Source organism: Lycium ferocissimum, chromosome 6 (assembly GCF_029784015.1).
Source record: "Lycium ferocissimum isolate CSIRO_LF1 chromosome 6, AGI_CSIRO_Lferr_CH_V1, whole genome shotgun sequence".
Lineage (NCBI taxonomy): Eukaryota > Viridiplantae > Streptophyta > Magnoliopsida > Solanales > Solanaceae > Lycium > Lycium ferocissimum.
In genome coordinates this window covers 6,689,864-6,815,260 of record NC_081347.1, presented here as the reverse complement: position 1 = coordinate 6,815,260, position 125,397 = coordinate 6,689,864, and the positions used below count along the sequence as shown (strand labels likewise).

Below are 125,397 nucleotides of genomic sequence, written 5' to 3'. Positions count from 1 at the left end.
TAAAATCGTTAAATTGAGTTGAATTAAGATTTGTACCTTTTATCTGATGTTGTAGCAAAGAAAAATCAATTGAGAAATCGCTAGGAACAACGATTTGAATAATGTGAAAAATTGGGAACGAAGTTGGCCTGGGTTAACGATATGAAAGAATCAAGGATTTGAGAATAACGATATTTGTTTTTATATGTAACGGTCAGAGGTAATAATGTCTTTTTACTATGTTGCTTTTGTTCGGAAGGACAATAATTAAAGACCACCATTTTGAGGGGCAAAATCTAAAGACCAGCCCAAAAGAGGGGCATTCGCGCCAATTGCCCAACCCATGACCCAAGTCTTAAACTGAAGGCCCAATTAGGTAAGATCCATTTCAAATCCCCTATATTTTAGAATTATCTAAAGCATCCTAAAGTACCAAATTACCCTCCTTTGCCCTTTTCGGAGAAACTCCACCATGGTAAGCTTTCTGCTTCATAGCTTGCTTCTCCATTTTAGTGAAAATCTTTTCCCTCTCTCTTTCTTATTGAATGCTTTATTTGACTGAGGGGTTATTTGGTGAAAAGGATGAAAATTCCTTTCTTTTTATTTTTCACCTTTCGCATAAGATGCCTCTGCTCAACGTTCAAATTTCAATAATGTCTTTGTTGACTTTGGCTCAACTCAAAATCCCGGCCAAAGCACCACTCTAAGAACCCTAGCTTGTCCTATAAACACTAGCATTTGGAGTCCGTTTGGAAAAACTTTTTAGCCGCCCCCTTTTATAAGTTTTTTTTAGCTGCCCTCTTTCATCTTTTAAGCCTCTCCTATACCTTGAAAACGACGGCTCTCTCATTTTCTTATGCTTGAAAGATATATATATCTTCGGCTTTTTACGATTTTCGTTTTCAATTTCTGTTTGTTCTTAGCCGCCAATAGTTTTTCTTTGTTTCTGATCGTGTCGCTTCGGTCTTGAGCCGGATATTTGAGTAGTCGAAGCCGACGCCCCAGCTTGCTGCACCGCAAAAAGGTCCGTAACTTTAAATTCCTTCTCCCCTGTTTATTGTGCTTTGGTTTTGACAAATGTTTGTTTATTTGGATATGTGACTTACAGTTTATTTAGTTTCCATGCAGAGAACATGATTTAAAGTTTGTTTGTGTACAGAAATCATGAAGGAATTGCGCATTCTGTTTGTGTGTGTTGATCGAACAATAAAAGAGGCTGACTAAACTACTCACATGAATAAATTCTCTGATTGTCATAACATTGGTTGTTGTTTCTTGTTGCTTTTGCTTTTAAATACCATGAGGAATGGATATCCAACATGCCTTTAGCTAGTCCTTGATGATGTTTAGTTTCAAGGTATTGTCCTGCATTTAGAGATCATGGTTTTAGGGATCATATGTTTATAAAATCAGTACTTTGTTCTTATCTTATGTTGTTTTAAAAGATCATGACTTGTGTCGTTTGCTTGTATTATAATCATGCCTATATGACCTTGTTCATGTGCCTGTTTTAGAATAAATACAATCACTGAATTCGAACTTCCTCTGGACAAATGTGATCTGTTATGTCCATTTTCTGTTTAGTCGAGGAAGGCATTTAAAGATATAAACATTTTTAAAAACGAGAATTACTTGTAAAAATATACTTGTTCATTTGAGATTTCTAAAAATATATTTTTGATGTTCTGGCCATATGAAATGTTTTAGTGTTCCTTGCTAAACCAGAAGATAACATTATCCTTGTTCCATATATTTCATTACCTTTTCTAATCCCATCTTCTTTTTTAATTTTTTGCATAATCGCCGGAGCCGAAGATTTTCTCTTGAGACCAGGGGCGGATCCACCCTATAGGTTGGGGGTGGCATGGCACCCCCTCGATAAATAAATTTTTTATATACTTATGTTGTAATTTGCTTAAATTAGGTTAAATATTTGATCCTGCCACCCCCAGTAATAAATTAGATAAAGGTGCCACGGCTGGTAGACAAGTTTGAATCTATCTTGAATATTTTTTCGACTCCCGTTTTTCTTTGCGCTTTTACTTCCTTTGTACCAGTAATTTCCTTTTCGGCCCTCCCAATTTTCTATATTATCTTTTTAATATTTATATTGCCTTTCCTCTTTTCTATTATTTTATATGTGATCTCTAGCGAGAACACACGAATAGAAACTTCAAAATCCCTTAAATTAAGTATTTCTCTTAATCTCAAATCTGTGAGTATTTAAATCGAAAACTTAGGTCTCAACATCAATGGGAATTTTGGATTGAGATCAAAATTTTTTTTTTTTTTTTTAATAATTTCTTTTGTTTATGACTCCCTTCCTCCATGTTTTCTAGTCTATATTTGACTTGGGACACTCTAAATAAGCAATAAATAAATGAGAAATGAATTGGAGTACTTAATAATAAGGGTAAAATAGGTATAAAATGGTAAATTATGTCTTGGTTTTTCAAACTATATAACTTACAAGTAAAAGTGGACATATATTTTTAGTATAATGGACAAATAAAAATGGACGGAGGGAGTGGACTATAAAAATTTATGCTATTCTATAATTATTAAATTCAATTTAAATCACTTTACTACTTAAATTGTGATGGAAATTTCGTAAGTACTGCTTAGAAAAAAACATTAAATTTATGATTTATTTTTGAGAACTTGTAGTTTATCTAATTCTACATTTACTTATGGGGAGTATTTACCTATTGAAGAGTTTTTTTATTATTTTTCTTATTTTGATTAGCGTAATTCCCTTATTGAAGATGTTGTTTTACTTGTGCAAATTCATTTTTTAATATACATAAGAGATGCAAGTCCCTTGGTGAAAATGTTGATTTTACTTCTGTTGTTAATGGGTGTTAATGAGTATGATTCCTTGTTTAAGATGCTAATTATGTTCGTTTTTTGATTTTTGAGGTGTAATTTTCATATTTGTAAATAAATAAAAAAAAACCTATTAAGTTGAGCCGAATAAACTAAAAAGAGATGGACTCGACCTAAATACACGTTGCTAACAAGATGTACATTGAAGAAAATTGTGGCACCCGCCACCTTCAAATCCTAGATCCACCTCTGCTTGAGACTCAACGATGCCCATGTTGCCGCCAGATCTCGAATGTGCATTTCCATTTCATTCACTTCTCTCGCTCCCTCGAGCACATCCAAACAGAAACAAAGAGGAAACCGGGAATTCATTTGTCTCCCTCTCCTGAAAGTGTCTAAACTAAAACAAGAAAAGAGAGGAGGAGACGAGAATGGCTGCTGCATTTAAAAAAAAAAACTATCTTATGCTTACTTCGTTGTTTTTGTATCTGATGTGTTTATTTGATATATTTTAATTTAGTTGCCTTAGAACACCGAATAGTAGAGGGAGCTAAATGGGGTATTATCTCGAAAAGTAACTACTATGTTTTTTTCTTCAAAACTCTAATCAAGTTCTCTGCACACAAAAAATGGTTCTGTATTTAAGCCAAGTTCACTTGGAAATCGTGAAACCAAAAATAATCTCTAAATGTGTATGCATTGATACTATTTTTTGGTTTAACTTCTCAATCAGGATAAAATTATTAACAGTGTACATAACTGTAATTAGGGATGAGAATGAAACCAATGCTTACTCTTATATCAGGGGCATGAAAATTAGAAGCTACTAATTTAACAATAAGACCAAGACCGAAAAGCCATAGTGTGAGTTAAATCTAGCAGGAGCAATCTAATGGTACTGTATATAAACAGAACAAAAGAAGTACTGTAGCTAAACCAAATTCAAATGAAATTTGCGTAAACAAAAATAAACTCCAAAACTCTAAGCGGAAGATGACAATGGTCATGTGGTGTACGCGTACGGGATGATACTGTCTATAGGAATAAAATCATAGTTTTATCGGCAATCGGATGGTAATGAATATAAGCAAAACTAAAATAGTACTGTATGTAAACCAAATTCAAATGGATTTTGTGTAAACAAAAATGAACGCTAAGTCTCGAAGGGGGAGATGACAATGGCTCTAATGTTTACCAAGCCAGTCACCCTAACAAAGAGCATAAGAATTGAGCTCATGTACTATAAATCAAAGCCTTATGCGAAAAAATTAATCAAGAAGTAGGAGTGAAAAAATTCAGAACTAACCAACATATGCCCCCTTTACTTGAATTTTCCCGTTTCTTCTCTCAGTTTGAATTTTGTTGGCCCTCACTGCATACTGAAAAGCTACCATACCATATGGCGCTCATATCAACTTAACAGATCTATTGCGTTTCTTCTTTTTTATCTTTTCAAATTTACTCAGAATAACTTTTCAATTTCCATATTAATTTGGTTCATCTTTCTTTAACAAAAAAACATTTCTTGAAGTAAGTCTATTAGTTTTCCATTTTAGTTCTTTTCCTGGTGTATTTGAATCTTGGATAAACTAATTCATGTATCATATAAAAATATTGAAACAATAGCATCCAAATAGTTTAGCATATTGTCCTATTTCCCACTGAAGTGGGAAGTAAAATCCATCACAGGCTGTAAATTCAATTAAACTTGTAGCTAAATTTAGATCTATGATTAAAGGCGCTCTATGTTAAGTTAGACTGTTTGATTAAAGGCGCTCTATGTTAAGTTAGACTGTTAGGAGGTCCATACACTTTAGTTCGGATGATCACTTTCTTCTAATGGTGTTCAATCAATGTAGCAGTTGTATATGATTTAACAGTTAGAACTGATCATACAATAAAATCCTATCAATTTTTTGAGAAATGACTACAATCGAAAATTCTAATTATAAGCTTGCCAAAAGATGACTTTGATCCATCATTGGGGCACTGTCTAAACTCATGTGCTAACTTGCCTCTTCAGGGTTCAGGAAAAGTGGATAACCTATGGCTCTTTGCAAGGAACTTTGGCGCTTAATATGATTTTTATTTGATATGGGGAAGATGACAATGGCTCTAATGTTTACCGAGCCAGCCACCCTAACTAAGAGCATAGGAATTGAGCCCATGTACTATAAATCGAAGCCTTACGCGAAAAATTAATCAAGAAGTAGGAGTGAAAGAATTCAGAACTAACCAACATATACCCCCCTTACCAAGCATTTTATATAACAGCTAACCCTTTATTTTCATCGGATGATTCTAATTATAAGCTTGCCAAAAGATTACTTTGATCCATCATTGAGGCTGTGTCTATTTCATGTGCTAACTTGCCTCTTCAGGGTTCATGAAAAGTGGATAACCTATGGCTCTTTGCAAGGAACTTTGGCGCTTAATATGATTTTTATTTGATATGGGGAAGATGACAATGGCTCTAATGTTTACCGAGCCGGCCACCCTAAATAAGAGCATAGGAATTGAGCCCGTGTACTATAAATTGAAGCCTTATGCGAAAAATTAATCAAGAAGTAGAAGTGAAAGAATTCAGAACTAACCAACATATACCCCCCTTACCAAGCATTTTATATAACAGCTAACCCTTTATTTTCATCGGATGACACTATTTGAGTCTTTCTATACAGTTCATACCCACCAAAAGCACACAAAAAGTGGGGAACCAGATAAGTGAAACAAAAATAGCCGGGAAAGTCCAAACTTCTAGTATCATATTCCCACTATAAGTGCTAAGAAAGCAAAACTAATTAGTTAACACACGAAAGAAGAACAACACATTGTTAAAATCACTGCAAACATGCATATAATCAAATCACATACATGAATTTCTTGCTTGTGGTGCGCGTTTACTCGCCTTCCAATACTTAGTCTTATATCAAGGACACGAAAATTAGAAGCTACTAATTTAACAGGAGCAATCAAATGGTACTGAATATACACAAAACAAAAGAAGTATTGTATCTAAACCAAATTCAAATGGAATATACGTAAACAAAAATAAACTCTAAATCTCTAAGCAGAAGATGACAATGGTCACGTGGTGAACGCGTACAGTATGGTACTGTATATAAGAATAAAATCATAGTTTTATCGGCAATCGGATGGTAATGAATGTAAGCAAAACTAAAATAGTATTGTATGTAAACCAAATTCAAATGGGTTTTTTGTAAACAAAAATAAACACTAATTCTCGAAGCGGAAGATGACAATGGTCATGTAGTGTACTCGTACGGGCTAGTACACATTGGATCTTTGAGAACAAAAATAAACTCTAAATGTCACGAATTCTTAGAGTGAGGAAATAGTGTTTAAAGGTGGAGCGAACCTGCGGTGAAGAACTGTATCTAATGAAACAGTGCTTGTAAAGCTGCACAATGTACCTAAAGTTGTAAGATAGTCTAAAGTGTAAGTGTAGCGAGGGCACACATATGATTACAGGCCGAGTTTTATCGGCCATCAGAGGGTACAGTATATATATCAAATGCACAGGGACTTGTGAAAACAAACTAGATGCACAGGGAAAGTGTGAATTCAAGAAGAAACGCTAAAAGAACAAATCAATTGTACTGTATCTAAACAAAAATTCAAATGGATTTTGTGTAAACAAAAATGAATGCTAAATCTCGAAGGGCATGACAATGGTCATGTAGTGTAATCGTACGGGATGACACTGTATATAAAGCCAGTACACATCGGATCTTTGAGAAAAAAAAAAAAAAAAAACTTTAAATGTCACGAATTCTGCGAGTAAGGAAATAGTGTTTAAAGGTGGAGCGAACCTGCGGTGAAGGAATTTATCTAATGAAATAGTGCCTGTAAAAAGAGAGGGGGGGGAATTTAATAACACGGAAGATAGAATGGAGAGATATGTACCAAAATCATATTGAAGTAGGACTTCATTACAAAAAAGTTCAAGGCAAGGAGGAGGCCACAAGTATGATAAAAGGCGGAGTTAATCTTGTGTCAGGGGTATGAATATTAGAAGCGACTAATTTAACAATAAGGCCAAGACCAAAAAGCCATAGTGCGAGTTAAATCTACCAAAAGCCATCAGATGGTACTGAATATAAACAAAACAAAAAAAAGTACTGTATCTAAACCAAATTGAAATGGAATGTGTGTAAAAAAGAAAAACTCTAAATCTATTTGAAGCAGACATAAAGTAATAATTAAGTCTCAAATGGCGTATGAAGGGGGGAAGTACAAGTAAGAACCGAGTCAGTTGGAAGACGACGAGCGACTTTATCTAATGAAACAACACTTGTAGATTATTTGAGCGTACCGGTAGTTTTAAAATAGTCTAAAGTGTAAGCCTGTCATAGAGTAGGTTACAAATATGAATACAATTAGAGTTTGATTGGCGATCGGGAAGGAAGGGTACTCCTACGGAATGGCATAGCATATAATCCGAATACACATGTAATATGTGTCAAATAAAGTAAACTCAAATTCGTTTAGAATGGGCAGGAATCATATTTTTGTTGTTTAAGGTTTTTTTAGGCAATTAATCTCCTTTCAAGATTAAGACCCGAAGCGTAACGCAACTAAGCCTAAACTTTGAAAAGTCATTCTGTTCAATTCCTTTTCTGTCGACGTACTTTTCTTCCCAGCATTGGAGTGTGCCTAAGGCAGCAAATATATTTCTCGAATATTGTCAACTCTGTGAAAAGGAAGGGTATTCCTACAGATTGGTACAGTATAGAGACTGAATACACAGGGAATCCATGTAAAAGTAAAAAAACTCTAAGTGGATTAGAATGGGGAAGAACCATACCTGGGAGGGTTGTGCTGCTTTGTGAGTAGCACGTGGGATGGCGGCGAAGAGGTTGTATGTTGTCTGGAGAATGATGTTGGGAAGAAGAGGTAGAGCAGGAAGAATAGGAGGGAGCGTGATGGGGAAAGTAGGGAGGGGCTGTCTCGTTTTTGTAAAAGCTGCCGTAGTTTGTGGGGGTTACAATTCGGTGGCGGAGCCAGGAATTTTGCGAAGGGTATGCAAATTTTCTTCTCACTTGTATTAAGAGTGTGTAGAATTAAGTATATACTCATAATAGCTAATATTTAATCTATGTACGCCACGTAACTTTCTGACAAAGGGTGTGCACCAAACCACCCTTCGCCTAAGGTGGCTCCGCCCATGGGTACAAAGGGCGAAGAGGCGTCTGTAATTTTGGGGGGTTATAATTAATTTTAAGGCTGTAAAATTGTTTTTTCCCCTCAAAAATCTGGGGAAAGAGATAAATAGTAATCCTGTGATGATGTGCTGCCACGTCAAGGCCTGCTTTTATATATATATATATATAGATACTTAAAGTTGTCAAAGAGGAAACATGAGTTCAACAAATAGACTGTGTTATCTCTTAACTTGCTGCCTGAATTTATCGTTTTAAAGGGGTAACCAAGTTATCTCTTGACTCGCTCAACAAATAGAGTATGTTATCTCTTAATAGACTGTTTCTTCAAATTTCAATACTTGGGATCAAAATAAGAACTTGACTAGCTGCTGAGACCTTTATTTGGTCCGACTCATAACTCATTTCCTTTTTATGATGAATTTCTAGTTTCTTAATCCTGGGTATAAGCTCTCTATGGTTCTCTTCGGTTGCTGTCATTTGCCAATAATTGTTATTGTGATTTACTACTTAAATTAACATATACTTACTGAAAGCTTTCTTGGGTTGGCAGGACCACCTAGCACTAATGATGGAGCTTCTAGGAACAATGCCCCCGAAAGTAAGAGAAAGTACCTTTAACCACTTCAAACTTCTTACACTTGTATGCGTCAGCCATCCAGAGATGCCATGCGACGCCTCACCAAATTATGGCGCCTGGATATTGATGGCTGCCTAGAGTTAGAAGAAAGTTGCAGCAATCGGAGTGGCCCAAACTTCCAGTGGCCCAACATTTCCCATATTCCAAAAATTGAAGTAGGTGGGAGGAGAATTCAGAACTTAGGTACTTAAGTCTCTGTATCTCTTTCACTTTCTGAGTCTGATTTTGTAATTGTTATTTTCCACGAGTTACTCCCATTCTCCATCTCCGGTTTATTGTTTTCCAAACTTTTCATTTCCCATGCAAGTACATATTACTACTCCCTCCGGTCCAAAATAATTGAGGTTTTAGACTTGGTCACATGGATTAAGTAATTCACTTACTCCTAAACAGTAAGAGGTGTATTGACTAAAATACTCTTAGTTAATAGTAGGTGCTTTGAAAATATAACGAGCATTGAATTTGTTCATTGAATTACTAATGTGTCAAGGGTAAATTTGGAAAATGAGTAAAACACCTTCTTGATAGACTAAAACCTTAATTATTTTGGACCAACTTTTAGAAGCTAAATTCTCAATTATTTTGGACCGGAGGGAGTAGAGTTTTAGGAGTTCCACAAAGAAGGCTTTATAGTAATTTAATCCATTTTCTTGCAATTATTTTGACATAAGAAAACGCAAAATTATCAGTTAATTGCATCGGTGCTACGTTTTCAGCATTTCGCTTGTCCACTTGAAATGAATTGTTGTTTTTCTAATTCTTCATCAAATGAGGAATATCTATATTCCTTTTAAGATATGGTTTAATCATGAGATTTCTGTCTTTTTCTCATTGGTTGCTAGATCCAGGGTCATGCTAGAACGTTGCTGTGGTATATCAAGTCAAAATCCACGGGCTGCACTTTAGGTAAATTTTCGTTAAGACTCGGTGGAGTAATGCTATAACAAGTTTGTCGATTTTTTTTTTTTGGCACTCCTTTCATGACACAATTTCTTGTTTAACAGGGTTGGTTATATTCCACAGAAGAACCACCACGTTTGTTTTGTTGAAGAACAGGCTCTTTCATGAGCATTTGGTAAAGACTACATAATATCTCAACATTTTACTCTTCATAATGGTTGGATACCAACAAATAACTAAGTAATGATTATCGAGTATACAAAGTTGCTCATTTGACAAAGTGAAACTATTTTTCTCTATTCTTTTCCGTTGTTTCTTTTGATAAAATATAAACTTTTTTCAGATTTGATGAAAATAGAAAACAATTAACTCATTTTAAGTATTTTGGCTGAATGATGAATGAGTAGTTCAACCAACAAGTACCATGTCCTTCTCTTATGATGCTTCAACTGCTTGGTGCAAATTTATGTACTGTTCTAGACTTTTCTTTTAGATTTTTCACCTTAAACGTATTTTTCTTCTTGGTTTTCTTCTTTCCTTTTTGATCGGTGCACTACAATGACTTGAACGCATTGCCGAAGGTCGCTTTAAAGTTTGGGTACTGAACAACCTTTTGTTGAAACAAATAGAAAGCTCTACATACAAGAAACATCAAAAAATAAAAGCATATAGGATATTTAACTTATTTTAATGTTAAGATGACTCTAGACTAGTAGCACTATATAAGTTATAATTGAGTTTCGGCGCTTGGACCAAAGAAATTATTTGTACGTCTATTCAAGTAACCACGTGAGGGACTTCCTACAATATGATCATCCATGTTTTCTAAGAATGTTTAAGTTTCCCCTATTCTGATCTTCTTATTACATCACTCAACTATTGCTGTTAAAATTTTAGTTTTGAAAGTAACCCGTTTAAATTAATTGCAAGGAGATTTAGAATGTGGTAAGCTGTTAGGAAGAGCTTACGTCGGTTTCTGTCAGTTGTGCTTCACTCCATATAATCCCTTTTCTTTTCTCCAGAGCTTCAGTCCATATAATTTACTGTTTTATCTTGATGACTGCAGTGTTTATTGCATTCTCATGATTCTGTTTAAATTCCACCTAGTTCCCCCATTTCCTTTGTTGTATTAGCATCGGACTCCTCCCCTCTGCCTACCTGTACAAAAAAAGAATAAACTCAGTATCTAAAATATCTGCTCAGGTACTTTGGTGAAGATAATAAAGGGTATCTGCAGATGTTGCCATTGAATTTTGTTGATGACCTATCATATATCATATCATATATATCTATACATTATACAAAGCCGGGACCTAGGCCCGGTGACGTGGCAGCCTAAAAAAGCAATATTGCTATTTATCTTTTTTGTCAAATTTTAGCCATTTAAAAGTATAAAAAAAAAAAAAAAACAAAAAAAAAGGTTTCCCATCTACAATACAATTCAACCCTCGGTTTAAAATTTTACAGAAGCGTCGCTTCTCTTCTTTCTCTGCCTTACGACCGGTTGCCTTTCCCCTGTTCAAACGCTACTCCATTCCTCCAATTAACACCTCCCTTTTTCCTACTCTCATTATGCATCAACAAAATCCGGAGAAGATGAAGCGGAAGGCTGTTAACAATTTTCTCAAAGATGGTGCTATTTTACTTTTTCCCCTTCTGTTTTCACGTCTTCTGTTTGTTTTGCTCTTCAATTTCCTATACATCAGTAACTTACTCAATTGAGACAGAAAACGATGGTGCTTTGGAAGATTCAACTTTAATTCTTGTGTGATCTCTATGGGATATGCACAGGTGAGTATAAAATCAAAATATATGTCCAGCATATACTTCATGAATTAGTTCATTTGAAGTGTTTCGAGTTTATTTTGGCTGTAATGGGGATGGAATCTGGGACAAAGTAGGAGAAAATCGAGAAAATTGTTCGCTGTGATTTGATGCGGTAAATTGCTTCAAGAATGAGTTTTGTTCCTTTCTTTTGTGTAATTTTTTCCCTGTCTTTAACTATAACTTCCATTTTTCCCCTTAAATTTGTATCTTTCTAAGTATGCTACATCATTATTATGCAGTCATTTGAAATTTTGATCGGCATTAGAGAACGAACTAATCCACAAACGACATAGATTGAAAAATTAACATAACAGGGTGAAGAAAGAAGAAAAATGTAGAAGAAAAATGTGGTTAATATAGACCAAACCTGTATGCATTTGCCAAAACTTGAAAAAAAAATTGCCACCTTACAGAGAGATGCAACTTTACTTCCAGATATCTCATTATTGTAGTAATTATTTGTAACTATTGTTGTTTTAAGAAAATATTTGAATTGTTTTCCTGCACACTTTCTTATGTGATGGTGAGTTGGTTTAACAATATACAAAAGCTCTCTTTCATACTTGGTTGATGTCTCATATATCCTTATATTGGATATAAATAGCTCCTGCTTCATTTTAGGTTGCGCAATTCCAGTTGTGTTTGTGTTCTTGAACAAAATTTCTGTGCACTTAAAGAAGGGTTGGAATACTTTCTGGTTTGCTTTCTTTCCGTTGCTATCTTAGAAGCTTAGTGTTGAGACTTCGCACTAATAATGCTTTTATGGGTTTTATATAGCAATTACATTTCTGGTGATAAATGTACTACCGTTAATTGCAAGAGGATACATATGGACCACTTGATCCTGAATATGGGATATGTACATGTATCTGTTATATTGCTCACGTATCTATTCTGTTTACTCCGGCATACCTTTATATAAAAATAAAAATTGAGTACGATCATAGAGTTCCTTGGGGAAATTTAGTTCTTTAAAAACTTGTATATGTACTCTATACAATATAGCAAGTCTTTGGTTGGTATTTCGTGTACACATCAGTAGGATTTTTTTCTATGTAGAAACAACTACTTAGAAAGTTCAAATAAAATGATCAGGTACATGCTATTTATCTGATAACTTTAGCTATCCACATTCCAGTATGAAGGCCCATAACTTCACAAGTTGTGGGGTTTTAGTTTCTTGATTGTGTTAAACAAACATTTCATTATAAGGAATATGAATAACTCAAAATATTTCATAGAAGCTCTTTTGGGGTTACATAAGTTGGTGAAATGAATCGGTGTTCTTATCATAATTGAAGCTTTCTGTGTTATTTAGTGTGACAACATCTTGCATAAACTCACATATATAGCTGAGAGTAGTTTTGTTGAACATTTTTAAGTTTGATATTTTTGTATTTTCTATTGATTCTTGAGAGTTGTAACTTTAGATATTTAATGTTTTCTTCTGCGGATATTTTTTTTTGGTGCTTGAATTGCCTGATTTGATTTTTTTTATAAGCCAATTTGATGATCCCATTGCAGGTTTCTTCATCATGATATTTGATACATTTTTTTTCCTTATCTAACATGGAGGACCCACTGACAATGTGCAAGTTTGAGCTCTTCTATTGCCCAACAATTTGTTGAATGTATATATAGGTGCTTTCTCTAAAGAAATATTTTATGCGTGTACGAATTATACAACCTAGAATATCTATTTTTTTGACTTTCTAATGCTTATGACACCTATGTATAATGTTTGATGTTAATTCGATTTTTTTTGCACAGGATCTTATATGAAGAGATATTCAGGGGTGGTCAGAAAATAGAGCTAATTATGATGGTCTACATGTAAGCTTTACAAGTGAGACATGGGTTATATAGATATGTTCCCGAGACTTGCTTATTCTTTTCAAGAGTATCCACTTGCTTTAAAATTCATGAAAGAAGAGACTCTAATCTCAATGATAATTTACCTGTCCATTCAAGATTAGAATTTGTAAGAAACAATCAAAGTTATGGAGGCTTCATACTAATTTTTGAAGGCTAATATTTTAATTTCTACGTTTTTCAATTGATTATAGAACTCCAAACTTAAGAAATGATTTATCTTTGTTTATTTCATGTATTAAGACATCTCTTTGCACCATTTTTGTAATCAAGGCCGTGCTAATTTGTTCTGCATCCGATTGATCTAGTTGCTGTTATATCTACTTTGTGGTGTATCTGGGATGACGATTAAAAAAAGATACGGAGTTAGTTTTTTTAGTTCGAATTGTTACTTTCCATGTCTGATCTATAGTGCCTTCTATATTTTTTTTGTCTGGAATATGATGTCCTTGCATGTTCTACTCAGTGCTGAATGCAGTACTTCCTGGTATTTTTACTATTTGTATCTATGTTTTTTGTTGAGATAACTTTGAAAAGAGATTGCTTCTGAAAATAGTTACTTACAATGATGAAAATATTGAAATAGCGACAAGCTAACTTTTGCGAGGGTTTTGACATAGAAAAAATTATTAGCAGCTGTGATTTGAAAAATAACTAATGCACCACGCGTAGTGCGGGTGTATTTACTAGTATTAGAATTAGAATAAATTTAAAAATTGATGCCTTTGACATTGTGGAAAAGCAACAAAGAAGACCTGGGAATAATACATGAAACTTAAGGGAGTGTTACGTAATGAATCTTGCTTCCGTTTTAAGGCATAATTAAACGTATGTGATTACGTCAATAATATCATCAGTAAACTTATAATCAATCTTCATTTTGTCTTTTTTGTATATGAAGTTAGTGTTTTGACTTGTCTCAAGTCCTTTTCTAGTCATGTCACACTATGTTTTTTTTTTTTTTTTTTTTCATATCAACTCCTTCAATTTCTTTCCTTTTCACTTATCTGGTTTAATTTTTTTTTAAATACATATTGTTCCAATTAATTGGGCTATCGTGATTTCTTACTTATGTTTTTTTCAAGTACGAGATATCATCCCCTCAATTCTTTAATTTTCACTTGGCCCTCGTTTCTACAATTTATACATTTTCCTAATAACTTGGGCAATTATTGTTTACTTCTTTGCCATTCTCTTTTTTGCCCTTTTCGATAAATAGAATGAGGTTCATTTAAAGAAGGAAAAAAGGGATAATACCTTCTCGGTTTAGTTGATCTCCTTTCCTTATTCTGAATTTGGATACACAACTTGAATAGAATTATTTCCTTTTATCGAATTTATATGACACTCTTTACGATGGAAACTACTTCAAGCGATTTGAAACACATTAAACTACAAGTCAAACTCATTAAACTATTGAATTTTATGATGAACAACATATTTTCAACAACATATTAAATTCTAGAATATGGATGTCATATTTTCGACCGTCAAAACTAACTTCTCTAACCATTATTTTAGTACATATTTCTATTACCCCTACTATAGAATATAAGTTAAAATTAATATGATAAAGTTCAGTATCCAGTAAATATTAATTGTATTATACAAAGTAGAACAGAGAGAATGCATAAAATACTTTAAAAAGTCATCTAATTCACGGAATCCACATACGTAGAAATTTTAATATTGAAATTGTTATGGAGTTAATAACCACTTTTGTTATGGAATTAGAAACCGGATGATGTCCTTGGTAGTGCATGACTGCATGCTCGTATCAGTAATATTGAATTTATAACAGAAACCAATAATGGGAACCATGGTTTATTCGTCAAGTATTTCTTTTCCCGTTATTTCTTTTTCCATACCGCTTTTGCACTGTTTTGTCGCTGTATATCTAACAGTAAGTTCATGCCTAGGTAGGGATGTACAAAGTAAATGCACAAACCGCACCAAACCCCACTCAAACCGAGAAAAAACCCTCTTTGATTTGGTGTTGAAAAAAACCCGACCATAATTTATTTGGTTTGGTTTTAGCTAAAAAAGTCAAACCGAACCAAACCAACCCGACATTACATGTATTCTAATTTTAAAATATTTTATGCATAAAAATATTTATTTGTAATGTAATTTATAAATATTTCTCAAATTTTTTTCATAGTTTTTTATCTATTATCATTTTATTATGTTGTTGAATGTAAGGCTCATATATCTAATAACATTGCAGCTGCATAATTGATTTAGAGAGTGAAAATACCTCTGGGCCTAAACTCCATTGTGTTCACTGTTCATCATTAGACTCACTATCTGTTAAGACTGAACGGACTTTGTAGATGTCCTCCTCCACAACAATCTCAAAAAGTAAACATACAAGGTAATAGCATCGTATTAAAGCCAGATATTTTAACCGAAGACGCTCAACTTTATTTAAACCAGTTTAACAGACAACATTCTGTAGGTGGCTAAAGGTACATAGGTCCACGTTTATAGCAAAACTACGTAAACAAAGTTCTTATTACATAGCCAGCCATTTTCCTCTTTACTGAAGACAGTGCAAGAATGGAGGACTCCGATACAAGGGGCCTCCGCCGACAACTACAAAACTAGAATTACATGGAGTTGTTGCTAAGCTTAACCCCCTCGGACATGCCTTCTCAAATCCTCGTTCTCCTTGTTCAAAAGGTCGATACGCGATTGAAGAATGTTGATCATAGCCTGAGCTCTCATCACTTCAATCTTCGCCGTCTCCCTCTCCATGGAGACATTTAGTATCTCATTCTCTAAATTGCTAATGAACTTCAAGTAACCTGGAGGAACAGATTTCTCAAGATTGGAGGAGTCAAACGTAAGGGTGTTAGAAGGTTGGCTTTCTTTTGGTTCAAGGGGCTCTAACAAGGGGAATGCTAAGAGGGTAGGGGAGTAATTTGTCGTCATCATCTTTGTTGGTGGATCCTGTTGGCTAGTGGTTGAATCCTCAGAACCATTTGCATGGCTAGAGCTAGGATCGTCATGCGTGGATCTTTTGCTGTGAGCTAAAGAGAGGCTAGAGCTAGGATCGTCATGCGTGGATCTTTTGCTTTGAGCTAAAGAGAGGCTAGAGCTAGGATCGTCATTCGTGGGTCTTTTGCTGTGAGCTAAAGAGAGGCTAGAGCTAGGATCGTCATGCATGGATCTTTTGCTTTGAGCTAAAGAGAGGCTAGAGCTAGGATCGTCATGCGTGGATCTTTTGCTGTGAGCTAAAGAGAGGCTAGAGCTAGGATCGTCATGCTTGGACCTTTTGCTTTGAGCTAAAGAGAGGGGTTCTGGTTCTTCTGACCTTTCCCTCTTGCAAACAAATGAAAGTGTTTGGGGTTCAAGCAAGTTCTCACTTTGGCGAGGAGCCTTCGCCAGCACATCCTGTTTTGAACAACCAAAAGTTAGCAGCAAGGAAAGAATTACCGAGAACATATTAAAGCATATCCAAGCATCCATCAGAAGAAAAAGCCCAATATTGTGCATGATATACAATGTTGATACAAATACCCAACGTGCTTGCAAACATGGTCATGCTTAGAAAAATTGGGAAGAGAGTGCCCAAATTGAAGGAAGAAAAAACCAATGAATACAAGTTAAATTTGGAAATTTTATTTGCAAAAAAACCTTAAAAGTCAAATTCCCAAGAACACATAGCAAATCAGTAATGAGCATCACTAAGAGGCTTTATAATCAAAGACACAATGAAAATTCCAAACAACAGTTCCAGTTCACAAGTTATCATTTGTCACAGTGAAAACTATTCCACTGCAAGTTAGCTATTAATTTATTTTCATATATCATAAGCACTAATCACCGACAAAAGATAGGAAAATTCTCTTGAACAGAAATTTAAGACAGAATACATGAACGGGAACTTCAAGCTCTTTTTTCTTTTGTATAATTTATAATTTATTTCTGGAACTTCAGGTATGTAATGTCAGTTAACACAAGCTGTAATGAATAAATCACAAATAACAAAGCATCATTCCGCCAACAATTACAATCATCACTAAACAAACTCGCATCCAGCCATGTTAGCAAACTAAAGCATCATCATTTTGCAAGTTGAAGTTCATCTCCTGGGGTTTGTCATGATTTTCAGGATAAAACAATGGAGGATGAAAATATAAATGACTTATGACAATTTTTTATCAATTAAAAAGATAATGGACCGTGGATGTAATTGTAATCTGTCCCACGATAGTGAAGGTTCAAAAAAAAAAAAAAAAAGGATTTGACTGAAGTCATTAACACTGATGCTGTCTTTCCAAAGTCTCACGTAGGAGACTCGTGAAAAGGGAATGGCTACCTACTCGAGCTTCGACCAAGCACGACCAGTCAATTCTGCTTGAGGCCACCCCTAACTCTACCATTATTATAAGGGTCTGGGGCTTGAAGTGCAAAGAGGGAGTAGCGATGGTGCCCCATGGCATTGCCTCTCGACTCACAAAATAATTCAAGCCCTTGAAGTATACACTCATCTTTCAATACTATAGTTCATACCTTCTTTTTCTCTTCCTATGCACATCAAAGCACACCACATTCTCATTCCGATGCAAAGTAGCAAATCGATCCCACTTCACCTAGAAAATAGAATGACACTACCCAACTCATAAACCCTGGTATCACCATAATTTGAAATGAGGAACAAATCAGAACTTCCAACAAATTGGTAACAAGGTATCTATCCACTAGGATTTTCTCCTAACAAGAGGGGGAGAAAGGGAAACAAAGAGCACAAAGTACGCACATTGTAGATCTCAATAAGTAATCTATTGTCTAGTAATTCCGAGTTTATTACACATGCACGACTCAATTGGTAGATCTAGTGTAGCCCTTGCCAAGAAGGCAGTAAAGCTTCTTTTTCCTTTCCTAGAGTAGACACACAAGACTAAAAAATGGCTAGCTCTACTCTGCAAGTAGCCATATTATTATTACCTATGTTATGACTGGACACTTGCACGTGACAAAACAAAGAGTCTGGAGAAATAAATTGTGATTGTCACATAATCTGAAAGAGATAAATCTGCAGTTTCAGCTTTCCTTTTAAGCAGTTTAACTATATGACATGAACAACAAAATGAGAAATTAATCCATCTAATTCTAAATTGATTATATTATTAGCCATTATAAGTTCATCCATATTTATCTTCTTTCCTTTACAGATGATTGGATCTAGGTTTCATGTCTAGCTTCATGCATGAAATGGGCAGGCGAAAGCCTGACTCTAAAGGACGCACTTGTACCTGGAGACAGAGAAGCAGAGAAACTGAATATTACTCCCTTCCTAATAAGGTCAGGACATATATGAGATGTCTTCAAATACGCAATCATGTGGAGCCAGTCCAAAAGGATATAGAGAACGGAAAACAACCACTCTACCAGCTTGTGAATCTCACTGGACAAAAGGGAGCTAAAATGAAACCTCAGCAATGCCAGCTTTCTTCACGTTCTACTTGGGGTAACAAAAAATTATGACAAAAACCTAACATCCGTGGCGGACAAGATGAGGGAAGCGAGGTTGAGATGGTTCGGGCATGTGAAGAGGAGGTACGATGGTAAGGAGGTGTGAAAGGTTGGCCGTAGCAGGGGTTAGGAGAGGTAGAGGACTGAAGAAGAACTTTGGGTATGGAGGGGTTTGATTAGACAGGACATGGCGTAGCTCACTGAGGACATGACCTTAGATAGGCAGGTATGGAAGTCGAGGATTAGGGTAGAAAGCTAGTAGGTAATTATGGAAGACGAGGATTAGGGTAGAAAGCTAGTAGGTAGTTGAGTGTTTATCCTTCTTAGTAGTATTCTTTAGTTATCGCATAGTTTCTTATTCTTTGATATGTACTACTATCTGTTGCTGTAGTTGCCTTGTATCTTGCTACTTTACTACCCTGTTTTTCTTACAACCTTGCTTCAGAAACATTTCTTTTGAGCTGAGAGTCTATCAGAAACAGCCTCTCTATCCCGCAAAGGATAGGCACAAGGTCTGCGTACATGCTACCCTCCCTAGACCCCACTTGGGGATTACACCGGATATGTTGTTGTTGTACAAACTTAACATCAGATGGATGAGAAGAATTAATGGAGAAACTACCACGGTACCAACAGAACCGGGTTTTTTTTTTTTTTTCAAGAACGGTAATACAAAGAGAATCAAGAGAAACTAAAAGAGCGGCAAATGGTTCTTGCAATTAAAAGCTAAAAGGGATTGGGTTTCCGAAGAACGGTCAGACGAGGAGAAAGACGACAAACTAAAAGAACGGCAAATTTTCGTGCCACTAAAAGCACCGCATCTACATGTAATGTAACGACAATAGCATTCATAATTTCCTGTAATAGTGAGTTGTATTTATCCACATTAATACCAGCGGCGGAAAGTGCGGAAGTTGTATATATCCGCATTCACAATTCCCTGGTATAGTAAAGTTGTATTCATTCGCATTAATAGCGCGGCAAAAAGACAGCGATAGGCCATATTGAAGAGATCACGAAAATGTGAACCTGGTCAAGGTCATTTCCCTCGACTCGTGCTTCATCACCATTGGCCACGTCATCCTCTGCCTCTCCTCCAGGAACCAAAAGTGCCGTATCGTCATCCCATTCCTCCTCAATAAATGGCGCATATCTGTCGCCATTAGGAGGTCCTAATCCACTTTTTTGAAAGATTCTACAGAGTACAAAGGCATCCTTTTTCCTCGCAAACAAACAAAAACATATTAAGATTCAAAACTTCAATGAAAAGTACAATCGAGGCGTTTCCCAAATTCAGATCCGCACCTGCACAACTCCAGCCCTTTCCAATTCTTCATCCGTGAGTCTGTACTCATGCATTACCCAATTAGTTCTCTTACCATCGGGAGCTCGACCACTATGGAAAACAAGTGTTTTCTTCATTCCATTGGTCTGAGACTTGTGGCGAACAGGACGATCCTTCCCAGTAGCTTTCCAATAGCCTTTGCCAGTGGCCCGGTTAAGCCGAGATCCATTCCCATACTTCCTATCCACAGGGCTGAAAAAGTACCACTCTAGATCTCTGGTCTTCAGAGATGAATATTCTGTACAGACAAAACCAAAAGGTAATTCATCAAAATTAATGACTACCAAATTCAAGAGTAGAAAATGTCTATGACATGAGAAACTGATAACACATCCAAACAAAAACATCACAGCTGTTACAACAACCGGCAAAGAAGAAATGCAATTCTTGTGCAGCAGCATTGAGACTTTTAGGGACACCAATCAAAAAGTCATTAATGCACAATTCTTCCTGAAGACTAAGAGAACTAGACTGCTTCTCTAATCAAAACATTTTTTGTTGGGTTTTGCATGAACAGTAGAATTCTCTCTGATGTCTTCAAATTGTATGACAGTCCATACATAAGCTTATGAGAGAGCAAAAAAGGCCAAGCAATTCCTTCTCCGACCATTCCTCTTTTAAAACAATGAAGAAAAAGATTTGTAACCATATACTAAAAATTCAATTTTTATGGTAAACAAACCTTGAAGATACATTTTTCTTACTTATCAAAAAAAAAAAAAAAAAACCTTTTTTAAGGCATGTATAACCTCTGAGTTTTGTTTTTTTGCAATCAAATGAAACTAACTCATCACTCAAAAACACACAGAGAGAAACACAAACAGACAGGTAATAGGATTTACTCACTTACAAAACTAAGCAACTTTTCAAAAATCCAAGAAAACTAAACAGATAAAACATAGAGAGAAAAAAAAATGAAACAAACAAAAAATCACATACAAAGCTGCAAATATACCACAAAAAAATAAAACCATAACATCTTGGACAAGAAATGAAAATTCATATCAGCTGTGTACAAAAAAAAATCTCAAAAAAGCATACCATAAACATGCTAAAAATTCACAAAAAAAAAAAAAAATAACCTGCAAGCTCCCAAGGCTCAGATTTGTAAACATCAATCTCAGAAACAGCCTGAAACCGAAATGGCTTCCCAAAAGCCTTCCTCCTGAGATAGTACCGGACCAACTCCTCATCTGTTGGATGAAACCTGAAACCTGGCGCTAACGATGTAGGCGGAGCCACTGCCCTCTTAGGTGTAGCTGCAGCAGTAACTGGCCCTGCCGGTACTAAAACAAGTGCTCCTTCTTGCTCCATTTCTGGCCTGAAAAACAAAAAACAAAAAACAAAAATCAAGAAACTGATAATCAGGGTTCTGTTCAAGAAATACACCTCAGAAACAACAGATACATACATAACAAAGAACCAAGAAACGAATAATTAGTGTTCTTTTTTTTTCAAGAAACCCACCTCAGAAACAACAGATACATATAGAAAAAAAGAACCAAAACTCACCCAAAAACCAAGAAACCAATAATCAGTGTGTTCTTTTTCAAGAAACCCACCTCACAAACTACACAACAGATACATATATATAGAAAAAAGAAACAAAACTTACCCAAAAACCAAGAAAATGAGAATCAGGGGTTCTGTTCAAGAAGCCCACCACAAAAACAACAGATACATACAAAAAATAGAGATGTATGTATAAATAAAAAGAGAGAAGAAGAAGAAGAAAAGGGTGTTAGGTTTGAGAAGATTAGAAGTGAAGCAAAGCTTAAAAAAGACAACAGGGAGGGGGTGTTGAGGGGGGTGGGGAGGGGGTGTGATGATAACTTGGATAATAGTGAAGAAATTTGGAGTAAGCTAAGAAGGGGTATTTCAATTGCCCAGGGGTTAAGCAAGCAAAGATTGGAATGGATGCTTGCTTGACACGGAAATCGAAAATCAAAGAAAAGCCATTCATGGGTTGGGCTAAGATTAGTGTAGGAGTAAGACTAATATATATTGTGTAAGCAGGTGCTTAGCTGTTCTCTTTTGTTTCCTTTCTTCTCCTCTTTTTTCTTTTTTACTTCTTTTATTTTTGGATCAGTCTATAAATGGCATAATTTTTAAACTTATTAAAACAATATTATAATTTTTTATTATTATAAAAGGTTTATAGATGGAAACCTCATAGAAATAAAATAGTATCTGGGGCTGGGCATAAATATCGAAAATCGAATCGAATCGAAACTTCAACAAACCGAAGGCCCAGTTTCGTTCGGTGTTTAATGTCTACGATCAAAAAACCGAAACCGAAATAAGCCAACCGAAGTTTGATAAAACCGAACCGAAAAATCGAACGTGCACCGAAATGTAATACATTACCCAAAAAAAAATTAAAATAGTCGAGTAGGCATTAAGTTTAAAGCAAAAAAAACTCAATTGTGATAAGTCCTCTTTTGCATTTGTATCCCTAATTTTCCACTTCAATTGAGAAAATCAAATATCCTTAACGAAGAAAGGTAACTACGATGTCTCTTTAGGATTATTGTATCCTTTATGTGTTTTTTCTTAATTATTAACTACGGTATGTATATACTTATTTTAGTAATACTATATCATGATTATAGTTTTCTATTCTTGTGATATCTTGTTTGTTTGATTTTGATTTCAATTTATCAGTTTATGTTTTATTGCTTTTGAGAATATGAATTAGTGTCAATGGAATCGCTTCTAATATTATATCAAAAAAACGAATTGAAAAAAAAATCGAAACCGAATCGAACTTTAAAAACCGAAATCGAAAGAACCGAACCGAACTAGTTTGGTTCGGTGTCCACCTTCAAAAACTAACCGAAATAGCCAAATCGAAGTTTGATAAAACCGAACCGAAAAACCGAACGCCCGCCCCTATTAGTATCACACAGGCAAAATGGATAAATCATAGTACAGTCAGACCTCTCTATAACAACATCATTGGGTTCAAAAAAAATTTGCTACTATAGTAAATGATTGTTATACACGTATAATAGCATAGATATTTAAATAATAGTTTACTTTTATAGGCAAAAAAATGTAAAAATCTATTTTTTTTTAATTTTAATTGTGAAATCCTAAGCTTAATCATACTTTGTATAATAAAGAAAAAATTCATGATGGAAATATATTTTCATATAATATTATTTGTCATAAATATTATTAAAGTATCAAAACATTTGGTCAAAATCTCTAAACCTATTATTGGTAATCTTAGAGAGTTTATTTCTATAAAGATTATTCATTATATTACCTTAAAAAAAAAAAAGTTATATAGGTAATTTACAAAGAGTGTACTGTTATAAAGATAGTTGTTGTTGTTATACGTAAAAAGTTGTTATTGAGAGGTAAAACATAATACAAAAAATCAGTTTCGAAAAAACTTAATTGTTATAAAGAGGTGATGTTATATGTAGATGTCATTATAGATAGGCCTGTATTTCTTTTATTGTTCTTACACACCATTTAAGAAACAGATTTAACAAATTTAAAGGATATTGTTAAGCTTATATCCGATTAAACACTAAAAACTGTTTATAAGTCAAAATTATCCAAAAGCCTTTTAGTTTATATGCATTTTATTTTGACCAGAAATTTTATTACTTTAATCCCTAATTATTATTATTTTAGTTCTTGAAATATTCTTTCTCAAATTAAAATCCCAAACGCGCACTCTACATTCTATTTTCGTTGTTTATCCTTCTCCTAGTAAAGATATAATCATTTGATTCGCAAACAAATTATAACAGAATTATAATATTTCACTTTACTAATTTGAGTGCTAAGGATGAAATTGAGAAAATAGTAAATATTTCTTATTTCCTAAAATGTTAGATAATTTAAAATAAATTCAATCTGTCAAAACAAAAAACAGAATAACAAAACCCTTGTGTTGAATTGAATACTTTTTTACAATTTTTTAATTGAAAAGTTTACATAAGTGATGTGAAATTAAATTATATAATTACGATGTAAATCTTATCATAGTTGAAGTTTTATTTTTGTCATCATATGACTAACAAGTAAATAGAAAATGCCGCAGCAAAAATGAAACTAATAAGAGAAGTGAAGTTCTTTACGACAACTTCAAATTATTTATTTTAAACTCTTGTTTTTTTTTTTTTTTTCTCTCTCTTCTTTTTGTTTTTGTTTCCCACTATGGTCTCTTTTTTTGTTTTGCTTGCTTTTGGAAGAAGCCTCTAGCTGGCTTCACAAAGTGACATTTCTCAAAAGCCTTTTAGTTGGGACAGGGACAGGTTAAAGTTTTTACTTACAATGTGCTAAAAGAGTTCGGCTGGGGCTTTTTAGGCTTTAAAGAGAAATTGTGTTCGGTTTGGGAAGTCGAAATCTATCCACATTTGCACAATAAATACAGAATATATATCTTTCTTATATACATGTATCATTTTATAATTATGGTTAAATGATATGCATTTTTATCATGCTAATATTTCATGATTGCGGGTTCGCTATCCACCAGTTGAGTGATTCGCTAGTCTACTACACTTGGAGGAAACAATACATGCCTCTGGATGCAACTTCTACTGTTTTCTACGTACACCAGTGGAGAGCCAGTAATTATATTAAGGGTGTTAAAATAAAAAAAAAATACAATATGCTAAAAGAGTTTGGCTGGGGCTTTTTAGGCTTTAAAGAGAAATTGTGTTCGGTTTGGGAAGTAAAAATCTATCCACAATTGCACAATAAATACATAATATATATCTTTGTTATATACATGTATCATTTTATAATTATGGTTAAATGATATGCATTTTTATCATGCTAATATTTCATGATTGAGGGTTCGCTATCCACCAGTTGAGTGATCCGCTACTCTACTACACTTGGAGGAAACAATACATGCCTCGCATGCAACTTCTCGTTTTCTACGTACACCGTTGAGGAAGCGTAATTATATTAAGGGTGTTAAAATAATATAAAAAAAGAGTTTCGCTGGGGCTTTTTAGGCTTTAAAGATAATTGTGTTCGGTTTTGGGAAGTAAAAATCTATCCATAATAAATGTATATACTTTGTATATATAACATTTTATATTTTGATATGCATTTTTATCATGCTAATATTTCAATTGACATCCACATATTTTACGAGGAATGTAGCCATAATGGCTCCTTTTTCTATTACACCAAAATGGAGAGCCAGTAATTATATTAAGGAGTGTTAAAATATAAAAAAAATAGTCGCACGTATAAAATAAGGGGAGTCAACACATAATATGTATATACATAAAACTAATATTTTGACCTAGCTAAACAACATATTTTCTGACGAATGTAGCATAAGGTGGCTCCTCCACTGACTACACCACTCACCAATAGTATGTACTCACGGCAGTTGTCCGAATTTCTAACCGATCCCTTTTTGTAACACTCCGAACCTTGATATTGAGAGCAGCCACAATTCCTTGTAATGTTTCTTAGTTAATGTACTTTTATCTTTTGACCAAAAAAAGCAATTTCACCGGTATAATTGTTAAAATTAAATTATTTTGTCTACTGCAAATATCGAGTGCATGTAAGTATTTATCATGTTAAAGCTGTCTAGTAATTTTGAGAATGACACCAATTGCCTATTATTTTCCCTTTCCATGGATTCGTTTCTAACAAAAAGTTATGTAAGGAATGAATTATTAGAGTTGGAAAATAAAAGTTATTTACCTTCATAAATATTCACTCACTTAATGAATGGCTATGCCAAAATTCTAAGGAGTTTCTTTTGTCGAAAATTTAAAGTAGAAAAAGGGAGTTGTTTAGGACTTTAGGCTAACGATGTTCACCGAAAAGGAAAGAAATAAAGGGGGAAAATTTTAAAATTATTCAGAATGAAAGAGAATATTTTCAAATAAAACTTTGTTTACAGGTGTGATTTGTGAAGCATCTTCTTGTGCAACACAGTACAATCATTACCCACCTAGATAAAGTTGATTGATTGTATATGATTTGCATGGCAAGTTATTAAAATGCGTATATAAGAAAACAATCATTTTAACTGGTTGTATTTCTTTTTCTTTTGTGGATGAGATTATCATTCATTAATAAACACTCCAACATACATGTACAGGCTTTCATTATGACGATTTTTTTCATTTGAAGGAGTGACATGTTTTGCCAATTTTGACAAGTTATGCTAAAGCTTCAAAAGTTAACCAAGTGCTATTCAACAAACAGAAAAGAAATAGAGAACCAAAAAATAAAAATTTAAAATAAAAAGAAATTTACCAGAACAAGACAATCCAACTAAAAACTAGAAAAATAAATGGTTTGGAGGGCCCAATGCAGTTGAAGATCATGTGAGAATACGGCCACCTTTGTTGTTTCACACTGTCAAAATAACAAACCATAATTAATGGTGCACATAGTCCATTTTCAGTCAGCTGGCACCATGATTCATTTCTACCTTTTTAAAAAAAATCTCCTTTAATTTCCATTTAACATCGAGGGAATCTTGGGAGGAGTAAAAAATATACATCATTTAGCAAATTTATAGTCTAAGTTCATGGTACATGATAGTTTTGGCCCGATAGATCTCACAAATTTGTCTACGGACTACGTAACGTCGAGTACTCAAAAATGTATGTACCACATGAACGTTTGTTCTGTTTTATAAAGTATTTTTTTCCTTTTTTGTTATGCGATTTGCTTAAAATATCATTCGCCTCACCTTTTGGGGAGCATGCTGACCTAGAAATATGTTGGTCATTCTCCTTTAACCATCCTTATTCGTCCGTCCTTCCTCACGGCCATCACAATACTCCCTTGAGGGTCTCGACGCCACCTCTAGGAATACCCCATTATTGTATCGCGTCGCCTAGGCCCATAAAATCTAAACAACAACAATAACAAAATATCCAGTGTATATCACAAATGGGATCTGGGAAAGGTAGAATGTACGCAGACCTTACCCCTACCTTTGGCCCATCATACCTTAAGGATACAAAAAAAAAATTACAGGACAACTTTTTTAAGAATCGGTGTTTAATTTTATGTTGTTAAGTAAAGTCGTGCAAAAATTAATAGATTTCTTACGAACTTTCCTCCTTTTTCTCCCCTCTCCCTTCTTTCGCTTCTCCTTCTTCTTCATCTTTTCAATATTTTTCTTCTCCTTCTCTGTTTCTTCTTTCAATAAATTACGAGCACACAATTAAAATTGAAAAATAATGAGATATGTATATCGTAAAATTAAAGACTCATTGCTTATTTGTGATTGAAATTTGAGTGGATAATACATATTTTCTTGAACTTATATTAGCTATCGTTAATGATGTGGATTGGTTTGGTTGGAAGAAATTGAAGAGAACCCCATTGTTGAGTTTTGTTGAGCCTGAAAAGAACTTGTTGACGAAGATAAAGCGGACCTATTAATGTTTTTGAGATTTAAGTTGAATTTAAACACTAAAATTTGTTGAAATTGGTATCAGAAGGTGGAGCATCAAATTTGGAGTTATTCTAGAGTTGGTTTGACTAATTTCAAAGCAAAAACACATGTTGAAATATTTACAATGCACGGTATGGCGATTCGTCAATTTTTTGTGATCAAATGGCAATTCATCAGGATTTCCAGTCAATATTTTGGCGCTCCGTTAGAATTTGGATAGAAATTCTGGTGATCCCTCAAAAAGTCGGGATTTGTGACAAGGCAAGTTTCTTCTATCAATTGAGACCCGACAAAATTTGTGGCCAAATACTGGTGATCCTTCAGGTTTGGTTAGAAATATTTGGCGATTTATGTGACAAAACAAGGTTTACCCATCAACTTGAGATCTTGATAATTTGTCAAGATTTCACTACCTAATGATGGATGTTAATCCTTTTTGCACAATAAATAAATTAACGAGGTTAAACTTAAATGATGCCATTGAAAGCTTCTATATTTGTGCAAATCTCCCTCAAGGATAAGTCGTGCCTAGGCTACGCTAAATCAATTACATAAGTGCACGTACCATATAAACTGTCACGCAGTACTTTCCTAAGATGTTTTGGAAGGGGAACATGGAGCAAAACAATCAACTTCCGTGTGATTAACTTTCCACCAACCGAAAGCCCCCTCTGTATGCAAGACTAAACTGTCAGGTTGTACAGGAAAATCAATGTCAAGATCACAGTGTGTAAAGAGAGAATTGAATGAAAACTTGCTTGTATTAAAGAGAGCAATGATTACAAGAAATCCAATTAGTGTTTGGGCCGGGGGGGGGGGGGGGTCAATATAGGGTTAAAGGCACTTGCCAGTCGTTAAAAGGTTGGGGATGACCAATACAGAAAATTATAAATAATATTTGTTCGGTTACGCAAACATTAGGGGTATATTTGAGCCTTTGAAATGCATATTATGACATAAATAGTTCTCGTGAAGTAAATGATTTAGTTTATTTACATGAAAAGGAACCTATACTTATACAAATGACAAGTTGGTTCAATGGGCAATTCACTAAATTTCGATTATGCGAGGGGCGGAATGTTATGTAAGAAACCGTATAAATGCTTAAAATGTGATACTCTTTCTATTATTATTATTATCAAAATTTTGACATTGTGGGGAGACATTTTTTCATGTGTCACATAAGTCTAATGTAAGTTATCTCCTTTTTTATGTTTATGTTTTATTGCGGTAATTGCATTATTGTGTAGATATTTAGCCCCACAAACATCATTGTAAAAAAAAATCTTTTGGGGGATATGCTTGTTTGGGCTTTAAAAGATGGTTGCAATTGCGAGCTCTTTTAGTTGATTTTGATGTAATGCAATGGTGGATGGATTGTAATTACAAATGTTTTTGACAGGTGTAATATTGGAATTTCATTGCGAAAACAAATATGTTGATTTTTAGACGCAGGCATGTATGGTGGGCGACATAAGCACATGTCAAATTACAAAGGTTTGTTATTATTATAACGCTAGAGCAATGAAACATGAAGTATGAGGTACCTCAAATGACAAGTTGATTTGGGTTAGGGGCACCCTTGTCTTCATGAGCACGACCAAGAGTCAAAGGCATATGCTTGAAAGCAGCCAACGAGAGAACTGTTTATGTTTCTTACCATGGCCTTTTACTTTTCCATTTGTTTTCAATGTGAGATTCCAATGACGTTCTTGCGTAGATTAGTTATAGTTATATAAGAAATATATAAAATTTGCTATAAATATCAAAGCGCGGAAATCCTAGTTAGAAACATGTCAGTCACCTAATTTTGGTTAATGATAACATTAAAAGCTTAAATTATTAGATTTCATCACTAGGGTTTGGGAGGCTTGTTAGGGTGTCATGAGCACGACCAAGAGTCATGAGGCATAGCTTGAAAGCAGCCAATGAGAGAACTTTTATTTTCTTATATGGCCTTTTACTTTTCCATTTGTTTTGAATGTGAGATTTATCTAAGGTGTTATATGCATTCCTCCTTTAGAAACATGTCAGTCTAACAAGCTTATTAGCTTTTCTCATTTCCTTTTCTCGTTAGTATGTCATCCATCATAGGCGTAACATAAAATTGGTTTAACTTTTCATTTTTTTACCCGGTGTCGGATCCTCGTTGTGGGACCCTGGTCAATCGGTTTTGTATTGGGTAAGATCCATTAAAAGAAAAGGCGATCCCTACTAGGATTTTTTCATACTCAAGTCTCGAACCTAAAACCTCCAATTAAAAACCACATCCATCCCACCACAATCCTTGATGGTATTAAATTGGTATATTACTATACTAGATTATCAACATCACTAGTTTTAGGCGTTAAATGATGAGTGAATAACAATTATTTAATGGCAAACTTGTGAGCATAATTTATAGAATAGTCAATTGTATTTTCAACAATTTCTACGTAAAAATAAAGATCTATGGTAAAAAAGATATAAAACTAAAAATAAATTTATAAACGACTAAAAAACTGATGGACACAAAAAAATATCCCCCTTTAAAATGATATAATTATTTAAATAAGTTAATGAGAAAGTACAAAAGAAAAAACTAATTTAAACTATATGCATTACCTATGAAATTGGAATCTAAAACCAGAAAAAAAAAATGTTGAGATAAACTAAACATATAAATTATTGATTATTGTACTCATTTTTATTGTCACTCAAACAATACCTCGTTAGTTTTTAAAAAATAAACTTCTAATTAAGAGAGAGTTTTGGATTTTTCATGACTGAAAATGACATTTGCATGATCTATTGTTTCTTTGTTTCTTTTTATCAAAGTGACTTGTGCAAGGATGTAAGGGACCCAGAGATGCAAAAGCTTAAAATAAAAAACAAAAACAGATGCAGATGTGTATTCTATAATGTTTGGGGGGGGGGGGGGGGGGGTTAGGAGTAAAACAAATGTAAACTAATCTGGATAGCAAAGACTAAAGTGTGAGTATGAATGAAATGAAGTGCATTGGTGTGTGAATAATAATAAAGTAAAGAAGTACAAGTAAAGTAAACTTCTTTTTGCCCGTCCGTTAAGAAACCTTTCCTTCTTTATCACTCTCTCTTTACTCCTTTGTCCTCGTGTTTCTTTCCATTAATTGTTACACATTCCAACCGGCCAACCCCCTTAAAAAAATATCTTTTACTTTTCTTGTTGGTGTGTTTTCCATGAACAAATGGTATTACTCCTTATTGAATTTGTTTGTTTTCAAAATAAGGTTACTTTTATTTTTCTGAGAAACTTGAGTTTGAATTAATCGCTCCAAAAACGGATATTGAGCATTGGGGGGAAATAAACAAAAAATAAATAAGAAAGGAGCATACCCAAAAGTATAATAATCAATGGGATTATAAAAATTATAAAAGAATTTGGTTTTGTTTTTTCTTTCAGTGTTTGATACGGTTTCAAGCTTAAGCGGAATCGTCTCCTAGGTTCTAACGATCTTTTATCTCAGATTATTAAGGTAAAGTATCTTATCCTTCCCACCACAAACTTTGTTGGTAAAAGCAAAAAGTTCCAACATTAATATTAATAGACTTTTATTTACCTTTCTCGAGTTGCGTCCTTTCACGATGAATAGTATTACAATTATAAATATTTTTTTAAAAACTCCACTATTTATATATATATATATATTTATTTATTTTTTAAAAAAAGACCACTATTTTATATTACAAACACGTAATGCTCATAAATAGAGACTATTAGTAGGGAGTAATAACTAAGCAAACTGTTTTTTCCCATTGTAAGTGATTATGTATATATGCTTGATAAATAATTAGGTATAAATGTGATTTTTGTGCTGCTTAGCATCTTTTTAAGAATTTGTATCATTTTGAAGTTTAGTAATAATAAAGTCATGTTCAAGTGAGAGATGTTTTCCAATTAGTCATCATCGATTCATCGTGTTGTTATCCTTAAAAATGGTAAGAAAGTCACGTTTTTTCTATAAAAAGAACGAAATTAAGCCGATTTTAGACTAAATAGGATGTTTCACCTGCATATTTTGTTGTTATTGAAGACCAAAATGAAAACAAAAACACGTAAAGCAAATTCAATTGCTTTACTTTTAACACGTTAATTTGATGATATTTCGATTTATTATATTAATCATTTAGGTATATCTAGACTAGAAGAGTGTTACTAAGCAGCTCGAACTCCCAATGAAATTTTCCGACGGAATCAATGAAAAATTGACTAGCCGAACATATTATTTTACGAACTTTTCATCAAAAATCTCATAATTTCGGCGACGTTATAACAAAAACATTGGTACATAATTTATATTTTTTTATTAGTGAAAAGCCAACGAAGTATTCATCTCAAATATCCAAACTGTATTCCAAACCTAAAGAACAATTAATTGTTTTGTAATATATATCATCACGTCATTATTGTAAACTAATAAAATAAATGTCTTTTCGGTATTTACTTTATTTACAAGCAACTAGGGGTCTCGATGATTTATTAGCAACAAAAGTTACTTGTCAAATACAAAAGATAATTGCAAATTCTAAAATCTAAAAAAGGAAAATGCAATTTCTAGACGTATTTCAAGTGGCTAATATTTATTCATTTTTCTAAAAAATAGAATTCTGGTGTGACAAGTTTCCAAAGTATTGCTCTCATGAAAGGTGATAACACGAAAATTCAGGATCCCACCACTTTGCAAAATCTTCCATGGAAGCACAAGTTTTAAAAAGTTAGAAGAATCTAATACAAGTAAAACAACAAAAGGAAGAAATCGAAAGCTTCAAAAAGAATAAAACCAAACAAAGTCTTAAGCAAGTCACGTTCTAGATACTCCCAAAATATTAATAAATGAACAAGAAAATACTTTTAAGATAATTATATAATCAGGTTATTTATGAGATAATTATAAATAAAATTTTCTGATAAAAATTATTAATTGGTGACCTAATAAAAATGATAGCTAAGTTATTATCATAAGTTAAACTATAGTGTTAGTGTAAAAGAATCTATACATTATCAGTCCATATAACCTGAAGCCCGACTGGATTAGCTTATAAAAAAGTGTTTGTTGAGCTGATAATAAACAATTAATGTGTTTGATAAAATAACAATAATAAACACTCTTTTTTTTTTTTTATCAAAATGAGCGAAATGTCCTCAAAGCAATTTGAAAATAGTATAAATTTTTAAAATTTATGTACGTAGAAAAGGATGAATGACGAAAATAGAATAGAGAAATAAATATACATTTTAGAAAGAATATTTTGAAAATTATAATATTATAAAAGATAAAATCATAAAAGTTGATCAAATTAAAGTGCTTATAAATTGTAAAACTATAAATTGGGTTGACCAACTTATGAACAAAAAATTAATCAGATCCCCTTTAAATTCATAAAAATATACAGCAAAGTACAAAGCAAGAAAGCTGAGGAAAAGGATAAGTTTACAAATAAAAAAAGGGTTTTGATTAAACATGACAATGAATAGAGGTCCTTTTCGGCAGAACATGGAGGATTTCTTTTTGTAGAGTCAATAATAAAGTAAAGAGCATCTTGGATAAGCAACTTTTCTTGTCCACGTCTTCTCTTCTTGCTCAAGCAAACAAGAAGAGAGAGAGAGAGATAAAATGACTACTATTTTAAGTACTATTTATTCATTTTTATTTTAAAAAATAATGTTTTTCCCCTCAAAGTGGAATCTAATTAATTTGTGGAGCCACGTTAAATAATCACATCACACTGCCACGCTTTGACTGGTCCTAATTTGGTTGCCATGCCCCTCAAGTAACATCATCCTTATTAAAATACATCAGAAAATAATGTTAATTTTTTTTTTTTTTTGGTTCCAGTATGTGTCACTTGCTGAGCACTTGATTAATTTAAACTCACATCGCATAAGACCTGTTAAAAGAGAAAGCACTTTTCATCACAATTTATTTTATTTTTATGGCTCAAACACAAAGACGTAGTCAAAATTTAATTTTATGGTTCTATATTTTTTAGGATAGCGACATTAGGTGCTAGTAATTGGTTCTAGAATGACATCAAGTTCTATAGCGGCATTAGTAGTTAGTAACTAGGTTCTGTAGCGACACTAGTAGTTAGTAACTGGGTTCTGTACATGACATGAGGTTCTGTAGCGACATGAGGTATTAGTAACTGAGTTCGGAATTTAATTTTTGTACATGTTTATTAAATTTTTAAATACAAATATAAGACTTGAACTAAAGCTATTGACAGTCAAATTTAATCATTTTTTTTTTGCGTGGACTGTCCTTCTTTTGGGTGGTCTTTAATTTTTGTCCCTCAAATTGCGAGTCTTTAATTTTTGTCCTTCGCTTAAAAAGGTGACCGAAAATACCCTGAGGTTCTAGGTTCGAACCCCCGCTCAGTCAAAAAAATAATTCGCAAGGCAAGGCTTTTGCCAAAAATTTGCCGTCTCCGGCATAGGTTCTATATAACTTCGCCTGAATAGGCATAGGTCTTGCGAAATTATTATTATTTTTGACTCTGCTGTATTTGAATCCAGATTGTCGGAGTATTTTCGGCCACCTTTTAAGTGAAGGGAAAAAAATTAAAGACCAGCGAATTGAGGACAAAAATTAAAGACCAATCTGTATGAAGGACAATCGTGCAAATTGCCTAAATTAAATTAAGTTGTAAGATGCATTATACCCATTAAGCTAGCCCAAAACTCGAAGAAAACTGGGCAATTTGCAGGATTGGCCTTCGCCGGGAGTGGTCTTTAATTTTTGTCCCTCAAATTGGTGGTCTTTAATTTTTAGCCAATCTCTTTGTTTCTGCTTCGAACCCCCGCTCAACCAAAAATTTTAAAAAAATTCACAAGGTAAAGTTTGGATTCTCAGGGCAGAGTTTTGCCTTCAAAACTCTGCTTTTGCAAAATTCTGCCTTAAGACATTATTTCCCGTCCACCAATTAGATCTGATTACCGATCTGCTTGGTTCTCCATCCACTGAAGCCATTTCAAGGGTTTGTCCCTCCCATTCCTTAGCTAAAGTAATGCATAACGAATACCAACTCAATTTGATCCATTTTGAAGGAAAAACTCTGCCATAAAGCAGAATTTTGGCCTAAAGGTAAAATTCTGCCTTAAGGCAGAGTTTTGCATGGGCAGAATTTTGAAGCCAGAGTTTTATGAATCTAAACATCTTCCTTGCGAAAATTTCTTTTATTTTTTATTTTTTATTGAGCTGAGGTTCGAACCCAGAACCTCGGGGTATTAGGCAAAGGTCAAAAATTAAAGACCACCAATTTGAAGGACATAAATTAAAGACAACCCCAAATGACGGACAATCCGCGCAAAGAAACAGAAGAAAACTCTCGTTAGGCCCAAAAGTTGTTATTCAAAACTGGGCCTATGACTGCTCAATTGTGTGCAAATGGGCCAATTTGTATCCCAAAGGTCATCACAGAATTGATGCTAAGAACAACTCTAGAGGAAAATTTTAGGAACTATCAGCAGGTCGTGGTTCAGATAGTCCGATATTAATTGAAATGGTTAGATTTATATTTTTATTTTTTAACTTAAAAATTATATATCACATCATTAAATTGTTATTGAGATTACACTTTGCGGCTAAGAGTGTATTTGGTGTGATATAGCGACGATAAAGTAATTGTGTTGGAGGTTTACATTCCCAATATTCATATGTTTTTCGACTAATGCGTTTTGTGTAGATAAAACCAACTAATTTCACAGGATTCTTCCAACTACCTTCCACAAGTACAAGCATGTTTGGAGCTGGGAGGTTCTTTCGCCGGATAATTATATTGTATTATACGGTCAAAAATGATTTTTTCTTATGTGTACATATAATATATGGTTAATCCCCTTCGCTTTTTTGTGTGTTATTTCATAATATTTTGAATCTCGTTGGTGAAAATCTTGGCTCCCCATTGTTGACAGGACTGGTAACTCTGTTTAACCCAACTAATTTTACGGTGTATCTTGCTATCTTCCACTAGAACAAGTATCGCAAGTATCAGGTTGTCAATCCAACTAATTTCACGGGAGTTCTGTACCTCCCACCAACATAGGTACTGAGTAACTATGTAATCAAAGCTTAAATGATATTTCAGAAATCACCTACTAATATTTTAGCTCAACTAAAATTTAAACCAGAGACCTTGTAGTTCTCAACCCATTTCATAAATCATTTTTACCGCCTGTATATGCCATGGAATAAACTGATTTGGGCCATTAATCTTCTGACTTAGCATTATCATCAGGTATTATATTCCGTTACTTGAACGACACTAATAAATCTTGTTGAATCATAGTTGGTAATAACTAATTTAGATTAACGTAACTAAAAATTGTGTCGAAGTAGAGGTTTATTTGGCAATAAATGGCTGGAGGCAGCTGGTCATATAGGGGGACACAACAATTGTGACACCAATCAAATAAGATAAAGTTGGTCAAAGAAAAGATTATAGGACCCTCAAACTTGGAGTGAAATTCCACCTTTTCAACTTTGAACCGACAATTGGAATTAATGAAAATGATCAATGGATCGTTTGGTTGGAAGTATAAGGTATTAAAATTAAAATTAATACTAGCATAAAAAATTCATCATTAGCAATAAAATATTTGATTAACATTTTGATACTTGGATAAATTCTCACCATCAGCAATGTTGTTAGGTTATTATTATTATTGCCCACAAACGAGATATATACGTAAATTATGAAGGAATCTATATTTAAGCATTTTATATGAGATGTAAGGTAAAATGAAACATATTTGCGGATTAACATACATGGATTAAAATAATTAAAATGAAGAAAATAAACCTTCATGAGTTAAACAATTTCTTAAAGAAAGCAAATAAAGCACATTTTAATTCTTGGATAACAATATATCCGTTTTTACTCCCTGTATTACAATTTTACGTCATTAATCCATACATTATGATCACTAGATTATTAATGCGTGCATTTTATTAAGAAATAATTGCACTTTTGATCCCTCCGTATTGGAAGTGTTTGATTTTAGTCCTTGTGATATCTAACTAAGTATATTTTACCTTCGAGTAATTGATCATATGTGTATTTTGGTCCCTTTATATAGAAAATATATTATAATTAGACTATTTCTAGAACTATATTGTTGCCAAATATAAAGTAATAATACAAGCTTAACATAATGCATGAGTAATTAAGCGGTGAAATAATTGATAATCATGCTAAAATTGTAAATATTCAAGATCAAAGCTATAAAAGTACACATTTTCAGTCAATTGAATGTCAAATATGCTTAGTTATATACCACAAAGACTAAAACTCGATTTTTTTTTAATTAATTATATAATATAATATTATAAGTATCTTGGCTTGGGAGCACATCCCAATTGGAAAGTTAGTGTTGGGATTTTTCTTCTTCATTGGAGCACCAATGACGCGATATACATACTCATAACGGATAAGGATAAGGATGTACAGTCCTAGTACGTTAGGATAAGTATCTGATTTGTATACGTATTTTAGTTCTTCTTATCTTTAGGTCTCTTAATCTTAGCAAACTCCTTTCTCTTATATACTTGTACCTGTATAAATACTATACATTGTATCAATGATAATAAGGCCTTTCATAATCATATTCAACTCTTATATAGTATCAAGAGCATAGAAACACTCTCACGAGTTTATCCTATCCTCTCTCCCTCTTTTTTTTTTTTTTTTCTTCAAAATGTCAGAGAACTCCTCTATGCTCTCTCCAACAGTAACTCTCAATCAAGGGGGCGTTGTTCAACCCTCTCAATTTGATCTCCTTTAACCCTGCATCGCAGCTTTCCTTCAAGCTAATGGGAAACGCGAATTATCCAACGTGGAAATCCCAAGTGACCACACTATTGTTTGGCTATGACCTTCTTAACTTTGTTGATGGCTCACTGCCCATCCCGTCCACGCAAATTTTGGACAAAAATAATCAACAATCCCCCAATGTGGCAATGACAAGACAGTCTTGTTCGCAATGCCATTATGGCATCCCTGACGCTACAATCGCCCACCTATCGCTTCATACTTCCCATCGCCAAAGAAGCTTGGGACATTCTCCAAACAACTTATGCTAGCAAATCACGCTCGAGGATTTTCAGTTTGCACGATACTCTGGCAAATATCAAACGAGATGCACGTTCAATTAGCGATTACATGAGAGAAATCAAATCCATTGCAGATGACTTGGCCTGTTGTGGTTCACCCCTTAACGACGAGGAACTTGGCATTGAGGTCCTGAGTGGTCTAGGTCCTGAATATAAGGAGCTATCTGCAGCAATAAGAGCTCGTGATAATCCTATCACATTCGAAGAACTCTTTGACAAACTCCTGGCTCATTAGATGTGCATCAAACACTCGGAGCCTAAGGCCGATACACCCATGATCACTGCTCAACTTCATCAATTTTCCAATGACAATGCTCCTAGAAATAGATCACCAAACTCTTCCAATCGTAGGAACACTGCTCCATCTAATTCCTCTAACTTTCGTAACCAATCTGTCCCAAATAACAATTCCTTCACCCAGCAGGACACCACAAAAAACAAAACCAATGGATTCAATGCCAACTTTGTGATAAGTTTGGGCACATTACAAAGGTCTATAAGTCTAAATCACATGATGCGACTGAAGCATAAGCCAATTTTGTCAACCGTCAATCTTATGTTCCTAATCCCGCAAGGCCTTAGGTTGTTGACTCTGAAGCCTCTCATCATATTACAAACAACCGTCAATCTCTCCACACTCCAACTGAATTCTCTGGCACTAATGAAATAATTGTTGGTGATGGTAAAGGAATTCCTATCACTCATATTTGTCACACTACTTTAACTTCACCTAGTCTTATTACCAATTTTTTTTTTGAATAATGTTCTTTGTTCTCTATCTATAAAAAAAGAAGTTGATTTCTGTTGCTCGATTTTGTAGACAAAATCTAACTTCCATTGAATTCTTTCCTTATTCTTTTATTGTGAAGGATTTGAGCACAGGGGCATGTCTTCTTCGAGGCAAGAGTAACAGTGATCTCTATGAGTGGCCAACGGACATGACCAAATCAGCCACAACTCGTCCTCAAGCACATTTATTGCATTAGTATCTCCATCACTGCATCTATGGCATGCTCGTCTTGGCCATCCTCAACCTCGCATTACCAAAGCTTGTGTCTCTTGCTTTAACTACCAGTAAACCATGTTGAGTCTTTTACATTTTGCAATTCGTGTTTATGTAATAAGAGTCACCGTCTACCATTTGGTGACAATTCAATTTCAAGTTCTAGGTCTTTTGATGTTGTTTACTCCGATGTTTGGGGTCCCTATCTAATTATCTCTTTTGATAATTTCAGATTCTATGTTATTTTTTTTTATCATTTCACGAAATATACATGGTTGTTTCCTCTCAAATCCAAATCAGGCGTGAAGGAAATTTTTACTAATTTTGTTCGAATGGCTCAAAATCAATTTCAACTGACAATTAAAACATTGTACACTGATGGGGGAGATGAATACATCGGTCTTAAATCTACTCTCTTAAACTTTGGAATACGACATCTCATGAGTCCTCCATATACTCCCCAACTGGTTGGTACTGCTGAAAGAAAACATCGTCATGTTGTGGACACCGCTCTAACTCTTCTTTACCATGCCTCTGTCCCTCTCAAATTTTGGTCCCTCGCATTCCAAATTGTAATATACCTTATTAACAGACTGCCAATGCCACCCCTTAGCCTTAAATCTCCATTTCAGTGTCTCTTCAACACTGCCCTAAACTATCTCAAACTAAGGGTATTCGACTGTCTTTGTTATCTATGATTAAAGCCCTACACATCAACCAATCTTGATCCCAAGTCCAATCCTTGTGTAGTCATGGGCTATTCTGCTGCCACAATTATTATGCTTGCCTAGACCTCACTACTTTAAAAATTTATATCTCTAGGCATGTCGCATTTGTAGAACACATTTTTCCGTTCACAACCAACTAGCCTCTATTCTCTCGTCCACAAGTCTCTCACATGGCTAATTGGATTTGTCCAGATGCTCCCTTCAGCCTCTTCTCTTCCTCGCAACCTCCTTCGCCTCTTCGCTGATCCAATTCTGATTTCTGCTACTACTGATTTGGTCAACTCCGCGCTTCTTGTGGATCGCACACTCAAGGCATCGGGATGACGTGCCTACCGACTCTACTGTAAGTCCTTCTACAAACTCCTCGTCTTCTTCTCCCTCTCCAAATAACAGCATATATGCTCCCACTCGGCCAGCTCCTGAAGCACCGTCAAATCAAATGGTCACCCGGTCTCAGAATAATATTTTGCAACCCAAAGTGGTCTTCAATTACCTTGCAACCTCAACTATAAAACACCTTTCAGTTATGCCAAATACTTTCAGTCAAGCATCCAATTATCTCGAATGGCAGGCTGCCATGAATGAGGAACACATAGCCCTCCTCAAAAATAAAACTTGGTCATTGGTTCCATTTACTCCCTCTTAAAATATAGTTGGATGTAAATGGGTGTTTTATGTCAAACACAAACCTAATGGATCCATAGAGCGTTATAAAGCTTGGTTAGCGGCTAAAGGATTTCATCAACGTCCTGGAATTGATTTCCATTCCACCTTCAGTCTAGTAACTAAAACCACAACAATTCGCCTCATTCTGGCCTTAGCTGTGTCTTTCAAATAGCAGTTGCGTCAACTTGACATGAACAATACCTTTTTACAAGGCACTCTTCATGACGTTGTTTTCACGCAACAACCACCTGGCTTCGTAGATTCTCAATTTCCGAATCATGTGTGTAAACTACACAAATCTATCTATGGACTTCGCTGTGCACCACGAGTGTGTGGTACACTGAAATCAAGGAGTTTTTCTGATCACGTGGCTTTGCTCGCTCTAAGTCTGATGATTTTTTATTCATCAAATGGTCTTCTAATTCTCTCATTATTATTACGATCCATGTTGATGACATTGTTGTTACAGGCTCTAACAACTCTCATGTCTAGGCAATAATTAAGTTGTTAGGTGATAGATTTTCGATCAAGGACCTTGGCCCTTTACATTTTTTTCTAGGTGTTGAAGTTATATAGAATGTTTATGGATTGATGCTCACACAAAATAGCTTCATTGCGGACGTACTTGGAAAGTTCAAGATGCTGGATACAAACAGTGTGAGCACTCATCTGTCTACAAGTGACATTCTATCCTTGGACGACGGTTCTCCATCCGCAGATGCTAAGCTTTGTAGGCAGATCATTGGATCACTGCAATACCTAGCCTTCACACAACATGATATATGCTTTGTAGTAAACAAGCTCACCCAATTCCAACACTTTCCTTCATCCAAACATTGGCAGGCAGCGAAGAGGCTTTTTCTTTATCTAAAAGGAACCATTACCCATGGACTTCACTTCAAACATGGTAACTCTTCACAGTTACTCGCCTACTCGGATGCAGATTGGGGTGGTATTCCCGACACTAGGCACTCCACCTCGCCCTTATGTTATTTTGCTTGGAAACAATCCAATCAGTTGGTGCTCCAAAAAGCAACGCACTGTCGCTAGATCTTCCACAGAAGCGGAGTACAGGGCTGTAGCAAGTGTTGTAGCTCAGCTAAACTGTCTCACCAACCTGCTGCAAGAACTTCGAGTCAAGCTACCTTGTCCTCCCAAGGTTTTTTGCGATAACATTGGTGTCACTTACCGATGTCGCCATCTGGTCTTTCATAGTCGAATGAAACATGTAGCAATTGACTTTCATTTTGTCCGAGACCAAGTTGAAAGTGGAAAAATTTCAGTTCATCACATTCCAACAGGAGCTCAACTAGTAGGTGCTTTAACTAAAGCACTTCCCAAAAGGTCCTTTGTCAACTTTGTTAGCAACATTGGCCTCCAGAAAATTGAGCCAATGTTGAGGGGGCATGATAAGGATAAGGATGTACAGTTGTAGTACGTTAGGATAAGTATCTGATTTGTATACGTATTTTAGTTCTTCTTATCTTTAGGTCTCTTAAGCTTAGCAAACTCCTTTCTCTTATATACTTATACCTGTATAAATACTATACGTTGTATCAATGATAATAGAGCCTTTCATAATCATATCCAACTCTTATAATAACACGGACTTGACTCCTCTCTGTTACACCTTATCTCCATTTCCTCAAGTACATAGTTGGATGAGTGACACTTGCCCTATTTACTTATTAAAGATCTAAATTAGATTAATTTAATAAATATCTTAACCATAGTTAAAAGGATAGATTTTGAAAAAACACTCTTTAACTTTGGTAAGAAAAGCTATATCTCCACAAATTTTGGTACTCATAAACATTATTCCATTTTATAATTATCTCCAAACAGCAGCTACGCATCAGTGATCCCCGTTATCAAAAAAATTGTTGAACATCAACATCATTACATTAGTAATTCTTCAGAACCCCACCCTCCCAATGAAAAACTGAAGTTCGTAGGGTTTTTTTTTTTTTTTTTTTTTTTTTTTTTTTTTTTTTCCTATGTTTATGTTATATCGTCATTAATAATAGGATTTTCCTTTTGTTTAGTAATTTTTTTCTTCTTTTTTTATTTCTTTCTGAGCATTGCTAAACATGTCCAACAATTGCAAGACAAATTTCTAGTGAAGATGATGGCAAAGTCTATCATTCCTCCATGTCGGGCTAGATCATTGTGATTGTTTTGCTCATTTGAATATATTATTATGCCTAAATCTGATGGATTTTGACTTGGAAGTTTAAAAGTTTGTGCCTAAAGATAGATAAGTTTTAAAGACAAACAAATATAACTTCGTTGAACACTTTTTTTAATTGAAAATGAAGATTTACAAATGCTGAACGGAAGAATTGATTAATAATTAGAACGAGATTCAATTTTTCCCTTAAAAAGGTTCAGTTTTAGCGGGGTGGTGGGTGAGGTTTTACTAACGTTGATGTTCAACAATTTTAATACTTGGATGTACAAATAAAATTAATGATACTAATTGGCACCACAATTTGTGGAGATATAGCTTTTCTTACCAAAGTTAAGAGTGTTTTCCTTAAATCAATCCTCTTAATTATGGTTAAGATTCTTATTAAATTAGTCTAATCTAGACCTTTAATAAATAAATAGGATAAATGTCACTCATTCAATTATGCACTTGAGGAAATGGAGAGAAGTTGTAATGGAGAGGAGTTAAATCCCTCTTACGTCGTAACACTATGTTTAAAATTGTGGTTGCTATTTCTTAATTATTTTATTTTAATATCATTGAAGAAACCGGTTCATAATTGAACTAGGAGTGCTAAAGTGTAATTATTATTAGTAGGTACAAATTGATAGAGACACCCCAAAAGGACCATGCAAATATCAGCCAATTATATTATACTGACTAGTAGATTGCCAGCAAAACTTTCAACAAATTTGAAATCTTCCATTACGAAGGAGAAGATTTTATTACGTGATTTCCATTAAACATATTATAATCACGGTAACGTCTTAATGATTAACTCCATTATTCTGACTAGTGACAAAACAGACATTTGTTTGGTGAGCGTTTGTCCGTACTAAGCCTGTTGAAATTCTCAAAAAGTTTTCAAAACTTGAGAGTTTAATTTTAATTTGTACAAATTTCTATTATATATAAGTGCCTTGAGAGAACTAACACAACATTGAACACTTGTACTAAAAACTATATAAATTGTACATTTTAACACATCATATTAATTACTTGCATATTTTTATTAGATTTGAAAGCTCGTAATTAAGTTATATAAAATTGTCTTATCTTTAATGCTAAAACTACTTAAAAAGGTATACAAGTTGCACTTCAATTTTGGACACATTTATGTTCACTTTTGACTTTTCAGTATTTTTTAAAAGATCTCCGGCCCCATATATTTTATTACCAAAAATATATGTCAAATTACTTGTTCATTTCCCTCCATTCACTTTTACTTGTCCACTTTGGACTTAATTTACCAATATACCCATATTAATTAGTGCATATTTTTATTAGATTTGAAAGTCGCAATTTACACTACGACGTAAAACGTCGTTGCCATGTCAAAAAAAATAATATTTTTTCTCTTTCTTCTTCTTCCTCCTTCTGTCTTATCTTTGATATCCTAAAAGCGACGCCGCTAAAATAATCAATACTAAAAAAGTAAAAATTTCTTTTTGAACCATAAACACCCATTTGGACAAGTAAAAGTGAACGATTGTTGGCTAAAAGGTATACCATTTTCTTGGTTTCTTGATTTTGATTTTTTGTTTGCACTTCAATTTTAATTTTTTTAAGACACATTTATTTCCTCATCCCCCGCCCCCACGTGTACCCCTCCCCCACCACGCACCCCCTCCCCCACCATTTCGTCATCTTTTTTACGTGCCCCCACCACCAATTCTCTTTCTTCTATTTGACTTTTCACGTTTCTTGATTTTGATTTTTGTTTTCTTTAATAAAATTTAATAAATGATGAGTACTCCCTCCGTCCATACTATTTGGCCACATTACTAAAATATATGTCCCAAACTACTTGTTCATTTAAAAATTATAATATAAAATTAATTATATATCTTATATTTCCCATCTTACTTTCTCTTAATTTTTTTTTTTTTTTTTTTTTCTCTCCGTCCCATATTAGATGAAAGTTGTTAAGGGGGTAAGTAAATACAAGTGAGTTTGTCTTTTGCGAATATTTATTCTCTTCTAATGTATACACGTATGCACTTTAATTTTAATTCTCCGACACATTTATTTCCTCTGTGCACTTTTACTTGTTCACTTTTGACTTTTCACGTTCTTCAAGAAGTAATAAATGAAGTACTCCCTTCGTCCCATATTACTTGGCCACATTACTAAACTACTTTTTTATCCACATTACTAAACTACTTTTTTATCCCACGTGGACATATGTCATGATACTGAATATTTATTCTCTTCTCATGTATACACATATGCACTTCAATTTTAATTATCCAACACATATTTATTTCCTCTGTGCACTTTTACTTGTTCACTTTTGACTTTTCATGTTCTTTAATAATTAATAAATGAAGTACTCCCTCGGTCCCGTATTACTTGGCCACATTACTAAAAATATATGTCCAAATTACTTATTCATTTACAAAATCAAGATAAAATTAATTAAATCTTAATTTTGATTTCTTTGTAACAATTCTTTTTATGTATAATTGTTAATATAAAAAATATAATGTAACTAATTTACCCCTTATTAACATATTTTTTAATTAATTTAATAAAAATATTTTATTAGTTTTGCTTTTAAAAAATCCAATATATACAATAATGGTTCTTATGTTTGGATCTGAACAGTTAGTTAATTGAGATGGATATCAACATGTCGGTATACATATAAGATATTAAAGAATTTAAAAGAAAAAATCTAGAATCAAACTATTAATTTCCCCTCATATTCTTACTAATTTTCTTTTTCGCATCGATGAACAACTTTTATTGTCATGACAATGAAAAAAAAATGTCCGACTCTTTCCATCTCAAAGACTTAATTCCATCATTTTTTAACTATAATTAAAGTGATGGTACATAAAATACATTTTGTATATGTTGCAATATATAATAACAATTAGAATGTTCTTAAAAGTTATTTACAAAATACAAACCTGAAAGACTGGCTAATTAAAGTGACGGAGTTTAAGAAATAAATATAGACTTTTGAATGTTACGGTTCTAAATTAAAAATGTGTATAGTATATTAAAATATCCTTTGAATCTTTGATTATAAACTTGACATGTAGGATATTTGAATTGTCAACTTACTAAATATAAAAAGAGGTGGACATAACCAAAATAAGAGAAATTTTGACAACAATTGAGAAATCAAGGGGAAAAATAAGGGGAAAATAAATAAAATATGGAGACTCACTAAGGAAAATCACGGTATCCTTTACAAAATATACAAACGATAAAGACTAACTAAAGTGAGTAACCAAATTAATCATGTTGGGCCCTGTGCATTGCACGGACACAGTTTGCTAGTCTGATATAAGTAGCTAGTTGTTCAACATATGTATCAAAATTTCACGTGATAGGTCAAGAAGAAAGGGATCACACTCATACGTGAAAAAGCGTGTTCCTGGCTTAATTCGTGTTTTGATTGTGCAACAAGAATTTACTAATGATTCTCGTAACATATGATATAGAAAACACACACAAAAAATTTAAAAATAATCATAAACTTTTACAACTTCAAAATCCCCAAAATGTGAAGGTTATTGTTTTTGCTCGAACGGAACGTCTAACTCTATCCTTATTTTCTTAAACAATTTTTGCATTCTGTCAAAAACCTAATTGGCATAACTTTTATCTCCATACACTCTTCTCCTTCATCCAACAACAACAACAACAACATACCCAATGTTATTTCATAAGTGGTGTGTGGAGAGGGTAGAATATACGCAAACCTTATCCCTACCTTTGTAGGGTAGAGAGGCTGTTTCCGATAGACCCTTGGCTCGAAAGAAACTTAATCGATGCAGGATTGCAAAGAAAATAAATAATAAAATATCAAGTTACAAAACAGGTGAAGCAACATATAGTAATATATCTTTGAAGAGTAGGGGTGTACATGGACCGGGTTTATTCGGATTTTCCAAATACCAAACCAAACTAATTCTGTCGGGTTTTTCAATCTATAAACCAAACCAAACCAACAAAAGTCGGATTTTTCAACCTCAGAGTTTTTCGGGTTTTGATTTTTTTTTTTTTTGCGGAAAACTCTTCATACATAACATATACTCTAACTTTATTTCAAATATTTCTTTAGTCCTAGTAAGATACAACTATATAATTAAAGTGTTTCTTAAGAAAATAACACAAAATGTGAGATGAGTGATGACATTGTAATAAAATATTCAACAAAAAATTAATGAAATCACAAAAAATAAATATTGCTAATTAATAAGCCTTAATGAAAAATGATTCATAATCTAAAACTACTAAGTCATGCTAAAATAAATGCGGCTAATAAGTATTAATCACATGACAAAGGAAAAAATAATACTAAGTTATGTATTTTAACTTTGTAAACCAATGCAAAACTAAAGAATAGATATTGAACATTAATATTGTCATTCCTAGCGTTAGAATTGAATTTCTTGTGTTAACATTAGCATTGGTTTGGATTTTATTTGAGTTATTAACATCTATTGACTATAAAATTTATTGGACCAACAAGCTTGAAATAATATGTTAAAAGACAATAATTATGTATAAAATATATTTTAAAATTGTATACATCTAATGTCGGGTTGGGTTGGTTCGGTTTGACTTTTTTTGGTTAAAACCAAACCAAACCAATTATGGTCGGATTTTTTTTTCTCAACACCAAATCAAGTCAAACCAAACCATTAATCGGGTTCTTTTTCGCTTTGATTCGGATTGTCGATTTGGTGCGGTTTGTCGGTTTTCTCTGTACACCCCTACTAAAGAGTAAGGAACTACGCGATACCTAGATAATACTACCAAGAAAGGAGAAGATGGGCTAGCCTCCTACCTCTCCTACACAAATGCAACACTACTCAACTACTTTCTAACTTTTTACCCTAATCCTCGACCTCCAAATCTTCCTCTCTAAGGTCATGTCCTCAGTCAGTTGAACCTGTGTCATATCCCGTCGAATCACCTCCCCCAGTTCTTCTTCGGCCTACCTCACCTCTCCTATCGCTAGCCTCTCACACTTCCTAACTGGCGCATCTTCGCATCTCCTCTTCACATGCCCGAACCATCTCAGCCTTGCTTCCCTCATCTTGTCCGCCACGGAGGCCACTCCGACTTGGTCCTGTATAATGCAACTTCTTTTCTAATCATCTCTCTCCTAGTATGCCCACACATCTATCTGAACATCCTCAACTCAGCTACCTTCATTTTCTGGACGTGAGCATTCTTAACTGGCCAACACTCTGCTTCATACAACAATTCAGGTCTAAATCTAGCTAATCCTTTACAATTTGTGAAAAATAACACATACAAGTTTTATCAATCCGTCAAGACTTATTAACAAAATATGCATAACAAGAATAATACCAAGTCTCGCTAGCCCATTAAAATTTATGAACAATTTAGCAACATATACAGATTTTGTCATTCCGACAAAATTTGTGAGCAACTTGCATTAATTATGTCCATCTGTCATAACTCATAACCTGTTAAAAAGTCCTACGCACTCTCTACATTTCATATTAGTTGTCCACATTACTAAAAATATTTGTCCTAAAATACTTGTCTATTTACAAAATCAAGATAGAATTAATTAAATTTTTCCTATTTTATCCCTAACATTAATTGTTTTTTAAAGTAATCAATATTTATTAGAGTGCATTTTATTAAAGAGAGCTAAATGTAATATAGTAAAAATACACTTTTATTTATGTTTTCTTAAAAAACGTATAAAATAAAAAATGGACAAGTAATATGAAATGGAGGAAATATATTATTCCCTCCTGTCTTAGTACCTAAATAAAATTTTCAAGTCTTTTCACATTCCAAAAATGTAAAAGTTCTCTCTATTTTTTTGCACTACATGATAAAGTGTCGAGTCTAGTGTGCCCCAAAACGAAAGATTTTGCAGACACCATCTCGACCAACTATTAACCCAACGAGACAACTACTCTCTGAGTTAATTTTTACTTGTCCATTTTGAATTTTGCATATCTTTTAAGAAATAATAAATAAAATGTTAAATTTATCATGATATTCATATTAATTAATACATATTTTTAATAAATTTGAAAGATGATTTGAGATGAATAATTAATACTATGGGTAAAACAGCAAAAAAAAAAATTATCTTTTCTTGATATGCTAAAAGAGACAAGTAAAAATTAATATTTATTTTTAGAATAGTGAATAAGTAAAAATGAACGGAGGGAATAATACCTTTTTTGGTTAACTAAAAATAGTCAACGTGATTAGGAAAAGAGAAACTGTTGGGGTTGGTTTGACAAATAAATTTTCCTCATGATGATTAACCTGAAATACTTTCTAAATTAGATAAACAGATTATGAGATCTTGTGCTAACTACGTATTTTTTTATTTTATTTTTATAGTAAGCCGTGCCCAGAGAATTCGTTACCATGTTTCGTAATTCAATTTAATAATTTTTATTTCTCACTTTATATCAACGTACTTTTGACAGAGTTCAACCATTTCCTAATCTGATTTACTAGTTAAGATTACAAAGAAAATTTCATGTAAATCAAAAGTAATTGAATGACTAAGAGTTTATAGATTATACTTTATTTGTCGTCTTTATCATCTCTTATTGTCAGATTTTGTTGTTCATACGCTAGAAATTTGTATTTCTTTTTCTCTAATGTTTCAAACAATTAACCGGAAGTTCTATCATAAAGTTAGTAACTACATGAAAGTTTTATAATTTCATTTTAAATAAATTATTATTTTTCATTTGAAACATTTCAAGAAATTCAACGTTACTCCGTATGGTTGACACATGAAATCGTTTTATATTTCACCTTATTATTTATATAAATTCCCAAGTCAATCTAACTAGTTATTTAAACACCATCGTTAGTCAAATGATGTTACACAAATACTACTATCTTTTTGGAAAGATTAGGTCACAAATCCATATTTCTAAAGTAAACTAAAAATGTTTTAACTATGTACATATTGCCTATGAAAACCTGAATAATTTCAAATAGAAGAAGACAAAACGAGAAATATAATAGATCAAGCAGGCGCGTGACAGCACGACATAATGAGTCCCTTATATGAGATCAGCTTCTTCTGGTGCTGGCACGTGTACAAACGTTTCTCACAAATGTCTCTATGATAAGACAACATTCAACATTTGTCCTAATATTGTTATCCTTGAAATCCCAATTTACAAACAAATTTTTCATCCGTTTTTTTAAATATTTTGAGTTATTAATTATTGTGACTCGTAAAAAAATTCTTATTTAATTTTTAAATATATAATTTTTTATTGAAATACGTAATCAAAATTAATAAGTTTAACTCTGAAAATCGTAACACATGAATTAGGAAAGAGTTTACTATTTCACCCGCCAACTCCAAAAACCTCTCTCCACACACTGTTTCATTCTCCTTTTATACTTTCATCAAAATTCCAATTTCTTTTTTTGTTTTAAATTCAAAATTTCAGTATCTACTGTTCTTTTATATTAAAAAAGTTTTATTTGGTTTTCTTCCTTGTTTTCAACAAAACTTTGAAAGTGAGATTTTAGATAAAAAAGAGAGATTTTTCTCTCTCTCTTTTTTTTTTTGGAAGCAGAGCTAAAGAAGTGTTAAGTATGTGCACGTAAAATTATTGTGTTGTTAAGGTATGTTGATGATGGATACGAGGAAGAATAACAACGTTGGATTTAGTAGTAGTTATGATTATTCATTCAAGATTCTGCTTGTTGGAGATTCTGGCGTTGGAAAAAGTAGTCTTCTTCTCAGTTTTATTTCTCATCAGTATCCTCCTCAAGACCTTTCTCCAACTGTTGGTATAAAAATTAAACACCCTTTTATAATCTTTAGGAGTTGATTTTAGTAATAGTTATTATCTCAACGAGTTATTTTCTTTGTTAAAAAAATTTGAAACAAGAAAACTGATAACTTTTACGAGATAATAACTATTAGTCGAGAAATCAGCACCAGTCTTTATTCAATGTGCCTGAGTTTTTTTTCCCACTGTTGGTGTAAAAATTAAACACCCTTTTATAATCTTTATGAATTGATTTTAATAATAGTTATTATCACACAAAGTTACTTTCTTTGTTAAAGAAATTAGAATCAAGAAAATGGATGACTTTTTGAGCAACTATATGAGAAATCAAGCTAGTCTTTATTCATTATGCCTGAGTTTTTTTTCCTACTGTTGGTATAAAAATTAAACACCCTTTATATAATCTTTATGAGTTGATTTCAGTAATATTTATTATCTCAAAAAGTTACTTTCTTTGTTAAAAAAATTGGAAACAAGAAAACGGATGACTTTCTGAGATACCATCTGAGAAATCAAGCTAGTCTTTATTCAATATGCCTGAGTTTTTTTTTCTCACTGTTGGTATAAAAATAAACACCCTTTTATGATTTATTATGATTGAGCTTTTGTGCCACTGATTGTTCTTGTTGATGGGGTTTGTTTGTTTTTGGTTGGTTGTTGTTGTTTTCCTTAAAGTTTTGATCTTTGTTAGATATATGTTGTACTTGTGCTTTATATTTTTTGGATTGTTTGGTTGAGGTCGATTGTACTTGTTTCTGCTATGGTGTTTTTCAGGTTACTAACCTGGGAACTGACATATATTATATGTTACTACTCTTTTTGGTCCCAAATATTATTTGTTTTGGCAGATTTGTTTGGGTTTTAAATATTTGACCTTTTAGAGTAAAGGAGGTATTGTTACCTTCTTTCCAAATATATCCTTACTGCTCCAACTAGTGAAGTGGTAATTAAGTGAAACATTTAATGAGAGATAATTAATGTCTGTTCTTAAGGGGGTGCAACAAAAAAAGAAATTGAACAGGAGTTACCATCTCTGGAAATTGATGTGATTGCTTGTTTATGGGAAAAGAATAAGTATGTATTTGTTGCACTTGCGATGCACTTAATTTCTTTGCCTTTCTATTCTAGGATTATGATGAGTGATGGTATGGACTAGTAAGAGAAGCATTTTTCAGTGGAAAGATGAAGGAGGGTAGTAGGAGAAGCCTATGAAATGGAAATAGTAGAATTTGTGTGAGGTGGAGCTTAAATACATAAATTTAGTGTTTACTGAGAGAATCAATTGCACTAAGTTTAATAGAATCCCCCAAGGTCGGGGTCAGGGAGGAATGTTCTGCTTAGGCAAGTAAAATGTCAAATTAGAATTTGCTCTGTACCTTTGATTCTTTAAACTGGGACTGGATCAAAATTTCATCCATACAAAGGATCAGACAACTTGAAACTCTTTGTGGAATCGTCTAAAGGTTTTAGTGATTTTTATTCCTGAAGAGATTGAAATGAGAATATTAAGTTATTAACCACTGCGTTTTGGTTGCCTAATGCGCTAATAGCTCATATTATGCAATATCTCTAATAAATTCTTTTGTGCTAATTGCAATGCTTTTTTTTTTCCTTCCATATTTGATGTGAGAATGCAAACTTTATCATGATTTTACATGGCACATAATCTCCCCTTTGCACGTTCTTTCTTGTGAAGAAGTTGGAATTTCCTCTGATCTCCTAAACATAGTTTGAATATGCTACATTATATTCCAAGATAGCATTATCTCATCTATACGCCCTCCAAATCAGAGTGTTCTACAATAGTTTTCAGTAACAATAGGAGAATTCTTCTTCAATTACAACAGCTAATGGCTTTTTATTCTGGTTGAAAGAGAGATTATTTTAAGTACATGCTCCTTAGTTGCCTTTGAAGCTAACTGTAATTTTGTTTTCTTTACTTGGCCTTGTGCTTTTGGTATTAGTCATTACAGTAGTGAGACATGAAGAAAGTGAATGGACATATTAAGTTTCCTCATTGAAATGGATAAATGCCTTTCAATTGATTACTTTAATTAGCTAAAGGAATGGAGAAAGCAGATCTCTCACATTTTATTTGAAATGTTAAAGGTGTGGACTTCAAAATCAGGATGCTAACGGTTGGCGGCAAGAGGTTGAAATTAACAATTTGGGATACAGGTAATAAAACAGAATTTTGATTTCATGCTACCTTGTTTGGATAGCTAAATCACCTTGTGAAAGTAAAATAAAATAAGATCTTTTCAGTAAAAGCAGTATTGGAAGGCACATTCTTCCTAAATTTGCACCGACATTAATACCATGTTACTCAACTTATACTTCGTAAAAGCCTTTTGTTTCCCCATCTCCTCTTTTATGCAATTTCAAGTAAGGGTTTTGAGTGTCTGTTATCTCTCTGCAGCTGGACAAGAGAGGTTTGGGGCATTAACAAGCTCTTATTATAGAGGGGCTCACGGAATAATACTAGGTAATATAATCTATCAGGCTTATCGGAGCTCTTTCTAAAATTGTTCTTTCAGTGACTATATGTAAATACCTTCAAGTTGATCAGGTACTTCCCAATTATTTTTGTCGTCTGTAAGGAACAGAATTGCAATAGAAATTGCGAAGGTGCTAGTTTCTTGCTATTAAGATGACTAATATTGATTTTTTTCAATCTTAGTGTACGATGTAACAAGGCGAGAGACCTTTATGAACTTATCAGAAACATGGGCGAAGGATATAAAGTCTTACTCCACGAATCCCGAGTGTATCAAGATGCTAGTTGGGAACAAAGTTGATAGGGTGAGTGTGGCTCATCCTTTTACTTTTTATATCATAATGAAGGCAAATGTTAGTTAATCCATTCATTTTGTTTGAATTTACCTTGGATGAGGAGCAAGATGTGAAAATTGGTGGTTGATTTGTATTTGAAAAAAGTCGTATTTATGACTTGGCAAAGAGTTACTAAAAGAGTGAAATCCTGCATATCTCCAATATTCATCCGGAAGGATTTGATGATTATTTTCAAGTCACTGTCCGTGAACCTAATCTACTCATTCACTTAGATAAATCTGTCAATTTTTTTTTTTTTTAAGTTGGAAGCATTTCCCTCTTTGCTTTTGACAGCCAGAAATATTGCGAAAGCCACTTTGATCTTCTAATAATTTCTGTCCATCAATCATGCTCATCAAATATTCTCATCTAAAAATTATGTGGAAAATACGAAACTCAAGCTCAATTACAATGAATATGTTTGTGTTACTGACATAGGCTACTTCCAGGATAGTGAAAGGGCGGTAACTAGAGAAGAAGGCCTGGCATTTGCGAAGGAGCACAATTGTTTATTTCTAGAATGTAGTGCCAGGACAAGAGAAAATGTGCAGCTGTGTTTTAAAGATCTCACACTGAAGGTACTTTCTGAAAGCTCTTTCTCCTATATGGTTTAAGATATAGTTGGTCGTAGTTTCTTGTGGCCATGTGTATAGACGTTTGGTTTGCTAATTAGACATACACAGGTAAGAGGTAAACAACAAGGGGCTAACAAAAATGGTTAATATCTTCTTAGAAAACCATATCTCTTGTGGATAATTTATCCCTCATTTGGCGGCTACCCTTAAAAGTTGGTTGCAATAGATTGCTTAACAACTGCAGCTAGATACCTACTCTAATATGGATCTATATACTCCTTTCTTATTTTGCAATAAATGCATACTATCAATGATCTCTCGATATAGTAAATAAATGGAAAATCAAACCATCCTGTGTTGGATGGGGTAAAAGCTTTCTACCCGATGCCTGTTGATTATTTGTTGAACAAATTTGCTGAAATTAACCAGGGTGTCATACACATTGAGATTGTCAAGTCTCATTGAAGTTTGATGTCAACTGTCTTGAATCATGAACTGTGTTTGGATATCAAACTAAAATCTTCTCGGGAGAAGAAAAAGAACCCGAAGATACGATTCACCAAAATTAACACAGATGTTCTCTAAAAACATCTTACCTAAAGGTACTCCAAATACACAGTTTTCTCAAAATTTCATTCCAAAACAAAACCTAGTTTCCGAAGGAGTAACCACAGCCGTATCCCAGCTTTGTGTGGGCCATACATATTTTTATTTGTCATGCATCTCTTTACTGGGTTGATTTCTCAGATGATACTCAACTAATAGTTATTTTCTCAGAAAGTCACTTTCTTTGTTGACGGAATTTGGAATCACGAAGAAAGGTGACTTTCTGAGATGATAACTACTAGTTGAGTGACCATATGAGAAATCAACTTTCTCTTTACCTGATCAAAAGACACGAAATAAAAAGAATCTGTCATGCATCTCAAAGTATAGTATACATGGATTTGGTCCTGAATCCAGCCAGGGAAGTCCTTTCTGTATTTCCATATTGCATTTTTCATTATTAAAACGCACAAGTTTCTTCAACTCCGCGAGCTAGTTCTTGCAGCTTGATTCTGTACACTTGTGCTGCAGAAGATGTTTGCTAACTGCTCAAATTTTGCGTACAGATACTGGATGTACCAAGTCTAGTGGAGAAAGGTTCTACAGTAGTGAAAAACCAAATCTTGAAACAGAAGGAAGTTCGCAAATCTCAACATAGTGGAAACTGTTGTTGTCCCAATTGAAATGCTTGCTATACTAAACTGCAGTTCAGAGGAATATCTCATAAACGGGGCGATGATCGTTAAAAGGATGTGCAGTCATACAACAAGTTCATCATACGATCTAGTGATGGCGCTGTTCTTTTTTGCTGGCCATAGCTACTAGATTTTCTTCTTGTATGTAAATGTAAAGTTTTTTTTTTTTTTTTTTTTTTTTTGTTAATTTGTTAAATCTTTCAAGAAGGGTGTAGCAATAGCGCCGGTTATATCTCAGGGTGAGATGTAACAGGCCTGTACTAAAACAATCCTTTGCCTTGTAGAATGTTGTTCAACAAAAAAATGTACAAGATCAGTGCTTACAATCTTTACAAGATTGGTAGTAATGGCGTCTATATCTCGTCTCGCGGAGAGATGTAAAATTTTTGTACCAAAACATTTTTGAGCTTATACGAAGTTGTTCAAGGAAAATCCTTTCTTGCATCCTAGTTATGTCTGATCTGTACCCATTGATTTTCGTGTTCTTGCAAGGGAAATTTTGCTTCTCATATCCAGCTTCCCGCGCATGTATTTACTTGAACGTATAATTTAATTTGCTTGATTATATTTTGGATCATAAGCTTAAGTAATTGTTGTCAACTATCAAAAGAGATACATAATTAATTTAACTCGATTATGAGGATCAAAAGCACTAACTTTTGGGGGTAACTTGGAGGCGTATTTTTCTTTAATTTAAAGGGGCAGAGTGTCACTGGGAATCTTGGAGATATTTGTAAACGAGTTCGGTAGATTAAATTAAACAAAACTAGTAATAAGAGAACATTTCACGATCACTTACATTTCAAAGTAAAAGAATCTTAGGTGTCTACTTTGATTAATGCCTTCTTATAATACAATGACAGTATCTTTATGTTACAGATTTTGAGAGTTACACCTTTCTTTTTGACGCTCAAAATCATAGATCTTAAATGTACAAAAATAACAAATCATGACAACATATGTATAAAACATTACGCACCCAACGCTAAAACTTTAGGCAGGCAAATAACTAAACCTCACTGGCGACATTTTTTTAGTCATACATCATTTAACTTGAGCAATTTCGTAGCAGAACGTCACAAAAGTTATCCATTACCAATTTAACGAAACTTATGGACGGACCAAAAGGACGTAGAAGATTAACCACGCTATTTACTACTCTTATTTTATTTATTTTAAATTTGACAGGATTTCGTTGCGATGGAGACAATGGGGTTTTGAGACTTAAAAGTTATATTACAACGTGCAAGAAAATCAATTAATTGAATTGTTCGAGCTTGCTGTTAGCTCTTAGAGTTTGTACTCGAGGAGCTAACAATAAGCTCGAACAACTCAACTTCAGTTCAAGGTGTGAGAGGTTCCACACAAGATGCGAGATTTTGAACAAAGAAGAAAAACATTATTAGCGACTTTCAAATGCATCATCTTTTATTATAACAAAACAAACAATATAATGTTCATTCAGAAAATCATCACTAACGTTGCTATGCGATTCATTTTTGTGTTTCATTGAAGAGAAATACTTTGAATAATTTTCCATGCTAATTCATACAAATAGGTATATTTGATAATAAAATAATTTTAGCAGTATATTTTCGTTATATTTTATCTGTCTTATTTGTGATTTTTCTAAGATGATTTAGTGGTGTAAAAACTATTTTACACTGTTAATATAGAAGTTAAATTTTACACTGTTAATATAGAAGTTAAACTCATAATAAAGAGTTTAGTATAGTAAATCTCCAATGTTGCCAAAGAATTCTGCGACAAATTTGTCGGGGTTACTACAGTTACGTGGAAGAGACGATTACGAGAAAAGAGAATTACAATGATGAATCTTGGATGATATAATAACATTCATAATCTACTAGCTTGTCTTCTTTTTAATTTACTTTACTAAATAATCCATCATCGTAAGTATCGTTAATGGCCATCTTAAAAGAAATATATAATATTCAATTTCACAAAAGTTAATATCCTGTCGATAACAAATAAGCAAACCTTATTTAAGGCTCTCTAATTAGCAGGCTAGCTCCAGCAAATATACAGTTGTATTGTGCTTAGACAAAAACAATTCTCTGAAAGGGAAACCTATAAGAACTTTTCATCTTTTGTCTATTTAATTTCCCCTGATAATTTTTCTTCTTAACTCCTTTTCTCAGAATAAACGTTTCTAAAACCTAGCTATATATTAAAACCCCTCCTTGTATCTCTAGCTTCATTAATCATCATTATAGTGAGATTAATAAGTTATTAAGGAGAGAATCAATGAGGGGATTACCAATATGGTTAGTTCTCTCCTTGATTAATTTACTCTCTTTTTCTTCCATGCAAGTTATTAATGGAGCAGAAATTTTTCTTGAGTGGCATGTTGATGAAGACAACAGCATCAAACCAATATCTGTGGATCAACCAGTATGGTTTCATAACTCTTCAAATTTTTTTCTTCTTTATTACTTAAGAGTGGTTTTCTATGTTAGTGAACACACATACTTCCATTGGAAATCTCATACTTCCAACATCGTTCGATGAGAACATCCGTCGGAAATTATTTCAGTTGATAGCATGAATTCATTGTTGTTATGCTCGATCAAATTTCAAAAATGTTCAAATTATTCAAAAACATGTAAGTTTAGGATTCACTTGGTATATACGGGGGCGTATGATAACTTACCAACCTTCCGGGAAAATTATTATAAAACATATATATTATCAAATATTATCTTTTATACAATTATGAACACCCTTAAAACACTTTTAATGAAATTCCTGATTTCGTCAAGGGAAAATTACTAATTTACGTCCGGTATCAAACTCATCACCCCCTTGTTTCGGGATGTGATAGAAGTAGGTGTTTAGGCTCGAATTATGTGTAATATACACAAAAAGAAAATGCATAAACATAATTACATATTTACATTCACACTGAACTCATTAACTTTAATTTATATGCTGAATTCGCCTCTGAGTGAGCAATGTTTTAAAGGTTCTATTTTTAATCTTCATATGTTGTTTTCAGGTGATAACTATCAATGGTAAGTTTCCTGGACCGCTACTGAATGCGACCACCAATGATAATATTCATGTCAATGTGTTCAACGATATGGATAAATATCCTGTTCTCATTACATGGTAATTTTTTCTTCTTTACGTATTACTATCCCATTGTATTGAATTCATTTTCTGTTTACGTTATCGCTAATTAAATAGACACTTCTTCTTAATTATTCTCTGCATTTATTGTTTCATCACCATGAACTTTGGGTCGCTTATACTTGTCTTTTGATGTCTAGTTGCATTTAACACTAACACTTTATCTTATTTTCCTAGGATTTAAGTTGTATATATACTGATATAAGTTTTATTAATGAGTACTAGTAGTGGAGTGGACTTTACAAATTTAGGAAAAAAGTCAATAGACAATGGCATGATTTGTATTTCATTACAAATAGTACTTATCATTTCTATTATACGTTTTTTTCATAGGAGATTATAAAAAATAACAGGGAATTAAAACTTTGTAGGGGTGTTTTGTTATATTCAAATTGTAATTGGAATTAGGAAGATGAAGAGAATATTCTTGCTAGATTTTGACTCTGTCAATTAGGATGTATTGGTTTAAACGTCTTCTTGTATTTAGACATGAAGAAAAGACATCAACTCTAGGAAAAACTATAACGCAATAACAACATCAATACCTTGCCAGGGACGGCACTTATTTTTTACGTACAATCCTAAGTTCTCGTTGTCCCTTTTTTTTTTTTTTTGTTAAATCAATTAATGCCACACTAACCTTATTTCGTTTTCGCCGTTTAAAAAACCAAAGTGAAGGTTATCATTGGTTAAGATGTAGTTAAAGTATATCCGATGTTACGCTGAAGATAATAAAAAGAATTTAAGTTATATTTGCTAATAATATATAGATTTTTTATCCTATCAATGTAGATTAACATGTATAGTAGGGTTGTTATTGTTTTTTTACCAGGTTAACAATTAATAATATTCTACTGTCGATATTTACTTGTACTACCTGAAAGTGTCATGCATGATTGTGTACTAAAAAAAATTACACCATCATTAGTGTGTATAATATAAACTCTAAAACATTTATTGACTTAAACTTATAGCATGCACTAAAAATGTAGTTTGACATATTTTTGCAGGTTACTTAACATTTGTTAAGAATTACTAATGAATAATGAATGCTTATTAAATAGAATTACATACGACCGAAGTTCGATCAGGCAATATGGTCGAAATTCAGTCAAAACTCTAGCCATATGTGTCTGAACTTAAGACACAAATTTGAAGTTATTCCAATGTAGATAGACTTGTAAAAATTTTACGCACGGTAAATACAGCTGAAATGATGATCCCAAAAAGTATATAGGCACTTCGGCCAGTTTTCTTTTTGAAAAATTAACCATGATGATAATGGACCAATTAGGAATGGGATCCAACAAAGGCACAACTCGTGGCAAGATGGAGTTTCAGGAACCAACTGTGCAATCCAGCCCAATACTAATTGGACTTATGAGTTTCATTTAAAAGACCAAATTGGAAGCTTCTTCTATTTCCCATCCATAAATTACGAAAAGGCCGGTGGAGCATTCGGCCCAATTCGAGTTGATAGTCGGGTCGTGGTCCAAACCCCATTTGCAGATCCAGATGGTGATTTTGATCTTCTCATTGGTGATTGGTATGAAGATAGCTACAAGGTAAATAATCTTATTTGTAAGATCTGTGTATACTCTATCCTCCTCAGACCCCATCTGGGTTTGTTGTTGTTTTAGTTATCTCTTCAACAATTAAAATTAATAAAAGTAATATTATTTAAAATTCACGTTTCATCTTTCTTCCCAAAAGTTATACTTTTCCCATTTAGTTTTTAAGATTTCTTTAATTAAATTATTTAAACTTTCTCTACCCCTACAAGGTTTGTGACCACCCCACCCTCCTAGATCACATTTGTGAAATCACACTGAGTATGCTGTTGTTGAAATTATTTTGGACTTGTGAAAAAATGAATAGGTTATTGGAGACAAATTGGCACATGAGGGATACAATAAAACTCCAAACATGATGCTTATGAATGGGAAAGGCTCATATTTGGACCCAAAAGCAAAAACCAATATATCCTTTACAGTAAATCAAGGTAATAAGCCCTCTCTCTCTCTCTCTCTTTCATTTATGCAAATATCCCTTTTTTAGATCTCTATTTAGATTATGTCAGTATTTTTAAAAGTTGTGTAAATATAAGAAAACATTAGACTTTTTAAAAAATTTAGACCATGACCTAATGTGTTTTCACAATATTTTCAGTTTGCTCATAAGGAATCCTTAGACCATAGTCCAAAAGGTCTATAAGTTGCAAACCAAACCAAAGAACAGGTCATTTAGTGACGAAGATATCTGCTCTCTCTCTCTCTCTCTCACGCTCACAAAAAAAATTTAACAAGGGAGCACAATAATGTCTAACTGAAACTTGCAGTATTGTGATATGGCAATTTGAATTGCGATCATTCACACACAATTATTTCGTGCAAAAGAATATATAAATATTGACAAGCTTCTAATTGAATTTCAGGAAAGACGTATAGATTGAGGATTTCAAACGTGGGAAGTGAATGGAGTTTCAATTTTCGAATCCAAAACCATAGCATGCTATTGGTCGAGACCGAAGGCTCGTACACCAATCAAATTTGGTTAAGTTCTCTCGACGTCCACGTGGGCCAATCATATTCTGTTCTAGTCACAGCTGATCAAGATGCTGCTGACTATTACATAGTTGCAACTGCAAAAATGGCTAATTCAACTCAGCTCAAAACTCTTGAGGTTGTTGGTGTGTTGCACTATGAGAACTCTACCAAACCTGTTGATGGGCCTATTCCAAATGGGCCTGAACCATTTGATGTGGAATTCTCCATCAATCAAGCTAGATCCATCAGGTAGGCCCATCTAGTTTCAACATCTAATTGGATAAAAATTGTAAGGATTAGCCACTTTTCATTTCAGTTTTAAGAAAATAGCCAGTGTTTGAACATTCGTCGAAAGTAAACAAGTGAAAAATCCAGGATATTGTCATGATTTTTAAAATGTATGACACTGTCATCGATTTTGAACTTAAAAAAAAAAGTTAAAACTCCATGATAGTATCCTGGATTTCGTCCGGGATATAGCGATGGTGTTTCACCTTCTTAAGTTCGACATCAGTTGACTATTTTTCCAGTGACTTTTGATTATATAACTATTTATCAATTATAAATCCTGAAATGACTAATTTTGAATATTTCCCTCCATTTGGAAGTTGAATTTCTTTTTCTTTTGGGCAAGCAAGAAAAAAAAATCCCATTTACATGATACGTTCAAGTTTAATTGTAAAAATTGATTCTTGCAGGTGGAATTTGACAACAGGAGCAGCAAGGCCTAATCCGCAAGGGTCCTTTAATGTATCAAATGTGACATTGTCACAAACATTTGTTCTCGAAAATTCAGTGAACTATGAGAATGGCACGATAAATTATGCCATTAACAATGTCTCTTATGCCACACCACAAACACCATTAAAACTGGCGGATTATTACCTCAATGGCTCCGGAGTTTACGATATCGATAAATTTCCGACGAACAGTAGCCTACCGGCGACTGTTTATGGAACATTTGTTGTGTCTGGAGAACATAGAGGGTGGCTAGAAATTGTGTTTAAGAATGAGTTACAAGTCATGGATTCTTGGCATTTGGATGGATTTGGCTTCTTTGTTGTCGGGTAAGTATAAAAATGGTTCATTCTCTTGGGTTCAGTATTCATTTTGGGGTTCGACTAATTTAGATTGGTATTACTCCCTATCAAAGGCGACTCCATTCTCATGACTCAAACCCGAGATCTAGTTAAAGATGGAGGCGTATTTATTAACCCACCATAGCCTTTCGTAGTGAATTTTTTTTTTTTACTATAACAGTAAAGTCACAAAACTATCTTTTGTCATATTAAAGTAATTAATTTATCACTTTAACACTAAAGTCAGAATAATATATTTTTTGTAGCATTAAAGTTATGTAACTTTAACCATTATAATAACAATGTCAACTTCACGGGTAGGTTTTGTCATTATAGTAGATAAAGCTTGGCGACTTTGCTATTATAGTTGCAATTAGTTTAATGGAAAAAATAGTTTGTGACTTTATTGTTAAAGTAGATATAGCTGAGTAATTTCTTGTCCTTGGTGGTAACATTTTGTTACTTTAATATGACAAAAAATTTGTTTTGTTAATTCATTATTATAATTCATAGAGTTCGGTGATCATATGTCAAATTAATCCTGAAAAACATATGTGAGCTAAGATTTATTTAAATGTTTTGTTGTCATTTGACATCTTTCCATATTTTGGGCCTCCTTTTGTTGAAATCTGTGTACGGTTTTGGAAATTGGACTCCTAAATCGCGATATACGTATAATCTTTATGATCCTGTTGTTCGTTCTACTGTTCAGGTAATTTCACTGACTTTTTCTTTTTCTTTCAATAAATCTATATCAAATCCCTATCACTTTATACTATTGTAACATTTTGTAAAATTAATTAATTATGTTCATATATAGGTGTACCCAAAAGGATGGACAGCAGTATATGTATATCTGGACAATCCAGGAATGTGGAATTTAAGGTCACAAAATTTGAAACATTGGTTCTTAGGACAAGAGCTTTACATCAGAGTTTATGACTCTGATCCAAATCCAGCCAAAGAACACCTTCCCCCTAAAAATCTACTCTATTGTGGTTAGTTCCAACGTTAATTTATTTACTCAAATAAATTTATCTATGTTCTTTTTAATCCTTTGAAGAAAGAGAAAAATAGTTTTTTGGGATGGAAAATATGATGTCATTTTATTTGATTTTTGGAAATTATAGGAAGCGTGCAACCGCCTCCCCCAGCACCACCACCAAGTCCAACGACTGGCCTCCAAAACTATCGGGCCTCCAAATGGCCTCCAAGATACCTCGACTCCTCCGATACCAACTTCTACAGCTACTACTACAAAAAAGCAATGGTAGTGTATTTATTTATTGAAATATTTACAATCTTTTTAATTACTATTCTATTTTAATTTGTCGCATTTATTTTTCCATTATTTAATTTGTGTTGGCTTTTACCTATGTTGGCAGGTTATATATTATTGTGGCTATCTTTGTGAGTTTGATCATATGAGGTGGGAGCTCAAGTAGTGGTGGTGCTTATTGACATGCAAATCAGTTTCTTATCGTCTTCGTTCTTTCTTATTTTATGTTTTGTTTTGCCTTTTATTATCCTTATTATTATATACTTTATATAGTTAGATGTTATGTATTGTTATACCTTAGAATTGGGGTTTAAAAACCATTAGGATTTATTGGTTGAGCAACTACTACAATATTAATCAAGATTTCTTTTATACACAATTCACATACATATGTCAAATCGATTATAGTTTCTTTGTTAGGTTACCAAAAACTGCTTCTTATATTGAGTCAACACACAAACGTGTTATGTTACTCTGATGTTTTAAGAATAATTTTAAAGTTAAAATGGAAAAGCTCACCCTCTAGAATTCCTATTTTCATAATTAGTTAAATGATCACTAAACTATTGAAAATTAGGTGGCTTTTCATTTTCTTGTATAAAAAATCACTTATTTTTGCAATGTCACCAGAAGATCATTCAAGCCGAGAAGGCATATATCCATTTACTTTTTAACAGCATATATAGCACCTGATTTTTAAACCAATAAATAGAAAATAAAGAACGATAGGTCTCTTTGTATATTATCAGAAATTTCGTTGGGGTTATAGATCCATATAGAATGCTCAGGAATGGAGATTATTATCCACTGAGATATGAGTTGTAATTAAATTAAGCAAGCATTATTCTTAATTGTATTCGGCTCAAGACACCACAAGATCAGAGATTAAATTAACATATTATTTTTCTTCGAAGGAAAAAAAGAAGGAGCTCGGACACTAACCTAACACACACTAGAAACACACATGCACCTGCAAATTAAGTCAGAGAAGAAATTTATTTGCACTCGATATTTATACCAAACCAATAAATATGAAGTAAATGCTCTGCATAAAACTTTTAGCACTTAATCACATATATTCTTACTTTTAAACTACTATATTTAATTTGATGTAACTATTAGTACGAATAAGTACTTCCTACTGGTATAGCTAACTACACATACAAACACATTAGCCACAACTCATCATGGTAAGACATTTAGACAATATAATAAGTCATGACTAATTGACCAGAACTTAGTTTAGGACTTGGTTGTCACTTGTCACCTTATAAATTTTTCCGTAAGAAAAGATGAATACAGTACTATTTTCTACTCGTAACTGATATCTCATGTGCAATACAAACGTGGTCACACATACAAGACTCTGCATACTTCATTGCAGATCTAACTCATTTGACACTCTTTATCGAACTTGCATATCTTATTATTATTATTATTATTATTATTATTATTTATTTATTTATTTTAAAAAAAGAGCCAGTAAAGCTACGTGACAATTGATTTTATTAGTCTCAACCTTTGTAGGTGACAGGCAGATTATCAGTTATATACTACATATGAAAATTTACTCTATATGAATCTTGCACTACTAGAAATTCATCAAATTAAGACGATATGAAAATAAATAAAGGAGTATTTTTTTTATAAAAAAAAATAATTAATATTTCCAATCAAAAATTCGTTAGAAATCTTGGCGCCAAATACTGTATAATAGCAAGTCCGGTCTCAAATCCCCGATTTCCGACGTGAATGTTCGTCGGAAAATATAGCGAATTTCTAGTAGTGTTGATAAATTTAGATGCTATTGATTATTAATATAGGAGAATTGTCAAGAAATATTGTAATAGTTGGAGGAAAAAAAAAAACAGATTTAGTAAATTAAAAAAGGGAAAATTTAGTTATGTCCACATCTAAGCCAATTTAGTTATCTCCTCATCTTGAATAACAATGGTCACTGTCCTACCTTGAGTTCTCTCCATCCAATTCTCCCCATTTATCTCTCATTATCTACTTTTTTTAAGACCTTCCTATAATTAGCTTCTCTCTCCATATGATAGATAAAATACTAGCCTCACTATATATCAATTTCTAGTGGTGCATTTTCTCACTCCTTTGACTACTTTTCTCATTCACTATATTTACACATATATATCACCAGCAACTCTCCTACCATCAAAGCTTCCTCACTTTGTGTTTTTCTCCCTATTTTTCCTCTTTGTTTTTTTTCTCTCATTCCTCCAAATTTTTCCTTTCGTTTTCTTTTCTTGCTTTTCATTTCACATAATTTTTTTGTGCTAAGGGAATGTGGGAGGCATTTGATGGTGGATGAAAGGAGATTATGGCCGAGGCTCTTGAGGAAGTGGTAGGTGGCCCCTCTAAGGACCTCTTCCACATCGTTAAGGGCAAAAGAACCAAACGTCTTCGCCTTCAATCTCCAAATATCCCTTTCGCCATCACTACATCACATGATTCATTAAACGCATACGACAAAGATAGTAGCGATGATGTAAAAGACAACGTCCCCTGCAGCAGCAATAACAACAACATCGATAATAATAATATCAAAGATGGTACCGGCAATGGAGAATATATTGCCTGCAACAACAACAACAATATCGAAGGCATTACCTATAGCAACAACAACAACGATGAAATTCCATCCTCAGCTGCCTCGTCTGAGGTATTTATCAACACGTTCACCGAGGAGGAGGAGGAAACCGCCAAGTGTCTTGTACTATTGTCCAAAGGCAGTGATGATTATCCCCGTTCTCGTAGGTTTATTACAAACGACAATAATGTTGATTTTTTCAACGATGATTTAAGGTTGTACCAACCCAAATTCAACAGTAAAAGGTACATTGAGACGTCCACCAACTCAGTGGATGGTACAAAGGCAGGAATATATGTGTACGAATGCAAGACGTGCAATCGTACATTTCCATCTTTCCAAGCATTAGGTGGACACAGGGCAAGTCACAAGAAGCCAAAGACATTATTAAACACTGAAATTAACAAGAAACCATATTTCGATTTCTCAGATGAAGATGATTATCAACAACATTCACCATCAACGACAACATTGTACAACAAAAACAAGAATAACATCAGCAAGAATTTGCCAAATTCTTCCAACAAGTTATACTCTTCTTCTCCTAGGATTCATGAATGCTCATATTGTGGTGCTGAATTTACCTCAGGACAAGCTTTAGGAGGTCACATGAGACGCCATCGCGGGGGGGCTAACGTAAATTCACCCTTGCATTTGAGCAATTTAAGTCCTGCAACTTCTATAGATCAAGAATTTGCTAACAATATTATGAAGAAACAAAGAGATGAGTTGTCTTTAGACCTTAATCTTCCAGTCACAGATGATCCTGTTGTATCTTTAAAGCAACAAGATCAAGAACAAACACAAAGGCAACTTGTTGATTGTCATTATTGATTATGCAGGTTCTTATTCTTTTTTCCTTTTTCTGTTTTTTCAGTTCTTTTATTCCTTCCGACTTTTTTACAAGAAAGACAGCTCCCCAAGAATACATTGACATTGTGAAAAATGTAGATGGGAGTCACTGACAATTTTTTTTTTTTTTTCTTTTGTAATTGTTATACGAATTCTTTTTCATTTCTGTAAAATACTTCTCTAATTTATACATTCATTGTGGTGGATCAGTAATATTTCTCACTCAGTGATTAATTTCCTATAGTGCCAGCTTTATTTGCTTCACGTTCCTAGTACATAATTGTCACGTACAAACCAGCTAGTAGAACCTATAAGAATTTTTTATTCTTACCAAATTTGACGGATTCTCTCTCACTAATCAGAGGTCTCATGCATGCTTGAGCCTGGAAATTGATAACTTTCTAGTATGAAGCGTTTTACCCTTAATAGACAGTAGCGGAACCAGGATTTTTGCCGAGGGAGTTCAAAATATAAAAAAATAAACATACGAAGAAACCTAAGGAGATTCAACATCTACTATATATACATAAAACATAATTTTAAATTTGTAAAAACAGTATTTTTTTCCGCCGAGGGGGTTCGGATGAACACCCTCGGCATAGTGTGACTCCGCCACTGTTAATAGACTTTCCGTATTTGAATTAATTGAACCAGTAAATTTTGGATATCGAATGGTTTAAAAAAGGGGGTTGATCTCTCTCCACTATTCAGCTGAAAGTTGCTAGCTTAGTGATGAAATGACAGAAAAATGACTATGCTTTGGGATTAGAAGTGGTAAGGTTTTATATGCCTTTCTAATTTGGGTGCAACGCTCTATAGATTTATTTCAGTTAGCTAACTTTATAAAGTTTATATTTGAAAAATGCAAGGTTTTAATAAACGATTATCAAGTTTACACAGTACTTGGTTCCCCTTGTAAGGACTTGTACCTATATATGCTTATAAGATTTTTCAGGATCTGCAAATCTTCTTTTTTTTTCCTTCACATTTCATAACGTGAATAGCAATAATGTCCTTATAGTTTAGCTTTTTTTTAATATGTTAGTATCTTTTTTTATGTTAGTTCTTTTGGATGGTACAACACTTTATTACTCCATTAGTTCTGTACTATACATGCATCCACACTTCCATAAAACTAGGATCCCCACATGCACGTTCTCATTAGTTCTTTGCCACTCTACACTTTTCACCAGATTCACAACACACACACACACACACACACACTCTCTCAATAAGATCCTCTCTCTCATATTCATAAGGGTGTGACTGGAAAACGAGTGATCTTTTTGCTTACTTTCTGGTAAGCAGAAAATATTAATCCCTAATTCTTTGAATTGGATTTTGGATTGAACGCCTATATGGATGAAATCGAGTTCACATCGGCTTAATAATGATAAAAACTCTTAGAAAAATCTAATGATTGTTGATTTGGATTTATGTATGGATGATACTTATTTTCCCCATTAATGGTATTTATAAATAGGGATATTAAGATATTATTAATTCCTCTAACCACACCTTAACAGTTAACATAGACTAGCATTAACGTGTGAAAACGTCACTGTCTTTATTTTTAATCTTGTCATCATGGAATATATATATATCTATATATATATATATATATAGGAACTTGTGTTAGTGCATGCATATAAATTCCAAGTGGCAATTTTCTTTACTCTACCCCCTTTTTCTGCGAATAAAAGATGGTGAGGCCAACGGGTTAAGGCAAGTCAGTGGCATGAAGCAATTTATTTAGGGTTTGTGTATTGCACGTAAGGAGTACATTCTCTTTTTTGATAGTTTAAATTTACAGATAAAATGATGGCGTAATTCAACATGATATTAGAGTAGACAAATATATTAAATTCACGGACAAATGATCAAGTACCAATAGTATTGAATTGCCACATATTCTCTTCACGCCATTTGTGATCGATAGATTTTGAAAGTTCTACTTCCTTTTCTTTTTCGGGAAGTGGGTTGCAGGTAGGGGTAAGGTCACCCTCCCCAGACCCCACTTGTGGAATTACATTGGATATGTTGTTGTTTTTGTTGTTGGCTTGCGGGTAGGAAATACAGTATTTTCTGAGCAACTCAAGATGACATGTTTGTCGCAATTTTGCAACCAAGCAACAAACATGTCGCAAATAAAATAATCATTTGTATTCATTGAGAGCCTAAGAGAATCCATCAAATAAACTACTACACCCCCCACCCACGCCACCCCCAACCCAAATGCCCGCACCAAAAAAGAAGAAGCTATAAACAATTAATTATGTCAGATTAGTGCACAAATATTATTACTTTATGCAGCACCAACAGCTCTGAAGAATGCTCCGTACATGTAGAGTCTCTTATCTTTAATGATGAATTAATACTTTTAATGGGTCAATATAGTCCTATTTAATTTTACACATATTAAGATTTGGGATCAGAAACTCCCCTATGGCCAATAAATTTGGTTTTTTGCTTGATTAGATTATTGCTTTAAGATAATATTTGGCTCTACTGCAACATTAAAGAAAAACAATGAAGTCAATGTTCCCCTAGTCATTATCAATTCTCTTTCAAAATTCAACAAAAAAGTTGATCAATAGCAGCCTGCGCGACTCAGCTCATTAGTCTAACAATTAACCAACGTGGAAATCTAACAATTTAACTCTTAAAATTTGATACAAAATAGGTACTTAAACAACTAGAAAGACAAATATTGAATTTAAGACACTAGTATTAGACAAATATTTGACATATCAATCCTCTCTGATTATCAACTTAAAAGATAAATCATCTTTCTTGTTACTCTCCTGTTAAATAAGCACAGAAAAGGGATCGTTTTGTGGTATTATTTCTTCTAACTGAATCTTTGTGGTATATTTACTTCTTGATTCTCCATGACCGTTTTTCTAGAACTGAACATAACAAGTACAAGTCTGTTATAAGCAGAAGGCCTTGCGTAAATTTTGCTGAACTATATAGCACAAGCATAACTCATCAACCCAGGTTTCCCTATTCACGAAGGCGAAACAAGATTTTACCGAGGCTCAACAAACACAGAAGTTGTCCGGGCAGGCACATTAAAGCAACCCGAGGATGCATCATATGTTGAGTTCTTAACAACATCATCGGTTGAGTTCATCTGGAGATGCAAAAGTGAACAATGAATACCATGAACGTCATACAAGTAGCTAGTCAGTCGTGAAGATGAGATTGTATTAATATTTTTATTGAATTCCTTCAACTACTTCTATTGGTGCGGGTTTCATCTTTTAGACAGTTATATATCATGAAATAAAAGTAAGACACTTGCAGTAAAGGCCCAAATCCGACCTAACAATGTCCCAGATGTTTAACTCTTCCTTTTCTTTACCTACATGCTCAGGTACAGAATCTCTTTCTTAATGCTATTGGAAAAAAGCTACTACTGAAAAATGGAGATGCTACTCCTATCATCCCGTTTTATATAACGTTATCAGATGAATATGAAATTTAAGATATTAATTTAATTTGTTTCTTGTATTAGTGGTAGTGAAAATATGAAAGTGATAGTTGAAAATTTTAGAATTGGATTAGTAATGTGAAAATTGTGAAAGTTGTACAAATTAGTATAATAAGTAGAATAATATTTAACATTTTGGAAAGAAATTAAAATGAAAGTATCATATAAACTGCGATAGAGGGAGTAGATTACAGGCCTATATCCTGGTTCCTAAGAATTAAGTCGCATACAACATCCCGACCCTCTTTATAAACTCCACAGAGAAGCCACAACATGTGTTAATGGAAGCACACTGCAGAGTCGGGCATATTCAGATATGCATGTAAATATTGCAACATAAAACAAATATTACCTGTACTGGATGCAATTGAAGAGATTTTGCTCTTAGTGCAAGATTGGCGAATGATACATCAGTCGGGCAAGGATTAATGATGACAACTATAAAGGAATGACTGGTAAAACGAAGAAAAGACATTGTCATTCAGTTTATGGTTCAGGTATCAACAGGAAAACAGCAGTTTGGAAGCCTAACGATGGATTAGATTTACCCACATTGGATCCAATTGAGAAAGCCCTGGAACTCCCTGATGACCATCTTCAATGCTCAATACTATAAGTCCAGGAATCCATGAAGGACCAGTATTATGAAATCGTACTCTTTCCTGGTGAAAGATGTCAATTTGTGACGTTCAAATACTGAAGAAAAAAGAGTCAAAATATTTTCAATTAGACTTCAATGATTTTATTTACATTCTAACCTGGATAGCATTGGCCGTCCTTAGCCGGAAGAGTGGTGAAGAGTATCTTATTTGCATTAGAATAGAAAAATTTTCAACAGCTGCAAGGATATGACTCTTCTGGGGCTTGTAGGATGGATCTGCTAGTCTGGGTTTGATTCTGAAAACAAAAAATTAAATGAAGGAAAGACTGTTAGACGGGTCCCCAACAGGAAAACCAGACAACACATGCACCTCCCCCCACCCCAACGACCAAAAGTCCTAACCCTCTCTTTTTCTCATGGAGGAAATATAAAGCTAGAGTGGTAGTAATGAAATCACTAACAGTGGCCAGTTTCTTTCATTCTTCTCCTTCGGAGGGAGACCAACACCCCAGTTGTTAGAGTTGTAGCTAAAGTCCAGCCTGAAAAATCACAGTATACAAACATCCACTGTAACATAAGAAACATTTATAAGGAAAAACACTGACTAAAAATAAAAGAAGAAAGATTTAGGACCAGAAACTATGCCAATATCCAGATCAAAAAATGAACAGAAAAAGGGAGTCTCCACTTCAAAATGGCTGATCTTGCCTTCTCTTTGCAGAGCAGAGATATTAGTAATATAAAATTATAAAGTATCAGAAAGAAAATAACTTGTAAAAGGGAAAGGTGGTGGACCTGTTGAACCAATCACCAGAGTTGTAAGAGTCACGGTCTATTGATTTTGAGCGCAGCATTTCATCTCCAGCATGGAAAAAGGGTATTCCCTGAAAGGTTAGCAAGCATCAGTACTGCAAGATGAAGAAAATATCATAATCAAATATACCTTAGAAGTTAGCACGATAAGTGCGTATTATACACGATTTATCATGCAAATCACAATCAAACAGTATTTTTCAAATTATACAAAGTTAACTAGTTAAGCTTGTGAGTTGCATATAAATACTCTTTTCTTATAAGGAGGGGATGAATGAATTACAAATAAATACTCCGGAGAAAACAAGGATACATGTCTTCATCAAAAAAGAAAACAAGGATACATGTGTTTCATCATTTTACTCTTAAAAAGAGTACTTGACAGAAGGAATGGTAAAATTATATTGTCTCCGTGGCCCAAGACAAGGGAGTTTTCATAAGGGGCCACAACAACAACAACATACCCAGTATAATCCCACCAGGTGAGGTCTGGGGAGGGTAGAGTGTACGCAGACCTTACCCCTACATTATGATGGTGGAGATTTTTATAAGGGACCAAATTAGAAAATATTCCCTTAAGTCCAAAAAGAATGGCACCAATAAGAATTTCAAAATTACTGGGGAATCAAATAGTTCCTTTTTTAAAAAAAATACGATTTCGTCAAACATTCTTTAATGGCGAAATACATAGATGCCCTTAAACTTTCACCAACTTTCAAGTAGATACATTAACTCTTCCTATGAACTATGACGCAAAAGAGTAAAACAAATAGAGAAAGACAGAACGAAGCAGCTTTAACAAGCTTTTATTTGCAACAGCATAACCTAAAATATATTGACATATTGAAAGTAGGCAATAGTTAAAGTATAAGATGCATAAAGTCTTCCAAGGAACAAACTGAGTCTGACCTGAGAAAGGGCTATTACACTGGTTGCTAAGTGGTTCATCCTGCATCTCTCCTCCACAGAAATGTCCTTTGGAGTCTATCGAAGTGAAGCGACTAATTTATACAGGAACGAGAACAATGGGACATATAGGTTGCATATTATCCACCGAGTTTTCAGACCATGGACCAATGGTCCTCGAGGATTTCTCGGTTATCAAAAAAGAAAAAAAGTGGCATATCGCAAGATAAGAATATACCTTAAGACTAATGATGTCGAACAGTGTCTCATTGTCATGAGCAGACACATAGTTAATCTGCATATAATAAAAAGCTATTAAATTGCTTTGGAATGTATTTCCATGTAGAACTAACTGGGAAAATGTCTATAAAGCTGTGATAGCAATTGCATTGTCTTACATAATTGGAGGCGATAATCTAGCTCTAACTGAACTGAAGTAGTTCAATCATAGAATGCAATAGACACATAGTTCCTTACTGTTTCTATGGGCGAAGAAGCATATCCAACTGGCTTCCCATCATGCAGTAGCACTTCAGATCCTTTCACCTAGGCAAGAAGATTAAACAATATTCAACATACCATCTCCAGTATCAAGTTATGTTTACATTCTAGAAGATAAACTATTAGTTGAAATCGAAAGAGGGTTTCTGAGGAACCTGCTTAAGGTAAATTTCACATTGGAATGGTAGGGGAAAGTTGGGGATCATATAAGGGCGAGTTTAGGATTCAACTGTTAAGGCGCCTTTTGGGTTAAATCCAAGGGGACAAAACCGTGAGGCCCAAGCGTCTTTGAGGTAGCCTAGAGGGGTTGGACCAAAGCGGACAATACCTTGGAAATTGGGCCTAGGCCGTGACAAGTGGTAATAGAGTCGGTACCAATCCTAGTATGATAGTGGGGCAAACCTCTGCTTGGACGTTGAGTCCCTAAGGGGAGTGAGTATCACACCTAATGGACCGCTGGAGGTTAGAATTTGAAGCGGGTTCGCTATAAAACTTACTTTAGGAAAATCCCACATCAGAATGGGAGGGAAAAGTTAGGAGCCATATCAGGGCAAGCTTAAGATTCAACATTTAAGGAGCCTTTTTGATTAAAGCCCAAGGGGACAAAACTGTGAGATATAAAAAGCCTTGAGGTGCCTAGAGGGGCCGCCCCAACACGGACAATATGTTGGAAGTTGCGCCTGGACCTTGACACGTATTAACACCTCACGTTGTCCCTAAATGTTACTAGCTTGATGTCACAATGATATTTGATACAAAGCTTAGTATTTGACTTAAATAGCCAGTCTAAATTGTTTTACTTCATCATTCTCCGAACGACAATTCAGTCTTGCTTCCGCTAGTGAGTTTATCTCAGACCAGATCTTAATCTAAATGCATCTTTTGAATATTTCACTTGTAAAATTCTTGAACTGGTAGTATTTTTCGTTTAGTTACTAAGACTATGAAGTCTTATTTCCAAAAGAAGATTAATGCAATTTCACATGGATATCTGGTCAGATCGACCCTTAAGAAGCTAAATAAGATTATCTATTTGAGGTGTAGTAAGATTTAATAAATGCAATTATTTAGCTGGGCAAACTAACCACATTGATGGTAAAGTTCTCATTCACCAAATTATTTCAAGACCTTTGAAGTCAAATGTAGAAACAAGATCGGGACAAGATGCATCTGGGACATAGAAAAAAATTCGATGCCCTGCCTGTCAACATAAACTAGAAAACATGCAGCTTTGACAGAGGTAACACTTAGTCTGACTTACAAACAAACAAAATCAGTTCGAATCTGTGTTTGTAGTATCAAAAGGATGTGAACACATGGATAGCAGATCTAACTAATAAGATGTCCAAATGATTAAAGCCTGTACTCTTGCTCTGCAACAAACTAAATAGGTTAACAATATCAGAAATTGATAAATTGGACGTAACCGACTTAGTAATAGGATGCCCTGATACGTTACAAATGTTTTCTTTGGCTTATTGGCTAATGATTTGCAGTATCATTGCGATGTGAGCATGATGCAAAGTAAATAGCAATCTAATCTATGGATACCTCTTGACCATCGCAGTTTGTTAGCACAAAATCCTTTAAGTTTGCAGCCATTCCAACCTGAAAAGTAAACATGCTCTTTTCAGATAAGGAAGAAGAACTGAAGAAATATTTAAGCCATGATAACTTTTCCACCATAATAGTGACAGTATTATAGTACTACGATTAAAAAACACAAATCGCCTAAAATGTTTGATGATTATAATACTAAATCACATTGAATTTTTCTGGATTTTCCTTTTTTGTCTCCAATGATCATCACATTTCACTTCTCGATAGTAAAACGGAGAGATCTCTAACTAGGATTTTAAATTACTATATCATCATCTAAAAAATAGAAAAATTGCAACATATAGCCTTTACGTTTACCGTTTTATATATCTAAATTTTAGTGCATTTTTCACGTATCCAGTATATGTACCTCCATTTTTCACGAGTTTCTAGTGCATTTTGAAGGATCTGTATGAAGCACCCATATCATTTGCTTACTCACACAAGACGTCAAGACAGTCATGTCACACACATGGGAGAAGATGATATAGAACAACAATTTGGAATAGATTTAATCTGAAAAAGTTTTGGCTGAAATATTAGTTTTGGATCGTGATAAAGAAACTGCCATGATCTTATCAAGCAATAGGGATTAATAACTCAGATTACATAATTCCCCCATTTTCAAATTGATTTTTTGGTTTCATGACTGCAAGTGTACTCTTTTTATTTTTATAGAATAGCAAAACAAAGTTGTATTCAAAAGATTATTGAACACTTTGTTAAATATTTTGTGTGGTATAATGTGTTTAGAAAGCTTCCGTTGTGCATATTGTTCTAACAAGGACTAAAAAGGAAAAGGTAACTACTCAATCCAAAACAGAGGGTGTAAATAATAAGAATCAATTGTCTTACAAGCAAGTCTCTTTGGCCATTATGTGGTAAATGATAAAATACCATGCTACTGGAATAGGAGTGAGTACCTGAATGTGATCCTTCGACACAGTAAGCATACGTTCTACATTGGCTTTATCACCAAGTTCATGACCATTAGGCTGAAGAGCAGCATGTACAAGTTATTGAGATGGTTTCATGTAGATATAACAACAATTGCCATATCATGAATGATTATTTAAAACTGAAAATGGACAAATGGTAGAAATTTATCACAAACATTAAATTTCCAAATGCCTAAAAGTTTATCATTACCTCCAAATAAAGGCCAGTTACAAAACCTTGATGTAGAGGGTGACCAAAAGGTGATCCACCCAGTAGAGCATCCCGAATGCGATCATTGAAGCTGGTGACGAATCAAGAACAGACAATGAATAACATAATCTAACATAACTTTATGAGATGTGTCGAGTAGGGACAAGAAAGTATTCCCCTTTAAACCTAAGAGCTCTTGAAAGCATTAACCCCAGCACATTTGGAATTGACACAGGAACACCCACAATCATCGGAAAGATAATTAATATTTTATAGCACAACGATTCAACATATCGCCCAATCTCAAAAGGTTGTGTTTCTTTAATCTCAAAAGGTTGTGTTTCTTTCTCCGCATTCATCATTTTTTATCCTGGGGTTTCTGGAGGTTTGCATCTTGCATTTGCAAAGTTATCAAATACAATATGATTTGTTCATTACATCGTAAACCCAAGCTGGTGGCGAGAATGAGGTCTCACAAAAAGGAGTAAAATAAGTAAACTTTTCCAACTCTTACTATATGTAATGTTGAAGTGTGTGACAATCTCATCTAAAAGCTTAAACTATTAGACAAAGCATAATTTTATTTAATTAATTAATTATGTCTTCAACACGTAAGACCTCAGTTATATGACTGCATATTTATTATTGTTCCACAAGTCATAGGGGAACCTGAGGCTCTATAATAGCCCACTCCACTAGTGATATTGTCTTATCTAGGCCTAGCCCTGCACAGCTTTAAAATGTGTACTAGGGTTTAAAGCTAGCTTCATTATATACCATCATCTCTCATGTTTTGTCAATGTAGGATTTGCCTAGTTGATAATACTCAGCGTCCTTGCTGGGGTTTGTCCACAATCACTAAGGTTGCACACAGAGTGACTCGATTAACAGCTTTACCATGGTCCAAATCAAGAGACTGTGATTTGTAAAATAGAGGGGCCTCCCAACCTGGCAAGCCTAAGCCTAACATGCACAAATAGAGTTCCCTTGAACTCAAGCTCAAGCAACATGATCTTTACTTATATTATCAGTTCACAAGTCGTATCTTTCTTAACATTAGATCCAACAGAACAATCCGATATACCATCATCACATATATTCCACTAAACAAGACACACAGGAATACAGAGCCTTCCTAGCTGTCTGAGTATGGCCTTTCCCATGGACTACACCCCTCGCAGGCTCATCCTCGCACTCCAGGAGTGAAGGGCCTGTCTGAATCTGCATCAACAGCTTTGGGTGCATCAACCTGAGTCCACAGTCCACACTATCTAATGTGTAGTGATCTGGTATAAGGACAAACAGAATCGAATACCTATTGTGGCTCTAGACAATGCATAGGACAAAAGGAACGAACTAAATTGACTGAAACACAACCATACAGGCCTCTGGTCACGATTATGAAAATGGCAGGATTTATACAATCATACCCATATTTGAAACTCTATTATAGAAACTTGCTCCGTAAGTCGAAAGGGAACTTAAGGCTCTAATGACATATTATAGCCTAAGGCATGCATGGTCCCTAGCTCGTTTTTGCTGAGCTATGCTATTTTATTCTACATAAAAGGTAAAGATAAGAGTAGAAATTAAACTAATGCAATAATATATGTCCCGTAATTGTCTTTATATTCCTAGCTAAATGGTAGACTTCAACTAAATTAAGTAGAATTTGATCCCACGCTAGCTGGTATAATGTCATAGTCTTTATTTCCCTCAAATGTTAAGAGCTTCAATTTGCAGTTTATTATTGGCTCATAAGAAGAGCAAATTCACATGCAGACACACACAAGGAACAGGAAATCATCTTCTTTAGACAGGGAAACTGGAATAAACTCAGAAGTAGCACCTCCCAATTCCAGTTCCAAAAAGGTTGGATTGCGATGCATTTATCCCACGGCCATTGTTTGCCACTTCACCAAAATCCCATCCTTCACCATATCTGAAATGAAAATATTATTGAGAATCAACTGATAAAAAGTACACAGAGAATCAATGTAATGTTCAAGAACAACTAAAAGTACCTAAATAATCGTGCTTTAGTAATGGTTACAGGCATAGAAGACTTAACCTTAGGGACAAGATAATACCACTACCCAACATGAAATATCTAGTAATAAGGATAGATCATCGCTGGAACAGTCCTTACAGATAAATGCTTGATCCATCCACGCCACTTTTGTCTGTTGACAAGCTATTCAACAATGACTTTGCCTTCAACTGCATTCAAAGACACGAGGATCATATTGTTAGCACGCTTAGCTTCGAGTACCAATAATTTTAAAAGAACCACTTAATCAAGAATTTGAAACACAAGGAGCATAATTAAATATTCTCTTGTTCCTAGTTTTTCAAACTACTGAAATGCACAAAAAAGTGTTGCCCTACTTAAATGATCTGCAGCTAGCAGACATGCCTACAACCAGAGTAATCATGTTAGCCTGTGCATGTCAACATTGTTATGTGACATCATAATTTTCGTATAACGATGTCAATTGGAAATGGGTTAATCATAAAACTGCATAAAGTAAAATAACAAATCAAACCATAAACAAGAACAAAAAAGAATATCCTCCTTTTGATTTAAAAGAAAACAGCCTCTTGTGATTAATCCTGCCTAAAATCAAACCCCAAACTCTCAGGTAGTCTTAATTGTATTAAACAAGATAACTGCAAAACAATAGTCTATGCCATGCCTTGAAGCAGGCATCATGGAGGTGATCTTTCCCAACATTAAGAATTTAGTTCGATACCAGCAAAGGACTGTGGCAGAGCTATGGGCACCTCAAGGATGGAATTTCATTTTTAGAAGGCAGATCAATGACTGGGAAGTGCAAAGAATAGCTAATTTTTACAACATACTGGGGAATTTCAATGGACTCCAGACAGGTAAGGATGTTTTTTGGTGGCTGGGCAACAACAGAGGAGTTTATAAGGGGGGTGCTGCATACAAGATGATGAATCAAACAAATCAAAAGATAACCAATTGGCCTTGGAAACACATTTGGAGATCCAAAATTCCACACAAATTATCATGCTTTGTATGGCTTCTAGCTAGAGAAGTAGTTCTGACAGCGGACAATTTGATGAGAAGGGGGACAATCTTATGCTCTAGATGTTTCCTTTGTGGAGAAACAGGAGAGACAGTCAGCCACTTATTCCTACACTGCAAGTTTACACAACAGCTCTGGAGAATTTTCTTAAACCTCAAAGGCATATCTTGGACCATGCCTAGAAAGGTCTCAGAGGCCCTAAAGAGTTGGGAGGAAGCAGGATTACAAGCCAAGGATAGAAGCAGATCGAGAATTGTTCCTGCTTGCATTTGGTGGACAATCTGGAAGGAGAGGAATTCTAGATGTTTTGAAAGCATAGAGAATGGTGTGCAGAAGATCAAATTAAACTGTATCTTGCTGCTTTGTTTTTGGTGTAATCAATTATACTCAAATGATACTGTTTCTATCATTGACGTTTTAGATTCTATATAAACATAGGACAGTAGAGTTTTGGAGTACTTTTGTAAATATGGTTTCAGTACAACCCATGTACTGTTTTGCTCACATGATATACAATACAGTTTCCAGTTTTTTTTTAAAAAAGGTATATGTCATGCCTATGAAACAAGCATGATAGAAGATACCGCAGAAAAAATTAGTTTTGTTTTCAACACACCTTACTGGAGGGCTTTATTTTTCACTGCATCTTCTATAATCATAAAAATTTTACTCGTTACGTTTAAACATAGCTCAACATAAAAAAACGCTTCTAAATTAGTCAATGGCCCAATAAATCCACAGATCATCAGAAAGATGCAAGACAGCGATCTAGAAACCTACTAACAACATTATTATTTAACACCGTAAATTAGCAAATGACAAACCAAATAGACAAGTAAATATACATTACTATCTCTATCACAATTTTTTTTGCCATACCTCCGGTTTTATATTGTCCCAAAATATTATCCATTTCCTTAAATATAAAATTTTATTGCATTTTACATCATGTAAAGTATCAAGGGAACCACTATTACTCTTCAAAACACAACCTTTTCCTCTATTCTACTCTTCCAAAACACAAAGGTTTATATAAGGCCAACATGTTTCCAAACAAATATGCCAGGACTCATCATTTCAATGTTTCCTTAATCTCCATGCCAAGTCATATGGGCCTATCAAGTTGGGGGGGAGGGAGTAACTAGAACTTGGACTCAAATATTAGGTCCCCGGGGGATAATAATCTCTGCTTAATTTATCTTGATTTTTTTCTCCAGAAGTTGTATGTTTTTTTTTTAATCAAGTAAATATATTTTCATTCATAAACATGGCCAAAAAGCTGGCCGTATACAACGGGTATACCAAAAGGTAGAGAATCTACAAAAAGAAATGATTCTCTCCAAACTCCACCCATTCTATACAAACAGGGACTCTATGGGTGCACCCAAAAAAAAAGTAGGTGAACGGAGACAATTTCTGCTTCTCCAGAAGTTGTATGTTCACACAAGACATCCCAATTCCAGAGGAAGATCCACTGATAACTACTAGGACTATATGATACTTGCAACAGCCTAAAATACAGAGAACTAGCTTCTCAAGTTTTTAGCCTTTCTTATCTTTCAATGTCATGCATATAACTTGTACCAAAAACCACAGGGAGCATTATCTTGTAAAATTTCATCTATAACTGAAAAACTAATAAAAAATAATTACTGCATAGCACTTTGCCTTCCTCAATGGACGAAATGGAGACAAAAATTCTCTCTCAGACAAAAAAGAAGCTGTAAATACTTACCATTGTACGCTTCATTATGTGACCCATCAGGTCAAACCGAAATCCATCAATCTGCAGAAGACGAAGACGGCTAATACAGTTAATTTGTAGGATCTTCCGGAAAGAGGTAAGCTTCACAGTTGTCACAGCATATATATATGATCTTTCAGAGAAGAATGGGAATTCTTACTCAAGGACTAAAGCATCAGTGAGTACTGAGTACACACATAGCGAGCAAGAAATGGGATATGTGATATCAATTGTGTGAAATAAATAAGATAAAGGTAACTTTTTTTTTTTGGATGACACTAAAGCATCAGTGAGTACCCCCTGAGCTACACAGGAGAGGTAACCGGCACTAGGCAAAATGCGACGATATGTGATATCAATTGTGTTTCGAAACTTGAGACCTCCATTATGAAAGCCCCATGCTCAAAATCGCCACCCTTGCGGGTAAGTAAGATAAAGGTAACTTATTTTATTATTTATAAGTTGGTTTGACATATAATAGTGTAAAATATAAATTTCTATGTTCCTTGAGAAAATCACTTAATTACTGTTTAGGCATTTGCCAAGTTCAGCCATCAACCTCTAGAACATAAAGCATGGTTTTGGTGGGATGTTTGAGCAATAAGAACTGATTATGGGACTTTTAAATCTATGAACTTCCTCATCTAAAAGCTCAAAATGTTAGAGAGAAGACACTTCTGTTTATTAACTTTAGGTCTTCTATACATTCCTTCACATGTCGGATCTTTTCTTGGGTCAAGCATGTGGAAATAGTTTGTTGTCAGTTAGCGGTAAGGCTCGAACTCAAGATCATTGAGGCTCCATCCACTCTGATACCATTTTGAATGTATAAACCATCTCATTTAAAAGTTTAACCTGTTAGGCGGAGACACTTTTTAACTTATTTTAGGTCTTCAGCAGAGCCTTTGGGGTGGTATACATATTGTTTCTAATAGTTTAAACAATTAAAGTGGAAATGACCCTTCAAAATTGCTTAATAGGCAGTTAACTTAACCACAAGAAAATCAAGGAACCATTATTCCATTTAGCACCAGCTAGTGTCTTCTTGTGCTAATTAATGACTAGATAAGATACATTAGTCAATCCATTATAAGAAGCACATTTCATTTCACTGAGAAAAATATATCATTTTAAGAGCCTCCCGTCCTACTTGAACGCATAGGTAGCATAAAATGCATCTTACTGGATTATGGTTCCACGTTTTCTGAGTTTTTTCATTCCATTTAAAGTACTTTTGCTTGCTCTAGATCAGTCACTAAAGTCACATGTCTGACATTCTCTAAGTTGACTTACCACGTTTGGAGACTCTGCCCGTTAGTCATGACATATATCCAGTACAATATTTCAATGCTATACTTCAAAACTAAATCTTCTCATCATCCTAAACTCCCATAGCAATAGAGTGCTCCTACTCTCATGCATGTAATGGCGAAGTAGTTCAGAGGTTTTCAGATAACAGTTGGATAACGATATTCAATGTAAGAGTTCCTAGCTTCAGACTTCCTACAAAACAAATTGGGCTGGAGCTTACAGAGGTTTCAGTTGCTGGAAGATCCTGTTGACTAACTTATGGTCTAGCTATCCACATCCATCTCCCGTCCAATCTCTTAATTTCAAAAAGCCTTTGATAACAACTACATTTGACAATCTCCTATATCTTTTAAAATGCCAACCTCGAAAGTTAAGCATAAAAATTGTGGATCTCATAAAATACGAAAACAACAAAGTCGAGCTGCTTAATAAACTACATACATTCACGCTGTCCCTAAAATATGACTACACAGGCCATAGCTGTTAAACAGAGTATTCCTATTCCACCAAACAAAACAAGACTGAAACCTTAAAACAGAAGACAAAAGAATTTAGGCTCTACAATTCCCATATCACAGCAATTGCATTGGAGGGTGGAGGGAAATATACCTTATAATGAACTGCCCAGCACTTGAGGTCGTCAAGAATTAAGCGCTCAACCATGAAATGCTCACTGGCAGTATTGTTTACGCAGGTGCTATTTTCAATACCACCATCAGCATTTCTTCTTAGAAAGTAACCTGGAACAATCTGTTGATAGCAGAGCCAATGAAAAAAATACGTATAAGGAGAGCAAGTCTATTATAAGGCTATAAATAATGAGGTGGAACACAATAATTTGTCACCTTGTCTAGAACAGAGAAGTCATCAAAGGGACCACTTGCATGTAAATGATTGTAAACAACATCCAATACAACACGTAGACCAACACGATTAAGTGCCTGTGAACCAATTAAGCCTTAGAGTGGAACCAAGGAATTGAACAGTAAAGGTCGATGGACTATTCAGTATAATTAGAAAGGTCGATGGTTTCTATTTAGTATAAACATAAGAAAGCAAAACAAAGTTGGATAATTAGATAAAAGATCTACCTGCACCATTTTTCGAAACTCAATGATACGACAAGGACCGTTTGCCTTACTAGCATAGCTTCCCTTTGGAACTCCCCAGAGAACAGGATCATACCTTTTCTTAGGCAGCCAACAATTCAATTTTCACACACTGGTCCAGGAAACTACTATCAGCTTAGATACAAATTGAAACTCTAAGCACAGTATCTTACCCCCAATTATAGCCATCTTCATTTTGGATGGCTGTGATAAGAGCCTGCTGCTCCTCAGAATCTGGTGGAAAAGAGTTGAGTTTCTCGATATCTGACAAAGAGATCACATGAGAGACCACAAAACAAATATGAATGAGATGAGATCCCGAGGCAAACCCAAAAAGGCAATTAACGACCTTTCACTAAAAGCTAAAACAGAAGTGGCACTAAACTAATTTGAATATTTCTCTTTTTAGTTAATTACACACTCTGTCCTGGCAGCATGTGACAAAAAAGCAGATCCTGTTTGAGAGAAGTAAAACCCTCGTTTTGGTCTTTCATTGCTTTATTTTTAAATTACCAACTTCAGCTTCATTTTATAACTTGTGCTGAAAAATAAAGAAGAACAATGGAAATACTAAAAAACGACCCTCTCCAAACTGAAAAAAAGTTGAAGTGCTTTACCTATATGCTTCCATTTATGTTTCTCATCTTTGACACTGGCAAATTGAAAGGTTGGCAGCAGATGGACATGAGTGATACCAGCACTGGACAATCTTTTCAAATGTTGGACACCAGCTGAGTCCTTCAAGCAGAATGAGGTCAGGGCGACATGCTTATGGGACATATTCAATGCCACCTAAGTTCAGCCCTTATGCTCTAGAAAATTTCCTAATGCATTGTGCCATGGTGTAAATAGTGGGTGCTGGATAGATGTTTTCATTACCCATTAATCAAAAGCTTGTATGACAAACACAAAATCAAATAGCTATAAAAGCACTTAAACCCTGGTCATGAAAAGGATATTCTCTAACAACAAGGGAAAAAATGCTGCTATAAAGCATAATGCACAAATAAATGAAGGAACAGAATGAATGTGTGACACTTGTTTGACTTGCAAGCTGATGCCAGACTAGTTGTCAAGATTCGAAATGCACCAATGGGCTACCAAATTGGGGCCAAATTTTAAAGATAAACTAGGTGGCGAAGCCTAAAATGAGTCACTTATATGTACAGTTGGTTTAAAGAACTCTCCAAGTTTTCTTTCCTAAAAAGTGTTGACAACAACTTATTAGACCAAGCCTAGGTTGCAAGGTTCAGACCCTTCGGGCTTCGCCTTAGGTTTAGCTGTCTCTGGTGAAAGAGTAACCTTTGTGCGTAATTCTTGCTATAATTGGGTAAATTTGTCATTAATGACTTGTCACAAATAGTACATTAGATAGTAATAAATTTGAATGTATATCTCTTACCGATAAGTCCATAATAATATTCGGCAACCTCGTTCACTCAGGCCTGCAGCTCAATAAAAGAATGAGGGAGCTAATATGCTTTCCCGTGAAAAGTGAGGCCTTAATCATTTCCCATGGAAAGTTCAAGGAAATTTACTAACAAGAATGAGAAAACTAGTTTCTTCTGGAGAAGTATATCTGCGTGTGCGCGCGCTTGTGTATGTGTGTGTGCATCCTCGCTTCAAACATCAAACACACCAGATTGGTGTACCAATCTAAATCCCGCACCTCTCCAGCTGCCTTCCTTCATGGGCTGCATCACCCAGCTCCCTACTTACCAAATAGATGTACCTAAATAGTCTTCCCTTCTAGAACCACAATCCCACCGCACACTACACCATGCACACTAACAACCACCATCTCATACGAAGACAAAAATATGCACATACACATGCATCTTCAGATACACATTATCATGTATTCAATAGAATCAGATATTTATGACTTTTATGATATTCATATGTAGCTATGCATTTAGGTCCTAAAGTCCAACTTCTAGTGCAGACATGAAACCAGGAACTAGCTGCAGCTACATACGTCTTGTTCACTGCTCCCTCAATAGAATGTGATCAAATGTTAATTGTCATCTTCACCATTAATAATTCTCAGTGTCCCACCAACTTACACGATGGACAAATTTTAATGTAAACCTTTAAATGTCATTTTCACGAGATAGCATTTAGGCTTCCGATTTTCTGCCTCACACAGAAAGGGTATCAGGTAAAATACTATAGGAGTCCCCACAATTACCAGTTTCAAAAAAAAAAAAAAAAAAAAACTATAGCAGTCTTTTTCCTGTCATTTCAAATTGCCTTTTTGTCATAAACACACTTGGTACATATTATAACTTACCTATGAGATGGATTCCAGTGTAAGTTTACCTTCTACAAAGCCCAAAACTCATTAAGGGATAAGAAGCAAATGAAGACATGAAATACCATTGGTCAATGCACCTACTGATTAAAGTTTATGAATCTGGCCTCAAAATCTTTACACCCATATAAGACAAATCAGATAGAAAGTAAAGCTACCTGCAATGTGAAGGCGAGATAACCACCCTGAAATTCATGAGGCACAGTAGGGTCATTGGCACTGGCAAAGTGAAAATCATAGGAAAACACATGTTATTCAAAAACTACACTGGTGCCCAAAAAATGCATTTTAATTATATATGCAATATAAGTTTCTTCTCTAGTAAAGTGAACTGCTTGATCAAAGGAAACGAGTAAACATCCAAAGTCATGTTGCAGTAGCAACCAAAAAAAAAAAAAATTCTGGTTGGATGCAGTGAAATTTGAACATACAATGCACAGGGCTACTCGTTTTCAACAACTATTGACTAATAATTATACAGTTACAACTCATTATTATCATCAAGGAATGAATGTTTACAAATATTCAGCTAGTCGTTTCCAATAAGATTTCGACATTAGCAAGATCACTTATCACCTGAAATCTCTAACATGCAGCTCATAGATGCTGACATCAGAAAAGGAAAGAAGATTTGGCTTCTCATTTTGTAGATTATCCCATCCTTCAGGTTTTACATCATCAGAATCGAGATTAACTAATAATGTCCGCTTGCCATCAGCAGAGAGACTGCCCATATAAAAGCGACAAGGTGAATGTAGAGAACAGACATTAGACATCAGCAAAATCAATATCTCAAGTGATTAAAACAGACCAGCATACCTTCTGGCATATGGATCATTGCTCACACATTTCTCAATACGTAAGGTGCTAGGATGGTAAACAGACACTTCATAAACATAGTAGCAACCCTCCCAATGTCTTGGCCCCTTAGCACTCCAAACACCATCTAACTCCTTGAGCTGAACAATTTCTACTGGGTCAACCTCTGATGGACTCTTATAAATGAGAGCTTGCACTGCCTGGTTTGGTAGGTGTAATCAGAAATAGCACATTAGTGAAATAAGTAATAACACACTGATCCCTCAATATCAGTAGATAAAAGATATTCATTACAAACAAACGCATAATATTAGCAGGAAAACATGTGAGTCAAAAGAATAGTACACACTTGAGCAGTTGGTGCCCAAAGGTAGAGAGAGACAGCTTCAGTAGCAAAAACAGCACCAAGGGGCCCAGTATAGGAGAATAACTCATCGAGAATACCAGGTAACTGCAATCCAGTAGCATTTGCACATTTTCCATCAGCTACAGACAACATAAACCCATTTTTGCCAATCATTAGACATGCTTACGCTTAGTCTGTGATACACTGATCCAGATAGTGGGGCTGTTAAATCAGCTAACCCAGAGAATAAAAAGGTATTGAAGATTTGACGTCTCCAACCAAGACAAACAATGAAGGAACAACATAGAAGTATTGAAGCAGCATGGGACTGCTCGAATGTTTATCTTTGCTACTGACAATTTAGAAAGCGGTATGTATCAATAATCACCACCAGATGAATCAGATTTCCCTGAATTATGAGAAAACTACACTACCTGAAATTCCAGTCATCAAATATGAGTTCTACCACAAGATATGAATAAGATAGACAAAGGCATCGTTTTCTTAAGTACATGAATGGGAAAAGCGTGCATACAGAGCTTTACACTTTAATGCATTAGATGGAAAAGTATCATTTCAAGGAAAGCAAAATGCGGAGTTTCGGTTCCTAGTAAGTGCCGTCTTAGACTCCCACAAGTGATAGAAAGAGAAAACAGGGGAATTACTTACAATTGAACATGCCAACAGCTAATTGGCACTTGACTAAACTTTGGAAGTCCAGAATTTGAGGGACTTCAAATGCTGCATAATCTCGAATATGAGGAAATTTTTCAATAACCTAAATCAGGAAAATACGTAAGGAAACAAAAGAACACACATAAATTTACTTCATCTTTGCATCAATCAAAATAAAACTTCTTCCCACAACTAAAAATTCCCGTCATGACTCAGCGACTCACCTGCTGTGGAAGTCCATAATTTGTCCTTTCAAGTTTGATTTTCACATCATGACCTGTTGTGTACAAAAATTCAAGATTAGCATCAAAGCTGATTATCATCAAACAAAGCACCCCAGACGCTACTAGCATATAAGTAACAATCGCCTTAGAGTACACACCTTGAATTTCATCATCAGCAACACATAACGCAGCATTTCTACTAGCATATAAGTAACATTCACCCTCTCCAGCACCCACATTCCAAGCAATTATTGATTTGGTAACCCAAAATGCTCTGCTGTAGAACAGACTATCCTGCAACCATGAAAAATTAAACACTGATTATGTCAGGTATAAAAAAAATTTAAAAAAATACCCCCTCCATCCTAATTTATGTGACAATCTTTCCTTTTTAGTCAGTCCCAAAAAATGACACATTTCTATATTTAATACTTCCTTATTAGTTTGTACCAAAAAGATTGGCACATTTATATATCTAGAAACAATTTAACTAGATGATTTACAGCCACACAAGTGTCTAAGACTTACTTTGGATCACACATTTTAAAAGTCTTCCTCTATTTCTTAAACTCCGTCCCAAGTCAAATTAAGACAATTTTTTTGGGACGGAGGAGGGAGTACTAAGTTAACTTTAAACTTCTCATTTTACCTTTAATGAGATGATTTATAGCCACATAAATATCCATGATTTATTTTATACCAAAACTCTTCGAGTCCTAATAATAGTCCCCGCACAAAATCCATCATCACTGTCATATAGTTACAAGTTTAAAACTTTGCGTTACTAATACAATCCTATATTGCTAATAAAACAATTTGGTCATAACTTATGCGTATCAGAATTTATATACTCTCTGTCTCATAATAAGTGTCACCTTAGAAAACCAAGACATAAATTGATTAGTTTTCCAATTCTACCCTTAGACAATAAAGTAACATCTAAATGATGATTAAAAAAGTCACATAGTAACTTGATATTGTTGGATTTCAAATGTCAAAAGATTTACTTCTTGTGCATGCTCTAATCAAAAGGTAAAAGTAATTTATTTTTTCTCCCTCCGTACACTTTTACTTGTTCACTATTCCAAAAATAAATTTTCACTTTTACTTATCATTTTTAGCATATCAAATAAGATAATTTATTTTTTCCTATTTTACCCATAATATAAATCACTCACTTCAAATCATTTTTCAAATTCAATGAAAATATATACCAATTAATATGGGTACATTGGTAAATTATGCACTTCATTTATTATTTTTTTTAAAAGTGAACGGAGGGAGTATTATATAGGGATAATTTGGTAAATTTCAAATTGTATTATGGGTTTTTGCGTGTGTTTGGCTAAGGTGACACTTATTATGGGACAAAAGGAATAGTACAATAAATGAAATATATTAGCAATATATTTTCCATAAGTTGCAAAACCTGAGAACAGGAAGGGTTTGTAGATTGGTCCTGAAGGAGCATTGTTGAGGAGCACCGTATACTTAAGGGACGAGAATTTCCCAATTTGAAACCGAGTCGGTGCTGAGTCAAGGAACTCAGTTGTAGCCTCGAGTGAGTTGGATGAAGGAAACGAGTCAACTCGGAAGGTGCAAAAATGGCTGATGAAAGTAAAGTAGACATTTGAATTACAGTTAGTGAACTTTCTGGTTGTTTCTGGGTAGTTGAGTTTCGCTTCTTTTGGCCCCAGATTTGATATTTTGTTGCTTCTTTTCTGTATTTTATTTGTTCTTATAACCCAATACTATGGGAATACTTTCATTTTGGCCCCAGATTTTATTTTGGTTTTGCTTAATCTATTTTTTGATATGAGAAAATGACAAAAATGAACATGTACGTTTGGGGTAGGTTTAAGATAGTCCCTTAAATTTGTCAAAAATAAGAAATTTTGGTCTAAGTTAAACATTTTTTGCGCGGATTGCCCTTCTTTTGGGATGTAACGCTTATAAGGCAGTGCTTTAAATTTTTTCATCTCATACGAGACGAAATCATTTGTGGCTTTAAGTTTTGTACACATTCTTAAACCATCAAAAAATTTTGGAAAGATGGACGAATAAAATTAATATGCTCGAAGACCTTTCTAAAAAATACGGGGATAAAATAAAAAAATAATTTGAAAGAATGTAACTACTCTTTAATATAATCCTCCCACATGGTATGAACAAAAGTGTATCTTCGTAAATGGATCATGAATACATTTTTTACAAAATATAAACTAAATTTATATTTTTTGAAATCATGATTTCAAATCCTAAATCATTATATCTTCATGAGATGGGAGATAAAACTTTTAGTTATGACCATGTCCAAACGCCTACTTAGTTAGCATTTCAAAAGATGCCCGAAATAAGGCGTAGTTTAGTTATGCCTTATAAGGCGGGAGTTTGTTCCACGTTACTTTTAGTATACTTTTACATGTTTACTAAAGGCACGTTTGGACTCGAAAAGTAAATATATATATTACACACTGATGATGATTGATACTTTTAGTTAAAATCATGTTTAGTTAAGCATAACTAAAAGCAAAATTTTGCGATTTTTTTCTTAAGTTGCTTTTTTTATAAACATTCAAACCCCACAAGTTGTGTTAAAACCATCAAAATTTTTCAATTCTTACGTAAAATCTTACCAAATGAACTCAAGGATTTTATCCATAGTTTAATAATAAAATTAATATGCTTACAAATATTTTTATATAAATTTTGTTCTCACATTAGAAAAAATACAACATTAATTGATGATCGTCTAACAGGTGCCACTTTTATATCAATTTAGTTCAAATTAATAAAAAGGAAAATTTAACATGAATAGTAATGTAACTAGTTTCTTTAATATAATCCTCCAAGACATAAAATATGCATAAGGTAAATATAAATGAACAATCTCTTTGCAAAATTATAGAAAGCATGCATTTCTTAGTTGGTAAATATATCAGGTTAAATGTTATATCAAATAGGTTACCAACTTATGGATCTTTTTTTACAAAATATAAACGTATGGGTCAAATTTTATATTTATATTTTTTGAAATCATGATTTCAAATCCTAAATCATGTCTTTTTGGATGATTTGGGATTTCAAACATGAGATGAAATCAAAGAAAAATCGCATTCTCTCCAAACGCTAATTTCATCTCACTCGAGAAGAAATCGCATGTCCAAACGCCTACTAAAAATAGTTAAGGCATGGACCAAAGTATTTATTTAGGTAAAATTTCTCAAAGTAGCATTTTCCTACCATTTGAAAAGCTACCCTTTTAATATTACCATTAACTAAAAATCACTACGATTTTTATGTTTTCGCATGTATAAGGCAAAATCTATGCCTTAAGGAAAGTTCTTGCCCTTTATTTTATACATTCAAATGGTATTAAACGAGTAATAAGACATTTTTACTTTTTTCCGCAAAATCTCCTATAATATTCCCTTTCCTTACACGTTTCTTCTTCCATGCATTCTTCAACATTCAAACGTAAAAATTCAAATTTCAAGTTAAATAACACCTTCAAAATAACTACAAAACAAACATATATATATATACATTTACCCATGTATTTGATAGCATAACTAATGTATTTGACGTTTCCAATCAAACTCCATGTATTTTATATTAAATATATGTATTAAAATGTATTTAGTGGTAATGTATTTGAAGTTTTCAATATTGAAACATAACTATTTACCCATGTATTTGATAAAGATAACTAATGTATTTGAAGTTTCCAATCAAACCCCATGTACTTTAAGTTAAATCTCAATTCAAATTTGCATCACCCATGTATTTGACGGGATGCTATTTTTTTTTTTTAATTTTTGATCACAAGTTTACCCGCGAAAAGAATATTTAAACACTAGATGAACTCGATGGAATTAATTTGAACAAAATACACAAATATATAAAAACTTACAAAAATACACCACCAACCACAATAATGGTAGTTATATCATAGAACATACACAAATACATAAATTTAAAGACCACCTCAAAAAAGAACTTTCTCTCTGCGACTTGCCCTAAGTTAAATGTTTAACAAACTCTATTGTTAATTTAACGTAAAATCATGGAGTTTGTGATTCCGTAAGTGAGAACTCAAGGATTTTATCCTTAAGTTTCACTTATAAAAATTTCAAACTCCAGCATAGTCTGTATTTTACTTACAAATTACAAATATTTTTATATAAATTTTGTTCTCACATTAGAATATAATTATTTTCTTAACTATATTTGAAACAACGACTAAACTTTGATCGTCTAACAGGTGCCACTTTTATATCAATTCGGGAATCTTCACAAATTAATTTGGGCTATGGATTTTCGACGAGTTATTTTGCGCAAACCTCAGCTCACTAATAAAATATGGGGTCATTTACATCTATGTCCTTGTTTTCTATTGATGTTTAAGTTTACCCCTCATAATAAATAACTTTTTAATGGAACATAAATTTATATTTTTGCATCATAATATTCTATGAGTTATGCCTTAGGTGACTTTTGCTTTTGAAGAACTTGTGCGTAATGGGCATAAGTTCAATTGCAAACTTCTGTTTGAAGGCCAAAACGTGCAATTTCTTTATCACGCCCAATCCATTAAATTCTGGGGGAACTTGGGGGATCATAGACTTTAGGATCACTTTTGACCTCTTAGATAACAGTGCCCGGAATGACATTTTAATATTGCGATAGACCACCTTTTTTTTCTCCTTTTGATACATATTTGGCGGGTTATAGACTTTTGCGTCAATTTTTCACCCTTTATTGCGCCTTTTGATACACATTCCTTTGATACGTAGTTGCGTTATCGTTCATATATGGTGTAATTTTGCCTAAAATTTTCATTAATTAATTCAAAAAATATAAAGAATAAACGAAAAGGGGTTTAACATTTACTATTTATATATAAAAAATAATTTTGATCTTGTGTATACATGTTAATTTTTCGCCCAAAGGGGTTCGGGTGAACATCCTGGCCACCACTAGGCTCTGCCCTTGCACATAGGAAACATTGCAACACGTCACAACTTCGAGTGGTTGTGTCATAATCATACGCCCAACAATGTGCATATACACAACCTCATAATCCCAAAGTTAGCAAGTATAGTTAATTTCTCCCCATCAACAATGAATAAGTTACAACAACCCTGCTTTTTTAAAAGAAAAAAGAGGGTTAAATTTGTGTCCGTGAGGCACTTCCCCAGGCTCTGCGAGCACTGGGCTGCCCTTTTCGTATTGAAGCTCTGACAAAAACAACTCTTAAAAGATAATTTGCTGTCATATAGTAAAAATGAATGAATAAACAATTAACTCCAAATTGTTTACAATAAATTTGGACTTTTTCCTGCAAGAGAATAATAAAAAGACAATTTAAAAATTAAAAAAAAAATAGGCACACACATTGGCTGCATGGACAGAATAAAGAGAACACCACCTCTAAAGCGTAATGGTATTGGACTCTGCAATCTCTGTATAATCAACCTCATCACCTTCCCTTGCCAATTTCACAAGCTGAAGAAGACTACCCGTAGCTAACATTGCCTTCGTATTCAAATCATGTAAAGCTCTTTCATACAAACATCCAACCGCACCAATAGCACTTTCATACAATTTCTCATCTTTTTTATGTCCCATCAAACAATGTCCCAATATCCTCAACATTGGCTGTAACAACTCCCATGGTAAATTAATCCTCCTTTTCACGTCCCCATTTTCAACATTTTCACTAACAGCCAATTGACCTGACGACCAAATCTTACAAAATTCACAAAAATCAAGCTTTGACTCAACTGGTATATGTGGGATTTTGCTGTAATATAATTCTAATGCAACACCAACTATACGTGCCCTTTTGGTTGATCTCACTGTGCCATAATGCTCTAAGCTAGGGGAAATAACAGCTAGGTTTAACTCCGTTGCAGAGTTTTTAGCTGCTTTGTTTGTTTCATGATAAATACTTGAGTGTGAAAGATCTGGAATATTAACCGTAACTGGTTGACCATTTCTTGAAGAAGTTTCATATGCATATAATGCTAATAAAACAGCTTCAAACCCCGCTAAAGGTTTATGCAAATTAACCCTGTTAAGATAAACACCAGCAATGATAGGTAAAAATTTGAGGACAACGAGGTGTAGTTCAGGTTCAGAGGAATGAAACGTGTCGTAAAGCCAACGACAAAGGTTGTCATCACCAGCACCAGAGTTAGGATCACGAAGGAGTGTTGAGATTTGTTTTGCGGTTGAGGTGTCATGAAGGAGACAAGAGGCAGGTGTTTCAGATGAAGAAAGAGATGAAGGGATGTTTGGGAGGATTGAAGTTAAGGATTGGATTGCTGCATGTGCTTTTGTGTAGGAATCTGACCATGTTATGTGTGGTTTGTTTGGAGTGGTTGATGATGTGTCTGATGATTCTTGGTCCGAGGTGGTGGTGGTGGTGGTGAGGGGGGTGGGGGTGGGGGTGGTGGTTGAGTTGGACATTGGTGTTGTATTGGAGGAAAAAAAATGCTTGAGTTGATTTGAGGAAATGTTGAATGAAGGTAGTTATGGAGATTGAGGGAATATTTGTTGTTTTGAGAAAATTAAGGAATGAAAAGTGGATCTTAGAGTAACAAGAGATAGGATTAATAGTTAAGGTATCGGTTGTTTAGAATGAAAAGGAATGTAATTGAATTGAAAGGATTCTGTTTTACTTGAAAAAAGATCATTATCATTAATTGTAGTTTAGTTTTTTAAGGAAAAAAAAAATCCCCTTTCTGATATTTTCCTTCAAATGCAACATAATATGTAACAAAATCAATGAAAAAACACACAACATAAAAGGACTGTAAGATTAATAATGATTAGTATGAGAGTGTGAATTTATTGGGAGAGGGAAGATGTTTAAGTTATTGGTACTGTAGATGAGGAAATAGGGGAGGGGGGAAATGTTGAACGAAGGTAATTGGATCCGGTTACTCTTCATTACATTTTCTCTCTATTTTGTCAAGTGCACATTTAGATGAGTGATATGTGTTCTATTTAAATTTTAAAGGTCCATATTACATCACACTAACAAGTATTTTAACCATAGTTAAATGAATGAGTTTTGGAAAATATCCTTCAAATTAGATAAGAAAAAAAATATTCCCCACAAATTTTGGTACCAATTAATATCATTAATTCCATCTTATATTTTAATATTTAAATTACTTGTTAAAACTGCATAACATTAAGCTAAGAGGTTTGGGTTATTCTTTTTCACAATATCACCAGAGCCATAAAAAATTATGAGACTCCTGTATAGGTCAAATAAAAACATAAATTGACTGGTGTGTTTTGAAGCCAAAACAAAAAAAAAAAAAACAAAAAAAAACAAAAAAAAAAAAAAAAGAGAGAGAGAGAAATCTGGTTATTTAAAATATTTTTATCTTCTTTTTACTTGAAATTAAAAAAAATATTTTAAATCCAAAACGTTTTTGAAGACAACTATTTTTTGGCAAAACAAAGTTCGAGTCTGAAAAGCGGCCTCTCTGCGTAAAATGCAAGGTAAGGCTACGTACAATGTAACCCTTGTGGTCGCCCTTTCCCGGACCCCGCGCATAGCGGGAGCTTAGTGCACCGGGCTGCCCTTTTACTATTTATTGGCAAAACACGTTGTCAGGTTTACATATAAAATGGAATTAATGATCCAGTTAAAATTTTGTAGGGAATATCTTTTCTTACCAAAGCTGGATTCACTTACCTATGATTAAGGTGCTTGTTAATATGATATAATCTAGACCTTTAAGAATTAAATAAAACACATGTCACTCATCTAAATGTGCACTTGAGGAAATGAAGAGAAAGTGTAATGGAGAGTAACCAAATCCAAGATAATTATGGAGATTTAGAGAATTTTTGTAGTTTGGAGAAAATTAAGGAATGAAAAGTGGATCTTAAATCAGATAGGAGTAATTCATGCATGTTTGTTTAGAATGATAAGGAATGTAATTGTTTTAAGGGCAAAGGTGCAAATATACCCCTCAATTTTGCGATTTAGAACAAATATACCTCTCGTTACAAAAGTGGTGTATATATACTTCTGCCATTACAAAATGGTGCAAATATACCCCAGCTGTTATAAAATGGTGCAAATATACCTTTTGCTGACGGGATTTGTTTTTAAAAATCATTTAGGTTATTTATTAATTAAAAAAAATGCCACGTGACTTTAAAAAAAAAAGTATACCCATTTTTTTAGTAGACATACTTTTCTAAAGCCACATAGTAATTTTTTTCTAGTGGGTCCGGTCTGGTTGGTTTAAAAAAGTGAGTAGACTTATTTTTTTAAAGTCACGGAGATATTTGTTTAAACGAACAAGACCCGACACACGAGGAAAAAAATTATCACGTAGCTTTAGAAAAATATGGCTACTAAAAAAAATAGATATACTTTTTTTTTTTAAGTCACGTGGCCTTTTTTTAATTTAAATGATTTTTAAAAAAAATATCGTCAGCGAAAAGGGTATATTTGCACCATTTTGTAACGACAGGGTTATATTTGCACCATTTTGTAACGGCAGGGGTATATATACACCACTTTTATAACAAGGGTATATGTGCTCTAAATCGCAAAGTTGAGGGGTATATTTACACCTTTGCCCTTGTATTAATGAACGGATTCTGTTTTACTTAAAAATAGATCAGTATTATTAATTAGAATTAAATATTTTTTTAATTTTCCCTTTCTCATATTTTCCTTCCAAATGTAACATAATACGAAACAAAAGCAATAGAAAAAAAACACAAATATTTACTCATACGTCATACCATATTCAATCCTTACATCAATAATAGTATCAAGTTATTTGTGTATCTATAAATCATCTCATTAATAGTAAAATGGAAAATTTAAAGTTAAATTGTCAATATTAAATATAGAAAGGTGTCATTCTTTTTTAAAATGACTAAAAACAAAAAAGTATCACATAATTGGGGACAGAGGGAGTATCAAATTACACATGTATTCGACTCAAACTAAAGATGAGATAAATTTGATTTCATTTTGAGATGCAGAATAAATTTTTGTTGTTGTTGTTGTTTGAGATGCAGATAAATTTTATCCTTTTTACTTTTGGTGCGAAAAAGTATATTTTGTTGTGTTTGAAATGTTTTCTCATATTTTTATTTTAGCAGTTAAAATAATGCTTCAATGTTTACCTGTCAAATACTAAAAAAATAAGTAAGAAAATAACTTATTTTATAGAAAGATATTTTAAGAAAATATTATCCGAAAGTATAGAAGCATTTTTTTTTATTACATAGGGGGTAGCGAAAGGGAAAATGGGGGAGGAGATTACAATGTGGGGATTCAAACCCTCACCAAAAAGGTAAAAGTTTAGGTGACAAACCAACTAAGCTACTAAATCTTTACGTGTAGAAGCTACATATAGCTTTCTTCCTTTTTTTTTTTTTTTTTTTTTTTTTCATTTTTATAAATATTATGTACGAAAGAAACCTTCAATATGCTCCTTGTTGGTGGTATATGAGTCTACTAGGTGTTTGAAGGCCCAAAACAGGAGGAAGCCCATAAATCATAAGGCCCAAGACAAAGGAACAATTGAAAAACAAGGACTGAAGGGCCAAAAGAGTAAATTGCTAATTATCCAAGGCAGAGTTTTGCCCAAAATCGTATTACCTTAAAGAAAATCCCGTCTTTGAAACCCTATCTTGCGAATCCAAACTCTACCTTGCGATTTTTTTTAAATTTTTTTTGATTGAGCGGGGGTTCGAAGCCGAAACCAAGGTATTTTTAGCGAAGGGAAAAAAATTAAAGACCACCAATTTGAGGGCCAAAGATTAAGACCACCAATTTGAGGGACAAAAATTAAAGACCACCCCCAGCAAAGGGAAATCCTGCAAATTGCCAATTGCATATTAGTTCTTTTTATGAGGAACCTACAGGCTTAAAATTCGGGATCCGTTTATGGCAAAGTGGGCCTTTTTTCTCTCACCCAGTGAAACGACAGCAAGTAAAAGAGAAGGGGAGAAAAATCTGTCCTCCTCCAATCGGATTAAAGATTATCATGTGCTAAGCATGAAAATGAACAGCTTAAATGAAAGCAACATCCTAATTTTATTTTGATTTTCCATTTGACTTATTTCACTTCATGGGTGGTTTACATAATCAAACAATGAGCATGACCTTTGTGTAACCATCACAATAATAAAAATTCAATGTTTTGTTACCATATTCACAAACTAGTTCAACTAACTGTACTTTTAGTCCATTCACAAAATTATTTGTTACTTTCCCTCCTAATGAATGGGGAAAAGGGGGCAAGTAAAATGGATATTTCTTATATTTTTCCAAAGGATCTTTTTAATTTGCCAATGGGATAAAAGTAATTCAACTTCCTTTATATTATATTTGCATGAAAGTGAAATTAAAGTAACTTCAACTAGAGATGCCATTGTAATGGCAGACATAAACCATGTATGGTAGGTACACCTTATGGAAAGTGGGATCATTTGGAATCTTTTAAATTAGATTGCTTGTTGCTTCTTCAAGTCATATCTTATATCATAATATTAATATAAAGAACTTGGAAATGAAAGTGACACAAAAGGAAAAAAGAAAACAAAGCCTTCATTAAACTAAATCATCTTCTCAATGATGACAAACAAGTCTACAACATCATAATCTCTCAAGATACACCTTGCACAATATTTTTATGCAAAAGACCAAGAGAAAAAAGATAGCAAAGTATACATATTAGAAAAATTCTCCAACATTTGGAGAATTATAAAAGCCACCCCAACTAATATTACAGGGGGAAATAATTAAAATCAAAAGGTTATAAACATAAAGATCAAACTCCTCTCTCCATCCAAATCAAAGGGCTTAAAAACAAAGCACCAAGTCATGATCAAGAATCCAACACCTTTATAGTGAGACATTGATCTTTCAAAAACCCCAACTAAGTAAAAGGCCATTCATAATTAGGCCTTTTTTCAAAATCCTCTAAATCTTGGTTAGCTAATAATTATGAAGATTGCTTAGTTTCTAAGGCAAACCAACTAATTTTACAAAGATCCTAATTGGATGGAAAATGACATGTGCATGATAGCCTCCGTTTTCATGCTGATAGTGATTTTTACCTCCTTTTTCTATACCTTTCTTAAACGGTATGAAAAGGATGGTTAATGCATATGCTACTAGCTAAACTGAACCAACCAAGGGCCGTGGCGGAATCCAAATTAGTCAGGCTAGTGAATTTCAGACGAGAAATGGTTAAAAAAAGACTAGCTAAAGTGAGCTAATTATAGAGGTGGGAAAATAAAGAAAAGCACTACATGTTGGTCAATGCTGGCTGGTGAACAACTTTTTGATACTTGGAAATAGACTGTGGAGAAGTAGTAGTATCAACATCCCTTTTCTTCCCAAAACATGGCCCGGCACCAGGGCTACTACTCAGGGCGGAGTCCTGGTTGAGCAACCGCGGAGTAGGCGAGGTAATAGTGACCGGAGGAATGTCGATTGAGTTGAGTTGTGGTGGTGGATGTTGCCACTGAGGAAGTGGCCCTGCTAATAAAAGTGTTTGAAGTAGTGGCCCTGCTTCTATCACAGCTTGCAAGAATTTCCCTTTCTCTGGCAATGGCTTCTTGACAACAACTTTTTCCATTAAATCTGGGACTAATAATGGAGGGGAAACAACATTGTTTTCATCACAATCTGAAGAATTAGAAAGTACTCCTATGTTGTTGTTGTTGTGGTAAGAGTCAACTACTCCTTTTACAATTTGGTCATGTTCTTGATTATCCTGACTAATTGTTGTGCCACTAGAAATAGGTGCACTTTCTATAACAACATTTTGGTTCTGCTTCTGAAATTGGAATTGTAATTGCACTTGTTGTTGTCGTTGTTGTTGGAGTAAGACTTTCTCCATTCCAAGCCTTTGGCATTTGCCTTGTGCTTCATCTCTTTCTTTCATAATTCTAGTCAAAAGATCCTTAAGTTGCAAAATCTCCTCATCTTTTCTTGCAAGTTCCTCATGGGCAGAGATAACAGTGTTTTCCAACTCCAATGTTGTGTACACCAAAGAATGCTTCAATTCCTCTATCCCCTGTCAAATTCCAAATCCACATTACTCACAACAACAACAAAAATTATAACAAAAAATCCAGTGGGGTTTAAGGATATGCTGCTCAGGCTTTTCAAAAATGCCGACCGGTGCATGTTAGATTCTCTAAAAGCAGTACATTTTTGAAGGATCCAAGAAGGGTGCGGCGACATTTTGGAGAGACTGAGCAACATAGGCTTTAGGGGATGTGTAAAAAAAGGGTCTTGAACAAAAACAAGAATGTTAGTTAGAAAAACACGAAACGAGACTCTTAGTTAAAATTTACCTCTTCTAGGAAGTAGTTATAAGGCCAGCTAAGAGGGCTGCATTGATCTTCCATGTTCTTTTTTCTTTCTTGTGTGAGTGTTTGGCTTGAAAGAGCTAAAATGAAAGAGGGTACATAAAAAAGAAATGAGGGTTCTTGAGACTTACTTATAAACTAGTTTAGTATGCTTTTTTATGATGCTACTATAGTAGTATTACTAGCACTATTGCTACTTTTGCTTTATTATCTCACTCTTAAGAGAGGCAAAATGGTAGGGGTAGAAAACACAAAAGGCAAAAAAAAAGAAAAAGAGGACGGAAAGGGGTATTGTGGTCTAGTGGATATAAATCAAATCACAAATATAATCTTTATGGGTGAGTACTATTTATACTTGCTACTACAAGATTCTCAGTACACGAGGAAGAGGGCCATTTTTTATTTTTTTTTTACTGTTTTTAAAAGCAAGGAGGGAATGTGAACTAATGGATCCAACTTGGAGCCTGCTGGGGGCTGCAATGAATCTCCTATGCAAAAACTAAAAAGAAAATCCAAAAAAAAAAAAAAAACGCGCACACACACACACATGAGTGAACACATTAATTAAAAGCAGTATCACATTTTTGACAAAATTTTTTGTCTAGCTTATGGGCATTCAAAAGTTCTTTTTTTGTCTTCTTGCATAGGTTTGATTAAGAAAAAATTGTCAATTTTGTGTTTTAAGTACATGATTTTATCTAAGACTAACCTTAATTTTCGCTACTAAAACATCGTTACTTTTTTATGAATGTTCAATCGGAATTTGGCTCGTGGTAAGGGATTTCCGGCCATAAAAATCCATCGAAATTGTTACCGACGAGCCAAATTCTGTGAAAAATGAACAATTTTCTGATAATGTTTCAAATGAATGTGGAACTTTATTTATACATATATATTAGTAAAATCAATTTGGGGCTTTATTTATACATACTGTAGTAAAAATCATTTTTTCTTTTTAGTGAATTTTCCGGAATGTTTGAAATACTGTACAATTCTATTTTCTTTATGTTTTGTATAAATAAATTTTTGAGAGGAGTGACTACCATACACAGGCTAACTTTGCACCATTAATAAATATTCATTTCAACTTAAAACAAAGGCAAGATCATGATCAAGATCATCTAGAAATGTACCTCATTCACAAGACCAGTATGGCAATTTAAGATTGCACCAAGATTGCAGAATGAAGACTTGTTCCATGACAATTTTGTAATTAATACATATAATTAGTATAATTTAAATTGAGAAGAATGAAAATAAAGCAACAAAGTCCCTTAACAAATTAAAGAAATGTTGGGTTTAGCTTGCAAATCTTGAACTAAAGATTTGCTTTGGACTCATGTACCAAACAAGTGGAATAAATGGATTCAAGAAGGCTAGTCTGAAAATGTTGAATTTCTCATTCATTTAGCTACAATACATTTTTTCCTAGGTTCACACTTTTATAAGATTTTTAAGGGGTTGATAAATAAGGGCTATTGGACTTGTGCATCAGTGGACTTAGACAAAATAATTAAGTAAAAATAAAAAAAAAAATTAAGGTCTTTATAATTTAATGGAGTGTGTGTGTCTATGGAAATGAATGAGAGCGACCAATAAAGGTTGTGATCGAGTGCTATGTATTCCTTTACCCTTAAATAAAAGGACTTGAGTAATTGAACTCTAGGTACAAAAACGTCTTTGTTAGGAAATGCGTTATTTTCAATATGGAACTTTCCGATGCGACTTTAAATTTAATCGGAACTTAATATGGATATCCAATATGAATGGAGAAAAGGTTGAATGATAGTAGTGGAATATTTATTGTAATAAACTGTTTGGTCAGAATAAAAGATAAAGGTGAGTAATGATAGGAATGACACCCACATTCGATCTAGGGATTTTTTTTTTCCTTTGATAGTATATGCCTATGGTTACCCTTTTTGACTCTAATAAAGATAAAATAGCATGGACTAGGAATCATATGTTATATCTAATTAATTGAATTATTATTTTTCTTCTTTTTCATTTTTGCCGCACTGTGAAAGCGACCTCATATTTCTCTTTTCTTTGTGACTTGTGAACCAAAACACTTAAAAGGTGATGCCTTGGATTTGTATTTGGTTTAGATTTCTAGAATTAATTTGGATTTTTCTTTCAAAATTAAACTTTGTGTTTGGATTAGTTTTTTAAATGAGTTTTCGAGAAAATGTGTATCAATTTTCTTGAAAAGTTATCTTTGAATTGTCTCAAGCAACACACTATTTGTACGGTTTTAACTTTTAATTTGAAAGATTTCGCTTACTTAAAAACATTATCCCCAATTTAACTTACGAGGATCTTAATTTCCTCAAGTAATTGAAATTTTTTCTTTTTCATTTTTTAATCCACTCAGCAAGAGAGAGAGAGAGAGAGAGAGAGAGATTGGTAAGCCTTTTATATTCTTTTTCTTGGCGAAATATGGAGTGAGACTTTACCGCAAGATGCAAACAAAGTACACGCAGAAAGTGGGCGAAAAGAAAATGAAGTTCTTTATAGGTGTTGGATCTCTTAATGGTGTGAGGCACTTTTGGGAAAAAAGGTGCGAGCATGCCGAATAATATCACATCGTATTACAGTAGGCTGGACGCTTAGCCCAACAACTGGTATCAGAGCCAATAGTTTGGCGGGACGAGTATAAAGATGGCGGAGTGTGGCGTGGGGCCCGACTTAGTGCCTTTGCGCGTCTATGGGCCGGTTTACGACCTTTACCCATAGCTTTGAAGACGCATACACAACCTGTGGGTTTCGGTGATCGTAAATACTTTGACGATGTGGGTGGCACACAGACATGTTGAATCACTGATTTGTTAGTTATGGTGATGAGCCATGTGAAACTTAGTTCGAGGGGGAGATTGTTGGGTGTGTGAACAAAGTATCACATTGGTAGCTGAAAAGAAAAAAGAGCTACTTATAAGGTGTTGGATATTCTTAATGGTGTGAAACCTTTTGGGGAAAACCGTGCGGGCTTGGCCCAAAGCGGACAATATCACATCATGTTAAGAGTAGCTTTGGACCATTTAGTCAAACAGTTTGCACTAATTTAATAAATATAGGGAGAAGGTTCAAATTTGTCAATGTACTATAAAGTGCTCATCTTAGCCTTTTGTTGAGCTTTTTGTTTATTTATACTCTTGTAGTTAGTAAATCGTATCGTATTTGCCCTTAGCATTAACGGAGCTCTAGCATGAAATGAATATGGACTCCAAATCCCCAAATTCTTCGAAAAAGGTTCATATCTACTCCTCAACTTTTGATTTTGGTTTAAAATTACCCTCACGTAAGAGCTCTATTAGAGCTCAAAAGTAAATAAAGTGAGACTTTTTTCCTAACTATAGGGGTAATATTAAATCCAAAATTTAATTGATGACAAAGCTGCTTAATTTAAATAGTACAAGCATAAATTTAACTCTTTTTCATAAATATATAACAAGATCCTTTATATATACTTAAACTATTTGTTAGGGTTTTACCATAATTAGAATTCTCATAATTAGATCTCTTCCATATTCATTTCTTGGTGGAAAAGGTTTATGGGGAGATTATTCTCTCCATAGTTTTTAATGCTTTCTTTTAAATTAGATTTTTTAATATGTAGGTCACTTGACCAAACCATATTACAATATTATGCTTTTTAGTATATTTTCTTTGTTGTCCGATTTATCGTCATTCAAGGTTTGTAAATTATTAGCTTCCGCATGACGCCCTGATTATTTCGATCCCAACACGATTTAATATCTTCATCCGTTTCAATTTGTTTGAACCTATTTTTTTATTAGCCCGTGCCAAAAGGAATGATCCCTTTATATACTTGAAAACAATTTATCTTTATGAAATGATTTATAGTCACACAAAATATATGTTACTCATTTAACATAACAAGTTTAAAAAGCTTCTCTTCTTTCTAAAATTTTGTGTTCAATTAAATGAGTTCACTTAGATTGAAACAGAAGGATATAATATTTGAATTAATACTTTTTTTTGTTTCTCATCCGGTGTCCGGTACTCGCATTGGAGCCCGACTATATCCAGATTGACGCCACGTAGGGGCCATTCGAGGAGAAGCGCTCCCTATCAAGAATTTTTTCATACCCAGAGCTCGAACTCCAGACCGATGATTAAGGAAGAAACTATCTCATCTGCTACACCGCATCTTTTGGTGATATATTTGAATTGATATAAGTAAATTTTTAGGATGAGGTTTGGAGGGAAGATAATGTTTGTAGGGGAGGAGGGATAATGGTAGGGACAACATGGAAACCTTTAAGAGAACAAAGTAGAGGGGGTGTTTGGAGTAAAAAGAATAACGGCTTCTGTTTTGACCAACTTCCTTCACTATTTGTGTTCTTCGGCTATGTTCCATCACGCGTTGGCGTGTGGGTCCATCCTTTTGGGACCCATTCATGTGTATTCTTATTGGCTCACCTTATGTATATATGCTGAGTGGGCCCTTGTGTTCTACAATTTTGTTTTATTTTTAATTTAAGTAGGATTTTTTTTTTAAAAAAGAAGGTCAAAAATGCCCTAACATATTGAAAATGACTTAAATTTGCTCTCCTTTCGGCTTTCACTTATTAGATCATAAATTGATGTTAGTTTTTCAGGTTAAAAATGTCTTCCAGCCACATTAGACCGCTATTGTCCTTTACCGTTAAAAATAACCCATATATACCATCTCATAATTTTATTAAAAAGATGGACATTTTCAATCGTAATGGACAATTGGGGCTCAATAGATGGAAGGAGAAGCATTTTAATCCAAAAGTTAACGTTAAGGACAATCCAATAGGTGGAACGAGGTAAATTTTGTCATTTTTAACACGCTTCGTGCATTTCTAACCCTTTTTTCGTTTCTATTTTAATAAAAAACCTTGACTCCTTTTCATTTCCAAGCTTTTTTGGATTTTTAACTCTGTATTCGATATCTGTATTAGAATGCGACTGAATATGATTTAAGCTGAAAACTCTCATATTGAAGAGCAAAGTATTTCGTAATAAAAAACGACTTCAATATCCAGGATTCGAACCCAAAACATCTAATTAAGAACGAAAAAGTGCTTATAGCACCTTACCACAACAACCTTTATTGAAACTTCTAATCCTCCTTGCCAAAACCCGAAAAAGATGAAGTAAACATAGGAAATGTTAGGAAAAGGAGAAGTGGAACTTTAGAAATAATAATAATAATCGAAAAAACAAAGATTATTTAGATTCTGAAAAAGGGAATATGCACATATTCCTTTTACTAATGTTTATGTCCGTTATATTAGTTTGTTGAAATCATCTTTACAAGATACTTCTAAGTATTGTAATAGTTACGATTTAAGTGTCTTTCTGCACCTTTACATATTTATTAACATGATTTGTGTTATAAATATTTACTATGTTTTATAACTTTTTTTACCTTCTAATTGATTATTGATGAGAATTCTTAATTCGAAATAAACGTGTAGAATTCTTAAGAACGCATTTCAAAAATGTAATGGCACATTTCTAGAGAGTAAATGATGTTTCTTCAATTTCTTTCTTTTTCTCTCTCTCTCTTTTTTTTTTTTTTTTTTTTTTTAACCATAAGACAATATTTCTTAATAAAAATGAAGGGAGGATGTCAATACATGAATAAGGGGAATAATAAGGATTTGTGTAACTTGCATTCAATTTGCAACAACTATTTTCTTTTTCTATTTTTCTTTCCATTTATATTGGTTTTTTACAATTCAATTTTTCCCTTAAAAAATAAAAAGATATGTTATTACGACTTGCATGGATTATATACCCCTCGTGTGGAAAAAGAAAGCAGCAGTTTTGGAAATAATAGACACTAGCACTCACTTAAAAAAGAAACTTATGACTTCCAGCCGCATTATCTGTTCAACCCAAACCAATTTTTGTGTAAAAATACAGTGTTTTAAATTACACACTCACTTGACTTATAAAAGAAAGTATGTATTTTCAAAATCTGAATATAGGTGAAAATGATGTTATTTAACTGGACTGAGATTAAAGCGTAATTTTAATTTATAGTAGGATATTTTTCTTTTGTATATAGGAAAACTAAAAAAAAATTCTTAATACCATTCATAAGGTACATGGCTTTAAGTCTGCTAGGAGAATAAACTTCATATCTTTGAGCGCATCTTCCTAGATTAGTAAATCTATTGCATGTTTGTGGCCTTCGTTCGCCAAAGATCTGCACATTTATTTGCCTCCCTCTAAAAGTATGTGATAGTGATATTGTTCACTCCCAGCAAATATCGACAATCTTCAATAATCGACCTAAGGGGATAATATTTTATATCCTCCTCTTCAATAAGTTTAACAAGAAGTAAGCATTTCGTCTCCACTTCTAAGTCTTGATAACCCCTTTCTTTTCTTAATTTGAGACCTTATTTAATGCTCCATAGTTTTGTAGCAAGATATTATGCGAAATATGCTGCACACTACAAATATAGACCTCCAAAGCACTCAGAACAAGATAGTAACACATTTAGAGCAAATACAAACTTGGTTTCCAATGTTTGTGATTAGGTTTAAAATAGCCCCTTAAATATATATATTTAAATAGCTTTGGTCTTTTAAATTTGTTAAAAGTGAGCACTTTTAATTTTTGCTAAATATGCAATAAATTCTAGCCATTAGATTTAACGGGAATTATGAAAAAAGAAAGAATTATTCTCATAAATATATGTAAATATTTACTTTACTCGAGGATTTATGAAAAAAGATAGACATTTAATTCTCATAAATATAGTTATTTAATAACACTTTATTGATATTCTTGAAAATATATTGATAATCATATATTTGTAACTAGTATTGTATAAAAATAATTGATATATATTTTTCGAATTAATTAATATTTTAATTTTAATTAATTATAAAAACTTAAAAGAAGACTTTTTTGTGAGAACATCATGGATTGGATGTTTGATAAAAATAATATTAATAAATATAATGCCATAACATTATTCAAATGCTTGATACAAAAAATCCATCAAATGCAAGTAAAAAATAAACAACATGCAATGTGAAACAAATAACTAAAATTAAAATAAAAAATATAACCTAAATTCAAAATGCAAAAAGAAAAAGTTCAACATAATACTCTTATGTCAAATTCCAACATTACATAAGTAAGTTCCAACGTAACTTAAGTAAATAATTCAAAAGAAAGGAAAATATAAGTGTATAACCCCATTCACAATGAAATTCTACTTTAATAATCGTTATATGTTAAGTTTATTAATGCTCATTCTTTCCAATATTAAGAGGTGTAGTTTCAAAAATTAGAATAATAGCACGGTTATGTTAAATTAATAAAATAAAAAAAAAAATACGAAATTACTGGAATCACAAAGTAAACATGAGAAGAAAGAAATGAAAATAAATAAAATAAAAGAAAAATATATTTCAAAAAATAAAAATAAGAAAAAAAGTAAAAATAAAAAGAAATTAAAATAATAGAAATAAAAAAAAATTAAAAAGAAAAAAAATTAAATAATAGAAATAAAATAAATTTAAACTAAAAAAAAAAGCTTGAGAATTGGAGAGTGTAATTACACCCCGTCAATTACACCCAATTCCCATTCTGCGTAATTACTTGGTGCGTAATTACATCCAATTACACCCAATTCCAATTACCTGGGTGGCTTTCCAAACAGGCCCTTAATCTATAAATGGCATGCATCGAAACGTTATAATACATAACTTTGGAGTGTCTTGAAAGTCATCTCACTCATTATATCTCAATCTACAGAAGAGAAACTATAAATACACAAAGACACATGAAGGTCTTTCTACATTAACAAACTATATAAAAAAAACCTTCAAAATATTTATATAAATTGTAACACATCTTTACAACAAAGTTCTAGATCTATAATAGGATTATGCATTAACCCCTCACACGTTTCGGCTTCCTATTGGCTCAGACCTTAATTCTAATAATGAATATTTACATAACATGAGACAAATGACTAAAACATTCAACTAATGTAATGGAGGGAAAATCATGCTGTAATACTTAAACCTAATCATATAATTAACAATTTTTTGCCTTCCACTAACCATATAACTAACTCCACTTGATATAAATTATTTTTTGTAAACCGTTTTATCCATAGTAGAATTAATTTCTAGTAAATAAATGGATTAGTTTATGGGATAAAAACAAGTGGGAGAGACAGAATAATTACAAACGTATGATGTTAAAATTGCAAGTAGGCTTATGAGAACTAATCCATTACACAAGTGTGACAACCTTAAATATTTATACTTCAATGGCCTGTTCTAACCACCAACGGCCATTCAGTTGGGTCATAATGAGTATGTCTATCTATTTTGTTTTTTAATTAAATGTCCATTTATTCAAGTTTTCTACTCCTTTTAATTATTACTAGTTTCTTTTTCCTTTCTGTAAATTTTGGTATTTAAGCCTGTGGGACTCGATTTTATCTAGCCAAAGTTAGACTATCAGATGACTAAATTCATAATGTTTACATATTGAGTAAATTTTTCAATATATATAAGATTTAGACCAAATTTACTAGATTTTGCCAAATTCGTACTTTAATTTATATGCTAACTCCATGCTTGAGCCAAAGGAAAAGCTAGCACGAGAATAGCAAAATAACAATATTTCGGATTTCAAGTATTCTAGAAATAAAGAAACTTCTCAATTCTGATGGGGAGTATATCTTAGGATATACTATTAACCATGTGGTTTGATTATAGTATTATGTTTTACTCTTTATGGAAAAATTATTTACTTATTATTCAATTTAATAAAATCTTATTTTAAATAGATCATTTGTTCATATGTGTGCCCTTCACTTATATAGTAGCCGATTTAGTGTATGGAGTTTATATATTTTAAGATTAAATTGTCTTCTTATAAGTTATAAAGCTAATGTTCACAATCAAAGATGAAATTGGGCAAAGTATCTCGATGATTGTAGCATAAGATTAAAATATAATCTATCTTGATTATGGGAATGGTCTTATTCCAACTTCTTATGCTAATACATTTAGTATGTACGTATATAAATCAAGAAAATAAGTGTTTTTACCGAATATATAAAACAACCTCTCTAGCTCATTAAATGTACTTATACTCTTAATCTTGATATGATTGCTATGATCAATGTGCTTTGTTCATTATTTTGATTTATTAAAAGGTACGACTCAATTGCGAGTCCATGTATTCCAGATAAATTGGATAATGGCAAAATGCATTTGTGAAATAACAATTAGTTGATAGAATCCATGTCTCGATCTTGAGATTGATGATACCCCTTTATGGATGCTTATAAGTTTTCATGTGAAAACTTGGATTTTGTATCCGTCACATGAAATAAGTTAAGCGGAAGTATAAAGGATTAAATTAGTTAATGAATTAAATTGTTAGTAATTTAATTTATTTGATTGGTATCTGTAATCTTAACATGGAGAGTTAAATAAGTTTTAATGAAATATTTTGAAATTGAACTAAGGAGTGCAATTACAGTTTTTTAGTGGAATAAATTGTAATTTATAGATGGTAGGTTGGAACCTTTATTGGGAATTAATACCGCAATATCAACCTCATTATTCAGAGATCCGTGGTCCGTGCTGTGCCTAAATAATCTAGAACAAGGTAAAAATAATATCCTTTCCTCCAAGGAAAGTGCCACACGTTTTTTACTAGGGTTTTACCCTAAAAGTGTGTATATATAAACAAGGACATTCAGCCCTAAGGGATATACATTCTCCAGCCGTAATACTTGCCACTCAAGTATTTAGTTCATAGAAATTCAGGATACACAGCAGAAGATCGCAGAGCTGGAGAGCACGACTGCTGTTGAAGATTTGTGTAACAACTTCAAAAGGTTAGTATTCCAATCTTGTGTTTGATTATGTTTGTCTAGTTTACATGTAAGAGTTTGATCTTAGTTGTTTGCTTCCGCTGCATATATGCCTGTTATCCATCAGTATATTCTCCTTTAGATATCAAATGGGTAAAAAAATGCTTAAGAGCGAGCAACTCAGAGGAAGAAAGGTCGAAGGTGACAAACTTTATTTTGCGTCTACACAATTGATATTAGTTGTGTGAGTTTTTTATTTTTATTTTTATCTCATAAGTTAGTAGACTCAAATCTTATATATTTGGGTCTACTAACTTGTGAAATAAAAGAAATCTCACACTACTAAATACTCGAATTACTGTCCGTTTCAATTGATCACTTGAACACATGGTATAAAGTGTTCCTATTAGACACTTTTAGCTCAAAATTTTAAAAAGTTTTTGTGTCGTGTTTTAAAGTGTCTATTACGTAGATAAGTTAACCACATAATTTATGTCACATCCTTTAATTATACACCGGTAGATCCAGGGCCGGGGGAGGATGTTCACCCGAACACCCTCGGCAAAAAATTACATTGTATATATAAGGTATTTGTTAATTTTATATGTACATATATAGATTTTGAATATCCTGAATACAAGAGAAGAGGTTGGTTCAATGGCATAGGGGGTATAAAATTCACCTTAAAGTTCCAAGTTCAAATTTCTGGCACTACATTATTATTTTTCGAACCCCCTCAGTGAAAATTCCGGATCCGCTATTGTATCAGCCTCAATTGGAACATGCATGAAGTTTTACTGCTTATTGAGACTAATTGCTTACAATTAGAGGAGATGACATATTTTATGTGGTTAACTTATCTATGCAATAGGCGCTTGGTTTTCCAATATTTGAACATAAGTGTCTAATAGCAACATTTTATCATGTGTTCAGATGCTTAATTAGAACAAGTCGTAGTTTGAGTGTCTAAATGAATTTACTGGTAAATTGAAGGGAGTGTTGATGTATTCTAGCTAAATTTTGATGAGCATTTATCATGAATTGGTAAGTTTTACACTGGCTGTCAACTTTCCACAACCATCCTCTTTTATCCGGGGTTTAGAATCGGCAATGTAAACAAGCTCACATAGGCAAAGTTATATAACTGATCCAACTTATTTAAAATTGAGACAGTTATTATTGGTACTGTCACAATACAAGTAAACACTTTTCCTCTATTTATTTTTCATGCTTCAGCTATTACTCATGAGCTTCATTGGCTTATGAAATGTGAGATTATGCTAATTAGCTCCTGTCATTGTGTGGGTAGTTTGGCGACCACTCTATTGCTAGGCACCGACAATATGGCATATTGTAGGGATTTTTCTAATAAAAATTAAAGTATAGAATTTAGAATTAAGTTCACATGTGTATCTACTACTGTATATTAGAAATTCAAATTTTGTGTATTAAATATTCGACAAAAATTAAAAATTGATTTATTATCCTATTTGAGATATTTTAAAGATATCATTTCGTGATAAGACACCACAAAACTCACTATATTGTTCATTTTCAGGTTCTAACTTCTAATGGCGGGAAGGTGATTCATCCACAACTTTTTTACTCCTTAAAATTTGGGGGACCCTATAGTTTGGACAAAACTGAAATTCACAACCAAAATTTGAAATTATTAGATTATTGGTTTAAAAATTTTGAATTAAGAATAGATTGTTGAATAAAGTTTTAAAATTTTGGACTGCAGATTTGAAACCTTATCCAAAAATACAAAATCTTTAACTGATCATTGTCAGAATAATTTATATTTAGACATGATTTTGTTAGAAAAATACTTACAATATTGATATTGCACAGAAATTAAGATACAGTAAACAACTTTCACAAATACTGCCTTGAAATCACTTTGAAGCAATCTCCCAAAAAAATCAAACCGATTAATTTGAAATCGAACATAAAAAGTCAATTCAACCCAAATTTATTTGGACTGAATTTAGCTTATGATTTCTTGAATCAGAATATCGAAAATCCAAACTGAAATTTTCATATTTAATTCGAATTATTCGAATCGTCAGCCTACTTAGGCTTTCGGGAAAAGATTAATCGAATCCGTAATCTTGCATTTGACAAGGTACCAGTATTACTATTCATAATACAACTGCTATATATCATCCAACGCAAAAATTCTCAAGTAAAAATGCTCATTCATAAAATTTTAAGTGTTTAAGCTTATATTCACGGACATAATGTATAACTTTTAATTTATCAGTGTAATTTGACATTTTATTTATAACTACTTGCCTCATTCTCAAATTTTTAATCACTTATCATACATAGTCACCTGTGGATATCGTTTAAGTAACTTAGTAGTGTAAAAAAATAATTACGGTAGCTATCAATGACAATAGATTGTATTGCACTAATAACGTTATGAATTTAACTTATATTCATGGACAATATAATTTTGTTTAAAAATTAATGTTAGTGTATAGAAGTTAAAGTGTTAAACTCAAACGTCATTATTTATTGCTTAGTCTTGCGTTAATACCGGTGGAGAGAATAATATGAATTCCCACTAGCAATTCTGGGAAGGAAACAATCCTTCACCATATATCATGGTTCGGGTTTGAAATTTTACCACAATTCATTCGATTTACGCAATTTGAAATATATTGTTTTATACTTATTTCGTGAATTTCTTACTATCAATCTTGTATAGGTTCCGAGATAAAGTTACTAAATTTGGACAAATCTGTAATTTATGCACTATATCCACCTCTGAAGATGACCACAATTATTTCGTTTAAAATATTTGAATTCCATATTTGTTCTATTTCTTTGTTTTGTCAAGCTTTAACGTGTGCTTTGGTCCAAAATCCACTACGATTTTTTCCATAGTGCAATCCAGTCTATTTTCACGTTACATAAATTAAGAAATCCATGCACCGTTTTTTGGATAATGTTTTTTCACAAGGCAGCTAGCAAAGATTGTATCTTCATTTTTTATTCAACAAAAGGGAAGAAAATAAAAAGTCTTCCTTTTTGCTAATACTTTTAAGTTCGTGCAAAAACACGGTTTTGCGTACTGTATTAGAAAATGATGGATGATGAAGGCATGGAGAAAAATTTATGTCTTCTTCTACCTTTTCAACTACACATTTTATGAGCTGCATGTGAAATTTTGTTAGTTTTCCTATAATACTAGAAGATTTTTTGTTTTTTTTCTTCTTTGTGTGTCAATTTTGTCTTATGATTTGTAATCTCTTTAATTTTTTCAAAGGTTCTATATCACCGTTTTTAAATACTTCCATGGCCATAATTAGTGGTCTTTATCTGACCGTGACTTCTAATTAATTTTCTAAGTTTTCATTTCTTTTTCAAATTGTCGCTGTCAACTCATGTAGATGAAATACTAGTGATATTAATTAATTGGAAAAGAGTGTTGAATAATGTAAATCATCTCATCTAAAAACCTAGAGTATTAAAAATATAAAACAATTATTTATTTAGTTAAATTAAAATTTCATTTAACATTGTGAGTCTAATTCTTTTTCTTGAACTAATTCTAATTCTTTTTCTTGAACTAATCATATCTAAGCATATTTACTGATGAAAAACAGCGAGACTCAAACCTACAAAGAACACTACTCCCTCTTTGATAACATGATGAATGTGTCGGGGCCTGTCCCACCGATGTATTAGAAATGATACCTTGGGACGGTTGTAAGGCTAAACAAATTACTTCTGCTCCACGAACAGAGGATTGTGTTGGTTGTAAAAGATGTGAATCCGCCTGTCCAACAGATTTCTTGAGTGTCCGAGTTTATTTATGGCATGAAACAACTCGCAGTATGGGTCTAGCTTATTGATACATTCGAAAAAACTCTACTTGAATTCATTTAATTTTTTTTACCGACAAATCTGTGCTCGAAAATCAAAATATTTTGAGCACGGGGTTTTTTGATCCAAGTGTATCTTGTCTTTACTACGAATTATTTTCCTTGTTTAACAATAATTGTCGTTTTTCCGATATTTGCGGGTTCCTTAATTTTCTTTCTTCCCCATAAAGGAAATAGGGTAATTCGGTGGTATACCATATGTGTATTTTAGAACTTCTTCTAACGACTTATTTTGTTATCATTTCCAATCGGATGATCCATTAATCCAACTAGTGAAGGATTATAAATGGATCGATTTTTTTCATTTCCATTGGAGATTAGGGATAGACTTTCTATAGGACCCATTTTATTACAGGATTTATCACTACTTTAGCGACTTTTTAGCGGCTTGGCCAGTTACTCGAGATTCTCGATTATTCCATTTTCTCATATTAGCAATGTACAGTGGTCAAATTAAATTGGATCATTGTCATCTTGGGACCTTTTACTTTTTTTCATCATGTGGGAGTTAAAATTAATTCTTGTTTATCTACTTCTAGCCATGTGGGGAGGAAAGAAACGCCTGTACTCACTACAAAATTTATTTTGTACACGACGGGGGGTTCTGTTTTCTCTTAATGGGAGTTTTGGGTGTTGCTTTATATGGTTCTAATGAACTAACATTAAATTTTGAAACGTTAGTTAATTAGTCATATCCTGTGGTTCTAGAAATAATCTTCTATATTGGTTCTAGAAATTTTGAAACGTTAGTTAATTAGTCAAATCGCCCATTATCCCTGTACATACATGGTTACCAGATACCCATGGAGAAGCACACTACAGTACTTCTATGCTTCTAGCCTGATCTTATTAAAAATGGGAGCGTATGGATTAATTCGAATCAATATGGAATGATTACCTCACGCCCATTCTATATTTTCTCCTTGGTTGATGATAATAGGTACAATACAAATAATCTATGCAGCTTCAACATCTCTTGGCCAACGGAATTTAAAATAGCCTATTGTTACTCTAGATGGTGAAGATTTTGTCGACTGCGAACCAATATTGGGTTATTTACATAGAGGGATGGAGAAAATTGAGAAAAATCGAACAATTATACAATATTTGCCTATGTAACACGTTGGGATTATTTAGCTATCTATGTTCACTAATTACTTTTGTAAGCAATTGGAATTATATTAACCATAAATGTCACGCCAGATGTTCTATGGATACAATTAGGTAATATTCAAGTACCTAAAAGGGCTAGCTATAGCATCAAGGAGTCATTATGTTGGAGTTGAGTTGGATAGCTTCTCATTTGTTATGGAACTCGGTCCTTTCATATGGCGGGTATTGGTGCGCAAACCCATTTCTTCTATATTTTTCGAGAAAGATATATGACACGAGAATTGATATATGACCTCTTCATAAGCCGCCACCGGTATGCGAATGATGCATAGTTACTTTCGTATCGGAGGAGTGGCCGCCGATCTCCCTATCGGATAGATAAATGTATGGATTTTTGCGATTATTTTTTAAGAGCGCCGAGTATCAAAAACTTATTACCCGGAATCCTATTTTTTTAGAACGAGTTGAAGGCGTAGGCATTTGAGAGACAAAGCATTAAATTGGATTTTATCGGGACCAATACTACGAGAATAGAATGGGATCTTCGTAAAGTTGATCATTATAAGTCTTACGATGAATTTGATTGGCGGGTTCAATATTAACTTGAAGGATTCATTAACTCGTTATTTAGTACAAAGCTGGTGAAATCATCGAGGAATCCATAAAGATTATTCCTTGAAGAGCGGAAGGGATTCCAGGAGGGTGTATTACGAAAATTTAGAAATCCAACGTTTTGATAGATTAAAAGATCACGAATGGAATGATTTTGAATATATGTTTATTAGTAAACCTTCTCCAACTTTTGAATTGTCGAAACAAGAACTTTTATGTAAGAGATTGAAACCCAAAAGGAGAATTTGAATATTTCTCATAGGAGATCAGCAAAAGCGTTTTTCCTTGGAGATGGAAAAAATCCACGTATTTTATCAATTTGCAAATTCTTCCTCGGTTAGTTAAAAGAATGAAATGATATTATGACAATACTAGGTAGCGTAGATATCATTATGGGAGAAGTTGATCGTTGAAATGATAATTGATACAGAAATAGAGACTATCAATTCTTTTTCCAAATTGAAATTAAAGAAAAAGGGATCATGTGGATGCTTGTCCCTATTTTGACGCCGTGTTAGGAATCACAATAGGTGTACTAGTAATTGTTTGGTTAGAAAGAGAAATATTGAGGAATACAACAACGTATCGGACTTGAATATGCGTGTCCTTTAGGAATTTGCTAGAAGTACGGGACAAAACTACTTTTGAAAGAGAAATTTCTTACCGAATCCTTGTTTATTGGTCCATCGACCATGATCGTAAATATTATCTAGAGTAACAATTCGTACATTGCTAACATGAGAAAATGGAATAATCGAGAATCTCGAGTAACTGGCCAATCCGCTAAAGTCGAAGTAGTGATAAATCCATTGTTAATAAAATCTGGGTCCTATAGAAAGTCCATCCTATTCCTAATCTCCAATGGAAATCAAAAAAATTGATCCATTTATAATCCTCCACTAGTTGGATTAATGGATCATCCGATTGTAAATGATAACAAAATGCATAAGTCGTTAGAAGAAGTTCTAAAATACATATACATATGGTATACCAACGAATTACCCTATTTCCTTTATGGGGAAGAAAGAAAATTAAGGAACCCGCAAATATCGGAAAAACGACAATTATTGTTAACCAAGGAAAATAATTCGTAGTAAAGACAAGATACACTTGGACCAAAAAAACCCGTGCTCAAAATATTTTGATTTTCGAGCACAGGTTTGTCGGTAAAAAAAATTAAATGAATTCAAGTAGAGTTTTTTCGAACGTATCAATAAGCTAGACCCATACTGCGAGTTGTTTCATGCCATAAATAAACTCGGACACTCAAGAAATCTGTTGGACAGGCGGATTCACATCTCTTACAACCAACACAGTCCTCTGTTCGTGGAGCAGAAGCAATTTGTTTAGCCTTACAACCGTCCCAAGGTATCATTTCTAATACATCGGTGGGGCAGGCTCGGACACATTGAGTACATCCTATACACGTATCATAAATCTTTACTGAATGTGACATTGGGTCTATACGTTTTTGAATGTTCTAAATTTTCGATCTAGTAAACTTAGAAACGAATCATATATTTAGATACCAGATGAATCAATGAGTTATCATAATTTTCGAATCAACCCCTTCTGGATTGGTTTATGAGATATGAGAGAGGCCAAAATACTTTGATTTCTTATGTTTTGCAAACAAGATCATACCTTACGTAGCAAACATGCTAATGAAAATTGATTTATCAATATTAGAATCTAGATGATTAATACTAATTATTCAACAAATTTGATTGATTGATACGAGTTGATTTTCTGTTACGGTAAATTGATGAAACAATAGCCAGTCCAATGGCTGCTTCAGCGGCTGCAATAGCTATAACAAAAATTGAGAAAATGTCTCCTTTTAATTGACGATTATCAAAAAAATCAGAAAATGTTACAAAATTTATATTAACCGCATTCAATATAAGTTCAAGACACATAAGGGCTCTAACCATATTTCGACTTGTGATCAATCCATAGATACCGATAGAAAATAAATAGGCACTCAAAACAAGTACATGTTCGAGAATCATTAAACAACTCCTTATCAATCTCGACTCCTTTCAATATGAACAACAATTCAACCAATTTAATTGACTAGTATATAACAAGTATGGAACAAAGAAATATATTGGTACTAGATTGACCTAAAGTCTTTCTATTTAGAGAGCTGGAATTCAAATAGAATTGAAGGAAAATGAATGTGATAAGACAGAACAAAATTCTATTTGAATTCCAAGTTTTAATAGAAATTTTTTATTGACGAGCTACAGCAATTGCACCTATTAAAGCAACTAAAAGGATTATTGAAATCAATTCAAATGGAAGAAAAAAATCGGTTGATAAATGAATTCCAATTTGTTGACTATTACTTAGAAAATCTTGCTCTATAATCTGGTTTGATCTTGTAGTCCAAATAATCCCGTACCATGACGTATCTGAAATAGTAGTAATTAGTGAAATAAAAAGACTTATACAAACCATCGAAGTAATTCCGTCTCCTACGGTCCAAAGATGAAAATCTTTGTAATATTCTGAACCATTCATGAACATCACAGCAAAAATGATTAAAACATTTATAGCTCCTACGTAAATAAGTAGCTGCGCAGCAGCTACAAAATAGGAGTTAGATAGAATATAGAATAACGATGTACAAACAAGAACCAATCCCAAGGAAAAGGCAGAATAGATTGGATTGGGAAGTAATACCACCCCTAGACCCCCTAATATAAGACCCGATCCTAGAAAGACTAAAAGAAAATCATGTATTGGTTCAGATAAATCCATTTTTTATAAAAAATCAAAAACGAAGAATTTCATGACTTTATTGACCTGACCAGGAAAAAAGAAGTTTTTCTATTTTTTATGATACTTCTTATTAATTGAATGAAATTGTAATGGGTATGAGTTGACGTAGATGCTTTTATTTTATTGGACCACTATCAATTCTTTATTCGTCGAAAGAGTAGTTTAAACCTATCTATTTTTGATATCATTTATCTACTTTGAAACCATTACTATTATTATAACTATAATATAGAAATCGGTTTTGTTTTCAATCTAAATTAAGCTAGGAGTCTCGTTAACCAACCACTAGTTTGAATTGACCAAGCAAAAATCTCATTCTTTTAGATCCGAACTAAGCCTTCGTAATTCGGAATTTTTTTAGAATCGAATTAAAGGTTTATTCATTTTTTATTTGAGGTAAATTCGAAATTGTTCGAATTGTGTAATCATCAATTACTGACATTGGTAAGCGACCCAAAGCGATTTGATTATAATTCAATTCGTGACGATCATAAGTAGAAAGTTCATATTCTTCGGTCATTGATAAACAATTTGTTGGGCAATACTCAACGCAATTACCACAAAATATACAGATTCCAAAATCAATACTGTAATTAAGCAATCGTTTCTTTCGAATATCAGTTTCCAACTTCCAATCAACAACGGGTAAATCTATAGGACATACACGCACACATACTTCACAAGCAATGCATTTATCAAATTCAAAGTGTATTCGGCCTCGGAAACGTTCCGATGTGATCAATTTTTCGTAGGGGTATTGAATAGTTACAGGTAAACGATTTGCGTGGGACAGGGTAATCATGAAACCTTGGCCGATGTATCTGGCGGCCCGTATTGTTTGTTGACCATAATTTATGAATTCAGTTATCATAGGGAGCATATTTAGAATATCTATAAAAAAGATTTTATGCTTGTTTCTTTCTCTTGTTTGAGACAAGTCGTGAATCTAGAATATTGTGGTCTTTTACAGTGAAAGAAGTTGGGACGAAGTTGTCAATAATAGATTACCTAGAGAAATAGGTAAAAGAAATTTCCACCCAAGATTTAATAGTTGGTCCATTCTCAGCCTCGGTAAAGTCCATCTTGTTGCAATAGGAATGAACAAAAACAAATAAGTTTTGGCTAATGTGATAAAGATACCAATTAGTGTTCCAAAGACTTTACCCCTTTTATTTATGCCAAATAGCTCAGGAACAAATATGTACGGAATAGAAAGATTCCAACCTCCCAAGTAAAGAACTGTTACAAATAATGAAGAAACTAGTAGATTCAGATATGAAGCAATGTAAAATAAACCAAATTTGATACCTGAATATTCGGTTTGATACCCTGCTACTAATTCTTCTTCTGCTTCTGGTAAATCAAAAGGTAATCTTTCACACTCGGCTAGAGAAGAAATTAGAAAAACGATAAACCCGATGGGTTGACGCCACAAATTCCACCCCCAAAAACCATATTTTGACTGCGCTTCCACTATATCAACTGTACTTGAACTGTTAGATAATCATAGTCGATGATAACATCACTGTGCCCATCGCTATTACAGAACCGTACGTGAGATTTTCACCTCATACGGCTCCTCAGAGGTCACAAATAAATCTAAGGGCCCTTTCCTATTCTTTATCTTTATATGTTTGTCAGATAGAATCAAAATCTATCCTAAGGTCCCAAATTAGACCAATGGAATTCTGTCTGCTATATTTAAAACTAATAAATAAATGCTTCTGAATTGATCTCATCTTTTAAGAATTTTAATTTTTCTTTGTTGATTAATAACCTTATCATTAAATAAAATGCGCTTTATAGCAATATCACATATACATTTCAACCTCGAATTTTCAATTATGAAAAAAAAATTAGAGAGTCCATTAGTTCACGAATCATGACAAAAATTTTATCTCTCTAAATAGAAATAAAAATTGAATTATAGGAAAGAAAGAATAAAAACAAAAAAAGAAAAAAGGAAGAAAAAAACAAGACATCCCTCCTTTTTGCTTTTGCAATTAGATTCTTTTCTTTCTATTTCGATTTATTTTATTTCATTCCTATTCTCCTTTCTCAGAAAAAGGGCCTTTAACCAAAGTAAAAGATTACTTCGTTCTTGATAGTTATTTACTTACTCAGTGGATAGGAACATACTCTGGATCAGAATCATGGGGAGTACTTCTTGACCATTTCTACGAACGTAAAGCCCCAATTCGAATTCCTTTTATGTACAGAAGTATCCTCTTGGATAACTTACATAATCTCAATTACTAATCCTTTGTGTATCTTGGTCTATATATATATATATATATATATTTTGCTTTCAACCTCCCGTTGTGAGAAATCCATCTATGGTAATAGATAACACACACACACATATATATATATATATATATATATATATGATCTTTTATAACCCGCTTCAAGCTATCATGACAATTCACCAATCTTGAGGGTAAACACATCTCTATTGCTTATGTTTACTTTTTTCACCATTTGATTCTTGTACATAGGAAATGAGACTCAACCTTTTTACTGCAAATTTAGAAGCCGTTTTCTTTCACTCATATAACTATCTGGTTTAGTTCATCTCACCGCATAAATAATAAAAATATAAAAAAGAGTTTTTCATATAATATATATATATATATATATATATATATATATATATATATATAAATATATATTTACAAAATTTCTCCAAAGATCTTAAGAAAATGGCCCAAACGCCACTTGCCCAATATCCCAAGTTTTCTAGAACGTTGAGGAATTTGCCATGATTTGTGTTCCTGACCGAATCACATGTTTGGCACGTTATCGCAGCTTGGCATCATTGGCTTTGATTCTAATTAACTTCTTTGATTTGTATTTCAAACCAAGAATTGAATTGAGAACCTAATTTTCACCCTGTTGCCCAGTGCTATTAGTATTATCACATAACCAACTAGTAAAAGTTTGAGACATGCTTATACACAGGTGAAGACACATTAAACGCTCAACATGATAGGTGGACAAAGTTTTCTTCCAGTATCCGGTACTCGCTTCGGAACCGGATTTGCGTTGCATAACGTATGTTAAAGAGATAAGCAGTCTTTGCCAAAAGAAATTCCATTCTCAGGCCTCGGAACCGAGACTTTATTAAGGGTGGAGGGATTCTATCCGTTCCACCACCATCATCAGAGGGTGGTGGTGGTGGGGGACAAAATTATTATGCTTTTCCTCAATGTTTAGTACTAATTTCAGAAAGAAAAAAAAAAAAAAAAAAGATAAAGAGAAAGATCAACTTATCAAACCAATGTGATAGTAGCTAGATTACATATCAGCTGCCTTCTCTAGTTCTCTTCAAACGAATTTTTTTTTTTGTTTTTTTTTTTTGTTTTTGTGATAATGTTTGCAAAAAATATGTAATATGGGGGAAGCATCCATTCTGCACATTCTAACGCCCTGTGAGTCTACCAAAGAATACTGAGCAAAGGTAAAAGTGACTACTACCCATGTCCTCCTTGACCACGAGGTAAACTCCGATCCCACACCAATGGATTAAGACAGAACGTACTAGAGATATCTGGGATTCTGAGTCAATACAAATATAAGAACAATTTTCAGAATGGCTACTGTAAAAATTCAATTAGATACATAAATGGGAACCCTCAGACAAAAAGCTTTTCAAATTAAATGAAGAAGGCCCATAACTGGGAAATCTGGGGAAAGGGGCATTGGAGAACTTTTTAGAGACAATGGTAACTGGATTACCAGATATAATCAATCAACCCTTCTTATCGCCAACATACTTGTTGAACTAAGAGCGCTACACGTTGGATTGAATCAGGCTTTATAACACAAACTCGTCCTCTTACGATAGAACAGAGTCAAAAGAAATGAATAACATGCTGCAGCATGGAAACAATTGCTACTCTCATTTAATGAGAGTACGTAAACTGGGATACCCTTCACTAAAGCTTGCGAGAAGCAAATGGAGCGGCGGATGGCCTTGTGCAGCATGAAGCAAGGAGGATTTTTTTATGAGAACTTGATGCTATATCATGTACCACCTTCTTTTGTTGTTTCTACTTCTATCAATGACTTCAAGGGGTCTGGATAATCCAGAAAGGTGAAAAATAAGTAATGACATTAAATTAGTTTTAATTTAAGTATCTATTCACCCAAACAAAAAACCAATGTGATATAGTAGTTCAAATAATATATATCTGCTTGATTTTTATTTGCTTTTATATCTGCAAACTCATCCCCCATCTCATGCATGCATCTACCATCCATTTACTTAGGTCATCTTTCATAATTAAATCTAATCGATCCCTTAACTATATAGCAGACCTGGTTAACACACCTCTGTATGCCTTTAACAAAACCATCACCTATTACCAAAGAAACTTCCAACTTCCTTTCTGTGTTGAATTCTTAATCTTCTGTACTCTAGGAGCAAATAAAATGAAGAGCAAATCCCTCTAATAAGGCAAGATATTGATAGTATAAATACCATTAGATTTCTGTGGCAAGTACGCCGAATGCAGTCATAGGTCCAAAAGCATTAGATCATCACTCACCATGAAAGAAACATCTCATCAAGATTGCACAGCAGGCAGAATTTATTAAGAACATTTGTTCAGGAAACACATGGGCCATGACACTTTTGGAGGAGCGATAGAACTTTGAAAACTGATATGGAATTAGACATACAAGTTTCAACAAAAAATTATAACACTCAAACTGACAAAAAGGAGAATCTTACCATTCAGCACTTCAGCACTTGCTCCAATATCATAGAGGTTGATATAAAGAGCAGGTTCTTCATTGTGGTCTTCGCATTTTTATGTTCACAGGAATTTCCTTGTATGAGTGGACCTTCTTAGCTGCCTCCCTCGATGGCCTACTCAGAGATGATCTTCCGAACTGTATAGGTTCAAACCTTGATGAAGGATTGCAGTCTAGACCATTGGATGATATGCAAATTGATGTCGAACTATTTTCTTGCACTGGATCACTTGTTGGTGGGTGCAGAGCACATTTGTCTTGTACCTCGAAAGAATCTTCATTGGGTTTTAGTGCCTCAGGTTTAAACCGAGCAGATTGCCTCCTTACACAGGATCTGTAAAGACAACAAATTTGCTAGGAAAATTCTCTTAACAATGTTTAGATCTGAACTTTAGAGAAACCACCACTACATTCTTCAAGTTAACATGCACAGCCTAACCTTTTATTTTCCGTCTTATCCTCAGATTGACCTTGCTCAGAAGATCCCACGCCTACGTATCAGAGATAGAGAAATAATATAAAAACAATAGTTCCTAAGTACTTACTGACAACAAATATCACATCACACCCAAAGGTTACACTCACTCTTTGACTGACGTATCCTTTTGAGATTTTTTTCTTTCTCATCGTCTCCATTTCCTAATGATAGATCTCTTGCCTCCTCACACTTCATGGGTTTCGCCTTCAAATAGTGAAAACAAAGATTATATTAACAACAACTCTACGACATACTAGATTACACAAAGCTGTTTATGTACCTCATCATTCAGATTCTGGCACATTTCTATTCTTGGTTGCTCCTGATTAGCAGAGAAAACTTCCTTACTGAAAAGGAAAGAAATGAACTATATCTACGAAATAATTTGAATAGCTCTAAATTGTACTCACCTCTGCTTCAGACTTTCGAGCATTAAGTAAGCCCTTTATGCATCCAAGCTCGTGTCGTAATGTTTTTACCTGATATCAGCCAAATACCACTTATATCAGCTTATGGAGAAATATAACCTTACAACACTATCAGGTGAAAGAATCTGATTGCTTACCCTATCTTTATCTGTATTTAGTTCCTGAGAGAAAAGAAAATCAAGTAGTTTTAGTAACACAACAGATAATCAAATGTTCAGTTAACGAAACAAAACTTTGACAAGTTTGGAAACATTGAAGGGCGAACAAACCGCAAGCATTTTACTGTTTGCTTGAGCGAGCTGTTGATTTTGTTGTTGCATTTTCCGCATATTAATTCTCAGTTTCTCTACCTCTACTCCAGTTATTTCAATAATTTTGCTATGGAGAAAGAATCAAGGAACAAGACAACAAATCACAAGTAAAAAAGGCATGAGTACCATTATAAAGCACAAAATCAACCCAAAACTATCTCACAAAAAAATGTCCTTAAAAAAACCAAAAGCAATGTCTTTCATCTGCATTTAAAGGATACTTTCTTTCCGCTAACATCTCCGTTAACGCCAAATTTTCCTGGATAAAAATTTCCCATAAAGCACATTAAGCTAAACTAAAGCTAAGTCCATACCTTTAACACAATAAACCACTAAACAAACACAAAAATGTACCTTCTGGATCCTTTCTATATACTCTTTCGAAACAGTTGGGATATTTTCTGGCTTCTTATCTTGGCTAGAGAATCTCTTTCGCACCGGTAAATTGCTGATATCAGCAAGCTTTTTCCTTGGAGAATTCCTGGAATTAACCTCCATTGCTTTCCCTATTTTTGCTTCATTCACAGATTTCAACTTCACTCCCTAGTTTCTTCGAAAAAACAAATTTTTCTTTAGTTTTACAAATAAAATTCAACTCTTTAGCAACGGACAATCTAAAAATTAAAATTAAATCAATAATTAGAATGATTATAAATCAACACGATTAGATTGCTTGAATAATTAGAATGATTTGGTAACTAACATCAAAATTTATGATTGAAACTCCAATTTGTATTCATGTCCAAATACCATTTTCAACTTGAAAACAAATACAGTACTACTTTTTTTTTCTTCCAAATTTCACAATTCTTATGTCCAAATGGCCACTAAGATAATCAAATAATTAGAAGGACTATAAATCAATGGAATTTGGTTGCTTGAATAAATCGAAAGATTTAGTAAAGATTTAATTCATCGGAAATGAGGAAGCTTACAATTCGATTTCGCCGGAAGTTACAGCGCCGAAATGCAAATTTGAAATTGGGGCCAAATGTCAATCGGATTTTGGGTCCTTATTTGCGGTTCATTTGTAACTTCTAGTAAATACTAGTATCTTTTCACATGACTTGTGGCGGTTATTAAAATTATTAGTAAATTATAAAACGGAAAAGTAAAAATTATGCTGACTTTTTTGAAAAATAGTTAAATTATCTGCTTAGATTATCTTTGGGGCCAATTATGCCCTTACCCACGGTTATCTTTAAATGGGGTCAATTATCTGCATACATCTGCTTATTCTTGCGTGGCATCATCCCTTCAAAATTATTTGCTACCGAATAATTTTTTACTAACAAATAACTCAGATCCCAAATTTTTTTTTCAATAAATAATGGGATAATTTTTTCAAAAAAAAAATATAAAAATAATTAGTATTATTTTTTTTGAAAAAAAAAAATTAGTCGGATTAGTGTATTTAGTGAGTAAAAAATTATTTGAGTAAATAATTTTGAAGAAACTGAGGTGGCTGCACGTAAACGAAGAATAATTGACCTATAATTATTTGTAAATATAATTTATAATTGGCCTAAAAAAATATGAAAAATTTATGAACGCTTATTTTTTAAAGTTCAAATTAATTTTGGCCCTTCCGATATAAAATAACTTGATTTTATCAATTTTTATTATTTGAGAAGTTAAACGGATTCTTCTATAATTACAACTGCTTGAAGTATTCTTTTAAATTTTAAGATATTAAGATTGTTATTTATTTTAGTCTCTTGCATATTAAATGTCATTCTTTAAAAAAAAAATACATATTAACGACAATAAAAACTTTACAGTGTTTACACTAAGGCAATGAATATCGGATATATATCCCTAGCATATACACTTTTTTAACATTTAAGCATGATTAAGTGATACAAATGTTCACAATTACTTCTTCAGGTTAATTATTTACTTAGCTATAAATATTCAATTATTTACCTTAAAACTATATTGCGATGGGGTTTTTTAATTTT

The 125,397-nt window shown here is 33.5% G+C and overlaps 8 protein-coding genes and 1 long non-coding RNA gene across 18 annotated transcripts; 4 read left to right on the top strand and 5 right to left on the bottom strand.

Annotated features, from left to right (window-relative positions):
* Positions 1 to 8,178: 8,178 nt before the first annotated feature.
* On the top strand, positions 8,179 to 10,796 carry LOC132059109 (uncharacterized). 2 transcript variants are annotated; one of them, XR_009415503.1, is made up of 4 exons: positions 8,179 to 8,811; positions 9,488 to 9,534; positions 9,633 to 9,703; positions 10,732 to 10,796. It is a non-coding gene; the product is annotated as an uncharacterized LOC132059109 (long non-coding RNA). The 2 variants fall into 2 exon arrangements; XR_009415502.1 differs by lacking the exon at positions 10,732 to 10,796 and having other exon boundaries at positions 8,184 to 8,811; positions 9,633 to 10,310.
* Positions 10,797 to 15,628: 4,832 nt separating this feature from the next.
* On the bottom strand, positions 15,629 to 21,827 carry LOC132059112 (NAC domain containing protein 50-like). 3 transcript variants are annotated; one of them, XM_059451612.1, is made up of 5 exons: positions 21,669 to 21,827; positions 21,136 to 21,369; positions 20,014 to 20,291; positions 19,738 to 19,923; positions 15,629 to 16,623 (listed from the first exon to the last, which is right to left on the bottom strand). In XM_059451612.1, the coding sequence occupies exons 2-5, from the start codon at positions 21,365 to 21,367 to the stop codon at positions 15,859 to 15,861; spliced, it is 1,461 nt and encodes a 486-aa protein (XP_059307595.1). In that variant the 5' UTR covers positions 21,368 to 21,369; positions 21,669 to 21,827; the 3' UTR covers positions 15,629 to 15,858. The 3 variants fall into 3 exon arrangements, with proteins under 3 accessions (XP_059307595.1, XP_059307596.1, XP_059307598.1); XM_059451613.1 differs by having other exon boundaries at positions 21,136 to 21,374; positions 21,669 to 21,807; XM_059451615.1 differs by lacking the exon at positions 21,669 to 21,827 and adding an exon at positions 21,566 to 21,587.
* Positions 21,828 to 49,750: 27,923 nt separating this feature from the next.
* On the top strand, positions 49,751 to 55,079 carry LOC132059108 (ras-related protein RABC2a-like). Its single transcript, XM_059451605.1, has 6 exons — positions 49,751 to 49,985; positions 52,097 to 52,165; positions 52,407 to 52,472; positions 52,668 to 52,789; positions 53,269 to 53,397; positions 54,507 to 55,079. Exons 1-6 carry the CDS (start codon positions 49,820 to 49,822, stop codon positions 54,621 to 54,623), a joined length of 669 nt encoding a protein of 222 aa, XP_059307588.1. The 5' UTR covers positions 49,751 to 49,819; the 3' UTR covers positions 54,624 to 55,079.
* A 1,824-nt stretch (positions 55,080 to 56,903) lies between these two features.
* On the top strand, positions 56,904 to 62,416 carry LOC132061054 (monocopper oxidase-like protein SKU5). The gene is made up of 8 exons (XM_059453931.1): positions 56,904 to 57,050; positions 57,655 to 57,767; positions 59,083 to 59,369; positions 59,677 to 59,790; positions 60,223 to 60,583; positions 61,033 to 61,401; positions 62,047 to 62,125; positions 62,234 to 62,416. The coding sequence occupies exons 1-8, from the start codon at positions 56,904 to 56,906 to the stop codon at positions 62,414 to 62,416; spliced, it is 1,653 nt and encodes a 550-aa protein (XP_059309914.1).
* Positions 62,417 to 64,771: 2,355 nt separating this feature from the next.
* LOC132059107 (zinc finger protein ZAT5-like) lies at positions 64,772 to 66,154 on the top strand. The gene has a single exon (XM_059451604.1). It carries the CDS (start codon positions 65,034 to 65,036, stop codon positions 66,135 to 66,137), a length of 1,104 nt encoding a protein of 367 aa, XP_059307587.1. The 5' UTR covers positions 64,772 to 65,033; the 3' UTR covers positions 66,138 to 66,154.
* Positions 65,667 to 88,494, bottom strand: LOC132059106 (pullulanase 1, chloroplastic). Of its 4 annotated transcripts, none has more exons than XM_059451600.1 (29): positions 88,245 to 88,494; positions 86,974 to 87,109; positions 86,816 to 86,868; positions 86,586 to 86,694; positions 85,920 to 86,056; positions 85,571 to 85,770; positions 85,328 to 85,477; positions 84,910 to 84,970; positions 83,055 to 83,175; positions 82,611 to 82,701; positions 82,420 to 82,513; positions 82,174 to 82,269; positions 81,938 to 82,078; positions 80,009 to 80,059; positions 77,370 to 77,440; positions 77,070 to 77,162; positions 75,221 to 75,311; positions 74,995 to 75,066; positions 74,024 to 74,080; positions 72,449 to 72,517; positions 72,210 to 72,266; positions 71,975 to 72,049; positions 71,048 to 71,136; positions 70,714 to 70,791; positions 70,410 to 70,548; positions 70,204 to 70,313; positions 70,004 to 70,103; positions 69,191 to 69,291; positions 65,667 to 65,973 (listed from the first exon to the last, which is right to left on the bottom strand). In XM_059451600.1, the coding sequence occupies exons 1-29, from the start codon at positions 88,443 to 88,445 to the stop codon at positions 65,967 to 65,969; spliced, it is 2,850 nt and encodes a 949-aa protein (XP_059307583.1). In that variant the 5' UTR covers positions 88,446 to 88,494; the 3' UTR covers positions 65,667 to 65,966. The 4 variants fall into 4 exon arrangements, with proteins under 4 accessions (XP_059307583.1, XP_059307585.1, XP_059307582.1 ...); XM_059451602.1 differs by lacking the exon at positions 65,667 to 65,973 and adding an exon at positions 68,686 to 69,064 and having other exon boundaries at positions 69,152 to 69,291; XM_059451599.1 differs by lacking the exon at positions 65,667 to 65,973 and adding an exon at positions 68,686 to 69,064.
* A 3,280-nt stretch (positions 88,495 to 91,774) lies between these two features.
* On the bottom strand, positions 91,775 to 93,620 carry LOC132060595 (uncharacterized). Its single transcript, XM_059453591.1, has one exon. The coding sequence runs from the start codon at positions 93,287 to 93,289 to the stop codon at positions 92,249 to 92,251; it is 1,041 nt and encodes a 346-aa protein (XP_059309574.1). The 5' UTR covers positions 93,290 to 93,620; the 3' UTR covers positions 91,775 to 92,248.
* Positions 93,621 to 98,025: 4,405 nt separating this feature from the next.
* LOC132059105 (uncharacterized) lies at positions 98,026 to 99,512 on the bottom strand. The gene is made up of 2 exons (XM_059451598.1): positions 99,179 to 99,512; positions 98,026 to 98,895 (listed from the first exon to the last, which is right to left on the bottom strand). The coding sequence occupies exons 1-2, from the start codon at positions 99,230 to 99,232 to the stop codon at positions 98,122 to 98,124; spliced, it is 828 nt and encodes a 275-aa protein (XP_059307581.1). The 5' UTR covers positions 99,233 to 99,512; the 3' UTR covers positions 98,026 to 98,121.
* A 21,348-nt stretch (positions 99,513 to 120,860) lies between these two features.
* On the bottom strand, positions 120,861 to 124,456 carry LOC132059104 (shugoshin-1). 4 transcript variants are annotated; one of them, XR_009415498.1, is made up of 11 exons: positions 124,372 to 124,456; positions 123,791 to 123,986; positions 123,658 to 123,695; positions 123,395 to 123,503; positions 123,263 to 123,286; positions 123,108 to 123,176; positions 122,978 to 123,019; positions 122,805 to 122,901; positions 122,659 to 122,710; positions 122,197 to 122,553; positions 120,861 to 121,019 (listed from the first exon to the last, which is right to left on the bottom strand). XR_009415498.1 is itself a non-coding variant. In XM_059451597.1 (9 exons), exons 1-9 carry the CDS (start codon positions 123,932 to 123,934, stop codon positions 122,256 to 122,258), a joined length of 873 nt encoding a protein of 290 aa, XP_059307580.1. In that variant the 5' UTR covers positions 123,935 to 123,982; the 3' UTR covers positions 122,040 to 122,255. The 4 variants fall into 4 exon arrangements, 1 of the variants encoding a protein (XP_059307580.1); XR_009415499.1 differs by having other exon boundaries at positions 123,791 to 123,979; XR_009415501.1 differs by lacking the exons at positions 120,861 to 121,019; positions 124,372 to 124,456 and adding an exon at positions 121,091 to 121,540 and having other exon boundaries at positions 123,791 to 123,982.
* Positions 124,457 to 125,397: the final 941 nt, after the last annotated feature.

What these genes read in the sequence shown, in the direction of transcription:
- LOC132059112 (XM_059451612.1), bottom strand. Translation starts at nt 21,367, where the DNA reads ATGGAGCAAGAAGGAGCACTTGTTTTAGTACCGGCAGGGCCAGTTACT. An exon ending in TGAGCCTTGGGAGCTTGCAG is followed by an intron (nt 20,292 to 21,135) that starts GTTATTTTTTTT and finishes TTGTCTGTACAG; the next exon opens with AATATTCATCTCTGAAGACC. An exon ending in AGGGAAATGACCTTGACCAG is followed by an intron (nt 16,624 to 19,737) that starts GTTCACATTTTC and finishes TGTTCAAAACAG; the next exon opens with GATGTGCTGGCGAAGGCTCC.
- LOC132059108 (XM_059451605.1), top strand. Translation starts at nt 49,820, where the DNA reads ATGTTGATGATGGATACGAGGAAGAATAACAACGTTGGATTTAGTAGT. An exon ending in AGACCTTTCTCCAACTGTTG is followed by an intron (nt 49,986 to 52,096) that starts GTATAAAAATTA and finishes GAAATGTTAAAG; the next exon opens with GTGTGGACTTCAAAATCAGG. An exon ending in TTAAAGATCTCACACTGAAG is followed by an intron (nt 53,398 to 54,506) that starts GTACTTTCTGAA and finishes TTTTGCGTACAG; the next exon opens with ATACTGGATGTACCAAGTCT.
- LOC132061054 (XM_059453931.1), top strand. Translation starts at nt 56,904, where the DNA reads ATGAGGGGATTACCAATATGGTTAGTTCTCTCCTTGATTAATTTACTC. An exon ending in TATCCTGTTCTCATTACATG is followed by an intron (nt 57,768 to 59,082) that starts GTAATTTTTTCT and finishes TGGACCAATTAG; the next exon opens with GAATGGGATCCAACAAAGGC. An exon ending in CAAGGTAAATAATCTTATTT is followed by an intron (nt 59,370 to 59,676) that starts GTAAGATCTGTG and finishes AGGTTATTGGAG; the next exon opens with ACAAATTGGCACATGAGGGA.
- LOC132059107 (XM_059451604.1), top strand. Translation starts at nt 65,034, where the DNA reads ATGGCCGAGGCTCTTGAGGAAGTGGTAGGTGGCCCCTCTAAGGACCTC.
- LOC132059106 (XM_059451599.1), bottom strand. Translation starts at nt 88,445, where the DNA reads ATGTCTACTTTACTTTCATCAGCCATTTTTGCACCTTCCGAGTTGACT. An exon ending in CTTCTTCGCCCATAGAAACA is followed by an intron (nt 72,267 to 72,448) that starts GTAAGGAACTAT and finishes TATTATATGCAG; the next exon opens with ATTAACTATGTGTCTGCTCA. An exon ending in CTTTCTCAATTGGATCCAAT is followed by an intron (nt 70,104 to 70,203) that starts GTGGGTAAATCT and finishes TCGTTTTACCAG; the next exon opens with TCATTCCTTTATAGTTGTCA.
- LOC132060595 (XM_059453591.1), bottom strand. Translation starts at nt 93,289, where the DNA reads ATGTCCAACTCAACCACCACCCCCACCCCCACCCCCCTCACCACCACC.
- LOC132059105 (XM_059451598.1), bottom strand. Translation starts at nt 99,232, where the DNA reads ATGGAAGATCAATGCAGCCCTCTTAGCTGGCCTTATAACTACTTCCTA. An exon ending in ATAACTACTTCCTAGAAGAG is followed by an intron (nt 98,896 to 99,178) that starts GTAAATTTTAAC and finishes GGAATTTGACAG; the next exon opens with GGGATAGAGGAATTGAAGCA.
- LOC132059104 (XM_059451597.1), bottom strand. Translation starts at nt 123,934, where the DNA reads ATGGAGGTTAATTCCAGGAATTCTCCAAGGAAAAAGCTTGCTGATATC. An exon ending in CAAACAGTAAAATGCTTGCG is followed by an intron (nt 123,287 to 123,394) that starts GTTTGTTCGCCC and finishes CTTTTCTCTCAG; the next exon opens with GAACTAAATACAGATAAAGA. An exon ending in TAAATACAGATAAAGATAGG is followed by an intron (nt 123,177 to 123,262) that starts GTAAGCAATCAG and finishes GGCTGATATCAG; the next exon opens with GTAAAAACATTACGACACGA.